This window comes from Dama dama, chromosome X, assembly GCF_033118175.1.
Source record: "Dama dama isolate Ldn47 chromosome X, ASM3311817v1, whole genome shotgun sequence".
Taxonomy (NCBI): domain Eukaryota; kingdom Metazoa; phylum Chordata; class Mammalia; order Artiodactyla; family Cervidae; genus Dama; species Dama dama.
This window is the reverse complement of record NC_083714.1, coordinates 102,503,158-102,621,513: the sequence shown is the minus strand read 5'-3', so window position 1 is coordinate 102,621,513 and position 118,356 is coordinate 102,503,158. Positions and strand designations below refer to the sequence as shown.

The 118,356-nt window shown below is 40.6% G+C and overlaps 2 protein-coding genes and 1 non-coding gene across 4 annotated transcripts; 1 reads left to right on the top strand and 2 right to left on the bottom strand.

The window, feature by feature from the left end:
• The first annotated feature begins 7,128 nt into the window (after nt 1–7,128).
• Nucleotides 7,129–105,753, top strand: PFKFB1 (6-phosphofructo-2-kinase/fructose-2,6-biphosphatase 1). Of its 2 annotated transcripts, none has more exons than XM_061136240.1 (14): nt 7,129–7,225; nt 68,875–69,000; nt 72,383–72,476; nt 73,308–73,374; nt 74,203–74,277; nt 74,708–74,764; nt 79,244–79,365; nt 85,922–86,129; nt 89,347–89,493; nt 97,143–97,247; nt 101,279–101,408; nt 104,373–104,435; nt 105,278–105,342; nt 105,694–105,753. In XM_061136240.1, exons 1-14 carry the CDS (start codon nt 7,129–7,131, stop codon nt 105,751–105,753), a joined length of 1,416 nt encoding a protein of 471 aa, XP_060992223.1. The 2 variants fall into 2 exon arrangements, with proteins under 2 accessions (XP_060992223.1, XP_060992224.1); XM_061136241.1 differs by having other exon boundaries at nt 68,875–69,002; nt 72,451–72,476.
• A 2,111-nt stretch (nt 105,754–107,864) lies between these two features.
• TRO (trophinin) lies at nt 107,865–117,481 on the bottom strand. The gene is given in 18 exon segments (XM_061137637.1): nt 107,865–108,751; nt 108,754–108,924; nt 108,927–109,627; nt 112,045–112,071; nt 112,073–112,144; nt 112,714–112,776; nt 113,183–113,225; nt 113,329–113,408; nt 114,111–114,165; nt 114,168–114,198; nt 114,713–114,792; nt 115,051–115,114; nt 115,229–115,334; nt 115,992–116,262; nt 116,265–116,420; nt 116,423–116,987; nt 116,989–117,123; nt 117,437–117,481. Coding segments are annotated over 18 exon segments (3,552 nt in total).
• Nucleotides 112,380–112,508, bottom strand: LOC133053349 (small nucleolar RNA SNORA11). Its single transcript, XR_009692262.1, has one exon. It is a non-coding gene; the product is annotated as a small nucleolar RNA SNORA11 (small nucleolar RNA).
• Nucleotides 117,482–118,356: the final 875 nt, after the last annotated feature.

The following is a 118,356-nucleotide window of genomic DNA, read 5'->3' as shown; positions in this document are numbered from 1 at the left end:
GGTTCATATATACAGTGAAATATATGTGTGTTTGGTGGGGGGTTGGGTGGGTGTGTGAGCAAATGCCTGCTCAGTTGTGTCCAACTCTTTGTGACCCCATGGACTGTGGCCCACCAGGCTCCTCCATCCATGGGATTTTCCAGGCAAGAGTATTGGAATGGATTGCTATTTCCTTTTCCAGAGGATCTTCCCAACCCAGGGGTCGAACCTGGGTCTCCCACATTGTAGGCAGACACTTTACCATCTGAGCCACCAGAGAAGTCTATGCTATGTATATTTTACCATAATTAAAAATAACAATAAAAGGAATGAGGAACCTTCACCTCTTCCTAAAACATCACCTAAAGGGAAACACATACCCATTAAGCAATTAGTCCCTATGCCCTTCACCACGAGCACCTGGATGCCATCAATTTGCTTTCTGTCCCTGTGTGTTTATCTATTTTTGATTTTTCACATAAATTAAATCATTGAAAAATGTACTAAATCCCACTGAATCATACACTTTAAAATTGTTAATTTTGTGTTGTGCAAATGTTACCTTGGGCTTCCCCAGTGACTCAGTGATAAAGAATTTACCTGCAGTGCAGGAGACATAGGAGACATGTATTTGATCCCTAGGTTGGGAAGATCTCCTGGAAGAGAGAGTGGCAAACCACTCCAGTATTCTTGCTGGGATAATCCCATGGACAGGGGAGGCTGGAAAAAGCTACAGGTCAAGGAGTCGCAAAGAGTCATGACTGAGCACTCAAACTTTATCTCAATTTTTAAAAAAGCATATACACACCATAATATATAAAATAGAGAATCAACAAGGACCTACTGTACAGCACAAGGAACTCTACTCAATACTCTGTAATAACCTATATGAGAAAAGAATCTGAAAAAGAATAGATGTATGTATATGCTGTAATTTGTTACACACCTGAAGCCAACACAATATTGTAAATCAACTATATTTCAATATAAAATAAATGTTTTTTTAAGAAAAGGAGAGGATAATGAAATGTTCTATGTGCATTTATATGGAAAGATATCAAAATATATTGGGGGCGGGCTGCAAAATAATATTGAAACTTTTGAATAAACCATAGGGAAAATGGGGAAGGGGGAAGCACTCTAATGGAGTAAGACGTAGGAGAGGGCTTCTGGCTTTATTGGGCTCAGGGAGGTAGATAGGGAAATTGTATCCAGCCCACCCTGTAGCCATTATTTTTCTTTAGCCTTATAGCAGCCCTAGGATGTGACCTGACAAGTACTTTCTCTTCATTTCTCAGATGGTTAAAATCAAGACCCAGAGAATCTAAGAGGATTATCCACGTTCCAGAGCAGCACTGTCTCCCAATATAACCCAAGGCTCTTCCATATGCATTTATCTCACTTCCTTGTCAGAGCAACATTGTAAGGGACATTAAAACTAAATAAGAGAGGTTCAGTGAATTCAAATCAGTATCACAGAAATAGTAGAGCCAAGATTCAATTCCTATCTTAATCAGCTCAAGGAATATTGAGTAAGTTTTTTTCTAATCACCCATGCACCACTCCAGTTAGATCTTTTTCTCTGGGCCCCCACACCACCCTATCGTCCATTCTGTCACACCACTTACAATGCACAGCTACCATTGATTTCTATTTCCATCACTAGACTGCCAGCAGCTTGACAGCAATGACCATGTCTGATTCATCTTGTTAGTCCCATCCCCTGGTGGCTCAGAGGGTAAAGCGTCTGCCTGCAATGCAGGAGACCTGAGTTCAATCCCTGGGTCAGGAAGATCCCCTGGAGAAGGAAATGACAACCCACTCCAGTATTCTTGCCTGGAGAATCCCATGGATGGAGGAACCTGGTAAGCTACAGTCCATGGGGTCACAGTCGAACACGACTGAGCGACTTCACTTTCACTCACTAATATAGCACACAACACATGTTAGGAGTTAATAAATGTTTGCTGAATGAATGAACAAGCAAAGGACATTAGCAAGAGCATCAGCAGATTAGCGACTTGTTTTCTGAGAACATAAGAATAGAGATAATAGAAGTGCCCAATATCCAGGGGAAAGTATAACTTTGCATCCTTAAGTTCCTCGCCCAGAATTGCAGTATAATTACTTTTCCCCCAGAATTCCAACCATCATTCTCAATGTCTGCAAATAAGACCTAAAGAGCTGCTTTCCCCCCTGGAGGACTTAAAGGTTACATCCCCCCTGATGGACTTACAGGCTGTTGCCATCAGAAAATAGCTCTGCAATTGAAATTAAAATGTTGGTGCTTTAAGCTTTTTCATGTTTTTGGTGGTTATAAGCTTAGGATTGAGTCCCAAGAGTGGAATAATTAGGACAAAGGAAATGAACATTTGTATTTCTCTTACTTCATATTGCCAAATCACTTTCCAGTAAGGGATCATGCCAATTTGCACTGAAGACCAATATGAAACAGCCCTAAGGAAATCCAGATCTTGCCTGTTTCCATGGCTGGTTTTCATTTCCCCATTCTGCAGTAGCTTGTTAATATTAGTTCTGACCTTCGGGGTTGGCCTGAAGAGAAAAGGCTCCGGATGACTCAGGAACTTCTTTGGCAACTACAACAGCTGATATTTCAACAGCGGGTACACTCCCCTCTTACCAAGGGTACTTCCCGGCCTTCCCAGAGAACCAACAAGCACCTCCAGACTCCCTGTTTGATCACTGGACCTGCTTTGGGGGTCTAAATGCAAGAGTCGTGTGTCGGATAATTAGTGATGGAAGAAAAAACCTCTAGGAGAACAGGTAGGTGAGACAGAAGAAAAATAGATAGGAGTTAATACAAATATAAATCCATTCTTTAGGCTCTCTGGAAAATTTTCTTAGTGTAGGCAGTCACTTGAACTGTTCACTAAAGTGTATGGGAAGTTTGGGATTAATATAATTTCTATATCTCATTATCTATCATCCATTCTGACCTGTCTTTGTGGAACACTGGCCCAAAGGGCAGTTCCCTAGCACTTTTAGAAGCCTCTCTCTAAAAAAAAAAAAAAAAAAGAAAAAGAAAAAAAAAAAGAAGTCTCTCTAACTTGATCTAGTCCAGTTTCTTTTTTTTTAAAGCTGGATGATAGATATTACATTTCTTAACTGCCAACTGGTATATAAAGTAGGACTGGTTTGCTGTGGCACTTTGAACAAGCTTTTTAGCTTCTTTGGGCTTCAGTAGCCTCCTCACTAAAATGGAAATTAAAGTCCCTATCCTATTTCCCTCAGAGGGCTGTAACAAGGTGAAGAAGAGCAGGATGAGAGGAACCAAAGCTCTTTGAAAATATTTCAGGATTTCTGTGCTCTGTGTTAGTGATCTTACCTTTTCTGTAGCCTCCACAGGTAATACCACCCACAACTCTCTTCTCCCTGAATGACTGTGGTTTGTGGAGTGCAAACCTTGGGCTCCAGGCATGGGGCTGAAAGTAGTGAGGGGATAGTAGGTCAGGGAAGTGGCTAAGAAGGAAATGGCTCCTAGGCTGCTTCCACAAAAGGCCTAATATGCACGTATAGACACCTGACCTATAAGCATGCAATCTCCCCTCCTCACTCTAAAACAAATGCATTCACATCCATACACTCCAAGAATTACCAATACGGAGACTCCATTTGTGATTTTGATACCCATCAGTACTGTCTTGACATTGCTTTTAATGAAATTCTTCCATAAATTCCATACTTTGGGAGGATGATCAGAGTCTGTATGCCTCAGAAAGTCACACTTTATTCTTTCCTCCATACAATTAATCCCAAATTAGAATTTGTGGTTCAACTCTTCGTCTTGAGTTAGGGTTAGTAAGTCTCTGATACTGAGTGAACATTTTTTTTTTTCTGTAACCAGTTGATTGGATCATTTTGGTGAGTGAGGGGACTTCATTCTTTAGTTCTTTTTGTTTTGCCCCATTCAGAGTTGAGAAACTCTCTAGATCCTCCTATCACCTTCTACCTTCAAACCAAGTTATTTCCCCCACTCCAGTTCCCTGAGTAGCTCCCTTTTTATAAAATTTATCTTGTTGAATGAGGATTATTTGTACACATGTTCATCTCATCCAGGCAGAGAGATGTAGATTAAGCAAGTATCCTCTGTGCCAAGGCCTGAGCTGGACATCTGGAAACAGATCACAGATAACTGAAATCCAGTACCTATCTTTAAAGAGCTCACAATCTAGTAGGAAAGTAAACTGGTAAAACACAGGTTGATACTTGCTCAGATAAACAGAAGCATATAAGCAATGTGGGAACCAAAGCCAAGGCTTCTCAGAGGAGATGAGAATTGAGCCCAGCCTAGAAAATTGAGTCATATTTCACTGAGAATGGAAAGGAAGAGAAGGCATTCCGGGCTGAGCAAACACCCAGAGGCAAAAAAGTACACAGTAAGTTTGGGGACCCAGTGAGTTAGCTGGTACAATTTAGCCATGGGAGTCTAAAAAGAGACATGACTGGAGAAGTAGGTTTGATTGAGAAGAGCCAGGGCTGAGGCCTTTCCAAAAAGCTTGTTGAGTTTTCCTACTTCTGGGGATCACAATGATAACAGTGGTTAAACACACAGACACAGACACACACACACACACACACACACACACACACACACACACACAGCTAATTTCAGGCAATTTTAATTTGGGTTTTCAAGCCTGGACCCCAACTTTGCCTTTCAGACCTTGTCAAAAGTCGACTAAGCTCCTATCTCAGATTTCCTGCTGCTAAAATTATCTTTCATGCAGGGTCATGAGGACAAAATTGTAAACATAGAAATGGGGTTCATATGACTAGATTGATTACGTCAGACAAGCCACTTCCCCTCCCGAGACCTCAGTTTCCCTGTGAGGTTACTGAGAATGTTTGGAAGGAACAACTATGAAAAAGAATATGTTTCACTGTAGGCCTTGGAAAACATACTTCTAAAGCATTATTATTAAGATTATTAGCATTAGCAGAGTGATACAGTTAGACTTATTAGGATTAAGAGAATTGTATCTCTTCCAAAGTCTAGATCTAGGACTCTAAATGTTATGAGCTAATCTGGAGGACCACATTCTTAAAACAAGCTATTTTTATCAGTTAAACCAAAGAAAAACCCTGGACTGGAGAAATTAGATCCCCAGTGTTTCATTCCTGACTTGGTGATTTAATTTGCTATAGGACCTTAGGAAAATACTTCCCCTCTCAAGCCTCTATTTTCTTACCTGAGAGAGTTGGATAAAATTATTTCTAGGGGGTCTTCTGTATCGTAAAACCAAAAAATAAAATTGAATTCATCTTTCTAATTGATTGGCATGAGTTCTTTATTACAAATGTTAACCCTTTGTCATAATTTTGTAAGTTTCTTTTGCTGTTTCCTGAATTCTCACCATTACATTAGAAATTGTAGATTAGCCAAAGAGGTGATTGATCTTTTACTTCACAGAGGGAATCACAGTGTTACATAATATATATTAAACATTTCCCAGATTACTTTATATGTGTTAACACACTGAATCTTCAACTACCCTAAGATACTCTTATGAGATGAAAACACAAAGTGTTTCACCAGGGCACTGAAAAGTTGTGCTCTGCCCAGGGTCTCCTAGCAAGGGGGAAGAGGTGGGATTCCACTCAGGTAGTATGGCTCCAGAGCCCAATGCTTTTAACCACTGTGATCCACTGCCTCAAGAGATTCATTTAGAAGGGAAGGCTCTGAAATGTATTGAAATTTTGGTGTGATTTATACACAGAAACTGGAGGGAATCTAACTTTTAGGTAGACTGGGATGCTGATAATGTATTTTAGGGAACTTCTTAAAAGGCAAAGTGGAGCTGAGAGCACTGGAGGTCAGGAATTGGAGATTTATATCCCCAAGAGACTGGCCCAGTGTTGCCCAGCTCAGAGGAAGAAACTGAGCTTCCATGTAGCCAATCACTGGAGGTTTATCAAGGGGTGGGAAGGTTGCAAAAGAATGAAGTAAGAGCACACTTGAACATCTTCCAGGTAAGTTATGCTGTTAGATGAGTTTTACACATAAAAATTTCAAAACAATCAGGGGGAGGGTAAAGAACAGAATTCTGAGTAGGATGGCTCTGGCCTATGGACTTGTCCTACTTTGAGGCCATTGCTCCCTATTCCCCACAGTCTGCTTGCTGCAGCCCCCCCCCCGCCGCCCCCCAGGCCTCCATCCTCATGGCTTGGCATGAAGAATTTTAGTCAAGTTCTGGGTTAGATCACAATTCCTTTCTCCCTAGAGGATCTGATGACAGTTGGCAATCATACTGTCACTCTCCCTAGCAATGGCTGCATGCACATCTCTTCCCAAGGTGTCAGGTTTACTCTGATTTATTTAGCCTAGGCTGGAGAGAGCATAAAGATGATCAAATAGTGCCCATCTCTCTGAAAGTGTCCCGGGCAGCACACTCTCACATTTTAGGAAAGCAGGACCCTCAATAGGAAAGGTAGTTGCATTCAGGGGAAGAAAAGGTTTGTAGTGCCTTTGCGAGGGCATTGAGGCGGTAAACCTTCCAATTCCAGTTCGGGACGATGATTGCTAGCTCAAAACATTTTTTTCAGTAGGGACATTGTGTTTGTGCTTTTGTATTTGGGAATCTTGCATTTCTGATGTGGATCTCTGTTTCTGGGTTGGAGCCTGACATTCTGCTTGGGCCTGTTTTTTTATTGCAAAGCTATGAAAGCTGCTGAGATCTGACTCCATCACCTTTGCCTCCCCACCCCACACAGGACATAAGCACATGATCTTCAGTCTTTTATTTGCATACTCTACTAGTCCTGTCTTCATTGGAGGGAAGTGACTGGCCAGACCTGGGCTCTCTTGCTGGCTGCCTTCCTTGCTGGGCTCCAACTTATCTCCTATGTACACAGCTCTTGGAGTTCAGAGGCCTCTGCTGACCTCTGCCCAACCTCTCCTCTGCACCCAAGCCCCCAGTGGTACATACAGGAGCAGAGGCAGGCAAGGACTAGGAGACAAGAGAAAGGCTGGAGACAGGCTGCAAAAGGGCTCAGAACCCCAGCACACCTCCCTGTCCCAACTCTGTCCACCACCTGCTGTGGCCACAGCAAAAGAAGAGAGAGCTAATAAGACAGAAAGTAAGGCCGGGTACCTTGTGGACAGTGGTGTCATTAGCTGCAACGCCTAAGATGTCTCAAGAGATGGGAGAGCTCACCCAAACCAGATTGCAGAAGATCTGGATTCCACACAACAACGGCAACATCAGGCTGCAACGGAGGAGGGGCTGTAAGTGGGGTTTGCTTCTGTGGGCTTCAATGTGGTGGTGGTAGAATGGGTGTAGAACATTAAAGGGCATGGTCCCTGTCCACCCCCACCCCAAGCTGAAAGTTGGAATAGATGAGCAGCTGGATGAAATAGCTGTAGGGCAACAAGATGCTAATGTCAAAAACAGAGAAAGAAGGAGAGAAAGAAAGACAGAAAGAGAGAGGTGAATACAGAGAAAGAATGATGGTTATGTAAAGACCATCTTAATCAGAGGGATTATTGACTAGGAATTTTTTCTTTTATCCAGAGCTTATTTGGAATACTTCTTGTTTGAAATCTGACAGTTCTAGATCAGTGCTAGCCTAAATGTTTTATTTTCGTGACCTCAGTGAAATGTCTGGAAATTTGTACTGTCTGATAGCGCTTGGGTGAAATAAAGTTCTTGGCATTGTTTCTTAGAGGACAGGTGCTGGGTACACAACAGTTCCATATCATTGGTTGGTTTTGCTCCTCCCCTTTCTCAAGCCTCCTTGAGAAACTGGGTTTAACTGGGTTGGAAAAGGCTGGGTGTCCTGCCTAACTGGGTTGGTAAAGGCTGGTGTCCTGTCTCCTGCATTGCCTTCATGGCACATATGGACACATTTGCTGCTCTAGGAATTTGAGGGAGAAGATACCCAGGGAAAGACTACTGGTGTAATGTTCACTTTGAAAATTTAAGAAAGACTAGGGTCAAAGGGGGAAAGCAAACACAACCTGTAAATACATTTTTAAAGTAGATTATACCATTTCCCATAGATAACAGGGGACAGTTTGCAGATCAAGGTGTTTCCAGCCCAAGAATTTTGACCTGAGGAGCCATAAGGTGGGTGGAGATAAGACAGCTATGGACTGTGGGACCCAGACATTTTAAGGACCAGCTGACCGAGCTTCCACTATGCTAATGCTGGAAGAGGTCCAGGCTCACAGCTAGTGAGAGGAAGATCCAGGAAGATGTAAGATGTTAAATATACTATGTAGAATGGAGGGTATGGATGGAGGAAGAGAGGGAAAAAACCTAGCCTTCTGTTCCTTTTCCTCTCTATCAGCAGTTTCAGTCACTCATCTGGAGATCAAGGAGCCTAGATGAGACTGAAAATTACATCCTACCCTCACTCACCAAATCACTTTTATTCCTTCTAAGGGGCTATTGAGTTAAGCTGGCAAGCAAGCAAGCCACTTTTGCATACCTGGGTCCTCTATAGTTAGAGCCCTTATATTCCTGGGAACTCTTGTCTTTCAGTTGGAGAAATAATATACATAAATCACATAATATAGTCTCTGTCATATAGAAGATGCAAAATAAATATGCATTCACTTTATTTTAAGAGCTTATCTCTCCTCAGCTATAAGACATAATTAATACCTACTTCCCCATGTTGTTGGGGTGTTCAGTGATTCAGACTGCCTAGCTTTGAGTCCCAGCTCTGCCACCTCCTGCCTCTGTGACCCTGGATGTCTGGACCCTCTTAACTTACCTGTGCTTCCATTTCCTCATTGGTAAAAAGAAGTTAGTAATAATGTTGTGAGGATTAGAAAGCTAAAACATATAAAATGCTTAAAAGAATGTCAGGTGTATAGTAAGTACTCAGTGTTACTGTTATTATTTAAATAAGAAGGTGGGTGTATGGTCTTTTGCCCATCATATCCCCAGCATCAAACCTGAAGCCTGGCACATAGCAGATACCAAATAAATGGTAACTCTGTGCTACGTCCACTCTACCCTCACCATAGCAAAGCATGGGGATCTGTGTGTACAAGATAGTGACTCATAAGTGATTGACTGAATTATGTCAGACCACAGATATAATAAACTTAGTGACCTGGGGGTGGTAGAGGTACACAATTATTTAATGACTATTCTGAGGATTAAATGCATTAGTGTGCAAAGTTCTTGAACAACTGTGTATATTCATCTGTGACTTTTTTTTCTCATTCAACATTATATTTTGTGCCATCTATAATATTGTTGCATGCAATTGTTTATTCTCTTTGCTGTATAATATTATATTTTGCAAATATCCCGTGATTTATTTATCCATTTTACTGTTGATGTATATTTATATAATTTCTAGTTTAGGGTTATGAACAATTACACAATGAAAATTTTTGTCCCCATAAATTTTGGAATCAGTTTTTCAAACTACACACACATACATACAACTTTTGGTGTTTTGATTGGAATTGGAATTACAGTCAATCTATATATCAGTTTAAGGAAAGTTAATATCTTTGTGATATTGAGTCTTCTGTAAATATGGTGTGTCTCTATTTAGAATTTTTTATGTTATTTGAGTGAAGTCATAATTTAAAAGGGCTTATGTGTCATTATAATTTTTGTTTATTTTGTTGCTATTGTATACCTTTATAGAAATTGCATTTTATACCAATTTATTGCTAATGTATACAACTATAATTGTGGGGGGTTTGTGTATTGCATTTGCAACCAGCAAACTTGATAAACTTAATTTTGATAATTTATATGTAAATGACAGCTCTCTTTTTTCCCTTCCAATCCTTACTTTTTAAAACTTCTTATTCTTATATTATGTCACTGCTAGGACCTACTAACTTCAAAACATGAACACCAATGTTGAACAGAAATGTTAATATTATTCATGTTTATATTGGACTTAATTTTAAAGGTAATGTTTTTAAAGTTTCACCATTGAGTAAGTTTGCTGTAATTTTTTTGTACATGCCACTTAACAGGTTAAGGAAGTTCCAGTTTGTTCTTTGTTTGAAACAAGATTTTTTAAAGATGAGTAGATATTGAATTTTATAAACATGTTAGCTGTGTCCACTGAGATGACAGATTGGTTTTCTGTTTTAATCTGTTAATGTGAATTACACTAGAGATTTTTCTTGTTTTTTATCTGTCTTGCAGTCTTAGGATAAATAATACTGGATTTTGTTCATTAATATTTTATTTAGGGATTTGGCATTTTGTTTATGAATGAGATTGACCTGTACTTTTTCCATTCTCATTGTTCCCTGTTTGACTTTTGAGTCATAAAATGAAGTGGGAACTATTCCCTTTCATTCTATTTTCTGACAGAGGTTATCCAAGGAACTATTTGTTCTTTAAATATTTGGCACAACTTCCAGGTAAAAACATCAGACCAGGTGTTTTCTTTGTAAGAAAAAAATTAATTGATACAATCTTTTGAATAGTTATACACTCATTCAAGTTTGTTATTCCTTCTTGTCAGTTTTGTTAAATTATGTTTTTTGGGGAATTTTTCTATTTCACATCACTTTTCAAATTTATTTGCATAAACTTACATCCATATTTTTAAAATCTCTATTTCATTTGCAATTATATCTTCTTATCCTTGTTTATTTGTACCTCCTTTTTTTTATTCTTGATCAATATTGACAGAAGTTTGTCACTTTTGTAAATTTTTTTAAATAGCTGACTTTTGGCCTTCTGATTCTTTCTGTTATATCTCTGGCTTTTTATTTAGCCATTTTCCTCATCATTATTCTTTTTTTATACTTTCTTTGGACTTACTCTGTTTTACTTTTTTAACTTCTGGGGTTGGATGCACAGCTTATTTATTTTCAGACTTTCTTCGTTTTGAATATAAACATCTGATGCTATAATTGTCATATTAAACAGATTGGTATTCCACAGATGCACAGTTGTATGGACATATGAATTTTTAAAGTATTTCCAGACTATTTGGTAAATAGACACTGCTCAGGGCTTTCTTAGTTTCTCTATCACTTAGTTGCCCTGGCCACCTCAGTCCCTTTCTCAGAACTGCTAAGACCTATAAATTATCATCTAGCAACTGAAGAGTTAATGCCTGACACAGAAGGCGTCCTCTAGAAATTGGTGCCAAACCCTTGGGCCAGCTTCTGTTTTGCTAGATCAGTGCCCTTACCATTTCCAGTCTGATTCCATCCTTCTTCAAGAACAAACTGTATGATTTCAATTCTTTGATATCTATTGAGATTTGCTTTATGGACCAACATATGGTAATTTTTGGTAAAAATTCCATGAGCACTTGAAAAAAATATACATTTTACAATTCGATTAAGAATACTGTATACTTCAATTAAGTCATATTTGTTGATCTGGCTCAAATTCTCTATATTCTTCCAGGATTTTGTCTGCTTGTTGATATGAAAAATTTGTTAATGTCTCCTTGTAACTATGTCAATTTTGAAGCTTTGTAAATAGCTACAAATTTAGAATTGCTACATATTTCTGGTAAACTGAATATTTATCAATGTGTAAGGACATTTATGCTAATTTAGTATAATTGACATTTTGTCCTACAATTTTTTTCTGATATTATTATATGTATATTTGCTTTATTTAGCTTTATATTTACCTGGTATATCATTCATACACTTTAAAATAATGTTTTTACCAGTTTAGTGAAGTGTAGTGAACTTATAATGTTGTGTTAGTTTCAACTGTGAGCAATTCAGAATATATATATATATATATATATATATATATATATTCTTTTGCAGGTTCTTTTTCATTAGAGTTTATTATAAGATATTGATTATAGTTCCTTGTGCTATACTGTAGACCCTTGTTGTTTATCTATTTTATATAGGGTTGCATATATTAATTCCAAACTCCTAATTTATCTCTCCCCTAACTCCCACTATCTTCTTTGGTAACTACGTTTCTTTTCTGTGTGTAAGTCTATTTCTGTTTTGTAAATAAGTTCACTTATATCATTTTTTTAGATTCCACTTATAAGTGATATCATATGATACTTGTCTTTCTCTCTCTGGCTTACTTCACTTAACATGATAATTTCTAAGTCCATGATGTTGCTGCAAACAGTATTATTTCATTCTTTTTCATGACTAACATTCCATGGTATATATGTATCACATCTTCTTTATTCATTCATCTGTTTTTTTTTTTATTCATCTGTTGATGGACATTTGGGTTGCTTCTGTGTCTTGGCTATTGTAAATAGTGCTACTGTGAACATAGGGATGCATGTGTCTTTTCAAATTAGATTTTTCTCTGGGTTTATGCCCAGGAATGGGATTGTTGGATCATATGGCAACTCTATTTTCAGTTTTTTAAGGAACCTCCATGCTGTTCTCCATAGTGGCTGTACCAGGTTACATTACAATCAATAGCATAGGAGGGTTCCTTTTCCTCCACATCCTCTTCATCATTTATAGACTTAAATGATGGCCTATAAGAAAAATGTTTCTGATAGAGATATAATTCACATACCATAAAACTCACTATTTTAAGGTGTACAACTTAGTAGTTTTTAGTATATTCACGTGGTTATGTACCATCATTACTAATTCCAGAACATTTTCATCACACCCTTCCAAAGAAATCCCATACCCATTAGTGTGATTCCAGATTTCCCCCTCCCTTCAGCCACTGGCAACCCCCTAAAATATTGTCACCATAGACTTGCCTATTCTGGACATTTCACTTTACTGGAATCACACAATATATGCTCTTTTGTATCTGGCTTCTTCCATTGGGCATAATATTTTCAGTTAATCCATGTTGTAGCATGTGTAGATACTTCATTCCTTTTTAAATCTGAATAATATCCCATTATATAGATATACAACATTTTGCTTAACCAATTCAAATTTGATTTGAGGGAAATTTGGTTTCTTTCCACTTTTGACTATTATGAACAATGTTGCCATAAATATTTGTGTACAAGTTTTTGGGTGGACACATTTTTCATTTCTCTTGAATACATACATAGAAGTAGAAATGTTAAGTCCTTTGGTAATTCTATCTATTAAAACAATGATTTAAAGAACTGCTAGGCTGGTTTTTCAAGTGGATTCATGTCTTATATTTCCAAAAGCAGCATATGAGAATTCTAATTTCTCTATATCTCCACTAACTGCTGGTTTTGTCCATTTTTAAAAGTATAGTCATCCTAGAGGATGTTCAATCTTCACTTGAGAAGAATCTCTAATACCTTGAATCTATTTCTCACTTTCACTATATAATTGTATGGTATTTGATTTAGGTCATACCAGAATGATCTGGTGGTTTTCCCTACTTTCTTCAATTTAAGTCTGAATTTGACATGGTCTGAGCCACAGTCAGCTCCTGGTCTTGATTTCCTGACTATATAGAGCTTCTCCATCTTTGGCTGCAAAGAATATAATCAATCTGATTTCAGTAGTGACCATCTGGTAATGTCCATGTGTAGAAACTTCTTATGTGTTGTTGGAAGAGGGTATTTGCTATGACCAGTGCATTCTTGTGGCAAAACTCTGTTAGACTTTGCCCTGTTTCATTCTGTATTCCAAGGCCAAATTTGCCTAATACTCCAGGTATCTCTTGACTTCCTACTTTCGCATTCCAGTCCCCTATAATGAAAAGGCATATTGAGTGCAGCACTTTCACAGCATCATCTTTCATGATTTTAAATAGCTCAACTGGAATTCCGTCACCTCCACTAGCTTTGTTCATAGTGATGCTTTCTAAGGCCCACTTGACTTCACATTCCAGGATGTCTGGCTCTAGGTGAGTGATCACATCATCGTGATTATCTGAGTCATGAAGATCTTTTTTGTACAGTTCTTCCGTGTATTCTTGCCACCTCTTCTTAAGATCTTTGCTTCTGTTAGGTCCATACCATTTCTCTCCTTTATCGAGCCCATCTTAGCATGAAATGTTCCCTTGGTATCTCTAATTTTCTTGATGAGATCCCTAGTCTTTCCCATTCTGTTGTTTTCCTCTATTTCTTTGCACTGATCGCTGAGGAAGGCTTTCTTATCGCTGCTGGCTATTCTTTGGAACTCTGCATTCGAATGGGAATATCTTTCCTTTTCTCCTTTGCTTTTCACTTCTCTTCTTATCACAGCTATTTGTAAGGCCTCCTCAGACAGCCATTTTGTGTTTTTGCATTTCTTTTCCACGGGGATGGTCTTGATCCCTGTTTCCTGTACAATGTCACGAACCTCCATCCATAGTTCATCAGGCACTCTGTCTATCAGATCTAGTCCCTTAAATCTATTTCTCAATTCAGCTGTATAATCATAAGGGATTTGATTTTGGTCATACCTGAATCGTCTAGTGGTTTTCCCTGCTTTCTTCCATTTAAGTCTGAATTTGGCAATTAGGAGTTCATGATCTGAGCCACAGTCAGCTCCTGGTCTTGTTTTTGCTTACTGTATAGAGCTTCTCCATTTTTGGCTGCAAAGAATATAATCAATCTGATTTTGGTGTTGACCATCTGGTGATGTCCATGTGTAGAGGCTTCTCTTGTGTTGTTGGAAGAGGGTGCTTGCTATGACCAGTGCTTTCTCTTGGCCTTTGCCCTGCTTCATTCCATACTTCAAGGTAAAATTTGCCTGTTACTCCAGGTGTTTCTTGACTTCCTACTTTTGTATTCCAGTCCCCTATAATGAAAAGGACATCTTTTTGGGGGGTTAATTCTAAAAGATCTTGTAGGTCTTCATACAACAGTTCAACTTCAGCTACTTTAGTGTTACTGGTTGGGCATAGGCTTAGATTACCGTGATATTGAATGGTTTGCATTGGAAACGAACAGAGATCATTCTGTTGATCATTCAGTTGAGCTATTTCAAATCCTGAAAGATGGTGCTGTGAAAGTGCTACACTCAATATGCCAGCAAATTTGGAAAGCTCAGCAGTGGCCACAGGACTGGAAAAGGTCAGTTTTCATTCCAATCCCAAAGAAAGGCAATCCCAAAGAATGCTCAAACTACTGCAAAATTGGGCTCATCTCACACGCTAGTAAAGTAATGCTCAAAATTCTCCAAGCCAGGCTTCAGCAATATGTGAACCGTGAACTTCCAGATATTCAAGCTGGACTTAGAAAAGGCAGAGGAACCAGAGATCAAATTGCTAACATCCGCTGGATCATAGAAAAAGCAAGAGAGTTCCAGAAAAATATCTATTTCTGCTTTATTGACTATGCCAAAGCATTTGACTTTGTGGATCACAATAAACTGTGGAAAATTCTGAAAGAGATGGGAATACCAGACCACCTGACCTGCCTCTTGAGAAATTTGTATGCAAGTCAGGAAGCAACAGTTAGAACTGGACATGGAACAGCAGACTGATTCCAAATAGAAAAAGGAGTACATCAAGGTTATATACTGTCACCCTGCTTATTTAACTTATATGCAGAGTACATCATGAGAAAGGCTGTGCTGGATGAAGCACAAGCTGGAATTAAGATTGCCAGGAGAAATATCAGTAACCTCAGATATGCAGATGACACCACCCTTATGGCAGAAAGTAAAGAAGAACTGATGAGCCTCTTGATGAAAGTGAAAGAGGAGAGTGAAAAAGTTGGCTTAAAGCTCAACATTTAGAAAACTAAGATCATGGCATCTGGTCCCATCACTTCATGGCAAATAGATGGGGAAACAATGGAAAGAGTGGCAGACTTTGTTTTTTTGGACTCCAAAATCACTTCAGATGGTGACTGCAGCCATGAAATTAAAAGACACTCCTTGGAAGGAAAGTTATGACCAACCTAAACAGCATATTAAGAAGCAGAGACATTTCTTTACTAACAGAGGTCCCTCTAGTCAAGGCTATGGTTTTTGCAGTAGTCATGTATGAATGTGAGATTTGGACCATAAAGAAAACTGAGCACCAAAGAATTTATGCTTTTGAACTGTGGTGTTGGAGAAGACTCTTGAGAGTCCCTTGGACTGCAAGGAGATCAAACCAGTCCATCCTAAAGGAAATCAGTCCTGGGTATTCATTGGAAGGACTGATGTTGAAGCTGAAACCCCAGTACTTTGGCCAACTGATGTGAAGTGTTGACTCATTTGAAAAGACCCTGATGCTGGGAAAGATTGAAGGCAGGAGGAGAAAGGGATGACAGAGGATGAGCTGGTTGAATGGCATCACTGACTCAATGGACATGAGTTTGTGTAACCTCCAGGAATTGGTGATGGACAGGGAGGCCTGGCATGCTGCAGTCCATGGGGTCACAAAGAGTCGGACACACCTGAGCGACTGAACCTAACTGAACTGGTTCTCTCTGGTGAACTATCTGGCCTATGATTTGGATTGTTGCTCTTAATTAAATGGATCTATTGTTTTCAAGAGCACACTTAGGCTTTTATCTTGATTACTTCTATCCACTGGCAACCTTTCTGATCCACTACTATGGGTGTTAAGTGGACAGTGGCTTCTGGTGTTTTGTTTGCCTATTCTGGTATAGAACCTCTGGCCTCTGAGCAAGTTGGAGTGAGGGTGATCAGGAACACTGTATTCTAAGCCTGCTTTACCTGGGATATAGCCTTCATCCTATGAGTAGGGACTGGATGAAGGAAGGGTATCTCCAACCTCTTAGCTATATTTGCCAGAGCAGCTTCAAGCTGGAAAGAATGTGAGGTGCTGTCTGCCCCTACCAGTGAGGTACCATATCATCTGATTGGGTGAACACTCTAAGGGGAAAGGGAATCCCATCTTCTTGGCCACACACACACACTGGAGTGAGGTTCCATTTAACTAAGCTTGAGGGGGAGAGCAGTGAGGATCATGGCACAAATGCCACAGACTCTCATGTTCTTACTGAATTCTGGTAGTTTTTTTGAATAAACACTCCATATGCTGTATCCCAATAGGATAATTTTCAGAGACCTCAAAAGGTTATTTTTTAATAATACTTGCCAGTTTTGCTCCTCTCACTGGAGTTCACCGCACATGCTTATGATTATAAGCTCAGTCGAGTCCGACTCTTGTGACCCTATAGACTGTAGCCTGCCAGGCTCCTCTGTCCATGGGATTCTCCAGGAAAGAATACCAGAGTGGGTTGCCATTTCCTTCTCGAGGGGATCTTCCCAACCCAAGGATAGAACCCAGGTCTCCTGTATTGCAGTCAGCCTCTTTACTGACTGAGATACTTGGGAAGCCCAGTTCTATGAACTGGGGTTCATAGAACTCCTAATCATGGAAAGATGTCTCACAATTGATTTTTATATATTGATCTTGTATCTGTCAACTTTGCTGAACTCACTTGTCAGTTCTAAGAATTTTTATAGTTTTGGGGATTTCTATGTAGATAGTCATGACATCCACAAACAGGAAATCTTCTTTTCTAAGCTGTGTGCATTTTATTTCCTTTTACTGCCTTATTGCAGTAGTTAGAACTTAAAAATATTCTATGTCAAAGAGTGGAGAGGGTGGACATCTTTACATTGGTTCTGATCTTAAGGGGAAAGTATTCGGTCTTTCACTTTTAAGGCTAATAATGACAGTATGCTTTTGTTGTTAAGGTTCCTTATCAAGTTCAAGTAATTAACATCTATTCCTAACTTAAAGTATGAAGTGTTTTTCCTATGTGCATGGACATATTTTTCTTCGATAGCTTGTCAATATCATGGGTTACATTAATTGATATTTTTGAATGTTCACCTAACCTTGCAGACTTGTACTGTATCACACTTAACCATTCTCTATAATTCTTTATATGCAATATTGGATTTTTTGAGCTCGAAGCAAATAATTTATTGAAAGCTGAGGATGGGCAACATTACTTTATAAGAACTAAAATATGTATCTTTTGTTTTCTTCTTATTTAACTTCTATGATAATACATTCATTCTTTAAAAGTTTAGAAAATATATAAAAGTATGAAGAAAACAATGGTATGTATCTAACCGAAGCAGAAGATATTAAGAAGAGGTGGCAAAAACACACAGAAGAACTGTGCTAAAGAGATCTTCATGACCAGATAACCAAGATGATGCGATCACTCACCTAGAGCCAGACATCCTGGAATGCAAAGTCAAGTGGCCCTTAGGAAGCATCGCTACAAACAAAATTAGTGGAAGTGATGGAATTCCAATTGATCTAATTCAGATCCTAAAAGATGATGCTGCTAACGCGCTGCACTCGATATGCCAGCAAATTTGGAAAACTCAGCAGTGGCCACAGGACTAGAAAAAGGTCAGTTTTCATTCCAATTCCTAAGAAAGGTAACACAAAAGAATGTTCAAAATACTGCACAATTGCACTCATTTCACATACTAGCAAAATAATGCTCAAAATTCTCCAAGCCAGGCTTCAACAGTACATGACCCATGAACTTCCAGATGTTCAAGCTGGATTTAGAAAAAGCAGAGGAACCAGAGATCAAATTACCAACATCCACTGGATCATTGAAAAAGCAAGAGATTTCCAGAAAAGCATCTACTGCTGCTTTATTGACTCTCCCAAAGCCTTTGACTGTGTAGATCACAACAAACTGTGGAACATTCTTTAAGAGATGGGAATACCAGACAACCTGACCTGCCTCCTGAGAAATCTGTATGCAGGTCAAGAAGCAACAGTTAGAATTGTACATGGAAAAACTGACTAGTTCAAATTGGGAAAGGAGTATGTCAAGGCTATATATTGCTATCCTGCTTCTTTAATTTATATGCAGATTATATCATTCAAAATGCTGGGCTGGATGAAGCACAAGCTGGAATCAAGATTGCCGGGAGAAATATCAATAACCTGAGTATGCAGATGACACCACCCTTATGGCAGAAAGCGAAGAAGAACTGAAGAGCTCTTTGATGAATGTGAAAGAGGAGAGTGGAAAAATTGGCTTAAAACTCAACATTCAGACAACTAAGATCATAGCATCCAGTCCCATCACTTCATGGCAAATAGATGGGGAAACAACGGAAACAATGTCAGACTTTATTTTCTTGGACTCCAAAATCATTGCAGATGATGACTGCAGCCATGACATTAAAATGCCCTTGCTCCTTTGAAGAAAAGTTATGCCCAACCTAGGCAGCATATTAAGAAGCAGAGACATTATTTTGCCAACAAAGGTCCATCTAGTCAAAGCTATGGTTTTTCCAGTAGTCATGTATGGGTGTGACAGTTGGACTATAAATAAAGCTGAGTGCTGAAGAATTGATGCTTTTGAACTGTGGTGTTGGAGGAGACTGTTGAGAGTCCCTTGGACTGCAAGGAGATCCAACCAGTCCATCCTAAAGGAAATCAGTCCTGAATATTCATTGGAAGGACTGATGTCAAAGCTGAAACTCCAATACTTTGGCCACCTGATGAGAAGAACTGACTCTTTAGAAAACACCCTGATGCTGGGAAACATTGAAGGCGGGAAGAGAAGGGGATGACAGAGGATGAGATGGTTGGATGGCATCACCGACTCAATGGGGATGAGTTTGAGTAAGCTCCTGGAGTTGGTGATGGACAGGGAGGCCTGGCGTGCTGCAGTCTGTGGAGTCACAGTCTAACAGGACTAAGTGACTGAACTGAATTGAACTGGTGGGCAGGGCCTTTCTTAGTAAAACTTTAATCCAATTATGTGCTGATGGGTGGAGTTGCATTCCCTCCCTGTTCTTTGGCCTAAGGTTACCCAGCCCTGGGATCTTTGGGCTGTATGGTAGGGATAATGGCAACCTCCAAGAGGGTTTATGACAAGGGGGACCTTCCCACCCTGCTGCTGCCAGTGTCCTCATCCCTGTGGTGTGCCCCTGCTGACCAACACCTCCACAGGAGACCCTCCAACACTCAGTCAGTAAGTCAGTTCAGTCGCTCAGTCATGTCTGACTCTGCAACCCCATGAATCGCAGCACGCCAGGCCTCCCTGTCCATCACCAACTCTCGGAGATTGCTCAGACTCATGTTCATCAAGTTGGTGATGCCAACCAGCCATCTCATCCCCTGTCGTCCCCTTCTCCTCCTGCCCCCAATACCTTCCAGCATCAGGGTCTTTTCCAGTGAGTCGACTCTTCGCATGAGGTGGCCAAAGTATTTGAGCTTCAGCTTCAGCATCAGTCCTTCAAACGAACACCCAGGACCTTTAGGATTGACTGGTTGGATCTCCTTGCAGTCCAAGGGACTCTCAAGAGCCTTCTCCAACACCACAGTTCAAAAGCATTAATTCTTCGGTGCTCAGCTTTCTTCACAGTCCAACTCTCACATCCATACATGACCACTGGAAAAACTATAGCCTTGACTAGATGGACCTTTGTTGGCAAAGTAATGTCTCTGCTTTTTAATATGCTATCTAGGTTGGTCATAACTTTCCTTCCAAGGAGTAAACATCTTTTAATTTCATGGCTGCAGTCACCATCTGAAGTGATTTTGGAGCCCAAGAAAATAAAGTCTGTCACTGTTTCCATTGTTTCCCCATCTATTTGCCATGAAGTGATGGGACCAGATGCCATGATCTTAGTTTTCTGAATGTTGAGCTTTAAGCCAACTTTTTCACTCTCCTCTTTCACTTTCATCAAGAGGCTCTTTAGTTCCTCTTCGCTTTCTGCCATAAGGGTGGTGTCATCTGCATATCTGAGGTTATTGATATTTCTCCCAACACTAGCAAGTAATTTTTGTTCAATCTTCCATAGGGTCACTACTCCTTTCTCATATGCCTTGGTGCACACAAGATTTTGTTATGCTTTCCAAGACTGGAAACTCTGTTTCCCCCAGTCCTGTGGAAGTCCTATAATCAAACCTTGTTGGCCTTCAAGGCCAGATTCCCTGGGGACTCCTAGTCACTTTGTCAGATCCCCAAGTGGGAAGCCTGATGTGGGATTCAGAACTTTCACAACAGTGGGATAACTCCTTTTGTATTGTTTTTCTCCAGTTTGTGGGCCACCCACCTAGCAGGAATGGGATTTGATTTTATCATTATTATGCCCCTCCTACCATCTCACTGTAGCTTTTTTGTCTTTGGGTTTGTGGTGGTTTTTTTTTTTTTTTTTTTTTTTTTGGTGGGTTCCGGTGTCCTCCTGTCAATGTTTGTTCAACAGCTAGTTGCAATTTTGGTGCTCTCACAGGAAAGATGTGCACATGTCCTTCTACTCTGCCATCTTGAACCCGAAGCCCCTTATTAACTTTTAAATGACTGCAGAATATTAGTGATATCCCCTATATATTATATATTGGCCATTTTTATCTTATCTCTTTTTATATGTTTCAGTCTTGCCAAAAGTTGTTCATTGATTTTTCACTGAATGGTTCATTTATTTATTTATTTAGAAATCAACTTTTTGTTTTATTCATTTTCTCTATTGTTTTTCTGGTTTCAATGTCAATTTCTGCTTTTATCTAGAATTTGTTTCCTTTTGCCTGCTTTTGTTTATTTTGCTCTTTTTTCCTGTTCTTGTTTTAAGTGGCACTTAGATTATTGATTTGAGACTTTTTTTCAATGTACAGCATTTTCAATTTATAGCATTTTAGTGCTATGAATCCTTCTGTCACCATTGCTTTTGCTGCAACCCTCATATTTTGATAAGTTTTTTTTTTTACTTTAAATCATTTCTATGTGTATTTTCAAAATTTCTTTTGAGACTTCTTTTATCAGTCATGGATTATTTAGTATGTTCTTTAATTTTCAAGTGTTTAGAAACTTACCTGTCTTCCTCCTTTTGTTGATTTTACTTTGATACCTTTAGGATAAGAGAATATACTATGTTAATGTCAATCAGTTTTTATTTACTGAATGTTGTTTAATGGCCCAGAGCATGAAAATGTGCCATGGTCACTAGATCAAAATATTTATTCTGATGTTTTCAAATGTATTACTTTTATATGTCAATTAGATACTGCTGATTTATTATGTTGCTTAATTCTTCTATATTGTTGCTGATTTTCTGTCTAATGATTCTATTAATTCCTGAGAGTGTATGTTGGAGTCCTCAAGAGTCTTTGTGCATTTGTCTCTTTTCTCCTTTTAGTTTGCTTCATTCATTTTGAGACTCTGTTGACTGCTATGCATATGATTTGGATTATTATATATTCCTAAGGGATTGATCTTTTATCATTATGTAATGCTGTTTTGTATGTAGTATTTTTCTGTGCACAGAAATATAATTAACTGGATATTAATAGACACTCTTGCTTTTTTTAAATTATTGATTGTATAGTACATACTTTTTCCTTTAAAATATGCTTTTATGAACCCATTTAAACATGAAAATAATAAACCAATTACATGTTAACATAAATAGCATGTTTTTCACAAAAATAACCATTTCCCCAAAAAATGATGAAGAAAAATTATGTCATGTATTTGCAAATATCTTTTATGTGTGGATTAATAGTAGATGTATTACATGTTCTGCATTCAATCTGTTGTAGTGTGTTATCTTGGTTGAAATACATGAAGAAAATTTGTCCTCCTCTACAATAGCTTGGGAAAACAACAATACCCTAATAGTGTTTATTTTCAGATAATTGCATTTTTCTTTGATTTGATACCAAAATTCAACAATTGGTAGTTGTTTTTTTATATTGTGGCAAGAACACATAACATGAGATCTACCTTGTTAACAGTTTTTTAAGTGAATAATTATTATTATTAATTGTAGCACAATTACAATAAATCTCTAGAACTTATTCATCTTTCATAACTCAAACTCTATACCCATTGAACAACCATTCTACCCTCTGCTTCTATGACTTTGACTACTTTAGATACTTCATATAAGTATAATCATGCAGTATTTGTACTTCTGTAACTGGTTTATTCCACTCAGCATAATGTACTCCAGGTAAATCCACACTGTCACATATGACAGGATGTCCTTATTTTTAAGGGTGAATAGTATTCAATTACATATGTGTACCATATTTTCTTAATTCATTCATCAGTTGATGGATATTTATGTTGTTTCTATATCTTGGCTATTGTGAATAATGCTTCAATGAACATGGAAGGGCAGATAATTTCTTGATGATACTGATTTCAAGGATAGCCTCTTAAACAAATGGTAGTAGGAAGGTGGATATCCACATGCAAAAGAATAAAATTGGACCCATATCTTACAATACACACAAAAATCAAGTCAACATTGATTAGCTATTTAAATAAAAGACCTGAAACAGTACAACTCCTAGAAGAAAACTTAAGGAGAAAGCTTCATGACATTAGTCTAGGCAGTGATTTCTTGGATATCACACACAAAAAAAGCAACAGAAGCAAAAATAAATAAGTGGTACTTCATCAAACTAAAAAGCTTCTGCATGGCAAAAGTCATTTAACTGTATTTGAATGGATTTATTTCTGGGGTCTCTAGTCCATTCCATTGATCTATATGCCTATCCTGTGCCCACACTACACTGTCTTGGGTACTATATCTTTATAGTAAATCTTAAAATCAACTAGAAATTTTCTTTCAAAGTTTTTCTTGTCTTGTAATTATTTTATTCAATCCAGTTCCTTTTACTTCCCATATTAATGTTATTTTATTTTTTCAGTTTTTATTTTGTATTGGAGTACATTTGATTAAGTGTTGTGTTACTTGCAGATGTACAGGAAAATAATTCAGCTATATATATGCATGTATCTATTTTTTTAATTCTTTTCCCATTTAGGTTATCACACAGTATTGAGCAGAGTTCCCTGTGCTATACAGTAGGTTCTTGTAGGTTATCTATTTTATATATAGCACGGTGTACATGTCAATCCCAACTCCCAATCTATCCTCCTCCTTCCTTTCCCCAGGTAATAATAAGTTTTCTAAGTCTCTGAGTCGGTCTGTACTGCAAAAATGTTCATTTGTATAATTTTTTAAGTTTCTGAATATACAGAATATCTTATGCTGTTTGTCTTTCTCTGACTTACTTCACTTAATATGGTAGTCTCCAGGTCAATCTATGTTGATGCAAATGGCATTGTTTCATTCTTTTTAATTTCTGAATAATATTCCATCATATATATGTACCACATCTATTTCATCCATTCATGTGTCAATCGACAATTTAGGCTTGCTTTCATGTCTTGGCTGTTGTAATGAACATTGCTGAAATGAACATCAGAATGCATGCATCCTTTTAAAACATGTTTTTTTTTCCTCTAGATATATGCCCAAGAATGGGATTGCTGCATCATATGGTAGCTCTATTTTTATTTTCTTAAGGAACATCCATACTATTCTCCATAGTGGTTTTACCAATTTACATTTCCACCAACAGTGTAGGAGAGGTCTTCTTTCTCCCCACCCTCTCCAGCTTTTATTATTTGTAGACTTTTTGATGATGGCCATTCTGACTGGTGTAATGTGATATCTTGTTGTAGTTTAGACTTGCATTTCTCTAATGATTAGCAATGTTGAGCATCTTTTCATGTGACTTTTGGCCATCTGTATATCTTCTTTGGAAAAATGTCTATTTAGGCCTTTTGCCATTTTTTGATTGTAATTTTTTTAATATATTGAGCCTCATGTTTGTAAATTTGGGGGATTAATTCCTTGTTGGATACATCATTTGCAAATATTTTCTCCCACTCTATAGGTGGTCTTTGTTTTGTTTGTGGGTTCCTTTGTTTTTCAAATGCTTTTGAGTATACTTAGGTCTCATTTGTTTACTTTTTGTTTTTATTTCCATTACTCTATGAGATTGGTCCAAAAAAGATATTGTTCTAGTTTATGTCAAAGAGTATTGTGTCTACATCTTCGTTTAAGAATTTTATAGTTTCTAGGCTTACATTTAGGTCTCTAATCTGTTTTGAGTTTATTTTGGGGTTTGGTATTAAAGAATATCCTATTTTCATTTCTTACCTGCAGCTGTCTAGTTTTCCCAGCACTCTTTATTCAAGAAATTGTCTTTTCTCTATTGTATAGTTTTTGCTCCTTTGCCATAGATTAATTGACCATAGGTGCATAGGTTTGTTTCTGGGATTGCTATCTTGTTTAATTGATCTGTATTTCTATTTCTATGCCAGTATCATACTGTCTTGATAACAGTAGCTCTATCGTGTAGTCTTAAGACGGGGAGCCTGACTCTTCCAGCTCCATTTTTCCTTTCTTAAGATTGTTTTGGCTGTTTGGGGTCTTTTCTGTATCCATACAAATTTGAAGATTTTTTGTTTTAGTTCTGTGAACATTGGTAATTTGATAAGGATTGCCTTGTTTGGGGTAGTATGATGATTTTGCCAATGTTAATTCTTCCAAAACTCCGGGAGTTGGTGATGGACAGGGAGGCCTGGTGTGCTGCAGTCCATGGGGTCACAAAGAGTCAGACATGACTGAGTGACCGAACTGAACTGAATTCTTCTAATCCAGGTATATGGTATATCTCTCCATCAGTTTGTGTCATCTTTGATTTCTTTCATCAGCCTCCTATAGTTTTTGGAGTACAGGACTTTTGTCACCTTAGATAGGCTGTTCCTATGTATTCTTTTTTTTAATGAGATTATAAATGGGATTGTTTTCTGCACTTTATTTCCTAATCTTTCCTTGTTAGTGTATAGAAATGAAACAGAAAGAAAAATGTAGCTGGAGGAATTAGGCTCCCTGACTTCAGACTACTACAAAGCTACAGTCATCAAAACAATATGGTACTGGCACAAAAATAGAAATATAGATCAATGGAACAGAATAGAAAACCCATAAATAAGCCCATGCTCCTATGGTCAACTAATCTATGACAAAGGAGGCAAGACGATGTTGGAAAGATGATGTTTGGAAAACTGGACAACCACATGTACAAAAATGAAATTAGATCATTTTTAAACTCCATACACAAAAATAAGCTCAAAATGGATAAAATACTTAAATGTGAGCCCAGACACTTCAAAACTCCTAGAGGAAAACATTGGCAGAACAGATTCTGACATAAATCACAACAATATCTTTTCCAATCCATCTCCCAGAATAATGGAAATAAAAACAAATAAATGGGGGTATTTAAACTCAGAAGTTTTTCCACAGTAAAGAGAACAATAACAAAATGAAAAAACGACCCACAGATAGGAAGAAAATATTTGCAAATGACATCACTGATAAGGGATTAGTCTTCAAAATTTATAAACAGCTTGTGACACATAACAACATCAAAACAAACAACCCACTCAGAAAATGGACAGAAGAGCTAAATAGACATGTCTCCAAAGAAGACATACAGATGGCCAATAGGCACATGAAAATGTGTTCAACATCACTAAGTATTAGACAAATGCAAATCAAAACTACAATGAGATATCACCTCATACCAGCCAGAATGGCTATCATCAAAAAGTCTACAAACAATAAACGATGGGGAGGGTGTGCAGAGAAGGGAACTCTCCTACACTCTTGGTGGGAATGTAAATTGGTACAGCCACTATGAAGAACAGTATGGAGGTTCCTTAAAAATCTAAAAATGTAGCTGTCTTATGACCCTACAATCCTACTCCTGGGCCCGTATCTGGAGAAAAACATGATCTGAAAGTATGCATGCACCCCAATGTCCACTGCGGCACTGTTTACAATAGCCAAGACATGGAAGCAACCTAAATGTTCATTGACAGAGGAATGGATAAGGAAGATGTGTCACATGTATACAATGGAATATTACTCATTCATTACAGAGAATAAAATAATGTCATTTGCAGCAATGTGGATGGACCTAGAGAGTGTCATAATGAGTGAAGTAAGGCAGACAGAGAAGGAGAAATATCATATGGCATCCCTTATATGTGGAATCTAAAAAGAATTATACAAATGAACTTACTTACAAAACAGAAAGAGACTCATAAACTTATAAGACATGGTTTGCAGGGGAAAGGTATAGTTAAGGAGTTGGAGATGGTCATGTACATACTGCTATATTTAAAATGGATAACCAACAAGGACCTATGGTATGGCACATGAGGCTCTGCTCAATGTAATGTGGCAGCCTGGATGGGAGGGGGTTGGGAGGAGAATGGATACATGTATATGTGTGGCTGAGTCCCTTCGTTGTTCACCTGAAACTATCATAACATTGTTAATTGGCACAATTAACACAAGATAAAAAGTTGAAAAGAAAAAAAAAATGAAATTCAACAGATTTCTGCATATTTATTTTGTATCTTGCAACTTTACCAAATTCATTGATGAGTTCTAGTAGTTTTAGTGTAACATCTTTAGGATTTTCTATGTATAGTATTATGTAATCTGCAAAAGGTGACAATTTTACTTATTTTTCCATTTCGGCTTCCTTTTATATTTTTTCTTCTCTGATGGCCATAGGAGTTGAACTAGGGCTTCCCAAATTGGCTAGGACTTCCCAAACTATGTTGAATAAAAGTGGCAAGAGTAGGCATCCTTGTCTTAGTTCTGATCTTAGAGGAAATGCTTTCAGCTATTCACCTTTGGGTATGACGTTAGCTGAAAATTTGTCATATGTGACCTTTACAATGTTGAAGTAGGTGCCCTCTTTCCCACTATGCTCACTTTCTGGAGGGCTTTTTTTAAATCATAAATGGCTGTTGCATTTTGTCAAAATATTTTTTTGCATCTATTGAGATGATCATATGATTTTTATTCTTCAATTTGTTGATATGGCATACTGATTGATTTGCAGATTTTAAAAAATCCTTGCATGCCTGGGATAATCCCACTTGATCATGGTGTATGATCCTTTTAATGGTATTGTTGGATTTAGCTTGCTAGTATTTTGTTGAGAATTTTTGCATCAGTGTTCAGCAGTGATATTAGCATGTAGTTTTTTTTGTGGTATTTTTATCTGCTTTTATCATCAGAGCGATGGTGGCCTCACAGAATGAGTATGGGAGTGTTCCTTCCTCTGCAAGATTTTGGAATAGTTTCAGAAAGATAGGTGTTAACTCTTCTCTAAATGTTTGATAGATGTTCCTGTGAAGCATCTGGTCCTGGAATTTCGTTCATTGGGAGGTTTTAGTCACAGTTTCAATTTCAGTACTTGTGATTGGTCTGTCTTTATTTTCTATTTCTTCCTGGTTCAGTCTTGGTAGATTGTACCTTTCTATGAATTTTCTCATTTCCTCTATTAATAAGATGTCAAATTTATTGGCATATAGTTGCTTATAGTAGTCTCATGATCCTTTGTATTTCTGTGGTGTCACTTGTAACCTCTCCTTTTCCATTTCTAATTTTATTGATTTGAGCTCTCCCTTTTTCTTGATGAGTCTGGCTAAAGACTTTTCATTTTAACTTTTCAAAGAACTAACTTTTAGTTTCATCGGTCTTTTCTATTTTTTTGTCCCTATGTCATTTATTTCTGTTCCAATCTATATGATTTCCTTGCTTCTACTAATTATGGGTTTTGTTTGTTCTTCTTTATCTAGCTGATTTAAGTGTAAGATTTGGTTGATTATTTGATATCTTTCATGTTTCCTGACGTAAGATTTTATTGCTGTAAGCTTCCCTCTTAGACTGTTTTTGTTGAATCCCATAGGTTTTGAATCGTTTTGTTTTCCTTTTGATTTGTCTCTAGGTATTTATTGATTTCCTCTTTAATATATATTTTTAATAATTTTATTTAATTTTTTTTTTGGCTCTGCTAGGTCTTCATTGCTGCGTGGGCTTTTCTGTAGTTGTGGTGAGTAGGGACCTCTCTCTAGTTTTGGTGAGTGGGTTTCTCATTGCAGTGGTATCTGTTGCAGAGCATGAGCTCCAGGGAGCACAGGCTTCAGTAGTTGCAGCTCATGGTCTCATAGTTGTGGCTCTCAGGCTCCAGAGCACAGGCTCAATAGTTTTGCTGCAGAGGCCCAATTGCTCTGCAGCATGTGTGATCTTCCCGGACCAGGGATCAAACCCATGTCTCCTGCATTGGCTGGCAGATTCTTGCATTGCAGGTGGATTCTTTGTCCCTGAGACACCAGGAAAGCCCAGCAGGTGGATTCTTTCCCACCGAACACCAGGGAAGCCCCATTCTCTTTGGTTTCTTCAGCTATCCATTGGTTGTTTAGTACCATATTGTTGAACCTCCATGCGTTTTTATTTTTTTATAACGTGTTTCCTTGTAGTTGATTTCTCATTTCACATAGCTGTGTTTAGAAAAGTTGCTTGATATGATTTCAGTTTTCTTAAATTTACTAAGTTTTGCTTTATGGTCCAGTATGTGGTCAATCCTGGAGAATGTCCATGTACACTTGAAAAGAATGTGTATTCTGCTGCTTTTGGATGGAATGCTCTATAAATATCAAAAAAGTCAATCTAGTCCAACATGTCATCTAAGGCCTCTGTTTCCTTATTGATTCTCTGTCTGGGTGATCTGTCCATTGATGAAAGTGGGGTGTTAAAATTTCCCCACTATTATTGTGTTACCTTTGTTTTCTCCTTTTATAGCTGTTAGCATTTGCTTTCTATATTGAGGTGCTCCTATGTTGGGTGGACATATATTTTAAATTGTTATATCTTCTTATTGGATTGATCCCTTGATCATTATGTAGCGTCTTTCTTTGTCTCTTGTAACTGTCTTTATATTAAAGTCTATTTTGTCTGATATGAGTATTGTTACTCCATCATTCTTTTGCTTTCCATTTGCATTGAATATCTTTTTCCATGCCTTCACTTTCAGTTTGTAGGTGTTCTGAAATTTGAAGTGGGCCTCTTGTAGACAGCATATATAGTGGTCTCTTTTTTGGTATCCGTTCAGCCAATCTATGTCTTTTGATTGGAGCATTTAGTCCATTTACATTTAAGGTAATTGCTGATACATTCTTTTTTATTTTTTTAATTTATTTTTTATTGGAAGATAATTGCTTTACAATGTTGTTAATTTCAGCTGTACATCATGAATCAGCTATAAGTATACATATATCCCTTCCCTCCTGAACCTCCCTCTACCACCCATCCCATCCCTCTATGTCATCACAGAGCACCAAGCTGAGCCCACTGCATTATAGAGCAGCTTCCTACTAATTATCTCTTTTATATATAGTAATATATATATGTCAATGCTACTCTCTCAATACCTCCTACCTCTCCATCCCCTGTTGCATCCCAAGTCCATTCTCTACATCTGCATGTCTATATCTGCCCTGCAAATAGACTCATCCGTACCATTTTTCTAGATTCCACATACGTGCATTAATACATGATATTTGTTTTTCTAACTTATTTCACTCTGTATGACAGGCTCTAGGTTCATCCATATCACTACAACTGACTCAATTTTGTTCTTTTTTATGGCTAGGTAATATCCTATTTATACATGTACCACAAATACTTTATCTATTCATTCATGTGTCTATGGATATCTAGGTTGCTTCTATGTCCTGGCTATTGTAAACAGTGCTGGATATGTACATTCTTATCACCATTTTCATAATTGCTTTGAACTTTTTTTAGATTTTTTCTTCCTTTCTTCTTTTTTGTCTTCTATTGTGATTTGAGGACTGTCTCTGTGATGTCTTTGTATTCCTTTTTCTTTTTGTGTGTATATATATTGTAGATTATTGTTCTATGGCTACCATAATGTCTTTTTTTTTCTTTTTTCAAATTTATTTATTTTTAATTGAAGGACAATTGCTTTAAAATATTGTGTTGGTTTCTACCATACATCAACATGAATTAGTAATAGGTAAGTCCATGAATCAAGGCAAATTGGAAATGGTCAACCAGGAGACGACAAGAGTGAACATCAACATTCTAGGAATCAGTGAACTAAGATGGACTGGAATGGGTGAATTTAACTCAGATGTCTATTATATCTACTACTGTGGGCAGGAACCCCTTAGAAGAAATGGAGTACCATCATAGTCAATAAAAGAATCCGAAATGCAGTACTTGGATGCAATCTCAAAAAAGACAGAATGATGTCTGTTCATTTGCAAGGCAAACCATTCAATATCATAGTAATCAAAGTCTATGCCCCAACCAGTAACGTTGAAGAAGCTGAAGTTGAACAGTTCTATGAAGACCTACAAGATCTTCTAGAGCTAATACCCACAAAAGATGTCCTTTTCATTATAGGGGACTGGAATGCAAAATGAGGAAGTCAAGAAACACCTGGAGTAACAGGCAAATTTGGATGTGGAGTACAGAATGAAGCAGGGCAAAGGTTAATAGAGTTCTGCCAAGAGAACGCACTGGTCATAACAAACACCCTTTCCAACAACACAAGAGAAGACTCTACACATGGACATCACCAGATAATCGACACTGAAATCAGATTGATTATATTCTTTGCAGCCAAAGATGGAGAAGCTCTATACAGTCAGCAAAAACAAGACCAGGAGCTGACTGTGGCTCAGATCATGAACTCCTTATTGCCAAATTCAGACTAGAATTGAAGAAAGTAAAGAAAGCCACTAAATCATTCAGGTATTACCTAAATCAAATCCTTTATGACTAAACAGTGGAAGTGAGAAATAGATTTAAGGGACTAGATCTGATAGACAGAGTGCCTGATGAACTATGGGGGAAGGTTCGTGACATTGTACAGGAGACAAGAATCAAGACCATCCCGAAGAAAAAGAAATGCAAAAAAGCAAAATGGCTGTCTGAGGAGGCCTTACAAATAGCTGTGAAAAGGAGGGAAGTGAAAAGCAAAGGAGACAAGGAAAGATATTCCCATTTGAATGCAGAGTTCCAAAGAATAGCAAGGAGAGATAAGAAAGCATTCCTCAGCGATCAATGCAAAGAAATAGAGGGAAACAATAGAATGGGAAAGACTAGGGATCTCGTCAAGAAAATTAGAGTTACCAAGGGAACATTTCATGCAAAGATGGGCACAATAAAGGACAGAAATGATACGGGCCTAACAGAAGCAGAAGATATTAAGAAGAGGTAACAAGAATACACAGAACTGTACAAAAAAGATCTTCACGACCCAGATAATCACAATGGTGTGATCACTCACCTAGAGCCAGACATCCTGGAATGTGAAGTTAAGTGAGCCTTAGGAAACATCACTACGAACAAAACTAGTGGAAGTGATGGAATTCCAGTTGAGCTATTTCAAATCCTGAAAGATGACGCTGTGAAAGTGTTGAACTCAACATGCCAGCAAATTTGGAAAACTCAGCAGTGGCCACAGGACTGGAAAAGGTCAGTTTTCATTCCAATCCCAAAGAAAGGCAATCCCAAAGAATGCTCAAACTACTGCACAATTGCACTCATCACACATGCTAGTAAAGTAATGCTTAAAATACTCCAAGCCAGGCTTCAGCAATACGTGAACCATGAACTTCCAGATATTCAAGCTGGATTTAGAAAAAGCAGAGGAACCAGAGATCAAATTGCCAACATCCGCTGGATCATCGAAAAAGCAAGAGAGTTTCAGAAAAACATCTATTTCTGCTTTATTGACTATGCCAAAGCCTTTGACTGTGTGGATCACAATAAACTGTGGAAAATTCTGAAAGAGATGGGAATACCAGACCATCTGACCTGCCTCTGGAGAAACCTGTATGCAAGTCAGGAAGCAAGAGTTAGAACTGGACATGGAACAACAGACTGGTTCCAAATTGGAAAAGGAGTAGGTCAAGGCTGTATATTGTCACTCTGCTTATTTAACTTATATACAGAGTACATTATGAGAAACGCTGGGCTGGAAGAAGCACAAGCTGGAATCAAGTTGGCCAGGAGAAATATCAATAACCTCAGATATGGAGAAGATGCCACCCTTATGGCAGAAAGTGTAAAGGAACTAAGAAACCTCTTGATGAAACTGAAAGAGGAGAGTGAAAAAGTTGACTTAAAGTTCAACATTCAGAAAACTAAGATCATGGCATTCTGTCCATCACTTCATGGAAAATAGATGGGGAAACTGTGTCAGACTTTATTTTGGGGGGCTCCAAAATCATTGCAGATGGTGATTGCAGCTATGAAATTAAAAGACGCTTATTTCTTGGAAGGAAAGTTATGACCAACCTAGACAGCATATTAAAAAGCAGAGACATTACTTTGCCAACAAAGGTCCGTCTAGTCAAGGCTATGGTTTTTCCAGTAGTCACATATGGATGTGAGAGTTGGACTATAAATAAAGCTCAGTGCCAAAGAATTGATGCTTTTGAACTGTGGTGTTGGAGAAGACTCTTGAGAGTCCTTGGACTGCAAGGAGATCCAATCAGTCCATCCTAAAGGTGATCAGTCCTGGGTGTTCATTGGAAGGACTGATGTTGAGGCTGAAACTCCAATACCTGATACGAAGAGCTGACTCATTGGAAAAGACCCTGATGCTGGGAAAGATTGAGGGCAGGAGCAGAAGGGGATGATAGAGGATGAGTTTGTTGGATGGCATCACCGACTCTATGGACGTGCGGTTGTGTGGAGTCCAGGAGTTGGTGATGGACAAGGAAGCCTGGCATCCTGCGGTTCATGGGGTCGCAAAGTGTCAGACACGACTGAGCGACTGAACTGAACTGAACTGAACTGATACATATATTCCCTCCCTCTTGAACCACCCTCCCAACACCCACCTCATCCCATCCCTCTAGATTGTCACAGAGCCGTGGTTTGAATTCCTTGACTCATAAGGCAAATTTCCACTGGCTATCTATTTTACATATGGTAGTATTTATGTTTCCATGATACTTTCTCCATTTGTCCCACCCTCTCATTCCCTCCAACAGCACGTGCGTAAGTCTATTTTCTATGTCTACATCTCCATTATATATATGTGTGTATGTATGTGTATGTATATGTATGTGTGTATGTATGTATGTGTATGTATATGTATATATATATATATGCATTAATATATGATATTTGTTTTTCTCTCTCTGACTTACTCCACTATTTATAATAGGGTCCTGGTTCATCAAACTCATTAACACTAGTTCAATTCATTTGAGCCAGTCCCATCACTTCATGGCAAATAGATGGGGAAACAATGGAAACAGTGAGAGACTTTTATTTTCTTGGGCTCCAAAATCACTGCAGATGGGGTCTGCAGCCATGAAATTGAAAGATGCTTGCTCCGTGGAAAAAGCTATGACCAACCTGGACAACATATTAAACAGCAGAGGCATTGCGTTGCCAACAAAGGTCCATATAGTCCAAGCTATGGTTTTTCCAGTAATCATGTATGGATGTGAGAGTTGGACTATAAAGAAAACTGAGTGCTGAAGAATTGATGCTTTTGAATTCTGGTGCAGGAGAAGACTCTTGAGAGTCCCTTGGACAGCAAGGAGATCAAACCACTCACCCCTAAAGGAAATCAGTCCTGAATATTCATTGGAAGGACTGATGCTGAAGCTGAAGCTCCAATATTTTGGCCACCTGATGCATATAATTGACTCAGTGGAAAAGACCCTGATGCTGGGAAACATTGAAGGCAGGAGGAAAAGGGGATGACAGAGGATGGGATGGTTGGATGGCATCACTGGCTCAATGGACATGAGTTTGAGCAAGCTCCGGGAAGTGGTGATGGACAGGGAAGCCTGGCATGCTGCAGTCCATGGGGTCACAAAGAATCAGGCATGACTAAACGACTGAACTGACTGAAATGCATTGATTTTTATGGCTGAGTAATACTCCATTGTATATATGTACCACAGCTTCTTTATCCACTCATCTGTCGATGAACATCTAGGTTGCTTCCATGTCTTAGATATCATGAATACTGCTGCGATGAACACTGGAGTACACGTGTTTTTTTCAATTATGATTTTCTCAGGGTATATGCCCCGTAGTGGGACTGTAGGGTCATACGGTAGTTTTATTCCTAGAGTTTTAAGCAATCTCCATACTGTCTTCCTTAGTGGCTGTATCAATTTACATTTCGACCAACAGTGCAAGAAGGTTCCCTTTTCTCCACGATCTCTCTAGAATTTGTTGTTTGTAGTTTTTTTTTTTTTATGATGACCATTCTGACTGATGTGAGGTCATCAGTAGTTTTGATTTGCATTTCACTAATAATGAGCAATGCTGAACATCTTTTCATGTGTTTATTAGCCATCTGTATATCTTCTTTAGAGAAATATGTGGTTAGGTCTTCTGCCCACTTTTTGATTGGGTTGCTTGTTTTCTGGTATTGAGTTGCATGAACTGCTTATATATTTTGGGAATTAATTACTTTGTCAGTTGTTTCACCTGCTATTATTTTTTTCACATTCTGAAGACTGATTTTTCACCTTGTTTATAGTTTCCTTTGCAGTGCAAAAGCTTTAAGTTTAACTAAGTCCCACTTGTTTATTTTTGTTTTTATTTCCATTACTCTAAGAAGTGGAATATAGAGGATCTTACTGAGATTTATGCTACTTATGTTCTGCCTATGTTTTCCTCTAAGAGTTTTATGGTTTCTGACCTTACATTTAGCTCTTTAAACCATTTTGAATTTATCTTTGTGTATGGTGTTAGGAAGTATTCTAATTTAATTCTTTTTAAAATAGCTAGGAATAGACCTACCTAAGTAGACAAAGAGCTGTATACAGAAAACTATAAGGCACTGATGAAAGAAATCAAAGATGATATAAACAAAGGAGAAATATTCCACTTTCCTGAGTTGGAAAATCAATATTGTGAAAATGACTATATTACCAATTGCAATCTACAGATTCAATGCAATCCCAACAAATATCCAATGTTGTTTTTCACAGAACTAGAATAAAAAATTTCACATTTCGTATGGAAACACAAAAGACCCTGAATAGCCAAAGCAATTCTCAAGAAGAAAAATGGAGCTGGAGGAATCAACCTTCTTGACTTTCAACTATACTACAAAGCTACAATCATCAATAGAGTATGGTTCTGGTAGAAAAAGAGAAATACAGACCAATGGAACAAGATAGAAAGTTCAGAGATAAACCCATGCACCTATGGGCACCTTATCTTTGACAAAGGAGGCAAGAATGTACAATGGGGCAAAGCTAGAACTGGACAACTACCATGAGGTTTTGATAGAGCAATCTCTCTATACACACTATACACGAGATTGTTTTAAGTTGCTAGTCTCTTAATTTCAAATGCATTTCAAATATCTTGCATCTATACTCTCCTTGCACAATTATTGGTTTTGATATCATATATTTGTGCAGATTGTTTCCTGCCTTTATTATATGTTTGCCTTTACTGTTGAGCTTTTCCATTTGTAAATTTCTTGTTTCCAGTTGTGGGCTTTCCTTTTCCACCTAGAGAAGTTCCTTTAGCATTTATTTTAAATCTAAGATTATGGTATTGAATTTTCTTTTTTAAAATTAATTAATTCAATTTAATTTGGGGCTAATTATTTTACAATATTGTAGTGGTTATTGCCGTACATTGACATGAATCAGCCATGGGTGCACATGTGTTCCCCATCCAAACCACCCCCCACCTCCTTCCCATCCCATCCCCCAGGGTCATCTCAGTACACCAGCCATGAGCCCACTGTCTCATGCATCGAACCTGGACTGCTGCACATATGATAATAAACACGTTTCAACGCTACCCTCTCAAATCATCCTACCCTCGCCTTCTCCCACAGAGTCCAAAAGACTGTTCTTTACATCTGTGTTTATTTTGCTGTCTCACATATAGGGTCATCATTGCCATCTTTGTAAATTCCATCTATATGTGTTAGTATACTGTATTGGTGTTTTTCTTCATCCCTTACTTCACTCTGTATAATGGGCTCCAGTTGCATCCACCTCATTAGAACTGATTCAAAAGCATTCTTTTTTTTCTCATTTATTTTTATTAGTTGGAGGCTAATTATTTTACAATATTGTAGTGGTTCTTGCCATACATTGACATGAATCAGCCATGGATTTACATGTGCTCCCCATCCTGATCCCCCCTCCCGCCTCCCTCCCCATCCCATCCTTCTGGGTCTTCCCAGTGCACCAGCCCTGAACACTTGTCTCATGCATCCAACCTGTGCTGGTGGTCTGTTTCACCTTTGATAGTATACTTGTTTCAATGCTATTCTCTCTGAACATCCCACCCTAGCCTTCTCTCACTGAGTCCCAAAATCTGTTCTGTACATTGTGTCTCTTTTTCTGTTTGCATATTGGGTTATCGTTACCATCTTTCTAAATTCCATATATATGTGTTAGTATAGTGTATTGGTCTTTATCTTTCTGGCTTACTTCACTCTGTATAATGGGCTCCAGTTTCATCCATCTCATTAGAACTGATTCAAATGAATTCTTAATGGCCGAGTAATATTCCATTGTGTATATGTACCACAGCTTCCTTATCCATTCGTCTGCTGATGGGCATCTAGGTTGCTTCCATGTCCTGGCAATTATAAACAGTGCTGCGATGAACATTGGGGTGCATGTGTCTCTTTCAGATCTAGTTTCCTCAGTGTGTATGCCCAGGAGTGGTATTGCTGGGTCATATGGCAGTTCTATTTCCAGTTTTTTAAGGAATCTCCACACTGTTCTCCATAGTGGCTGTACTAGTTTGCATTCACACCAACAGTGCAAAAGGGTTCCTTTATCTCCACACCCTCTCCAGCATTTATTGCTTGTAGACTTTTGGATAGCAGCCATGCTGACTGCCGTGTAATGGTACCTCATTGTGGTTTTGATTTGCATTTCTCCGATAATGAGTGATGTTGAGCATCTTTTCATGTGTTCGTTAGCCATCTGTTTGTCTTCTTTGGAGAAATGTCTGTTTAGTTTTTTGGCCCATTTTTTGATTGGGTCATTGATTTTTCTGGAGTTGAGCTGCAGGACCTGGTTGTATATTTTTGAGGTCAATCCTTTGTCTGTTGCTTCGTTTGTTATTATTTTCTCCCATTCTGAGGGCTGTCTTTTCACCTTGCTTATAGTTTCCTTTGTTGTGCAAAAGCTTTTAAGTTTAATTATGTCCCATATGTTTATTTTTGCTTTTATTTCCAATATTCTGGGAGGTGGATCATAGAGGATCCTGCTGTGATTTATGTCGGAGAGTGTTTTGCCTATGTTCTCCTCTAGGAGTTTTATAGTTTCTGGTCTTACATTTAGATCTTTAATCAATTTTGAGTTTATTTTTGTGTATGGTGTTAGAAGGTGTTCTAGTTTCATTCTTTTGCAAGTGGTTGACCAGTTTTCCCAGCACCATTTGTTAAAGAGGTTGTCTTTTTTCCATTGTATATCCTTGCCTCCTTTGTCCAAGATAAGTTGTCCATAGGTACATGGATTTATCTCTGGGCTTTCTATTATGTTCCATTGATCTACATTTCTGTCTTTGTGCCAGTACCATACTGTCTTGATGACTGTGGCAAAAGCATTCTTTTTAATAGCTGAGTAATATTTCATTGTATATATGTACCACAGCTTTCTTTCTTTCTTTCTTTCTTTCTTTATTTATTTATTTTTTCAGTGGGTTTTGTCATACATTGATATGAATCAGCCATAGATTTACACGTATTCCCCCATCCCGATCCCCCCTCCCACCTCCCTCTCCACCCGATTCCTCTGGGTCTTCCCAGTGCACCAGGCCCGGGCACTTGTCTCATGCATCCCACCTGGGCTGGTGATCTGTTTCACCATAGATAATATACATGCTGTTCTTTCGAAACATCCCACCCTCACCTTCTCCCACAGAGTTCAAAAGTCTGTTCTGTACTTCTGTGTCTCTTTTTCTGTTTTGCATATAGGGTTATCGTTACCATCTTTCTAAATTCCATATATATGCATTAGTATAGTGTATTGGTCTTTATCTTTCTGGCTTACTTCACTTTGTATAATGGGCTCCAGTTTCATCCATCTCATTAGGACTGGTTCAAATGAATTCTTTTTAACGGCTGAGTAATATTCCATGGTGTATATGTACCACAGCTTCCTTATCCATTCATCTGCTGAAGGGCATCTAGGTGGCTTCCATGTCCTGGCTATTATAAACAGTGCTGCGATGAACATTGGGGTGCATATGTCTCTTTCAGATCTGGTTTCCTTGGTGTGTATGCCCAGAAATGGGATTGCTCAGTCATATGGCAGTTCTATTTCCAGTTTTTTAAGAAATCTCCACACTGTTTTCCATAGCGGCTGTACTAGTTTGCATTCCCACCAACAGTGTAAGAAGGTTCCCTTTTCTCCACACCCTCTCCAGCATTTATTGCTTGTAGACTTTTGGATAGCAGCCATCCTGACTGGCGTGTAATGGTACCTCATTGTGGTTTTGATTTGCATTTCTCTGATAATGAGTGATGTTGAGCATCTTTTCATGTGTTTGTTAGCCATCTCTATGTCTTCTTTGGAGAAATGTCTGTTTAGTTCTTTGGCCCATTCTTTGATTGGGTCATTTATTTTTCTGGAATTGAGCTTCAAGAGTTGCTTGTATATTTTTGAGATTAATCCTTTGTCTGTTTCTTCATTTGCTATTATTTTCTCCCAATCTGAGGGCTGTCTTTTCACCTTGCTTATAGTTTCCTTTGTTGTGCCAAAGCTTTTAAGTTTCATTAGGTCCCATTTGTTTATTTTTGCTTTTATTTCCAATATTCTGGGAGGTGGGTCATAGAGGATCTTGCTGTGGTTTATGTCGGAGAGTGTTTTGCCTATGTTCTCCTCTAGGAGTTTTATAGTTTCTGGTCTTACATTTAGATCTTTAATCCATTTTGAATTTATTTTTGTGTATGGTGTTAGAAGGTGTTCTAGTTTCATTCTTTTGCAAGTGGTTGACCGGCTTTCCCAGCACCACTTGTTAAAGAGGTTGTCTTTTTTCCATTGTATATCCTTGCCTCCTTTGTCAAAGATAAGGTGTCCATAAGTTCGTGGATTTATCTCTGGGCTTTCTATTCTGTTCCATTGATCTATATTTCTGTCTTTGTGCCAGTACCATACTGTCTTGATGACTGTGGCAAAAGCATTCTTTTTAATAGCTGAGTAATATTTCATTGTATATATGTACCACAGCTTTCTTATCCATTCGTCTGCTGATGGACACCTACACTGCTTCGAGTTCCTGGCTATTATAAACAGTGCTGCGATGAACATTGGGGTACATGTGTCTCTTTCAGTTCTGCTTTCCTTGTTATGCATGCCCAGCATTGGGATTGCTGGGTGTATGGCAGTTCTTTCCAGCTTTTTAAGGAATCCCCACACTGTTCTGCATAGTTGCTGCACTAGTTTGCATTGCCACCAACAGTGTAAGAGGGTTCCTTTATCTCCACACACTCTCCAGGATTTATTGTTTGTAGACTTTTTTGATAGTAGCCATTCTGACTGGTGTGAGATAGTACTTCATTGCAGTTTTGATTTGTATTTCTCTGATAATGAGTGATGTTGAATATCTTTTCATGTGTTTGTTAGCCGTCTGTATGTATTCTTTGGAGAAATGTCTGTTTAGGTCTTTGGCCCATTTGTTAACTGGGTCATTTATTTTTCTGGAATTGAGCTGCAGGAGCTGTTTGTATATTTTTTAGATTAATTCTTTGTCTGTTTCTTCATTTGCTATTATTTTCTCCCATTCTGAAGGCTGTCTTTTCACCTTGCTTATAGTTTCCTTCATTGTGTAAAAGCTTTTAAGTTTAATCAGGTCCCATTTGTTTATTTTTGCTTTTATCTCCATTACTCTGGGAGGTGGGTCATAGAGGATCCTGCTGTGATTTATGTCAGAGAGTGTTTTGACTAGGTTTTCCCCTAGGAGTTTTATAGTTTCTAGTCTTACATTTAGATCTTTAATCCATTTTGAGTTTATTTTTGTGTATGGTGTTAGAAAGTGTTCTAGTTTCATTCTTTTACAAGTGGTTGACCAGCTTTCCCAGCACCACTTGTTAAAGAGATTGTCTTTTTTCCATTGTATATTCTTGCCTCCTTTGTCAAAGATACAGTGTCCATAGGTGAATGGATTTACCTCTGGGCTTTTCATTTTGTTCCATTGATCTATATTTTTGTCTTTGTGGCAGTACCATACTGTCTTGATGACTGTAGCTTTGTAGTATAGCCTGAAGTCAGGCAGCTTGATTCCTCCAGTTCCATTCTTCTTTCTCAAAATTGCTTTGGCTATTCGAGGTTTTTTGTATTCCCATACAAATTGTGAAATTATTTGTTCTTGTTCTGTGAAAAATACCGTTGGTAGCTTGAAAGGGATTGCATTGAATCTTTAGATTGCTTTCGAATAGTATACTCATTGTCACTATATTGATTCTTCCGATCCATGAACATGGTATATTTCTCCATCTATTTGTGTCCTCTTTGATTTCTTTCACCAGTGTTTTACAGTTTTCTATATATAGGTCTTTTTTTTATGTAGATTTATTCCTATGTATTTTATTCTTTTCTTTGCAATGGTGAATGGAATTGTTTCCTTAATTTCTCTTTCTGTGTTTGCATTGTCAGTATATAGGAATGCAAGGGATTTCTGTGTGCTAATTTTATATCCTGCAACGTTACTATATTCATTGATTAGCTCTAGTAATTTTCTGGTAGAGTCCTTAGGGTTTTCTTTTTTTTTTTTTTTAATTTTTTTATTAGTTGGAGGCTAATTACTTCACAACATTTCAGTGGGTTTTGTCATACATTGATATGAATCAGCCATGGATTTACACCTCTTCCCCATCCCAATCCCCGCTCCCACCTCCCTCTCCACCCGATTCCTCTCGAAACATCCCACCCTCGCCTTCTCCCAGAGAGTTCAAAAGTCTGTTCTGTATTTCTGTGTCTCTTTTTCTGTTTTGCATATAGGGTTATCGTTACCATCTTTCTAAATTCCATATATATGTGTTAGTTTGCTGTAATGTTCCTTATCTTTCTGGCTTACTTCACTCTGTATAAGGGGCTCCAGCTTCATCCATCTCATTAGGACTGGTTCAAATGAATTCTTTTTAATGGCTGAGTAATATTCCATGGTGTATATGTACCACAGCTTCCTTATCCATTCATCTGCTGATGGGCATCTAGGTTGCTTCCATGTCCTGGCTATTATAAACAGTGCTGCGATGAACATTGGGGTGCATGTGTCTCTTTCAGATCTGGTTTCCTCAGTGTGTATGCCCAGAAGTGGGATTGCTGGGTCATATGGCAGTTCTATTTCCAGTTTTTTAAGAAATCTCCACACTGTTCTCCATAGCGGCTGTACTAGTTTGCATTCCCACCAACAGTGTAAGAGGGTTCTCCTTAGGGTTTTCTATGTAGAGGATCATGTCATCTGCAAACAGTGAGACTTTTACTTCTTCTTTTCCAGTCTGGATTCCTTTTATTCCTTTCTCTTCTCTGATTGCTGTGGCTAAAACATCCAAAACTATGTTGAATAGTGAGAGTGGGCACCCTTGTCTTGTTCCTGACTTTAGGGGAAATGCTTTCAATTTTTCACCATTGATGATAATGTTTGCTGTGGGTTTATTGTATATGGCTTTTATTATGTTGAGATATGTTCCTTCTATTCCTGCTTCCTGGAGGGTTTTTATCATAAGTAGATGTTGAATTTTGTCAAAGGCTTTCTCTACATCTATTGAGATAATCATATGGTTTTTATCTTTCAATATGTTAATGTGGTGTATCACATTGATATATTCGTGGATACTGAAGAATCCTTGCATCCCTGGGATAAAGCCCACTTGGTCATGATGTATGATTTTTTTAATATGTTATTGGATTCTGTTTGCTAGAATTTTGTTAAGGATTTTTGCATCTATGTTCATCAGTGATATTGGCCTGTAGTCTTCTTTTTTCTGGCATCTTTGTCTGGTTTTGGTATTAGGGTGATGCTGGCCCCATAGAATGAGTTTGGCATTTTCTTTCCTCTGCAATATTGTGGAAGAGGTTGAGTAGTATAGGTGTTAGCTGTTCTCTAAATTTTTGGTAGAATTCAGCTGTGAAGCCATCTGGTCCTGCGGTTTCATTTCCTGGAAGATTTCTGATTACAAATTCGATTTCCATACTTGTGATGGGTTTGTAAAGGGTTTGTATTTCTTCCTGGTTCAATTTCAGAAAATTTTACTTTTCTACAAAGTTGTCCATTTCTTCCAAGTTGTCCATTTTATTGGCATACTGTTACTGAGAGTAGTCTCTTATGATCCTTTGTATCTCTGTGTTGTCTGGTGTGATTTCTCCATTTTCATTTCTAATTTTGTTGATTTGATTCTTCTCCCATTTTTTCTTGATGAGTCTGGATAATGGTTTGTCCATTTTATTTATCTTCTCAAAGAACCAGCTTTTAGCTTTGTTGATTTTTGCTATGGTCTCTTTTGTATTTTTGCATTTATTTCTGCCCTAATTTTTATGATTTCTTTCCTTCTACTTACCCTGGGATTCTTCATTTCTTCCTTTTCTAGTTGCTTTATGTGTAAAGTTAGGTTATTTATTTGACTTTTCTCTTGTTTCTTGAGGTAAGCTTGTATTGCTATGAACTTTCCCCTAGGCACTGCTTTTACTGACTCCCATAGGTTTTGGGTTGCTGTGTTTTCATTTTCATTAGTTTGTATGCATATTTTGATTTCTTTTTTTATTTCTTCTTTGATTTGCTGGTTATTCAGAAGTGTGTTGTTTAGCCTCCATATTTTGTATATTTAATAGTTTTTCCCTGTAGTTGACATCTAATCTTACTGCATTGTGATCAGAAAAGATGCTTGGGATGATTTCACTTTTTTTAATTTACCAAGGCTTGATTTATGACCAGGATATGATCTATCCTGGAGAAGGTTCCATGTACACTTGAGAAAAAGGTGAAATTCCTTGTTTTGGGGTGAAATGTCCTATAGATATCAATTAGGTCTAACTGGTCCATTGTATCATTTAAAGTTTGTGTTTCCTTGTTAATTTTCTGTTTAATTGATCTATCCATAGTTGTGAGTGGGGTATTAAAGTCTCCCACTATTATTGTGTTACTGATAATTTCCCCTTTCATACTTATTAGCATTTGCCTTACATATTGCAGTGCTCCTATATTGGGTGCATATATATTTATAATTGTGATATCTTCTTGGATTGATCCTTTGATCATTATGTAGCTTCCTTCTTTGTCTTTTTTCACAGCCTTTATTTGAAAGTCTATTTTATCTGATATGAGTATTGCTACTCCTGCTTTCTTTTGGTCTCTATTTGCATGGAATATCTTTTTCCAGCCCTTCACTTCCAGTCTGTATGTGTCCCTTGTTTTGAGGTGGGTCTCTTGTAGACAGCATATATAGGGGTCTTGCTTTTGTATCCATTCAGCCAGTCTTTGTCTTTTATTGGGGCATTCAACTCATTTACAGTTAAGGTAATTATTGATAAGTATGATCCCATTGCCATTTACTTTGTTGTTTTGGGTTCAGGTTTATACACCTTGTCTGCATTCCCTATCTAGAGAAGATCCTTTAGCATTTGTAGAAGAGGTGGTTTGGTGGTGCTGAATTCTCTCAGCTTTTACTTGTCTGTAAAACTTTTGATTTCTCCTTCATATTTGAATGAGATCCTTGCTGGATACAGTGATCTGGGTTGTAGGTTTTTCTCTTTCATCACTTTATGTATGTCCTGCCATTCCCTTCTGGCCTGAAGAGTTTCCATTGAAAGATCACCTGTTATCCTTATGGGAATCCCCTTGTGTGTCATTTGTTGCTTTTCCCTTGCTGCTTTTAATAGTTGTTCTTTGTATTTGATCTTTGTTAATTTGATTAATATGTGCCTTGGGGTGTTTTGCCTTGGGTTTATCCTGTTTGGGACTCTCTGGGTTTCTTGGACCTGTGTAACTATTTCCTTCCCCATTTTAGGGAAGTTTTCAGCTATTATCTCCTCGAGTATTTTCTCATGGCCTTTCTTTTTTTCATCTTCTTCTGGGACTTCTATGATTCGAATGTAGGGGCGTTTCACATTGTCACAGAGGTCTTTGAGGTTGTCATTTCTTTTAATTCTTTTTTCTTTTTTCCTCTCTGCTTCATTTATTTCTACCATTCTATCTTCCACCTTACTTATCCTATCTTCTGCCTCCATTATTCTACCGTTGGTTCCCTCCAGAGTGTTCTTGATCTCAGTTATTGCATTATTCATTATTGATTGACTCTTCTTTATTTCTTCTAGGTCTTTGTTAAACATCTCTTGCATCATCTCAATCCTTGTCTCCAGGCTATTTATCTGTAACTACATGTTGTTTTCAAGATTTTGAATCATCTTTACCATCATTATTTTGAATTATTTTTCATGTAGTCTCCCTATCTCCTCCTCTTTTGTTTGGTTTGGTGGGCATTTATCCTGTTCCTTTACCTGCTGAATATTTTTCTGCCTTTTCATCTTGTTTAGATTGCTGTGTTTGTGGTGGCCTTTCTGTATGTTGGAGGTTTGTGTTTCCTCTTTATTGTGGAGGTTCCTCCCTGTGGGTGGGGTTGGACGAGTGCTTGTCAAGGTTTCCTGGTTAGGGAAGCTTGCGTCAGTGTTCTGGTGGGTGGAGCAGGATTTCTTCTCTCTGGAGTGCAATGAAGTGTCCAGTAGTGAGTTTTGAGGTGTCTGTGGGTTTGGTGTGACTTTGGGCAGCCTGTATATTAATACTCAGGGCTATGTTCCTGCGTTGCTGGAGAATTTGCATGGTATGTGTTGCTCTGGAACTTGTTGGCTCTTGGGTGGAGCTTGGTTTCAGTGTAGGTATGGAGACTTTTGGATGAGCTCTTGTCGATTAATGTTCCCTGGAGTCAGTAGTTTTCTGGTGTTCTCAAGTTTTGGATCCAAGCCTCCTGCCTCTGGTTTTCAGTATTATTCTTACAGTAGCCTTCTCATTTCCATTCATACTGCACCGATGATAAAACATCTAGGTTAATGGTGAAAAAATTCTCCACAGTGAAGGACACCCAGAGAGGTTCACAGAGTTACATGGAGAAGAGAAGAGGGAGGAGGGAGATAGAGGTGACCAGGAGGAGAAGAGTGGGAATCAAAATGGGAGAGAGCAAGCTAGCCAGTAATCAATTCCCTATGTGCTCTCCACAGCCTGGAACACCCAGAGAGGTTCACAGCATTGGGTAGAGAAGAGAAAGGGGGGAGACAGAGGTGACCTGGGGGAGAAAATAGAGAGTCAAAAGGGGGAGAGAGTAATCAAGACAGCAATCACATTCCTAAGTAAAAATGGGCACTGAAGATTGGATTCTTAAAGGTAAAAAGTTAATAGCAAATACCAAAAAGCAAAGATTAAAAATCTAGAGTAGAAGTTAGACTCTCAAAAATACAATATTAAAAAAGCAAAGCAAAATCACACAAATTATAAAATATATATATACGAAATTTGCTTTAAAATAGGGCCTCTTTTGAAAGGTAATAATAGGTTATAAAAATGAAAATTAAAAGAATAATAAAGGACTGAAAAATTTTTTTAATTAAATGATAATAGTAAAATATATCTAGGAATTTCTCTGGAGCTGTTGTGGGCAGTGTTGGGTCAGTTCAGTTTCATATAGTTCCTTGTTCCAGCTTATACTTCTTGAGGTCTATAGGCCCCTTCCCATGTAGTCGGTGCTAACTACAGGGTTTAATCTGTTGCACCTGTTACTTCCAAAGCAGTTGCTTCTGTTTATTTTGGTTTCTTCTGTTTGCAAGTCTCTTCAGTGTCTAACTTCCATCCTGACACAAGGGGGCAGAGGTGGTCACTTATTTAGGCTCACTTGTTCAGTCTTGCTGTGGGGAGGGAGGAACACTGCAAACAAATATCACTGGTGTGTGTGGGGAGTGCTCGCAGTGTCTCGGTCACACTGGGTTTGCCCCCACTCACAGCGTGTGTGTTTTCCCAGTCTACACTGCTCAGGCTCCAGGTTGCTCTGAAGGGGAACTTTCTGAGGCGGGCCCTGGATTGTGTGCACTTCCCAGGTCTAAGCCACTCAGGTTCAGGTTCTTGCATACTCCACAAAGGCGCAGACTCAGTTGGGCCTGCATTTTGTACCCTTCCCAGGTCCGAACATCTCAGACAACCAGGTGCTTGGAGAGGGCACTCTCCCCAGGTGGGGCAGTGTGTCTTATCACCTCCCCAGTCCCAGCCGCTCAGTTTCCTGGGTGCTCAGCGGGAGCACCGTCTCTGTTGTGCCATGTTTCTCCTCTGGGGAGCTGATCTCTGGCTGCGATCCTCCTGGTGGATGTCAACCATCCAGGATCCCGGGAAGACTTGGTTAGCAACTGGGAGCCTGCTCACAGTTTGGTAGAGGATGCCGTTGTTGGGGCTGAGCTTGCCCCTCGCCAGCTCTGTCTCCCGCCTGCTTCTCTGCCTCCAGTGGGGGATGGGTCAGTCCACAGCCGGATAGGTCTCCTCTGGTAGTCACCCAGTCCTTTGTTCTGTGAGCAGACCTGGCAGTGCCTTAGGTTAGCGCTTTTTGTGAGAAAGTTCTCTTGCTTTCTTTTTTTTTCTCTCTCTCTCTCTCTGGTTATCACACAGTTTGGATTGCTATATCATGTTAGCTCCCTCAGATCATCCTCAGGGCATTCAGGCCTGGTCCTTGCCCTAAGCAATGCAGCCTGCTCCTCCCTGTTCAGCCCCCACTTGCTGGTGGCAGATGCGAGCATCTGGGCTACTTCTCCTCTGGGAGTTGCTGTTAGGCGCATAATCTGTGGGTTTTATTTATTTTTTCCTCCTGGTTATGTTGCCCTCTGAGATTCCAAAACTCCCCACAGACCCGCTTATCAGAGGGTTTCCTGGTGTTTGGAAACTTCTCCTTCACTACTTCCTCCCCAGGATGGATCTCCTTCCCTAACTCTTTTGTCTCTCTTTTTATCTTTTATATTTTGTCCTACCTCCTTTCAAAAACAATGGGCTGACTTTCTGGGTGCCTAGTGTCCTGTGCCAGCGTTCAGAAGTTGTTCTGTGGAAGTTTCTCAGTGTTCAAAAGATCGTTCAATGAATTTTGGGGGGAGAAAGTGGTCTCCCTGTCCTATTCCTCTGCCATCTTAGCCAGCTCCAGTATTGAATTTTCTTAGCTTTTGCTTATCTGCTGTTGTTCAGTCTCTAAGTCCGACTCTTTGCAACCCCATGAACTGCAGCACACCAGGCTTCCCTGTCCTTTACTATCTCCCAGAGTTTGTTCAACCTCATGTCCCCTGAGTCAGTGATGCCATCCAACCATCTCATCTTCTGTTGCCCCCCCCTCTCTTGTCCTCAATCTTTTGCAGCATCATAGTCTTTTCCAATGAGTAAGCTCTTGGCATCATGTGGCCAAAGTATTGGAGCTTCAGATTCTGCATCAGTCCTTGCAATGAATATTCAGGGTTGATTTCCTTCAAGATTGACTGGTTTGATCTCCTTGCTGTCCAAGGTAATCTCAAAAGTCTTCTCCAGTACCACAATTTGAAAGCATTAATTCTTCTGGGCTCAGACTTCTTTATGATCCAACTCTCACACCCATACATGACTAGTGAAAAAACCATAGCTTTGACTGTATGCACCTTTATCAGCAAAGTGATGTCTCTGCTTTTTAATATGCTGTATAGGTTTGTCATAGCTTTTGTTAGAGGAGCAAGCATCTTTTAGTTTTCTGGCTACAGTCATGGTCCACAGTGATTTTGGGAGCCCAAAAAAAATGAAATCTGACACTGTATTCACTTTTTCCTCATCTATTTGCCATGAAGTGATGGGACAAGATGCCATGTTCTTAGTTTTTTGAATGCTGAGTTTTAAGCCAGTTTTTTTCACTCTCCTCATTCACCTTCATCAAAAGTCTCTTTAGTTCCTCTTCACATTCTTCCATTAAAATGATATCATCTGCATGTCTGAGGTTGTTTCTATTTCTCCCGGCAATCTTGATTCTAGTTTGTGAGTCATCCAGCCCAGCATTTTATATGATGTACTCAACATGTAAGTTAAATAAGCAGGGTGCCTATATACAGCCTTGACATACTCTTTTCCCAATTTGAGACCAGTCAGTTTTTCCATGTCCAGTTCTAACTGTCACTTCTTGTCCTGCACACAGTTTTCTCAGGAGGCAGGTAAGGTGGTCTAGTATTCCCATCTCTTCAAGAATATCCCACAGTTTATTATGATCCACATAGTCAGACTTTAGAATAGTTAATGAGGTAGAAGTAGACATTTTTATGGAATACATTTGTTTTTGTTTTTGTTTTTTTCCTATGTCTAGTGGATGTTGGCAATTTGATCTCTGGTTCCTCTGCCTTTTCTAGATCCATATTGTACATTTGGAAATTCTTGGTTCACATATTGCTGAAGCCTAACTTGAAGGATTTTGAGCATAATCTTGCTAGTATGTGATATGAATGCAAGTAAATGGTAATTTGAACATTCTTTGCCATTGCCTTTCTTTGGAATTGGAACAAAAACTGACCTTTTCCTGTCCTGTAGCTGCTGCTGAGTTTTGCAAATTTGTTGACATACTGAGTGCAGAACTTTAACAGCATCATCTTTCAACCTTTAGGATTTGAAATAGCTCACTGGAATTCCATCACTCCACTAGCTTTGTTCATAGCAATTCTTCCTAAGGCTCACTTTACTTCACACACTAGGATGTCTGGCCTTAGGTGAGTGACCACACTGTCATGGTTATCTGGGTCAATGAAAGTTTTCTGTACAGATTTTCGTATATTCTTGCCACCTCTTCTTAATCACTTCTGCTTCTGTTAGGTCCTTGCTGTTTTTGTCCTTTATCGTCCCTATATTTACATGAAATATTCCCTTGATATCTCCAGTTTTCTTAAAGAGATCTCTAGTCTTTCCCATTCTATTGTTTTCCTCTGTTTCTTTGTGTTGTTCACTCAAGAAAGCTCTCTTTTCTCTCCTTGCTCTTCTCTGGTACTCTGCATTCAGTTGGGTGTATATTTCCCTTTCTCCTTTGCTTATCATTTCTCTTATGTTCTCAGCTATTTGTAAGGCCTCCTCAGACAACTAATTTGCCTTCTTGCATTTTTTTCCCCTAGAATTAGTTTTGGTCACCACCTCCTATACAATTTTATAAACCTCCATTCATAATTCTTCAGGCATTCTGTCTACCAGATCTAGTCCCTTGAATATATTCATCACCTCCACTGTATAATGATAAAGGATTTTATTTAGGTCATACCTGAATGACCCATCTGAGCCATGGAAACCCTTGCTTATCTGTAAAGCTTTTGATTTCTCTGTTGAATCTGAATGAGAGCCTTGCTGGCTAGAATAATCTTGGTTGTAGGTTTTTCCCTTTTAGCACTTTAAATATGCCATGCCATTCCCTTCTGGACTGCAGAATTTGTGCTGCAATATTAATAGATAAGTTTATACATGTATAGTAAGTCACTTTAGTTGTGTACAACTCTTCATGACCCCATGAATGCCTCTGTCCATGGGTTTCTCCAGGCAAGAATACTGGAGTGGGTTTCTATACCCTCCTCAAGGGGATCTTCCTGACCCATGGATCAAACTCGTGTCTCTTACATCTCCTGCACTGGCAGGCAGGTTCTTTACCACCTAGGAAGCCCAGATAACTTTATAGGGATTCTTTTGTCATTTGTTGCTTTTCCTTTGTTGCTTTTAATATTTTTCTTTGTCTTTAATTTTTGTCAATTTGATTAATATGTGTCTGTGTGCATTCTTCTTTGAATTTATCGTATGTGGGACTCTGTGATTCCTGGACTTGGGTGACTGCTTCCTTTTCCATGTTAAGGAAATTTTCAGCTGTTATCTCTTCTTATATTTTCCCAGGCCTTTTCTCTCTTTTCCTTCTGGGATTCTTATAATGTAAATGTTGGTATGTTTGATGTTGTCCCAGAGGTCTCTGAGACCATATTCACTTCTTTTCATTCTTTTTTCTTCATTCTGTTCCACAGCATTTATTTCCAACATCTGTCTTCCTGATGACCTATCTGTTCTTCTGCCTCATTTATTCTGGTATTGTTGTTTTTTTTTTTTTTTTCTATGTATTTTTTAAATTTTCATTTATTGTATTCTTCAACTCTGTTTGTTTGTCCTTTATATCTTCTAGCTCTCTGTCAAACATTTCTTCTACTTTTCTGTCTGTGCCTCCATTCTTTTTCCAAGATCCTGGGTTATCTTTACTATCATTACTCTGAATTATTTTCTGGGTAATTTGCCTATCTCCACTTCACCTAGTTGTTTTTCTGGGGTTTTATCTTGTTCCTTCATCTGGAAAATATTCTTCTTCTGTCTCATTTTGTCTAACTTTCTGTGTTTATGGTGTCTGTTCTGCAGGCTGCAGGATTATCATTCATTCTGCTTCTGCTATTTGTCCCCTGCCTGGTGAGGCTGGTCTAGAGGCTTGTGCAGGCTTCCTGGTTGGAGTACTGGTGCCTGCCCACTGGTGTTTGGAGCTGGATCCTATCCGTTCGGTAGACAGGACTATGTGAAGGAATGTGTTTAGAATGTGTTTAGGGGTGGCTGGGGACTCAGTAGGTAGCCTGTATACTGATGGATAGGAGTGTGCTCCTGCCCAATTAGTTGTTTGGCCTAAGGCTCCTCAGCTCTGGAACCTACAGGCTGTTAGTTGGCGCCAGGTCTTGCTGCCAAAATGGCAGCCTCCGGGAGAGCTCACACCAATGAGTACTCCCTAGATTCTCTGCCCTCAGGGTCCTTGTCCCACCGTGAGCTACAGCTACCCTGTAACTCCCCAAGAGTTCTTCCAAAACCATCATGTAGGGCTGACCCATGTTCCTCTGAAGTCACTGTTTTTCCCCTGGTCCCAATGCACTTGAGATCTAATGTACACTCTCTAAAAGTGGACTTTCTCTTTGCCTCTGTATTTTGGAGTTCCTACAATCAAGCCCCACTGGCCTTCACAGCCAAATGCTCTGGGGGCTCTTCCTCTTGATGACAGACCCCTAGACTTGTGAGCCTAATGTGGCACTCAGAACTCTCATTTCTATGGGAGAAACTCTGCTATATAAGCATTTTCCGGTTTTGGGGTCACCCACCTGATGGGTATGGGATCTGATTGTATTGCAAATGTGCCTCTCCTACCATCTTGTTGTTGCTTCTTGTTTGTTTTTGGATATAGAATATCTTTTTTGATAGGTTCCAATCTTTTTGTTGATGATTATATTCAGCAGTTAATTGTGATTTTAGTATTTTTGTGAGAGGAGGTGAGCCCAAGTCCTTCTACTCAGCTATCTTGCCTCCAGCACCCATAACAAATCTTCTTTTATGGAAGAACCCTAAAACATGAACAGGTGATTTCATCCAAGGTACAGCTTGCTGGAGGGACAGGAATAGACCAGCAGTTCACTGAATTGTCATCTCCAGTGTCAGGGACACCTCTTGTTCTTCACCATATCTTTTGGTCCTCCACAGCATACATTTTCTGGCCCATTTCATGAAAAGAAAAGGTATCATGGAAATGTTCTGGAGGATAGTTGAAGGCACTAGTGAATGCAAGCCAATAAATCCCTGTAGTTGAACTATCCAGTTTTGCCTGGCTTATACCTTTTTGGGTTCCAACTGGGCAGTGTTCCCTCTGTTGTCTCTGCACCCTGAGATAATGTGACAGGGTAGCTCCAAAACTGTTTGTGCAAGTTTCTCTGTTATGCCTGCTACAAACTGGTTGCTGCACTCTCCTCCAAGGCTCTGAAACTCCCCCTCTGTTCTGACTGATCTTCCTGACAGTGAAGGGACTTTTGAGGGTGTGGGACCCTTCTATTTCAAATAAAAAAGACCTGTGCTCCCTCCCAGGGGCACAGGTCCCATTCCAATTTTTTCTCTCTTTTTTCTTTTGTCCTACCAGGTTATGTGGAGATTATATTTCTCTTTCAGAAGTCTGAGGTCTTCTGTCATCATTCAGTAAATATTCTGTGAGAATTGTTACACATGTAAATGTATTTTTTATGTATTTGTCAAAGGAGGTGGCCTCCATGTCCTAGTACTCTGACATCTTGATCCACTCTCTCATTCAAGAATTTTTACAATAAATAATTTTAGACAATTCCATTATCCGTGTCATCTCATCATTTATGTCTATTGATGGTCTTTTTAAATGCGGGTTGAAATTTCATAGTTATTTGTATGTTGACTGATTTTAGTTTATATAGTGGATATTGTAAACATCATTTGAGGGGGAAATTATTGCTTTTATCTTATGGAGATTAATATTTTTGTTTCACCCGTTTGTGTGTTGTGATTCAAACATAAATTCCGTTTTCAAACCTGAATCTAGACCAGTACTATGTGTGCACCACCTAGTGGTCAGAGTGGGACTTGGGTGGAGGTATTTTCAGTTCATTTTTCAAATCCTTGGTAGGCTAATTAGGGTCACATCAAATCACTCATAGATCAAACATGAGCCCACGGGTTCAAAACCACTTCTTGCAATTTATCTTCTAAACGGATCCTTCTCCCATATTTTTTCCCTGGTGGCTCAGATGGTAAAGAATCTGCCTGCAATGCAGGAGTTCTGGGTTTAATCCCTGGGTTTGGGTAGATCCTCTGGAGGAGGTCATGGCAACCCACTCCAGTATTCTTGCCTGGAGAATCCTAATGGACAGAGAAGCCTGGTGGGCTACAGTCCATGCAGTCACAAAGAGTAGGACATGACTAAGCAATTAAACACAGCACAGTGCCAGTTCCCTACGCTCCCATTTTCTGTCCTCTGTTCAGAAACCACACACTCTCTTGGTTGTATCACTTCCAGAAACAAGTTGCAAGAGAATCAGTTCAGTTCATGTCCAACTCTTTGTGACCCCATGGACTGCAGCATGCCAGGCTTTCCTGTCCATCACCAACTCCCAGAGCTTGCTCAAACTCATGTCCATTGAGTTGGTGATGCCGTTCAACCATCTCATCCTCTGTTGTCCCCTTCTCCTCCTGCCTTCAATCTTTCTCAGAATCAGGGTCTTTTCCAATGAGTCAGTTCTTCACATCAGGTGGCCAAAGTATTGGAGTTTCAGCCTCAACATCAGTCCTTCCAATGAATATTCAGGACTGATTTCCTTTAGGATTGACTGGTTTGATCTCCTTGCAGTCCAAGGGACTCTCAAGAGTCTTCTCCAACACCACAGTTCAAAAGCATCAATTTGGCCCTCAGCTTTCTTTATGGTCCAACTCTCACATCAGTACATGACTACTGGAAAAACCATAGCATTGACTAGATGGACCTTTGTCAGCAAAGTAATGTCTCTGCTTTTTAATATGCTGTCCAGGTTGGTCATAGCTTTTCTCCCAAGGAGCAACTGTCTTTTAATTTCATGGCTGCAGTCACCATCGGCAGTGATTTTGGAGCCCCCAAAAATAAAGTCTGTCACTGTTTCCCCATCTATTTGCCAAGAAGTGGTTGGACCAGATGCCATGATCTTCATTTTTTGAATGTTGAGTTTGAAGCCAGCCTTTGCTCTCTCCTCTTTCACTTTCATCAAGAGGCTGTTTGTTTCTTCTTTGCTTTCTGTCATAAGGGTGGTGTCATCTGCATATCTGAAATTATTGATATTTCTCCCTGCAATCTTGATTACAAGACTTCCCTGGTGGCTTAGAGGGTAAAGCACCTGCCCACAATGCGGGAGACCCAGGTTCGTTCCCTGGGTCGGAAATTTCCCCTGGAGAAGGAAATGGCGACCCACTCAAGTACCCTTGCCTGGAAAATCCCATGAACGGAGGAGCCTGGTAGGCTACAGTCAGTGGGGTCACAAAGAGTCGGACACGACTGAGCGACTGAGCTGAACTGAACTGAATCTGTCACTTTCAAAGCAGTTCCCTCTGTTTATTTTAGCTTCTCCTGTTTGCTGGTCTCTTCAGGGTCTAATTTCCGCCCTGACACATGGGGTCGAAGGTGCTCACTTATTTAGGCTCACTTGCTCAGTCGTGCTGTGGAGAGGGAGGAACACTGCAAACAAATATCACTGGCCTGTGTGGGGAGTGATCACAGTGTCTCGGCGCACTGGGTTTGCCCCCCGCTCATGACACATGCGCTGTCACAGCCTACACTGCTCAGCCTCTGGGTTGGTCTACCGGGGAACTGTATGAGGTGGGCCCTGGGTTGCATCCTCTTTCCAGGTCTAAGCCATTCAGGTTCAGGTTCTCCGGTACTCCACAATGGCACAGAATCGGTTGGGCCTGCGTTTTGTGCCTTTCCCAGGTCCGAACAGCTCAGGCGACCAGGTGCTTGGCAAGCACAGTCTGCCCAGGTGGGGAGTGTGTCTTATCACCTCCCCTATCCCAGCCTCTCAGTTTCCTGGGTGGCAGCAGGTACGCCCATCTCAGGTGTGCCATGTGTCTCTTCTGGGGAGCTGATCTCTGGCTGTGACCCTTCCATTGGATGTCAGCCGTCAAGAATCCCAAAAAGTCTTGGTTAGAAACTGGAAGCCTGCTTGCAGTTTGGTAGAGGATGCCTCTCTGGGGCCGAGATTGCCCCTTTCCAGCACTGCCTGCCCACTGCCTGCCTCCCTGTCTCCAGCGGGGGATGGGCCGGTCCGCAGCCGGCTAGCTCTCCTCTGCTATTCGCTCAGTCCTTTGCTCGGTGAGTGGGCCCAGCAGTGCCTTAGGTTAGGGGTTTTCAAGGGATAATTCTCTCTCTCTTTGTTTTTTTTTTTTTTTTTTTTTTCCTCTGTCTCTTTCTCTGGCTATCCCACAGTTTGGGTTGCTATCTCACGTTAGTTCCCTCAGATAGCCTTCAGGGATTTCAGGCCCAGTCCATACCCTAAGCAATGTAGCCCATGCCTCTCTGTTCAGCCCCACTTGCTGGTAGCAGACGCAAGCACTGGGAGTTGCTGTTGGGCACATAATCTGTGAGTTTAATTTATTTGTTTTTCCTCCCAGTTAGGTTGCCCTCAGATTCCAAAACTCCCCCACAGACCCGCTGATCAGAGGATTTCCTGGTGTTTGGAAACTTCTCCTCTTTTAAGTCTCCCTTCCTGGGATGGCTCTCCATCCCTACCTCTTTTGTCTCTCTTTTTTATCTTTTATATTTTGTCTTACCTCCTTTCGAAGACAATGGGCTGCCTTTCTTGGGGCCTGACGTCCTCTGCCAGCATTCAGAAGTTGTTTTGTGTAATTTGCTCAACTTTCAAATGTTCTTTCAATGAATTTGTGGGGGAGAAAGTGGTCATCCCGTCCTATTCGTTTGCCATCTTAGGACAGCCCTATGTTTTTGTTCTTCAGGGAAATATACAGAAGTGAAATTGCTCAATCAAGTAGTAATTCTATCTTTCTTAAAGGAAGCTCCATAATGTTTTCTATAATGGCTGCACCAGTTTACAATCCCACCAAGAGTGCACGGGGGTTCCCTTTTCTTCACATCAGTCAGATAGTTTTAGAACAATTAAGAATGTGGAAAATAAAAATATATTTTGCCTTCAATATTCCTTTTCAAGTGTTCTTAGTTTAATTCACTTCAGTTCAGTTCTTCAGTCATGTCTGACTCTTTGCGACCCCATGAACTGTAGCACACCAGGCCTCCATGTCCTTCACTAACCCGCAGAGCTTACCCAAACTCATGTCCATTGAGTTGGTGATGCCATCCAGCCATCTCATCCTCTGTCATCCCCTTCTCCTCCTGCCTTCAGTCTTTCCCAGCATTAGGGTCTTTTCCAATGAGTCAGTTCTATGAATCAGGTGGCCAAACTATTGGAGCTTCAGATTCAGCATCAGTCCTTCCAAAGAATATTCAGGACTGATTTCCTTTAGGATGGACTGGTTGGATCTCCTTGCTGTCCAAGGGACTCTCAAGAGTCTTCTCCAACACCACAGTCCAAACGAATCAATTCTCCAGTGCTCAGCCTTCTTTATAATCCAACTCTCATACCCATAACATGACCACTGGAAAAACCATAGCCTTGACCAGACGGACCTTTGTTGAAAAAGTAGTGTCTCTGCTTTTAAATATGCTGTCTAGGTTGGTCATAACCTTCGTCCAAGGAGTAAGCATCTTCTAATTTCATGGCTGCAATCACCATCTGCAATGATTTTGGAGCCCAGAAAAATAAAGTCAGCCACTGTTTCCACTGTTTTCTCATCTATCTGACATGGAGTGCTGGGACCAGTTGCCATGATCTTAGTTTTCTGTATGTTGAGCTTTAAGCCAACATTTTCACTGTCCTCTTTCACTTTCATCAAGAGGCTCTTTAGTTCTTCTTCACTTTCTGCCGTAAGGGTGGTGTCATCTGCATACCTGAGGTCATTGATATTTCTCCCATCAATCTTGATTCCAGCTTGTGCTTCCTCCAGCCCAGCATTTCTCATGATGTACTCTGCATATGTTAAATAAACAGGGTGACAATATACAGCCTTGATGTATTCCTTTTCCTATTTGGAACCAGTCTGTCGTTCCACGTCCAGTTCTAACTGTTAATTCCTGAGCTGCATACAGATTTCTCAAGAGGCAGGTCAGGTGGTCTGGTATTCCAATCTCTTTCAGAATTTTCCAGTATATTGTGGCCCAGAGAGTCAAAGGCTTTGGCATAGTCAATAAAGCAGAAATAGATGTTTTTCTGGAACTCTCTTGCTTTTTTGATGATCCAGCAGATGTTGGCGATTTGATCTCTGGTTCCTCTGCCTTTTCTACAACGGGCTTGAACATTTGGAAGTTCACAGTTTACATATTGCTGAAGCCTGGCTTGGAAAATATTAAGCAAACATTACTTTACTAGCGTGTGAGATGAGTGCAATTGTGCGGTAGTTTGAGCATTCTTTAGCATTGCCTTTCTTTGGAATTGGAAAGAAAACTGACCTTTTCCAGTCCTGTGGCCACTGCTGAGTTTTCCAAATTTGCTGGCATGTTGAGTACAGCACTTTCACAGCATCCTCTTTCAGGACTTTAAATAGCTCAACTGGAATTCCGTCACCTCCACTAGCTTTGTTCATAGTGATGCTTCCTAAGGCCCACTTGACTTCACATTCCAGGATGTCTGACTCTAGGTGAGTGATCACACCATCGTGATTATCTGGATCATGAAGATCTTTTTTGTACAGTTTTCTGTGTATTCTTGCCACTTCTTCTTAATATCTTCTGCTTGCTTCTGTTAGGTCCCTACCATTTCTGTCCTTTACTGAGCCCATCTTTGCATTTAATATTCCCTTGGTATCTCTAATTTTCTTAAAGAGATCTCTAGTCTTTCCCTTTCTATTGTTTTCCTCTATTTCTTTGCATTAATTGCTGAGGAAGACTTTCTTTTTTTTTTTTTTTTTCATTTATTTTTATTAGTTGGAGGCTAATTACTTCACAATATTGTAGTGGTTTTTGTCACACATTGGCATGAATCAGCCATGGATTTACATGTATTCCCCATCCCGATCCCCCCCTCCCACCTCCCTCTCTACCCGATCCCTCTGGGTCTTCCCAGTGCACCAGGCCCAAGCACTTGTCTCATGCATCCAGCCTGGGCTGGTGATCTATTTCACCCTAGATAATATACATGTTTTGATGCTGTTCTCTCAAAACATCCCACCCTCGCCTTCTCCCACAGAGTCCAAAATTTGTTCTGCACATCTGTGTCTCTTTTTCTTTTTTGCATATAGGGTTATCGTTACCATCTTTCTAAATCCCATATATATGTGTTAGTATACTGTATTGGTCTTTATCTTTCTAGCTTACTTCACTCTGTATAATGGGCTCCAGTTTCATCCATCTCATTAGAACTGATTCAAATGAATTCTTTTTAATGGCTGAGTAATATTCCATGGTGTGTATGTACCACAGCTTTCTTATCTCTCATTGCTATTCTTTGGAATTCTGCATTCACATGGGTATATCTTTCCTTTTCTCCTCTGCTTTTCACTTCCCTTCTTTTCACAGCTATTTGTAAGGCCTCCTCAGACAATCATTTTGCTTTTTTGCATTTCTTTTTCTTGGGGACGATCTTGATCCTTGTCTCCTGTACAATGTCACGAACCCACATCCATAGTTCATCAGGCACTCTGTCTATCAGATCTAGTCCCTTAAATCTATTTCTCACTTCCACTGTTTAGTCATAAGGGATTTGATTTAGGTCATACCTGAATGATCTAGTGGTTTTCTCTACTTTCTTCAATTTTAATCTGAATTTGGCAATAAGGAGTTCATGATCTGAGCCACAGTCAGCTCGTAGTCTTGTTTTTGCTCACTGTATAGAGCTTCTCCATCTTTGGCTGTATTTTTTAACTTATCTATTTTTAATTGAAGGATAGTTGCTTTACAATGTTGTGTTGGTTTTTGCCATACATCAAAACGAATTAACCATAGGTATACTTATGTCTCTTCCCACTTAAACCTCCCTTCCACCTCCTATCCTATCCCACCCCTCTAGGTTGTTACAGAGCACCAGGTATAGCTCTCAGAGTCATACGGTAAATTCTCACTTGCTTTCTATTTTACACATGGTAAAGTATATGTTTCAATGTTACTCTCTCAATTTGTCCCAGTCTCTTCTTCACCCACTGTGTCCACAAGTCTGCTCTCTACCTCTGCATCTCTATTTCTGCACTGTGAATAGGTTTATCAGTACACTTTCTTTAGAATTCATATATATATAAGCATCAGTTCAGTTCAGTCGCTTAGTTGTGTCCGACTCTTTGCGACCCCAGGAATTGCAGCACGCCAGGTGTCTCTGTCCATCACCAACTCCAGGAGGTTACTCAAACTCATGTCCATCGAGTCAGTGATGCCATCCAGCCATCTTATCCTCTGTTGTCCCCTTCTCCTCCTGCCCCCAATCCCTCCCAGCATCAGGGTCTTTTCCAATGAGTCAACTCTTTGCATGAGGTGGCCAAAGTATTGGAGTTTCAGCTTTAGCATCAGTCCTTCCAGTGAACACCCAGGCTTGATCTCCTTTGGGATGGACTGGTTGGATCTCCTTGCAGTCCAAGGGACTCTCAAGAGTCTTCAACACCACAGTTCAAAAGCATCAATTTTTCAGCACTCAGCTTTCTTCGCAGTCCAACTCTCACATCCATACATGACCACTGGAAAAACCATAGCCTTTTCTAGACAAACGTTTGTTGAAATATATGATATTGTTTTTCACTTTCCCATTTCCTTTACTTTGTTAAATAGGCTCTAGGTTCATCCATCTCATTAGGATTAATTCAAATGTTTTCTTTTTCTATGGCTGAGTAATACTCCTTTGTATATAAATACAGCAATTTCTTTATTCATTCACCTGTCATTGGACACCTAGGTTGCTTCCATGTCTTGGCTATTGTAAACAGTGCTACAATGAACATTGAGGGTATATGTGACTTTCTCAATTATGGTTTCCTCATGATTTATGCCCAATAGTGGAATTGTTAGGTCATCAGTTCAGTTCAGTCAGTCAGTCATGTCCAACTCTTTGCATCCCCATGGACTGCAGTATGTCAGGCTTTCCTGTCCATCACCAACTCCCAGAGCTTACCCAAACTCATGTCCATCGAGTTGATGATGCCATCCAACCATCTCATCCTCTGCCATCCCCTTCTCATCCTGCCTTCAGTCTTTCCCAGCATCAGGGCCTTTTCAAATGACTCGGTTCTATGCATCAGGTGGCCAAAGTATTGGAGCTTCAGATTCAGCATCAGTCCTTCCAATGGATATTCAGGACTGATTTCCTTTAGGATGGACTTGTTGCATCTCCTTGCTATTCAAGGGACTCTCAATAGTCTTTCCCAACACCACAGTTCAAAAGCATCAATTCTTCAGTGTTCAGCTATCTTTGTAGTCCAACTCTCACATCCATACATGACCACTGGAAAAACCATAGCTTTGAATATATCGACCTTTGTCAGTCTCTGTTTTTAAATATTCTGTCTAGGTTGGTCATAGCTTTTCTTCTAAGGAGTAAGCATCTTTTAATTTCATGGCTGTGGTCACCATCTGCAGTGATTTTGGAGCCCAAGAAAATAAAGTCTGTCACTGTTTCCATTTTTTCCCCATCTATTTGCCATGAAGTCATGGAACCGAATGCCATGATCTTTGTTTATTGAATGTTGAGTTTGAAGCCAGCTTTTTCACTCTCCTCTTTCACTTTCATCAAGTGGCTCTTCAGTTCTTCTTCACTTTTTGCCATAGGAGCGGTGTCATCTGCGTATCTGAAGTTATTGATATTTCTCCTGGCAATCTTGATTCCAGCTTGTGCTTCTTCCAGCCCAGCATTTCTCATGATGTACTCTGCATGTAAGTTACATAAGCGAGGTGACAATATACAGCCTTGAGCTACTCCTTTCCCGATTTGGAACCAGTCTGTTGGTCCATGTCCAATTCTAACTGTTGCTTCTTGACCTGCATACGGATTTACCAGGAGGCAGGTCAGGTGGTCTGGCATTCCCATTTGTTTAAGAATTTTCCAGAGTTTGTTGTCATCCACACAATAAAAGGCTTTGGCGTAATCAATAAAGCAGAAGTCCATGTTTTTCTGGTATTCTCTAGATTTTTCGATGATCCAATAGATGTTGGCTATTTCATCTCTGGTCCCTCTGCCTCCTCTAAATCTGGCTTGGACATCTGGAAGTTCACCTTTCATGTTCTGTTGAAGCCTGGCTTGGAGAATTTTGAGCATTACTAGTGTGTGAGATGAGCACAACTGTGTGGTATTTTGAACATTCTTTGGGATTGCCTTTCTTTGGTATTGGAATGAAAACTGACCTTTTCCAGTCCTGTGGCCACTGCTGAGTTTTCCAAATTTTCTGGGTTAGGGTTAGGGTTGTCAGGTCATATGGTAGCTTTATTCCTAGTGGTTTTTGTTTGTTTGTTTGTTTGTTTGTTTTTTTAAGAAATCCCCATACTGTTCTCCATAGTGGCTGAATCAATTTATATTCCCACCAACAGTGCAACACAGCTCCATTTTCTCCATATTCTCTCCAGAATTTATTATTTGTAGATTTTTTGATTAACTATTCTGACCAGTTTCAGTTGACACGTCATTGAAGTTTTGATTTGCATTTCTCTAGTGATGATCAATTTTGAGCATTTTTCATGTGTTTATTAGTCATTTGAATGTCTTCTTTGGAGAAATGTCTCTTTAGGTCTCCAACCAATTTTCTGATTGGGTCGTTCTTCTGATATTTGCTGCATGAGCTGCTTGTATATTTTGGAGATTAATCCTTTGTCAGTTGTTGCATTTGCAGTTATTTTTCCTAGCATTCTGAGGGCTGTCTTTTCACATATTTATGCTTTCCTTCACTATGCAAAATATTCTAAGTTCAATCATGTCCCATTTGTTTATTTTGTTTTTATTTCCATTACTCTAGGAGATGGATCATAGAGGATCTTGCTATGATTTATGTCAAAAGTGTTCTGCCCATGATTTCCTCTAAGAGTTTTATACTTTCTGGTCTTACATTTAGGTTTTTAGCCCGTTTTAGATTATCTTTGTGCATAGTGTTAGGAAGTGTTCTAATTTCATTCTTTGACATGTAGCTAGCTGTCCAGTTTTCCCAGCACCACTTATTGAGGATACTATTTTTTTTCTCCATTATATATTCTTCCCATCTTTGTCAAAGAGAAGGTGCACATAAGAGTGTGGGCCTATCTCTGGGCTTTCTATCTTGTTCCATTGGTTTATATTTCTGTTTTTGTGCTAGTACCATACTGTCTTGATGGCTGTAGCTTTGAAGTATAGTCTAAAGTCATGAATGTTGAGTCCTCTAGCTCCATTCTTCTTTCTAAAGATTGCTTTGGCTGTTTGGAGTGTTTTGTGTTTCCATACAAATTGTGAAAATTTTTTGTTGTCATTCTGTGAAAAATGTCATTGGTAATTTGACAGGAATTGCATTGATTCTGTAGATTGCTTTGGATAGTATAATCATTTTCACAATATTGATTCTTCTAATCTAGGATCCTGGACTATCTCTTCATCTGTTTATGGTGTCGTTCATTTCTTTCATTAGTGTTTATAGTTTACTTTTTAAAATTATATTTATTTATTTTTAATTGGAGGATAATTGCTTCACAATATTGTGTTGCTTTCTGCCATACATCAAGATGAATCAGTCATAGGTATGTCCCTTCCCTCTTGAACTTCCCTCCCATCCCATCCCACTCCTCTAGGTTGCCACAGAGCACTGGGTTTGAACTCCCTACCTCACACAGAAAATTTCCTATCTAGTTTTACATATGGTAATGTATATGTTTCAATGCTACTCTCTCAATTTGTCCTACACTCTCCTTCCCTTACTGTGTCCACAAGTCCTACACTCTCCTTCCCTTACTGTGTCCACAAGTTCTCTATGCCTGCATACTCATTGCTGCCCTTCAGATAGGTTCATCAATACAATTTTTCTAGGCTCCATATACATACGTTAGTATATGATATTTTTTTCTTCTCTTTCTGACTTACTTCACTCTGTATGACCCTATTGGCTCTAGATTCATCCATCTTATTAGAAATGAGTCCAGTGTTTTCCATTTTATGGCTAAGTAATATTCCATTGTATACACGTAGCACAGTTTCTTTATCCATTCTTCTTTCAATGGACATCTAGGTTGCTTCCATGTTCTAGCTATTGTAAATAGTGCTGCAATGAACATTGGGGTACATTTGTCTTTTTCAATTATGGTTTATTCAGGGTATATGCCCAGTAGTGGGATTGTTGGGTCATATGGTAGTTTTATTCCTAGTTATTTTTTTAAGAAATCTCCACACTGTTCCCACAGTGGCTTTATCAATTTGCACCCCCAACAACATTTCAAGAGGGTTCCCTTTTCTCCACACCCTTTCCAGCATTTATTATTTATAGATTTTTTGATGATGGCCATTCTGACTGGTGTGAAGTGTTACCTCATTGTAGTTTTGATTTGCATTTCTCTAACAGTGAGCAATATTGAGCATCTTTTCATGCCTTCTTTAGAGAAATATCTGTTTAGGTCTTCTGCTAAATTTGGATTGTTTTTTTGTTTTGTTTTTTTTTTTTTTCTGGCATTGAGCTGAATGAGCTGCTTGTATATTTTGGAGATTAATCCTTTCTTGGTTGTTTCACTTGCTATTATTTTTGCCCATTCTGAGGGTGCCTTTTCATCTTGTTTATGGTTTCCTTTGTTGTGCAAAAGTTTTTAAGTTTAGCTATGTCCCATTTGTTTATTTTTGTTTTCATTTCCATTACTCTAGGAGGTGGGTCATTGAGGAACTTGCTGTGATTTATTTTAAAGAGTGTTCTGCCTATGATTTCCTATAAGAGTTTTATAGTTTCTGGTTTTACATTTAGGTCTTTAGCCCATTTTGAGTTTATCTTTGCATATAGTGTTACAAATTGGTATAACTTGATTCTTTTACATGTAGCTGTCCATCACCACTTATTGAAGAGACTATATTTTCTCCATTGTATATTCTTGCCTCCTTTGTCAAAGATAAGGTGTCCATATGTGCATGGATTTATCTCTGGGATTTCTATCTTTTTCCATTGGGCTACATTTCTGCTTTTGTGCCAAGTCCATGCTATTTTGATGACTATAGCTTTGTCTTCAGCTTTGTCTTCAGTCAGGAAAGTTGATGTGTCCAGCTCCATTTTTCATTTTCCAGATTGCTTTGGCTATTCATGGTCTATATGTTTCCATACAAATTGTGAGATTTTTTGTTCTAGTTCTTTAAAAATATACCATCAGTAGTTTGATAGGGATTGCACTGATTCTGTAGATTGCTTTAGGCAATATAGTCATTTTCACAATATTGATTCTTCCAGTCCAGGAACATGGTATATCTCTCCATCTGTTTGTGTTATCTTTGATTTCTTATATCAGTGTCTTATAGTTTTCTGCATGCAGGTCCTTCATATCCTCAGGTAGGTTTACTCCTATGTATTTTGTTCTTTTTTTGCAATGGTGAATGCAACTGTTTCTTAATTTCTCTTTCTTATTTTTTACTGTTAGTGTAAAGAATGCTATGGATTTCTGTGTAACAATTTTATATCCTGCAACTTTCCTATACTCATTGATTAGCTCTAGTAATTTTCTGGTGGCATCTTTGCATGGTGTATCTTTTTTAACAGCCTTTTACTTCTAGCCTACCTTTATTTGGGGCGGGGGGGGGGACTTCCCAGGTGGCACTAGTGGTAAAGAAACTGCCTACCAATGCAGGAGACATGAGAGATGCAGGTTTGATCTCTGGGTCTGGAAGATCCCTTAGAGGAGTATATAACAATTCACTCTGGTATTTTTGCCTGGAGAATCCCATGGGCAGAGGAGCCTGATGAGCTACAGTCAATAGGGTCACAAAGAGTCAGATATGACTGAAACAACTTAACACATAATACACATGCCATGTCATCTGCAAGTGGTGAGTTTTATTTCTTTTTTTCCAATCAACATTCCTTTTATTTCTTTTTCTTTGATTTCTGTGGCTAGGACTTCCAAAAATATGTTGAATATAGTGGCAAGAATGGGCACCCTTGTCTTGCTCCTGATCTTAGAGGAAATGCTTTCAGTTTTTCACCATTAGGAATAATGTCTGCTGTGGGTTTGTCACATATGGCCTTTATGATGTTGAGATATGTTCCTTCTATGTCTATTTTCTGGAGAGTGTTTTTAATCATAAATGGATGTTGAATTTTGCAAAAGCTTTCTCTGCATCTATTGAGATGATCATATGAGTTTTATCTTTCAATTTGTTAATATGGTGTATCACATTGATTAATTTGCATATACTGAAGAATCCTTGCATCCCTGGGATAAAGCCCACTTGATCATGATGTATGATCTTTTTAATGTGCTATTGGATTCTCTTTGCTAGAATTTTGTTGAAGATTTTTCCATCTATGTTTATCAGTGATATTGGCCTGTTATTTTCTTTTTTTGTAGCATCTTTGTCTGATTTTGGTATCAGGGTGATAGTGGCCTCATAGAATGAGTTCAAAAGTTTTCTTTCCTCTACAATTTTCTGGAAAACTTTGAGCAAGATACATGTTAGCTCTTCTCTGAAACTTTGGTAGAATTAGCCTGTGAAGCCATCTGGCCCTGGGCTTTTGTTAGAAAATTTTTTATTGCAGTTTTGATTTCTGTGCTTGTGATTAGTCTGTTTATGTTTTCTATTTCTTCCTGGTTGAGTTTTGGAGGTCATACTTTTACAAGAATTTGTCCATTTCTTCAAGTTTGTTCATTTTATTGGCATATAGCTGCTAATAGTAGTCTCTTATGATCCTTTGTATTTCTACATTGTCTGTTGTAACTTCCTTTTCATTTCTGATTTTACTGATTTGAGTCTTCTCCCTTTTTTCTTGATGAGTCTGGCTAATGGTTTTCAATTTTGTTTATCATCTCAAAGAACCAGCTTTTAGTTTTATTGATCTTTGCTATTGTCTACATTTCTTTTTCATTTATTTTTGCTTTGATCTTTACAATTTCTTTACTTCTACTAACTTTGGCTTTTTTGTTCCTTTTCAGGTTGCTTTAGGTGTAGGGTTAGGTTGTTTATTTAATGTTTCTCTTGTTTCTTGAACTAGGCTTGTATTGCTATAAACTTTCCTCTTAGCACTGCTTTTCCTTCATCCCGTAGGTTTTGACTTGTGTTTTCATCGTCATTTGCTTCCAAACATTTTTTTATTTCTTCTTTAATTTTTTCAGTGACCTCTCATTTATTCAGAAGTGTATTGTTTGACCTCCTAGTGTTTGTGTTTTTAATAGTTTTTTCCTGTAGTTGATGTCTAATCTTATAACGTTGTGATCAAAAAAGATGCTTGAAATGATTTCAACTTTTAAAAATATATTGCAGCTTGATTTATGACCCAAGATGTGATATATCCTGAGGAATTTTCCATGTGTATGTTAAAAAAAAGTGAAATCTATTGTTTTGGGAAGAAATGCCCTGTAGATATCAATTAGATCTAACTGGTCCAATATATCATTTAAAGTTTGTGTTTTCTTATTAATTTTCTGTCTGGATCATCTGTCCATTGGTGTGAGTGAAGTGTTAAAGTCCCCCATTATTATTGTGTTACTGTTGATTTCCCCTTTAATAGTTGCTGACATTTGCCTTATGTATTGAGGTGCTCCTATGTTTAGTGTGTGTGTGTATATACATATATAACTGTTTTATCTTCTTCTTGGACTAATCCCTTGATCATTATATAGTGTCCTTTCTTGTCTCTTATAACAGTCTTTATTTTAAAGTCTATTTTATTTGATATGAATATTGCTACTCCCACTTTCTTTTTATTTCCATTTACATGGAATAAGTTTCTCCAGCCCCTCACTTTCAGTCTGTATGTGTCCCTAGGTCTGAGGTGGGTCTCTTGTAAATAGCATATACAAGAGTCTTGTTTTTGTATCCATTCAGCCAATCTATGTCTTTTGGTTGGAGCATTTAGTCCATTTACAAAAGGTAATTATTGATATGCATGATCCTATTACCATTTGCTTTGTTGTTTTTGGATTTGCTTTTACAGGTTTTTTTTTCTCTTGTGTTTCCTGTCTAGGGAAATTCCTTTAGCATTTGCTGTAAAAGTGGTTTGGTGGTGCTGTATTCTCTTAACTTCTGCTTGTCTGGAAAATTTTTGATTTCTCCTTCACATCTGAATGAGATAGTTGCTGGATGGAGTAATCTTGATTGTAGGTTTTTTTTTTTTTTCCCCTTTCATCACTTTAAGTATACCCTGCCACTCTCCTCTGGCCTGCAGAATTTCTGTTGAAAGATGAGCTGTTAGCTTTATGGAAATCTCCTTGTATGTTATTTGTTGCTTTTCCCTTGCCACTTTTAATATTTGTTCTTCTTAATTTTCATTGGCTTGATTAATATGTGTATTGGTATGTTTCTCCTTGGGTTTACCCTTGTGGGACTCTCTGGGCTTCCTTGACTTGAGTGACTATTTCTTTTCCCATGTTAGGGAAGTTTTTGACTATAATCTCCTCAAATATTTTCCCATACCCTTTCTTTCTCTCTTCTTATTCTGGGACCCCTATAATTCCAATGTTGGTTCACTTAATGTTGTCCCAGAGTTCTCTGAGACTGCTCTTGTTTCTTTTGATCCTTTTTTTCTTTATTCTGCTCTGCTTCACTTATTTCCACCACTCTATCTTCCAGCTCACTCACCCGTTCTTCTGCCTCAGTTATTCTGCTATTGTTTCCCTCTAATGTATTATTAACCTGTTATTGTGTTGTTCATTGCTTATTTTCTATTCTTTATTTCTTCTAAGTTCTTGTTAGACATTTCTTGTATCTTTTTGATCCATGCCTCCACTCTATTTATCCGTGCCTCCATTTTATTTCCAAAGTTTTGGATCATCTCTACAATCATTACTCTGAATTCTTTTTCACATAGACTGCCTATTTCCTCTTCATTTGTTTTGCCTTGTGAGTTATTACCATATTCCTTCAACTGCTTCATGTTTCTCTGTCTTTTCATTTTTGTTTAATTTACTGTGCTTGGAGTCACCTTTCTACAGGCTGGAAGGTCTTAGTTGCTATTAATTGTCAAGCCTGCCCCCACCCTGGGTGGGTTTGGGCCAGTGTCTTGTGAAGGTTTCCTACTAGGGAGTTTGTGTCTGTGTTCTGGTGAATGGAGCTGGATCTTGACTTTCTGAAGGACAGTGCCATGTCCAGTAAAGTGTTATGAGATGTCAGTGGACTTGGCGTGACTATGGGTAACCTGTCTGCTAATGGGCAGAGTTAAGTTCCTATTTTTCTGAAGGTTTGGCATGAAGTGTCTGGCACTGGAGCTTGCTGGCCTTTGGGTGTGTCTTGGTCTTAGTGTTGAGATGGAGGCTTTGGGGAAAGCTATCACTGATTAATGTTCCATGGGTTTGGGAGCTCTATGATGATCCAAAGCCCTGGACTTGGATCTCCCACTTCAAGGGTCTAGGCCCAACCCCTTACTGTAGCAGGAAGATTTCACAGGCCACACAGCATAGAAGACAAGACCCCAAGACTAATGCGAAACCAACACAAACAGCCCAGGGCACTCAAAGAAATTCACACATTCATTCTGAAGAGACTAACTTCCCTTTTTGGAAGTGTAGGTTCTTCTGTCAGTGTTCAGGAGGTATTCTGTAGGAGTTATCCCATATGCAGATGGATTTTTAATGCATTTATTGGGAGGAAGTTGATCTCCCTGTCTAATTCCTCCACCACCTTGAAAGTCCTCAGGAATCTAGCTGTAACTTCTTATATTTATATGTTATTCAGTAGTATCTGTAAAAGGTAAGCAAATACCTGGGCCCTGTTTCTCCCTGTAGATGCCTGCATTTACAGATTTGAGGTTAGCATTTTGCATTGCAATCTCAGTTTGCTCATGAATTCAAATGAAGAAAATTTCCAATTTTCTAGCTTTTTTTCCTTGTTATATAAATGTTAGAGAGAGACTCTTTTAAATTTTACATCTCTGTGATGATAACTTAGTATCATATGAATCTGAGGATAAGATTTGAAGCTCTGTTTGTCTTCCAGCATCCATACCACAGTTTACAAATTCCCCCACGATGGTGATCATGGTGGGTTTACCAGCTCGAGGAAAGACCTACATCTCAACAAAGCTCACGCGCTATCTCAACTGGATAGGAACACCAACTAAAGGTATGTCTCTGAAACCCTTTGTTCTACAGCCCTCTATAGAACACTGATGGAGTATAGAGTAAGGTAGCTAATCTCAAAAGAGCAAAACCACTAGTACAGGAATGTCTCAAACCACTATTAACAGTACTAAGACTATTACTAATATTATTATTGCTGCTGCTGCTACTACTACTACTACTATAACTGCTACTACTATTTCTACTACTGCTACTACCACCTTCATAAATTTTACAAATTCTTCAGTACATATCCAGTGCCAAATCTTATGCTAGGGGCTAAGTATAGGAAAATTAATAAGATTAAATATCTGTTTCAAAGGAGGTCTATTTTGTAAGACCTCAAAATCACTCTATCAATAACATATTACTTTTATTACCATTTTTATTAATATTACATCAATAATACTATTTTATTAGCATTATCATTTCTTTACAACCTTAAGGTTCCCTTCAGAACATAGGGATGTATAGAGTCAAGCACATTGAAACCCCAGCCTGGAGGCCCCCACAAGCTCTTCAGTATAGCAGGGCACTTTAGCTCACCTCTCCAGTCCAGAAAGTGTCCTGTCTCCAAGCCTCTCCTTAGGTCTGTGCCTTGCTTCTCCCCCTCTCCAGCAGGAAGTGACCCTGCCTCCTTCCACCTCCAGAGGGATCTCCTTCACAGCCTGTCAGCCTCCTCCCACACTCCCTGCTTTCAGCTTTCTTTTCTCCCCGTGTGATATCTTTTCTGCTTACTATCTCTTATTCAGCAATCACTCTCTTCTATTCTCCTTTTGATTTCTCTATCCCCATCCTGTATCCCCACTCCTATTTGACTCCTCTATTCTCCCTAGGACCATGCTTCTCTGGGCTCCCACACAAATGCTTTCTACAGCCCCTTCTATGCCGACACTAATTACATAGTGTGTTGTGTGTCTGGGTCTCTCGCCCCAGGAGCTGCTCTGGGGTAAGCTCTTAGATCTTATTCATTTCTATTGCTCAAGTAGGACAAAATTAAGACATTTAGAGGTTCTAAATGCTAAAAGTTAGGGTGCCCCTGCATCATATGTAATTCAGAATAAAAGCAGTAAATGTAAAAAAGTCTACCAATTTTTTTAATTTATCCCCTAATGACTATGTTAATACTTTTAATGCATATTCACTTGACTGAAAACTTTTACTGGGGCTATGTCTTTACTGGTACACTAAGCAAGTGCTTAGCCTGTCTCTCTTATGGAATGGAGCACTGCTCCCCAGTGTGGGAAAAAGTTCTTCTCAGGCATTCATTTGCTCAGTCATTAATTATTTGTTGAGCACAGTTGTGTCAAGGCCCTTGTTGGATGTTGGGCAAACAAAAACAAGTAAGATAGGACCCTTGCCCTAAAAGAACTCACTTCTATCCTTAAGCTCTAAAACACCCATGTGGGAGGAGCTAGTATTATCATCATCCCACAGTTGATGAAACTAACACCCAAGAGTTGATGCATCTTGTCTGAAGGCACATGGTCACCATGTGATGGAACACATCACATGGATGTAACATCAACCAAGGTGATGGAACCAAGATACAAACCTACATCTGGTTGATTCCAAAGCCTAACACTGTGTCTGACACTGACACCCACTGTCTGATACTTGGCACTACTGATGGGAAGAGGAGAGAACCCACATTGTCCCTGTACTCCCCTCCATGTTCTTCCTCTCATTTCTCTTGACCATCCCAACACCCTATCTATCTGCCCCCTTCCCTCCCTCTCTCCAGTCTTCTCCTCTCCTTCTCCCATTTCTTATTTCCCTTCATTTACTTTCTGTTTCTCTCATTCACTGGTGAGTTTCCCACTGGTCCTCCATGTGCCAAAACCCATACTATGCACTGGACATGCAAAAGTAGATGAGATTCACACCCCGTCCTTAAAGATTTCTCCATTTGGCTGGAGTGCACAAGAATACATGTCACTGAAGAATCCCAGAGCAGGGTACTGAGGGTCTCACGGAGGAAATCACCACCTGGCAGGCAGTGAAATCTTCCATATGTGGTATATTTGAGCTGGGTGGGTCTTATGGGAGGAATAGGACATTGGCAGAAGAGAAGGGGAGAAGGAATAGTTCTTGTAGGACTGCAGGCTCTGAGGAGCCTCTGCTGAGTGTAGGGGCACATGTGATGGTGGCAGATGGGTCTCTGCTCCTACGCACCTGCTTCCCATCTGCTCCACTCACACAGAGACCCTCAGAGTAATATTTCAAACACATAGCTGCCCATATCTATAGCTACCAAGGGTTCCCTTGACTGGCAGGTTTAAATCCAAGCTCCTTAGCCTATCATTCATTCAAGGCTCTCCGTGATTGGCCTCTGCCAGGCTCACAGGCCTCACTCACAATTGGCTGACTCATGTTCTGCATTCTGCCAATGCCACACCTTTGCTCAAACTGTTCCTCTACCTGGAATGTCTTTGTTCCCCTCTCCCACACACCATGCCTGCCTATAAAAGGTCTGCCTTCCTATAAAGACTGGAACAAATGCTGCTTTCTCCAAAATAAGCTTCTGAGACTACTCTAAGTTTAGTTAGTCTTTCTGCCCCCCTTACTCTTTAGCATGACTCTGTCAGAGAGCTTAATAAACTGGATGAGAGCTCTCTGTTTACTGGTTTACTCTCTGTCTTGCCTTCTGGATGGTGAGCTTCTTGTGGATCCATCATGCAGATCAGATTCATCTCTGAGACCCCAGAACTCATGTCCTGATTTACAAAGTAGACATGAGAAAGTATTTGTTGGATGAATGAATAAAATAGTACATTATATCTTTGTCTATTATCCCCTTGTTCCCCCTTTCCCTCCTTCCTCTCTGGTTTTTACCACTACAAATGAGAAAGTGTGGCCTAAAAAGTTCAACAAATCTAGGTTCTCTATACTGATGCATAAAATATGATAGCATTGGACTAGGTATCAGAAGGCCAAGTCTAGTTATGTCCCCAGCTTGCTCAATGTTTGACCCTTGGTTTACTCCCTGGATCCCAGTTTCTTTATCTCTCCAATGGAGTGGGGCATTAAAAGCTTTGTAGTTTATGATAAAATGGAATAGTGGAAAGATCACCAGCTCTGGAACCAAATAGACCTGTGTTTGAATCCCAGCTCTCCACTTACTATGAGAGTTACTTTCTTTCTCTGAAATTTCATTTTCTCATTTTTAAAATGGAAACGGCGATTACTACTTTTTAAGGTTGTTGTGAGGAGTAAGTGAGCTGGACGCCATAATTTGAGGCTTTGTATACATGTTATATAATTAGAAACTCTACCTTCTTTTGCCTCTGAGATCCCTCCCAGAAAGGATTTTTTTTTTTTTTTTTTTTTTTTTTTTTTGCCACCGGGATCTTCCCAACCACTTCACCAGGGCTTCCTGCTTTCAGTGTTTAATTTAGGCCAATATCGACGAGAGGCAGTGAGCTACAAGAACTACGAATTCTTTCTTCCCGACAACATGGAGGCCCTACTTATCAGGAAGTGAGTACCTAACATTTTAAAGACCTTTGCTGCCCCCTGGCGGAGGAAGGCCTCTATTCAGATGAGAGGGGAGAAGAGCAGAGGAATTTGAGTTAGTAAGGAGACCATCTAGACTCTCAAAGCGGAGTTAAGACAACCCTTACACTATATTAATCAAAGTCTATCTCTGGTCATATCCATCCCTTGCTTAAGAACTTTAAACAGTTTCCTACTTCTGACAGGAAAGAGTAGAAATTTAGCCTATCATTTAAAATAAGAGTCTCAGTAGTTTGGCCCACTCTGATCTCATCCATTCAACTTCAAGGTGTTTGTCCTCTACAAGACTCTGAACACTTTCAGAACAGTGCCTGAGTCTCACTTATTGATCTACATCCTCATAATGAAACCCAACAAAGAAAGAATAATCACTAAACAGATTTTTGCCAAAAGCGTAAATACATTTCCATCATGTTACCTGTGTTTGCCCTGTGTTGCCAGGAATGCCTTCTGCTTCACAGACTATGTATTCAGGCTCTTCTTGGGTTCAAGACCCAATTCAGTTTGAGCACTATTAGTTCAAGGTTTGGAGCCCTTAATAGTATGGCTCGGTTATTAGTCTACTTTTCCTGGGTATGTTATGCCCCTAAAATGTCTACACAGAGCCATTTTCAACTGTGTGACTTCTCTGTGCCTGTCATAGTTCTTAGAACATAGAACACCCTTTGTAGATATTCAACAGATGAATAATTTAATGTATGACATATGAGATATAGTGCAAAAGATAATGCAGAATAGAGAGGAATCCATCTTGGACATAGTAGCTGTCTCTGTTTCTTTCTTCATCTTTTTCAGGCAGTGTGCCCTAGCAGCCCTGAAAGATGTTCATAGCTATCTCAGCCATGAGGAAGGTCGTGTTGCAGTAAGGAAATTTGCATTTTCTTTGGGGTTTCTGTTGGGATGGAGAAGAGCTAATATATTTTGAGTGTTTATTATGTTCTATACATTATTCTAAGCACTTTGCATGTATTAATTTAATTCCACCCTACCCCACAAGATAAGTACTTTTTACTATACTCCATTTTATACCCCAGGAAAATGTAGTGCAGAAAGACCAAATAATTAAATATTTTCCCAAAGGGTAGGCCAGAACTGGAATACAGGTTGTATAGCTCCAGAATCTATACTCCTAACCAATATAGTCTACCACTCTACTCCCAAGAATTCAGCAGGACTACACTAGAATTTGACTGCAATACAAACATTTTTGAGTTCTAGAGATTTACCTAAACACGTAGTCAATTTAATCTCATAAACCTCTGATATAGAATTTGGAAATTCTAAAAAGGCTTCAAAGAACTCCAAAATGATAGGGAGGGAAGAAGCTTCACCTAGGAGCTGAGAAAATCAGTTTCAACTCTGCTTTGTCAGTAAGTCTCAGTGGCCTTGGGTAAAAGAAACCCTTCTTCTAAGTTTCAGCTATTTAACCTGTAAAATGGCCCTAATAGAATTCCACAGTTTTCCTCTGGCCTTATTATGCTTACAGAGTCTGCTACATTTCTGGGCAGACAAAAAAGGCTCAATGAATGCTTGAGAAATTGATATAAGCCATTTCAAATCCTTCAAAACCCTGGTCAAGTTTTATCTCCTCCTTGAAGCCGTTTGCTTAGCATAGGGATGGTCAAAGAGTAGGCATAGATTTAAAGCAGGACTAGATTTAAAGCAAACCAATCTCATCGTGTGCCTCTAGGTTTTTGATGCCACCAACACTACCAGAGAACGACGGTCACTGATTCTGCAGTTTGCTAAAGAACATGGTTACAAGGTAGAGTAACTCTTAAACTCTTATCTAGATCCTACTCATCTATGAGCAAACCCCAAAGAAAGCCAAACCAGGGGACAGAGATGCAAAATCAGTTACCATAGGCTCAGCATTGTAATTGAGTTATAGGGCTTTCCAGATCACAGTTAGAAACATAAAAACAGAACAGAACAGGAAAGAAGGGATGCCACATAAGGCATTACTGAGAAGCTGACACTGTTGGGTGGGTATGAGGAAGGAGGAGATGGAATCACTACAATTTAGGGCCAATCTGCCTCATAAAACTCAGAATCCTAAAAGTACCACTGTATGAAATTACATTGTCAGAAATGCCTCTAAAGATGGCTCAGAGTCATTGAGAAGAGGTCAAGTTATGTTTAGTTCATACCAAACATAATTCCTTGCTGAAATCTCTCTTTTGTTTCTTGTATAGGTCTTTTTCATTGAGTCCATTTGTAATGACCCTGATGTCATTGCAGAAAACATCAAGGTAAGGAGCACCAGTCACCTTTTCTTTCTTTCTTTCTTTTTTTTTTTTTTTTTTTAGTTGAAGCTTTTTTTTTTTTTTTTTCATTTATTTTTATTAGTTGGAGGCTAATTACTTTACAATATTGTAGTGGTTTTTGCCATACATTGACATGAACCAGCCATGGATTTACATGTGTTCCCCATCCCAATCCCCTCTCCCGCCTCTCTCCCCATCCCATCCCTCTGGGTCTTCCCAGCGCACCAGCCCTGAGCACTTGTCTCATGCATCCAACCTGGGCTGGTGATCTGTTTCACCCTTGATAGTACACTTGTTTCAATGCTATTCTCTCAGAACATCCCACCCTCGCCTTCTCCCACAGAGTCCCAAAGTCTGTTCTGTACATCTGTGTCTCTTTTTCTGTTTTACATATAGGGTTATCGTTACCATCTTTTTAAATTCCATATATATGTGTTAGTATACTGTATTGGTCTTTATCTTTCTGGCTTTGTCTCAGATTTGGATCATGCCTAGAAATATCTCTGTAGTTAAAGGAGGTGTTATTCCATGAGCTTCTCCTCCCACTTCCTATAGGAAGTATTCCTTCACCATCCTGGCATACAATGATTCTGTGAAATTCTTCTTAGTACTGGAGAGAGGAAACTAAGGTTCCAAGGGGAGAAGTAAGTTGTCAAGAGTTCATACAGCCGGGAAGAGACAGAACTGGGACTGAACCTCAGGTCTGTCTATCTGTCTTGAAAGCTCTTTTTTTCTGCCCCACAATTTGTATCAAATTTATCACTGCTCTTAGATTCCAGGCATGTGGTTTAGATTTAGAACACTCACCACATTTTATTGTTTCCTATTTCATCAAATTACTGTATCTTGGGGACAGAGGAGACCTTAAAGATCACCTCCTTCAGTGTTTCATCAGAAACCTGAAATCTTAGCTAAATGTTTGTCTAGATTTTCTTTTTGTACCTCCAATGATGAGGCTTACTGCCTTCATTAAATGCAGTCCAATCAAGCTGAAATCTGACTCCCTGTAATCTCCACTCATTGGTCCTATTTTTGCCTCTTGAGGCATAGAATATGTCCAAATCCTCTCTTTTGTTTTCATCCATCCACCTGTCCATCCATTTGTTGATTGAACATAAATTGAATCCAAACACCTGGACTGAACCATTATGGGTATTAGAGGCAGAAATAGATAAAGGAGAGTTCAGCCTTGAACTCACAGTCTAATGAGGGAGACTGACAACGTAATAGATATAACTCTGTGAGATCAGTGCTGAGATAAACGAACAAAGGAGGCTGTGGAAGGCTGTTGAAGAACTAACCTTGCATAGGAAAGCTTCTTAATGAAGATAACAGCTGACCTGCATATTGAAGAATGAATAGGTATTTAGTAGGTAAAGAATGGAAAATAAGGGAATGGCATATACTAAGTACAGTGTCTTGGGGGAACTAGAAATAGCTTAGATTGGCTAAAGCAAAGTGTGTGGAGGACTAGAAGAGCAATGGGAGATGAGGATGAAGAAATCATTCAGGGCACAATATAACAAGCCATGTGTCACCTACTAAAATATTTCATGCATGCATGCTAAATTACTTTAGTCATGTTCAATTTTTTGCAACCCTATGGACTGTAGCTCACCAGGCTCTTGTGTCTATGGGGATTCTCCAGGCAAGAATACTGGGGTGGGTTGCCATGTCCTTCTCCAGGGGATCTTCCTGATCCAGGGATCAAACCTGTGCCTCTTATGTCTCCTGCATGGGCAGGTGGGTTTTTACCACTAGTGCCACCTGGCAAACCCAAAATATCTCATACTTTGTCCTAAAAGAGATGAGGAAATAGTGAAGGGTTTCAAGTAGAGGAATTCCATATTCAGGTGTGCACATTGGAACTGTCCTTCTTGCTACTAGTAAGGGAAAGTAAACTCTAAACAGAGCAACTTGTCACAAGCTAGAGTGAGCATCCAGGAAGGAGAGAATGGAGGCCATTTGGGGAGCTATTTAGAAAATATAGTGAAGGTATATCTTCACTATATATACCTTCTATATAGTGAGGTACCTTCTAAGAGGTACCTTCTAAGAGGTGGGGGATGATAGAAAGAGACACATCTAGGATGACTCTCAGATTCATTTAAGACTCAGAAGTGAAAGGCAAATGAGAAAAGGAAAGATATACCCATTTGTATGCAGAGTTCCAAAGAATAGCAAGGAGAGATTAAAAAAAAAAAAAAAAAAGCCTTCCTCAGTAATCAATGCAAAGAAATAGAGGAAAACAATAGAATGGGAAAGACTGGAGATCTCTTCAAGAAAATTAGAGATACCAAGGGAACATTTCATGCAAAGATGGGCTCAACAAAGGACAGAAATGGTATGGACCTAACAGAAGCAGAAGATATTAAGAAGAGGTGCCAAGAATACACAGAAAAACTATACAAAAAAGATCTTCACGACCCAGAAAATCACGATGGTGTGATCACTCACCTAGAGCCAGATATCCTGGAGTCTGAAGTCAAGTGGACCTCAGGAAGCATCACTATGAACAAAGCTAGTGAAGGTGATGGAACTCCAGTTGAGCTATTTCAATACCTAAAAGATGATGCTGTGAAAGTGCTGCACTCAATATGCCAGCAAATTTGGAAAACTCAGTGGTGACCACAGGAGTGGAAAAGATCAGTTTTAATTCCAATTTCAAAGAAAGGCAATGCCAAAGAGTGCTCAAACTACAGCAAAATTGCACTCATCTCACACGCTAGTAAAGTAATGCTCAAAATTCTCCAAGCCAGGCTTCAACAATACATGAACCGTGAACTTCCAGATGTTCAAGTTGGTTTTAGAAAAGGCAGAGGAACCAGAGATCAAATTGCCAACATCTGTTGGATCATAGAAAAAGCAAGAGAGTTCCAGAAAAGCATCTACTTCTGCTTTATTGACTATGCCAAAGCCTTTGACGGTGTGGATCACAACAAACTGTGGAAAATTCTTAAAGAGATAGGAATACAAGATCACCTGACCTGCCTCCTGAGAAGTCTGTATGCAGGTCAAGAAGCAACAGTTAGAACTGGACATGGAACAACAGACTGGTTCCAAATCGGGAAAGGAGTAGGTCAAGGCTATATATTATCACCCTGCTTATTTAACTTACATGCAGAGTACATCACGAGAAATGCTGGGCTGGATGAAGTGCAAGCTGGAATCAAGATTGCCGAGAGAATTATCAATAACCCCAGATATGCAGATGACACCACCCTTATGAGAGAAAGCAAAGAAAAACTAAAGAACCTCTTGATGAAAGTAAAAGAGGAAAGTGAAAAACTTGGGTTAAAACTCAGCATTCAGAAAACTAAGATCATGGCATCCACTGCCGTCACTTCATGGGAAATAGATGGGGAAACAATGGAAACAGTGACAGACTTTATTTTCTTGGGCTCCAAAATCACTGAGATTGTGATTGCAGCCATTACAATAAAAGACACTTTCTTCTTGGAAGAAAAACTATGCCCAACCTAGACAGCATATTAAAAAGCAGAGACATTACTTTGCCAACAAAAGTTCATCTAGTCAAAGCTATGGTTTTTCCAGTAGTCATGTGTGGATGTGAGAGTTGGACTATAAAGAATCCTGAGCACCAAAGAATTGATGCTTTTGAACTGTGGTGTTGAAGAAGACTCTTGAGATTCCCTTGGACAGCAAGGAGATCCAACCAGTCCATCCTAGAGGAAACCAGTCCTGAAAATTCATTGAAAGGACTGATGCTGAAGCTGAAACTCCAATGCTTATGCGAAGAACTGAGTCATTTGAAAAGACCCTGATGCTGGGAAAGATTGAAGGCAGGAGGAGAAGGGAATGACAGAGGATGAGATAGTTGGATGGCATCACTGACTCAATAGACATGAGTTTGAATAAACTCCAGAAGTTGGTGATGGACAGGGAGGCCTGGTGTACTGCAGTCCATGGGGTCGCAAAGAGTCAAACATGACTGAGTGACTGAACCGAACTGAACTGACTTGAGTAGATGATAGTGCCATTCACTGAGATGGAGAATATGGGTAGAGAAGTTAGATCCTAAGGGATTAGAAGATGCCAGCCCTTCAGAAATCTAAAGCCAACATATGCTAAGTTACTCCAGTAAACACTTGATACATGTAAGCCATTATGACCCCTGGTCAAGATCTCCTGTTCCTCTTCTTCAACCACTTGTCACACCACAATTTCCAGTCCACTTATAAATGATTATCTTAAACTGTGTATTCTAGAACTGAATATAATGTAACAGACCTTGTTTGAGCACACAGAGATAAGGAATGAGGGTTATACCATTCAGATTCTCTTCAACTGTCTGATTTTGTAAACTTGAGCAAGGCCTTCTCTCTAAGTCTCAATCTCCTCATCTTTATGATGAGGGATATTGTACTCAGTGAACTCTAAGAGTTCTTCCCAAGGGCACTGTCAGAATCTCTGTCTCCCATGGTTCTTTCTCCCTTCTTCCAGCAAGTGAAACTTGGCAGTCCTGATTATATAGACTGTGATCGTGAAAAGGTTCTGGAAGATTTTCTAAAGAGAATAGAGTGCTATGAGGTCAACTACCAACCTTTGGATGATGAACTGGATAGGTAAGAACCCAGCACCACAAAGTATAGGTCTGGATTCTTAGCCTGGTTTTGATGTCTTATAAGACCTGAAGAAATGCCTTCCCTCTCTGGGCCTCAAGTTTATTTGCAAAATCAGGGAGCTACACTTGATCTGTCTTCAAGGGCCCTCCCAGCTCTAATTATCCACGACATGGTGATTCTTTAATGTGTAAGGTGTTCACAAGAGAATTGAAGTAATGTTTTACTGAACAATATGGACTTATTAGGACCCTGGTCTCTGGGAGAAAATGCCTCTCCCCTATGGTTGTTACTATTATGTTCTCAAAAGTATTCTTCACATATGGATGACACTTCAGTTTCCAAACATGTTCACCTTTTTTTTTGTTTGTTTGTTTCATTGAATGCCCTTGGCACTCCAGTTAAGGAGGCTGAAATAGGTCTTATGATCACAAATTTTCAAGAAGAGAAAATTGCATCTTAAGGAGCTTGAGCTTGCTCAGTCTTCTGCCACATAAAGCTAGGATTTTAATCACACATTCTGTCTCTTAATCATGTCTTTTTTCACAATGTACATATACCATTTTTCAGTCAATATGTATTTGACTTCTTTGGGCTATGGTGTATATAGGGGGTGTAAATAAGGGCAAGAAAAGTAGATTCTATCCTCAGGTAGCTTCCATAGTGCTTTGATATATGAGAAGATGCATGAAAAATATGAAACTTTCATTCATAAAACCAACTAAAGATTGGAGAGGTGTTAGCTGGAAGTACATGGAAAATGTTAGCTTTAGACATAAGGTGTTCCCAGAAGCTCACTTTCTTTCAAAATAGATTGTGATGAGAAGAGACCCTGGTCACTCAGACCCTTTGGGCCTCAAGTAAGAAGTATAAGGAGGCTGCTAATAGTCATCACCACTCTAAGAAGTTTAAAGAGCATCCTTCCAGCTTTGTCCAACCAAAATCCCCAAGGTGAACATTGTAACTGCTTCACTTCTTAGACATAGAGAAGGGCAAGGGTTTACCTGAGGCCACACAATGAGTCAGTAGCAGAATATATACTCAAATTCCTATCTTCAAACTTCCATCATGGTTATCCCCTCCCACATATCTATATCATAAAAAGTGTCATATGATACTCAGTGCAAGGAGCATGACCTTATGTATGATTGTGAATATTGTTCACTGTGGCAGGTCAAGGGTAAAATTGCTTTTCTCATCAAGGCATCTGTACTGGAGTGAAGGAAACTTTTCCAAATTTCCACAAAGTCACTATATGAGAAGTTCAAAGGAGGAGCACTAAAGTGAAAGAACAGCATTGAGAAAGCTCTAGCCTTTGGCCTAGACTTCTGCAGGTGCTCAGTGTTTCATGAATCAGTTCAGGTCTGAAGATAACTGATTCTGAAAGTTGACTTTATCTAATCATTTTTTCATCAACAGACATTTACAATCCATGCATCAAGGCCCAAACCTAGCTGTGCCCTAAGAATACAAAGAGGGATAGGCTATCTGCTCTGATAGAATGACCACTTGGTTGAAGAAGACAATGAATATGCAGCTGGCCAGAATTGGGGGATGGTAAAGCAAGTGGGGTGGGGGAACACAGAAGAGGGGATCCAGTCCAACTTGGAGGAAAAGATCTGGAAGAGCATGTTTACCAAGTATTTAGGGCACCAGCAAGGTAGAGACTACCAAAAACAAGAAATAAAAAAAAGACAGTCTTGAAAGCTTTTGGTAGCTTGTATTGGGTTGGCAGAAAGTTTGGGTTTTTCTGAACGAACTTTCTGGCCAACACAATATTTCAAAAACAGTATCAAGGTAGTGAAAACAGAAAAGATCTAACCAGAAATCAGTAGAACCTCCTCGTATTATAAGATAGCTTATAATTTTTAGTATAAAGATGTCTCTCCCATCAGGAAGCTTCCATAAGCCTCTTATCCTTATTCATCAGAGGGCAGACAGAATGAAAACCACAAGCACAGAAAACTAAAAAAACTGATCACATGGACCACAGCCTTGTCTAACTCAATGAAACTATGAGCCACGCCATGTAGATAGACATGGTCTATCCACCCAAGATAGACAGGTCATGGCAAAGAATTCAGACAAAACGTGGTCCACAGGAGAAGGAAATGACAAAACACTTCAGTATTCTTGCTTTGAGAACCCCATGAACAGTATGAAAAGGCAAAAAGACGTGACACTGAAAGATGAACTCACCAGGTTGGTAGGTGCCCAATATGCTACTGGAAAAGAGTGGAGAAATAATTCCAGAAAGAATGAAGAGATGGAGCCAAAGCAAAAACAATGCCCAGATGTGGATGGGACTGGTGATGGAAGTAAAGGCTAATGCTATAAAGAACCATACTGCATAGGAATCTGGAATAGTAGGTCATGAATCGAGGTAAACTGGAAGCGGTGAAATAGGAGACAACAAGAGTGAACATCGACATTTTAGGAATCAGTGAATAGGAATAGATCGGAATGGGCCAATTTAATTCAGATGATCATTATTTCTACTACTAGGGGCAACAACACCTTAGAAGAAATGGAGTAGCCCTCATAGTCAAGAAAAGAGTCCAAAATGCAGTACTTGGGTGCAATCGCAAAAACGACAGAATGATCTCTGTTCGTTTTCAAGGCAAACCATTCAACATCACAGTAATCCAAGTCTATGCCCCAACCACTAATTCTGAAGAAGCTGAAGTTGAGTGGTTCTATGATGACCTACAGGACCTTCTAGAATTAACACCAAAAAGAGATGTCCTTTTCATCATAGGGGACTGGAATGCAAAAGTAGGAAGTCAAGAGAAACCTGGAGTAACAGGCAAGTTTGGCCTTGGGGTACAAAATGAAGCAGGGCAAAGGCTAACAGAATTTTGCCAAGAGAACACACTGATCATAGCAAACACCCTCTTCCAACAAAACAATAGACAATGCTACACATGGACATCACCAGATGGTCAACACCAAAATCAGACTGATTGTATTCTTTGCATCCAAAGATGGAGAAGCTCTACACAATCAGCAAAAACAAGACCAGGAGCTGACTGTGGCTCAGATCATGAACTCCTTATTGCCAAATTCAGACCTAAATTGAAGAAAGTAGGGAAACCTCTAGACCATTCAGGTATGACCTAAATCAAATCCCTTACAATTATACAGTGGAAGTGACAAACAGATTCAAGGGGTTAGATTTGATAGACAGAGTGTCTGAAGAACTATGAATGGAGGTTCATGACATTGTACAGGAGGCAGTGATCAAGACCATACCCAACAAAAAGAAATGCAAAAAGTCAAAATGGTTGTCTGAGGAGACCTTACAAATAGCTGAGAAAAGAAGAGAAGCTAAAGGCAAAGGAGAAAAGGAAAGGCATACCCATCTGAATGCAGAGTTCCAAAGAATAGCAAGGAGAGATAAGAAAGCCTTCCTCAGTGATCAATGCAAAGAAATAGAGGAAAAAATAGAATGGGAAAGACTGGAGATCTCTTCAAGAAAATTAGAGATAACAAGATGAGCACAATAAAGGACAGAAATGGTATGGACCTAACAGAAGCAGAAGATATTAAGAAGAGGTGGAAAGACTACAAAGAAGAACCACACAAAAAAAGATCCTAATGACCCAGATAACAACGATGGTGTGATCACTCACCTAGAGCTAGACATCCTGGAGTCTGAAGCCAAGTGGACCTTAGGAAACATCACTATGAACAAAGCTAGTGAAGGTGGTTGAATTCCAGCTGAGCAATTTCAATTCCTGAAAGATGGTGTTGTTAAAGTGCTGCACTCAAAATGCCAGCAAATTTGCAAGAAGTCAGCAGTGACCACAGGAGTGGAAAAGGTCAGTTTTCATTCCAATTTCAAAGAAAGACAATGCCAAAGAATGTTCAAACTACCACACAGTTGCACTCATCTCACACAGTAGCAAAGTAATGCTCAAAATTATCCAAGCCAGGCTTCAACAGTACGTGAACCATTAACTTCCAGATGTTCAAGCTGGATTTAGAAAAGGCTGCGGAACCAGAGATCAAATTGCCAACATTCCTGGATCACAGAAAAATCAAGAGAGTTCTGGAAAAGTGTCTACTTCTGCTTTATTGACTACATCAAAGCCTTTGACTGTGTGGATTACAATAAACTCTGGAAAATTCTTAAAGAGATCGGAATACCAAGCCACCTTACCTGCCTCCTCAGAAATCTGTATGCAGGTCAAGAAGCAACAGTTAGAACCAGAAATGGAACAATGGACTGGTTCCATATCAGGAAAGGAGTATATCAAGGCTATAGATTGTCACCTTGCTTATTTAACTTATATGCAGAGTACATTATGCAAAATGCCAGGCTGGGTGAAGTACAAGCTGGAATCAAGATTGCTTGGAGAAATATCAATAACCTCAGATATGCAGACGACACCACCCTTATGGCAGAAAGCAAAGAAGAACCAAAGAACCTCTTGATGAAAGTGAAAGAGGAGAGTGAAAAAGTTGGCTTAAAGCTCAGTATTCAGAGAACTAAGATCATGACATCCACTCCCATCACTTCATGGTAAATAGATGGGGAAACAATGGAAACAGTGACAGACTTTATTTTCTTGGGCTCCAAAATCACTGCAGATGGTGACTGTAGCCATGACATTAAAAGACACTTGCTCCTTGGAAGAAAAGCTATGCCCAACCTAGACAGCATATTAAAAAGCAGAGACATTACTTTGCCGACAAAGGTCCATCTAGTCAAAGCTATGGTTTTTCCAGTAGTCATATATGGATGTGAGAGTTGGACTATAAAGAAAACTGTGTGCCAAAGAATTGATGCTTTCAAACTGTGGTGCTGAAGAAGGCTCTTGAGAGTCCCTTGGACTGCAAGGAGATCCAAACAGTCAATCCTGAAGGAAATCAGTCCTGAATGTTCATTGATGCTGAAGCTGAAGCTCCAATACTTTGGTCACTTGATGTGAAGAACGCACTCATTGGAAAAGACCCTGTTCCTGGGAAAGATTGAAGGCAGGAGGAGAAGTGGATAACAGAGGATGAGATGGTTGGATGGCATCACCGACTCGATGGACATGAGTTTGGTAAGCTCCGGGAGTTGGTGATGGACAGAGAGGCCTGGAGTGCTGCAGTCCATGTTGTTGCAAAGAGTCCAACAATACTTAGCAACTGAACTGAACTGATAATTTTTATTTTAAATTATAAATGATGGGGGTATGCCGAGAAGAAATAGAAAACGTAGTACTTTTGATGTGAAGTACCTCTAAATGATTCACATGATCCTGGGCTTAAAAAAAACTTTGTAGAAAGAGTGAATATACTGACTCTTGGAGGATAGATGCATAGGAACTCAGCTTTGGAAACCAGGGAAAGAACATCTTTTCAAGGACAGAGAACAGTACCTTGTAAAGGCCTAGTTAAGTCTGAATAAAAAGTAGACGAGTACAGAGAATATTTCAGCAAAAGCATTAAGGCTGAAATGAAATAAAGTTATGAGCATGGACATGGAACACTGAGGTTAGGTCAAGCGCAGCCAAGGTATGAAGGCACCTAGAATGTCAGAATAAGCTAAGGAATTTGGAATTTATCCTAGTGCCACTCAGAACCTAGTGTCAGGAACAAGACAACAAGGTGACATCAGCCATTTACCACCTAGGCTCTAAGAGTCTTAGGTTGGAGATTTTGACATCAGGCAAATCACTTCCTCTCTCTGTGTTTCAGTTTCCTCACCTATAAAACAGAAATTATAGTCTCCACTTCCTAGGATGGCTATGAGGATTTATGCAGTTTGAAACCTCCCACCCCTGCCAGATGCACACACACACACACACACACACACACACACACACACACACACACACACAAAATGCTCAGCAAATGCAAATGGCCTATGAGATGTTGGAGGCAGTCAGGGACAGGCAGTCAGGCACAGTTGGCAGCTGCTTTTTTTGTTTGTTTGTTTTATGCAATAGATGTTTATATCAGAATATTACGTGAATTCTATTTTAAAATGTATTAGAAGACCTGGATAATTTAAAGGGCCCACCCTTGCCAGAATTCTTTAGTGACATGAAAAGATCTCCAAGTATTTCAGATATTTTTAAAACATATTTGTAAGCATGACAGCAGATGCTCTGACCCTCAGACCTGACAGAACAGTGACCATACCCTGTGCCTGACTGCCTGTCCCTGACTGCTTCCAGCATCTCATAGGCCACTTGCATTTTCTTCCTGTTTGACTGTTGAAGGATTACTGTTTCTCTCTCAGTATGTCAGCAATGTGAACCACAGAAGAGAGAATACTAGATGCATGGAGTGTAATGAGTGAAAGTAAAAAAACAGTCTGGCTCAAGCTGAGACTGAGGAAAGGAGACAAAGGGAGATGGTAGCAGGCAGTGAGCTCCTCAGGGTGGCCAGGAACCAAGTTTCTAGAACAGGTATGCAGAACAAGGCAAGGCTAGAGGAAAGGTAAGTGAGAGCGGCATTGTGGAGTAGGCTTGAAGGCAGGGTGTGTGGTTGGGGCTTTCTCTTGGGATCAGCCTCTCCAACATCAGCTCCTGAGTTGCCCTTGCTCCTGCTTGGACCGGCCCAGCCACCTGTCCTACATCAAGATCTTCGACGTGGGCACACGCTACATGGTGAATCGTGTGCAGGACCATATCCAGAGCCGCACAGTCTACTATCTCATGAACATTCACGTCACACCCCGCTCCATCTACCTATGCCGGCATGGTGAGAGTGAACTCAACCTCAGAGGCCGTATTGGAGGTGACTCTGGCCTCTCAGCTCGGGGCAAGCAGGTAGGGAAGGCCCCATGCGCTCTGATTGACTGGGCTGGTTCAAGTGGGCCACATGTTGGTGGGGTGGCTGCTGACTGGGTCCTGAGGGTGGAGGGGCTCAGTGACAAGGTAAAAGCAGGTTCTGGCCACTCCTGCTCTTCCACCCTATTAGTCATTCAGTCTTGACCCATCTTTGCATGGCTTCCATGTGCCACCAACAATTCTGATGCTTTGGTCCTGGCACACCAGGCCTTCCCAGACCACTTGCTCCTCCAACCCCATTAAAATGAGCACTGTCTCTCCTGCCTGACTGGTCCCCTCATTTTTCTCACAACTCTGTGTCTTCATTTGTGCAGTTTCCACCATGGATGCTGCCCTCCTCTGTCCCTTCTGTCAGCTGGTGACCATCCTTTGCACAGACAGCTGCCCTGAAGTGCCCCACACTTGAATCCATCTTTTCCTGCATTACTAAGGGCTGATGCTATGCTCCCAAACCCCCACTGCAGGTCATCATAGAGTTGACTCTTGTCCCCCACCAGTTACCACTTCTTTCCTGCCCTCCTTTCTCCACCCTTTTCAGGACCCATCTCCTGCTCCATGGGCTGATCCAGGAAGCCCTCCCCTGTCCTCTCTTGCCCTCCCAGGCAGGTCACTTGGACTCCATATCCCCCAGTTCTGGTCCATCTCTGACCTTCATGGTGGGAGTCTCTTTTCTGAGTGAATGAGTGAAAGTTGCTCAGTGGTGTCCGACTCTTTGCGACCTCATGGACTATACAGTCCATGGAATTCTCCGGGCCAGAATACTGGAGTGGGTAGCCTATCCCTTCGTCAGCGGATCTTCCTAGCCCAGGAATCAAACCGGGGTCTCCTGCATTGCAGGTGGATTCTTTACAAACTGAGCTATCAGGGAAGCCAGTGGTGGGCGTCTCTTCTTTCTAGTCAAGAATAATGACCTGCATGTTATACGTGCTGCCCAAATAAAGAGACACATTTTCCTGCATTTGGCCCTCTCCCTGGGCTTGTTAAAGGGGCTTCCCAGGTAGCTTGGATGACAAAGAATCTGTCTGCAGTGCAGGAGACTCAGGTTCGATCCCTGGATTGGGAAGATACCCTGGAGAAGGGAATAGCAACCCACTCCAGTATTCTTGCCTGGAGAATTCCATGGACAGAGGAGCCTGGCTGGCTACAGTCCATGTGGTCACAAAGTCAGACACGACTGAGTGACTAACATTTTCACTTTCACTGGGCTTGTTAACATAGGTATTGTTCTTGCTGGGAGGATGACGTGGGGTGGGATAAGAGGGAAATGAGGTGCAGGAGGGAAGGAGCTCCCTCTTTTATTGGACACCTCTGCACATTCATGGCACCATCTACTTCCACATGTGTGGCCTCATTTAATCTTCACAACTCTGTGGAGTGGGCATTACCATCACTGATTTATGGAAGAGGAGGCTGAGGCCCAGACAGGAACAGAAAGTGGCCTCTGGTCACACATTCAGTAAAGGACAGAGCCAGGACTGAAAACCAGGCCTTCCTGCTTGCCCCTCAGCCTCCCCCACTGCAGAGCTGGCAGTGTTGCAGGCAAGTCATCACACCAGAAGCCTCAGTCCTCTTGGCTCCTTTTCTGTTACTTTCAGACTGGCAGTATCCCCTCAAGTTGGACTCTGACTTCTATTACCTCTCTCACTCCTCAGAGCAGAGTCAGAGGCCATAGAGATGCCACCCAAGCCTGTGGCACCACCTACAGCCAGGGGTCTCTTGGTTGGGGCTGTCCATGGCCTTGCCCACACAACTAAGCACCCAGTTTGGACACATGGCCATCTCCATACAACATGCCTCCTTAAACAGAGATGTGTACATGTACATGCACATGCCTGGCTCCAACTTTCATGCTAAAGAGCACAGTGCAGCATGCACGGTTTCCAAAGTATCTTCCCATCAACTGTCATCCACAATCGAGCACCGTAGCTCTCACTATGTGCCAGAGAGCACTCTGGTGGCTCCCCATCTACTATCTAATGTGACACTCACAGAGACCAGGCTGAGTGAGCTAATGCTGTTTGCATGTTGCAGTCAGGAGATACAAAGCCAGGGTGGGCCCATGATATGCCCCAGGGCACAAGGGGACCCTGTAAGGGAGCCGGGGTAGATTAAACCCCATCACTTGTCTCCCAATCAGGACTCCTTCCACCAGAGCACACTGACTGTTGACTCATAATCCGTAATTAGAATGTGTGGACACAATGCCTATATCTGTACATAAAAATGTGTGCCCTGTATCTGTACATTTGTGCAGATGTTCCCCACACATCATCTGTGATTAAAAACTTGCCTATCTGCAGAAGAAGAGTGAATCAGTTGCTCATATGCACTTCCACAAACCTAAGTGGTTCCTTTTGGTGCTGTCACTGTTTCCCTCACTGGATGGGCTATGTCTTGAGATCTGGCCACCCCAGCACCCAACACATGGCTACACACACTCAGTAAATATTTGAATGCCCTTAGAATCTTAGTACCAGGTCCTCTACTCAAGCAATGAGAATTCACAAAGTCAAAGAAAAATGTCCCCTACATCCCACTCACATACACTTTCAGGCCATACTCAGAGTACCCAGAATCCTAGAATTTCCTGCCCAGAGTCTGCTTCCAGTACTCACATTGGGCCTGTCCCAGAGTCTGTTCACATGAGAACAGGACATCTCACAAAATTGTTCACCCCTAGGAAAAGGAATGGCCAAGGGGTCACTGTTTGTATGTCATGGGGATTAGTGAAGATATGGTATAGACAGAATTTGTTCCTGTGACTGGATTATCCATAAGCATGTACTTAAGGTGCCTAGGAGTACAGGATGGAGCAGAAATGGGAAAAGAAGGGAGGTGAACTATAAGTGGGGTGCTTCTATTTGTACTTTTGTCCCAGGCCCACAAATGTTAGAAGTGAACTGTTTGAATGAATGAATAGCCAAGTAGGAGGTTCTGTGAACAAGCATCAGTGAATACACACACACATATGCACATATACACACATAAATATATATATTATTTTCTATTCCCTTGGTCCTTAGTCATGTGGGCAAGAATATGACTTTTTGTAAATTGGAAACATTTAAACTCTACTCCTCCTTATTCATTATCACTCCATTATTTGTGGTAGACCTAAATTTATTCTCACGGCCACCTTGTCTTCTTTCATCTCTCTTTCTCCCATCCTCTCCTCCTTTGCACCCCCACTCCTCAGTATGCCTATGCCCTAGCCAATTTCATTCAGTCCCAGGGTATCAGCTCCCTGAAGGTGTGGACCAGCCACATGAAGAGGACCATCCAGACAGCTGAAGCCTTAGGTGTTCCCTATGAGCAATGGAAGGCCCTGAATGAGATTGATGCGGTGAGATGGAGGGGGATGGATTCCCTGGTGGGTAGTGACTCTAGACTTATCCCCTGGATTGCCTTTGCTGTGGCTCATATGCAAAACCTAATTAATTCAACAAACTTTTCTTGTGCTAAACACTGTTCTGTGCCTTGGGGATCCAGTGAAGTTCAGAACAGACAAGGTCTTTACTCTCATGGAGCCCGAAGGTTGACAGTGAATAAGACATTGCATTGCATGCAACAAAAGTTTGTGAGAGGGGAAATACAAGGGTCTATAGAGTCTCAGAAGGTGAGGATATTCTTGACAAGACAGTGGTGGAAGATTTAGAAGGAAAGTTTCCTAGAAGCATGCAAAATGGACTTGGGTAAGGGAAAAATTTTAGTTCAAGGAATAGGGAACAGTTCATGTGAAAGCCCAGAGGTGATAATAGAGCATAGCATGTTCAGGGAACTGAAGGAAAATAGCAGAGAGTCTGAGATAGTGATTGTAAGGTCTGGAGAGAAAGGAGATGAAATGAGGTTGGAAAAGAAGAGAGCTTATGGGGCTTTATAGTCCATATTGAGGGATTTGGATGCTACCCTAAAAATGGGAAAACATTGGTGTGGTCTAAGTCAAGGAGTAGGCTACCATGTGCAAAATAGATAACCAGTGGGAAGCTGCTGTATAGTACAGGGAACTCAGATTGGTCCCCTGTGATAACCTAGAGGAGGGGGGTGGGGGATGGGAAGGAGGCTCAAGAGGGAGGGGATATATGTATACTTAAAGATGATTCACTTTGTTGTATAGCAGAAACCAATGCAACATTGTAAAACAATTATCTTCCGATTAAAAATTATTTTTAAAAAATTACCTCCTTCCTCAAAAGGAGGAGTGGGCCAAATGTGATTCACATTTTCTTAAAACCATGCCGTGAAGACTCCATCCATGACTCCGTCATGATCATGTCTGGAGACTAGGCGGGAAGAGGGCCAGAATGAGAATGCTTACCAGTATGGAGATGACTGCATTAGTCTAGGCAAGAAGTGAGGGTGTGATGGACCAGATGTGTATTGGAGATGAAATGAAGGAAAAACTTAGCGAATATTTCATTTGACCCTCATGATACAGTCTCTCTTTAGAGTCAGGTTTTTCCATGAGTTCTTTAAGAAGATATTTCCTCTCCATTGTCTCACCTGCACTATAGGCACATTTACATCAGGTAGCAGCCCACAGGTTATGATTGTTAGATACTAAAGTAAAAGCTTCATCACAGATGTAGATAACTTCTGTGTAGGTAGGTTAACCTGATTGCCTGCTAGATAAATACAGGAAGTATGTGTGTACATGCATAGTAACATATATACTTAACTATAGATGTGTAGAGACACACACATTTAGAAAAGGGAAATACAACATTGTTATACATATCACATATATTATTATAAAATACATGTGAGACAACTTTTCATCATAATAGTTCAGTTATTGTTTGTTTATGGCATACATGTGGTATAAGCACTTATTGGATCCCTACTCCATTTCAAACTCTAGAATAGTGCTAGAGACAGAGATTGGTTTCTGTCTTCATTGAATTTTCAGAAAAAAATAGGGTAGACAGAGGAATACAAAACAGCATGTGTGATGCAGACTCTGGTAGGCTAGAATGTGGGCACACAGATGCTGGGGCAAGGCATCTGACCCAGCCATGATCTGCCTGGAGGAAGTGATGCCTACTTAAAACCTGAGGGTTGAGTAACAGTGAGCCAAGTAGAGAGGATCAGGAATCATGCAGAGAAAGCAGCATAAGCAAAGAGGGAATTGTGTATGTGTATAGGTCTACTAAGGTTATAACAGTGGAGATGGAGAGAGAAGAAAGAGGAATAGATTTGAGAGAAATTTAAGGATTAGAATCTCAGAAATTAGCTATGAAAGATGGGTCAAGAAGGAGGAAGAATTTAGAATGATGTCTAACTTTCTGGTTTATTTCCATTACCAATACTATATTAATAATTAGATATATTAACCTGATAACATTAGATTAAATTGATCTATTTAAATTACTATATAATCCAAGCAATATTAATTATAGAGTAATATATTCCATGGATTGTTTTTTAATTGTGCCTTGTACATTCTGTACTAGTCTCTTTTATATATATTATCTATAATATTCAAAATGCTGTTGTGAGATAGTTATAATTATCCTTATTTTGCAGATGAGGAAAATAAAATTCAAAGAAGTTAGGCGATTTTCTTTAAGTCAATAAGGGATCAGTGGTCACTTCCACAGGCAACAAATTCCCAGCATGCCTCAGAATAAAAAGTCAAAGCCAATCTGGAAGGACTTTGTGAATATACAGAGTACATTTTCTCCCATGGGCAGTGTCAGATGCAGGTTTGACACTGCCTATCTTCCTGTAGGTTGGGACAGGGGTGAACCTAACTCCTAAGGAAAGCCTGGTTGGTGGCTCAAAAGACAACCAGAGCCCATTTCTTCATTACAGGAAGGTCTAATTTGAATCTATCAAACCAGAAGGGAATCTTATAAACCCAACATCGACCCCACCTCTACCAACAGCCACCTCACTTCTGTGGATTTCTTAGTGAGAACTCATTCTTTGAGAGCCCTTAATTCCTTCTTTGGGTCAGGAGAATGTATATCCGCAAGGACCACTCTGAAACTGAGGAATTTGCTAATTCTTGCCTTCTGAGAGAGGTCTGTGGATACCTATTTCTTTATCTGCCAGAGGTCCTGGAGAAGAAGTGTAGGCAGGAGGGATGGGAAATGCTATAACATTGAAAAGCCCTGTTGTGGATATGTACATACACATGCACTTGCATACACAGTCACAGACATCCACCACAGGTATGTTTACACTCACAGATATGCATTTCACAGACACATAGACTAACTAGTCAAACACAGGTTTCCTCTCAGACACATCTACCAATCATATGTGCACCATTCATGCACACACACACACTTACAGACAGACACAGCTAGAGGCACATATCACATTCACCATAGACACACGTGCAATCTTTGCATATATCTACATCACATAGACACATAGAGGCATACCATGGACACACAAACAGTGCAGACATACAGCCTCAACCATATTACCACAGATTCACACAGACCTCAGACATAGATACATAGATACTCACACATATATTTATGGAGATACACATTTCAGAGACACACACACCACAGACACACTGAGACCCACATGAAGAGACAGACCACAGAGACACCTATGCAGGCACATTCTTAGATGACGTGATATCCTTTATATACACATACACATATATATACTTACATATATATGCTGAGACAAATGCACAACCAATAGCATAGGACCTTAAACATACCAAAAATACACATCATGAGCAAGCTACACAAACACAATCACGAATTCTTAAACCCACAAATTTATAAAAATACACACATATGTACAATGTACATCTATAAACCAGTTAGGATAATCATAGAGAAGCACCACAGGTACCCACCATGCACTCAGCCTGAACACACCTATGCACATGCACTCACTCTCACATCCACACAACTACAAACCTTGTGCACACATATACACATACACCAGACAACAAAAAGAATGTATTTTCTCCTTCCATAGAGGCAGTAAAGTGAAGTAGCGAAAGGTTTAGTTGCTCAGTTGTGTCCAACTCTTTGCAACTCCATGGACTATAACCCACCAGGAAGAAGAGGTGGCAAGTATACAAAGAAGAACTATACAAAAAAGGTCTTAATGATGCAGATAACCACAATGGTGTGGTCACTCACCTAGAGTCAGACATCCTGGAGTGTGAAATCAAGTGGGCCTTAGGAAGCATTACTACCAACAAAGCTAGTGGAGGGGATGGAATTCCAGTTGAGCTATTTCAAATCCTAAAAGATGATGCTGTTAAACTGTCGCATTCAGTATGTCAGCAAATTTGGAAAATTCAGCAGTAGCCACAGGATTGGAAAAGGTCAGTTTTCATTCCAAACTCAAAGAAGAGCAATACCAAAGGGACTACCATGCAATTGTGCTCATGTCACATGTTAGCAGGGTAATGCTCAAGATCCTTCAAGCTAGGCTTCAACAGTATGTGAATTGAGAACTTCCAGGTGTACAAGCTGGGTTTAGAAGGGGCAGAGAAACCAGAGATCAAATTGCCAACATTTGTTGGATCATACAAAAAGCACGGGAATTCCAGGAAAACATCTATTTCTGCTTCACTGACTACTCAAAAGCTTTTGACTGTGGATCACAACAAACTGTGGAAAATTCTTCAAGAGACGGGAATATCAGACCACCTTACTTGTCTCTTGAGAAACCTATTTGAATGCCAGGAAACAATAGTTAGAACTGGACATGGAGCAATGGACTGGTTCAAAATTGGGAAAGGAGTACGTCAAGGCTGTATATTGTCATCCTGCTTATTTAATTTATATGCAGAGTACACCATGCAAAATGCTGGGCTGGATGAGGCACAAGCTGGAATCAAGATTGCCAGGAGAAATATCAACAACCTCAGATATGCAGATGATACCACTCTAATGGCAGAAAGCAAAGAGGAACTAAAGAGCTTCTTGAGGAGGGTTAAAGAGTAAAGTTAAAAAGCTGGCTTAGGGGTACTCTTTTGCCCCCTTTTGATGCCTATGTCAGAAGCTTTCTCCTTTATACTTTAATAAAACTTTATTACACAAAAGCTCTGAGTGATCCAGTCTGGTCTCTGGCCCTGGATTGAATTCATCTCCTCCGGAGGCCAAGAATCCCGCATCTCATCATTCAGCAACAACCTTTCATCTTGGGGCCTTGTCCGGGATCCTTCAGGACAAGATGGGACCTAACCATTCCAGCCTCACTCTGTTGAACTGTATCCTGGAAAACTGGGATAGAATTGATCCCCAGGGCTTAAAGAAGACACACCTGGTCTTCCTATGTGATACTGCATGGCCGCGGTACCCACTGGAGGACGGCAAAAGATGGGCCTGATAATCTATGTGAGCCTACTTCTGCTGACTCCAGAAATCCTGAGTCTGCCGTTTGATCCTCAAGACAATGCCTTCCTGTCCTGGGCTCACTCCTGTGCTGCATTCCACAATCGGTCTAAATGCTGGGTCTGCGGAGCACTCCCCTTTTCATCAGTGGAAGGCTTCCCATGGTGGACATCTCCACTTCAAGGAAAAGACTTTCTCCAGGTCTGCGAATACCTTCGACAACAATCAGATATGATGCCTTTTCTTCGTCTGATGACATCTAACAACCCTAAAATGGACTGGTGCAATACTTTGTACCTTAACTTTGGACATAACGTAACTTTTAATTTTGATTATACACGGTCTCAGTTTAATGACTATTTTGCTGCACATAAGACAAATAGGTCTAGATCTGATGGTTTTTTACCTGACGTTTATCAAATATGGGATAAGGTTATATGGCTAACTCCTGAAAAAGGACGTCTAATGTCTACTGCCCCTATATGCTGGGAACAAACAGAGCCATCCCCCAAAGTTAGCCAACAACTTAATTACAATGATTGGAAACAATTGGGATTTTTGCCTCAGGAAATATGTAACGTAATCATTCCAGTGTTTTCCAACCCCAGCTCAGGATCTACCTTTGTCTGGCCAGGCACTAATTGGGACTGGATATCTCAGTCACGCTGGCTTGCTCCAAAGGGAATTATTGGATATGTGGCTCTTACCTATGGGCTTGGCTTCCCCCTGGCTGGATAGGGAGATGCACCCTGGGTCTAGCCTTTACCCACGGCTTTATATTTTCAGAGCTTCCAGAAAAGCCTGCTAATTTACCCCACCTTAAATGTTGGTGGACAAGTTCTGTATTTCACCGGTATGATTATTTGGCTGCAGTGTTTGTCCCCTCTTTGGGAACTACAGATGTTATGCTACGAGTAGATGCTTTGACTAATTTTACTCAACAGGCATTACAAGATTCTCAAAAAGCTATTCAGCTCTTAATGCTGAACAAGCACCAATTAGAAAGGTGGTTTTACAAAACAGATTGGCTTTAGATATTCTGACAGCTGCACAAGGAGGAACTTGTGCCATCCTTCATACTCAGTGCTGCACATATATACCTGATATGAGCACTAATGTTACTCATTTTACTAAACACATGAACAAGATGATTGGGGCCATGGATACTCCTGAAGCCTCTATTGTCTCACTTTGGGAGACGTTAACTAGTTCCCCATGGTGGAAATCTATCTTAATTACAATAATTCTGATTGTTTTGTTTTTGCTGTTTGCTCCCTGCATTTGTAACTGTGTAACTGGATTTGTTTCTAGTCGCATGAAAGCTTTTAAGTTACAAATGGTTGCTCAAACTCCTGCTATCACTGCAGCTTCTTCCGACTACTATTTGGGGCCCCTGGATCAGACATCCTCACTATGAGGATTAGGAGAATATGTTGCCTCACCAATTTAGGGACAACGCCCCTTGTCAGCTCGGAAGCAGTTATGGAATGAGAACAAGGTCCCTTTTCCCTAGGCAACATAATTCTCCTAAAAGAAAAGGGGGGAATGAGAGTGTAACAGGCAGGAAGACCAGGGGTCTCCAAACGGAGGAAAGAGGCTGCAAGTGCCAGACATTTTCATCTCTTTTAAGCAGCAGGAGGAAACAAACCAGCGATATTTTTTCTTCTCTATACAAATTTAAAAGGAGGTTTCTCTTAAAGTGCTGTGTTGCTATGACACCTGGTTTCACCTGAAGCTAACCACTCTCAAACCTTGAGTTAACCAATACATTTCTTTTTCTTATGGAAAAAAAAATAAAAATAAAAAAAATAAAAAGCTGGCTTAAAACTCAACATTCAAAAACTAAGATCATGGCATCTGGTCCCATCACTTCATGGCAAATGGATGAGAAAAAAGTGGAAAGAGTGACAGACTTTATTTTCTTGGGCTTCAAAATCACTGCAGACAGTGACTGCAGCCACGAAATTAAAAGACGCTTGCTCCTTGGAAGAAAAGCTATGACAAGCATAGATAGGGTATTAAAAACCAGACATCACTTTGCCGACAAAGTGCATATAGTCAAAGCTATGGTTTTTTCATTAGTCATGTATGGATGTGAAAGTTGGATCATAAAGAAGACTGAGTGCTGAAGAACTGATGCTTTCGAATTGTGGTGCTGGAGATGACTCTTGAGAGTCCCTTGGAAAGCAAGGAGATCTAACCAGTCAATCCTAAAGGAAATCAGTCCTGAATATTCATTGGAAGGACTGATGCTGAAGCTGAAGCTCCAATACTTTTGGCCACCTGATTTGAAGAGCTGACTCATTGGAAAAGACTCTGATGTTGGGAAAGATTGAGGGCAGGAGGAGCAGGGGGTGACAGAAATGGTTGCTTAGTGGGGTGATAAGATGGTTGAATAGCATCATCAAGTCAATGGATATGAGTTTGAACAAACTCCAGAAGATAGTGAACAACAGGGAAGCCTGGTGTGCTGCAGTTCATGGAGCTGCAAATAGCTGGACTCGACTAGTGACTGAACAACAATAACAGACAGCAGACCCAAACCTAGAGGTGTGTTAACAGAAACCCAGGTGCTTGTGTGCTAATGTTCCATGATCATTGGCCTCAGACCTATGGTAAAGGTTGTGGAGATTTCAGCTTATATAAACTTTTGTCCCCAAATAATTTTTCTCAGGGTGTCTGTGAGGAGATGACTTATGAAGAAATCCAAGAACACTACCCTGAAGAATTTGCACTGCGAGACCAAGATAAATACCGCTACCGCTATCCTAAGGGAGAGGTAAGATTTGGAGGGGTGGCCGGACTCTTAGGACTCCTCCCCAGTATCTTTATTCCAACAACCAGGATTCCATATTTCCCCGGACAGCCTTAGAAACAGGGTAAAGCAAATTTTGCAGCATCTTCCATCCCACAAAGCACATGATTATCTGGTCCTTGGCTCTCTCATTCTTGGCTATAAACAACATTTTCCTCTTTTTAAAGGCAGTACATTTGCCTGTTTATTTCCTTCTTTCAGGAAGGCTCACTTTATCCTAGACTTTGTCTTTAATATTCTTTCACTAATGGCATCTGAAATATTTTAATGTACTTTAATTTTCTGACACTTTATTGCCAAGTTGCCTAAAGCTCCAGCCTTTCTGGATTGTGGGTTGGAGTCCCAAGTGACGATGGCTAATGGTTTAACCAACTCTTCTGCCACCATATGAACCAGATTATCAGTTCCCTATTTCCATGTGGTGGTGAATCCTCATTGCTTGCAACCCAGCCTCCATTTAGCCAGTTCCACATGTTAGAATATTTATTAGTCATACTCCATTTCTGATACAGGTTCCTGAGGAAAATTATCAGAAAGCAGAATATTAGAGAAGACGAAATGATAGATATCCTGTGTTACAAAGCACTTTGACATTTGTCTTTTCACCCTCAGAAATGACATTATGAAGTCAGTGACTGTGCCCTCATTTTCCTTTTTATATTTTAAGGCTATATTATTAGAAGCATACAAATTTAAAGCAATTATATCTCCTTAGTAAACTGTATGTTTTATTATATAGTGAGCAAGCCTCTTTCCCCCCTAATAATGCTTCTTTTATATGATATTAAAATTTTGTCTGCTCAGTATTTGGTTAGTTATTTACTTTCAACTTCTCTGTGTAGTTTTGTTTTGTTTCCTATAGACAACATAGAGCTGGGTTTTGTTGGTTTTGATAAATACTGGAAATATATGACTTTTGAATGGCAAGTTTGGTATACTTTTATTTTAATTACCAATTTATGTGAACTTATTTCTACTCTCTTATTTTGAGCTCTTTAAGCTTGGTTATTTTTTGTCTTTTCCTCCCTTCTTTAGAATTGATAAAATTTTACATCTATGTTTGAGTTATGCAATCTCTTTCCATTCTTTTAGAGTTACTCTTAACATTTTAATATGTATGACTGACAAAATCTAAAAATAAATATCTCTACCTGCCTCCTGAATCAATATAAAAATTTTACAACTCTGGTCACTCCTGCTCTTATATTGCTTGTTAATTATTGTTTTTTATTTTACTTACTTCAAACTTGTGTCTTTTTCCCCAAATGAATTATTATTGTTAGTATTATATTTATTATTGTAAGCACAGCTTACTCACTGAGTGTTAATTGAATGAATTCTTGCTGAAGCACTTCAACTTATACCAATCTATCAGAATACATCACTATTTGTCCCTATAACACCAACATATTGTATTTTTGGGTTAAATTGACATTACCAAAATAAAATTATTATGAATTCTAGATAAAATAGGATTACTTCCAAACAATAAACTTTGTACCCACATAGATGGATCTTTTCTTTTTAAAAAATTTTATTGGATTATAGTTGATTTACAATGTTGTGTCACATATACATATATTTATTCTTTTTCCGGCTCTTCTCTCATATAGGTTATCACATAATATTGAAGAGTTCCTTGTTTTATTCAGTTGGCTCTTACTGATTATCTATATTATATATAATTGTGTGTGTGTATTAATCCCAAGCACCTGATTTATCCTCCCTCCCACATTTTTCCTTTGGTAACCATAAGTTTGTTTTTGATATCTGTAAGTCTGTTTCTATTTTCTAAATAAGATCATTTATATCATTTTTTAAAATTATATTCTACATATGTGTGATGTCATATGATATTTGTCTTTTTCTGTCTGACTTCAGATAATCTCTAGGTTCACCCATGTTGCTGCAAATGGCCTTATTTCATTCTTTTGATGGCTGAGTAATATTCCATTATATATGTTAATTAATATATACACAATGAAATTTATATGTATACAATGGAATATATTAATATTCAGTTCATCTGTTTATAGATATTTAGGTTCTTCTTCTCTATCCATTCGTGTTGATACACATTTAGGTTGCTACCATGTCTTAGCTTTTGTAAATAGTGCTACAAAGAACATTGGAGTGCATGTGTATTTTTGAATTATGGTTTTCTCCAGATAAATGCCCAGGAGTGGGATTGCTGGGTCACATGATAGTTTTATTTTTAGTTTTTCAAGGAACCCCCCATTCTGTTCTCCTAGATGGATTTTATATAGCAGAAATGGGGGGAAATCACTCATCTAATTAAAATATAATTTTTACTAACTAAAAAATATTGTATATAGTCAGTGTTTATTTAGATTCAGCCACATATTTACCAATTCCTTGGATCATTCTTTCATGTTACATCTCAAGTTTTCCTTCTGAGTTAAATGTCTATCTTTTTTTTAGAATTTTCTTTAGGAGGATCTAGGATGACACTAGGATGACAATTTTCTCTCTGGAGTTATCATCGCCACTGTCTTCTGGTTTCTAACATGGCTAAGAAGTCTCCTACAAGTCTAATTGTTATTTCTTTTCTCTCTGGCTGCTTTTAGGGTCTTTGGGTCTCTATTGCTTTTAAGCTTCACTCTGATGTGTCTAAATATTAATTTCTTTTAATTCATCTTGCTTGGAATTAATTGGAATTCCTGAATCTGAGAACTGAGATTCTTCATCAGTTCTAGAAAATTCCCAGGCATTATATCTTTAACTATTCCTCTCTCATATTTTCTTTATTATCTCCTTCTAGAAATGCAAATAGATATGTGTTAGTTTTACCTCTATGCTTCATGTCTCCAAACTTCTTATTTTCGATCTCTTTGCTACATTCTGAGTAATTTCTTCAGCTCTGTCTTCCAAAACATTTTATTTAATGCTCTGCTTACTCTATCCATTGAGTTTTCCATGTTAATGAATATATTCTTCATTTATAAAAATTCTACTTAATTCTTTTTCAAATCTGGATCTTATATTCAATAGCATCTTATTTCTTCCTTGCATTTTTGAGTCAGTCTTTTACTTCTTTAAAAATCTTGAGAATATTTATTTTATATTGTGGATCCTTTATCTTAAGTTGTTAGAGTTCTGCTTATTTTTACTTATTATAGCTTATTTTCTGTGTATGTTATATGAGCCTCAGTTTGACAAAAATTTATCTGTGGGAAATCCATGCAGCCTCAGTTGAGAGAATCTAGAGAGAATTTACATTTGCTTCTTCCAGACATTCCTGGAAGCAAATGACTTGAAATCACTTTTTATTAAACTCTCAGCTTAGCATTTTCTAAAACACATGGGTAATATAATTCTGAACCACAAATCTATCTAACGATATGTTTGGGGTTATACATTCTTAGTGGAGGCTTTTCCTAATTTTTTCCTCCAAGAGTCAGACAGAGACACATTTTTTTATTGTTTCCCTTTGCCTGTGGATATATTTTTAGCCTATAATTTTATTGAGGATGTAGTCCTTTGAAGGTCTCAGTCCCAAATCCCTACCCTATACACACCTAAGGCTTCATCTCGTATTTCTATTATGTTTTAAAAGTTCAAGGCTCTTGGATACTGTGATTGGCAAATGCCCCCATGGGAATTATGGCTTCTATATCCATTTATCACTCTTTTTCCCAAGTTTTTCTTCATTTAGGAACCCTATATTCATAATGTTGTGTTTTCTTGAATGATCAGCAGTGCAAACATTTATTTTATCCAGCTTTTCTAGGGATTTTTTTAGAGGAAAATTTTATTATTGTTATTGTTGTCTACTCCACTATATTGATTGCTCCATTTAATAGATGAAAAAGTAAGGCCCTAGGAAGGAAGTGAGTTGCCCAAGGTCATACTGCTGACCAACAACTGAACTGGCACCACAATCAAGTTTTCCTGATTCCTGGTCTAGAGTTCTTCTCCTCAGGGCAAATGTGCCTCATCTCCCCTTCTTACACAAATGTTTCTCTCCCTTTCAGTCTTATGAAGATCTGGTCCAGCGTCTGGAGCCAGTTATAATGGAGCTAGAACGGCAGGAAAATGTATTGGTGATCTGCCACCAGGCTGTCATGCGGTGCCTCCTGGCCTACTTTCTGGACAAGAGCTCAGGTACCACTTTTCTCTCTGTTCCTGGCATGGGAGCTGCATGTAAGTTGAGACTCTGACACCAGAAACTTTTGGTTTATATCTTAATAGTTAAGACTACAGTATTTAGAACAAGGGTGCATGAGTCTAAGTTCTTACTCTGTCTCGTGATACCTTTGGCAAATTACTTTAACCTCTCCCCGGTGGCTCAGTAGTAAAGAATCCGCCTACAGCACAGGAGCCACAGGAGACGTGGGCTCAATCCCTAGGTCAGGAAGATCCCCTGGAGGAGGGCGCAGGCAACCCACTCCAGTATTCTTGCTTGGAGAATCCCATGGATGGAGGAGCCTGACAGGCTACAGTCCATGAGGTCGCAAACAGTTGGACACAACTGAAGCGACTTAGCAGGTTGCAGGCTCTGTTCTCAGTTTCCTCATCTGTAAAATGGAGAGAATGATGAAGTTTAAATAAATTAACATATGTATAGAGCTTAGAACAGTTCGTGACGCAAAGTATGGGCCATATAAGTGTTAGCTGCTATTATTAATATCAGTGTTATTATGAGTTAACATTTTCAAAGCCAACCTTAACAGTCTGTTTCAACCTGAGAAAGCTGAGCCAGTATTTCTCAGAGGCATGCTGTCATCAGTGGAATGGGGCCTCTTGTGACATTTTTTTTAACTTTTTGGCCACACCGTGCATGTTCCATGGAGGATCTTATTTCCCTGACCAGGGATCCAACACTCCCCCTGCAATGGAAGCATAGAATCTTAACCACTGGACCACCAGGGAAGTCCCTAGCATCTTGATTTTGATTATATGTTTCTGTCTTTGCTCTAGGGATGATTTCTCCAAGATAGTGGTGTTTTCATTTTTAAATGATAATTTATTTTTATTAAAAAATCTGGATATTTTCATTTACGGAGTATCTACACACTGATTACAAATTGCAAGCTAGGGCAGCTGTCCAGGCAAGGGACTATCATGTCACCTCCAGGTGTGAAAGTCTATTTCTGAAATGGAAGCTGAAGTGTTGGCATCTCCAGGATACTGAAGTAAGGATGTGTGAGGACAGTGCAAAGTCATATTTGAAGTGTACAATGTCCTGCAGACTTGGATCTTTTCTATGATGCTAGCTTCCAAACAAAGGGCTCTTATAATATGGAGTCATCTAGAATTGGAACCTGGAGAACTTGACATTGGACAAGTAATTTCCTTTGCTTGGTCCTCAGTCTCCTCAATGGAAAAAAGGTGACAGGGGATGGGGTGGTGCTGCAAGATTTCTGATACTGTTCACATCTCTACTGCTCAGTACTAGTTTTGAGACTATGAGGCTGGCCCTGTAACCCTGACTGTGCAGAAGAGGAAATGGAGGCTCTGAGAGATGAAGTGACTTGCCCGAGATCATAGGGCTCAATGGGGCCGAGAGAGGCACTAATCTTGGGTGCATTCCAGAGGCACCTTATCTCAGACACATGTGGGGTTCATGGGAAGCACATGCATCTCCCATTTGCCCACTGCTTTACCCAAATACTGCCCGCTTTCTTGAACAGGCCATGCCAGCTTGTCACAGCTGTCCTAGGAGCTGGGCTAGGCATGACTGGGCACATGCTCTTACTGCTATTGCTGAAGTAAGGAAACTGAAACTCAGGAAGATGCTGTGACTGAGAACTCAGATCCATAGGACTTCAGAGCTGGGTCCAATCCTGTGCTATAAGAGATAAGATCTTTGAGGACCAGAAAAAGAAAAAGCATGGTTGAGATCACTTGTCTAGGCAGTGGCAGAACTGGATCAGAGACCTCAGGCAAGTTGATTCCCTTCTCTGAATCTATTTTGTCAGGCATGCAGTGAGGAACAGTAACTCCCATAGAGTATCAGTGAGAATGGAGTGAGGTAGTAGACCAAAAGCACTGGACCCAGCACCTGAAGATGATGATGACAAATGCAAGGAGGAGGAGCAGATTGGTTGCCCAGGAAATTTTATGTGTCAGGAGGCTGGGTGGGCCGTGGCAGGCCTGAAAAGCCTAGCATGACCCTCAGGGGCAGGGAGGCCATGATGGGTGGGTACTGGCTCAATGAAGGGAGACAGAAAGCTGAATATGTTTCAGGAGGATGATCAGAATATGATCATCCTGAATATGATCAGGAGGATGGGTGTTTACAGAGAGGAATGAGAGGTGGGAGTGTCACCACACGGCACTGTGCATCCCTCAATGGCAGTGGCAGAAGCTTCAGTGGTCAGAGCACACATTTGGGCTCAAAGCATCCTGGGTTCCAGTTCCAGCACTGCCACTTCCTGGCTGTGGGACTCAGGGCAAGTGTCTTCCCTCTCAGAGCTTCAGGGTCCTCATCCATGGAGTGTGCCTGGTCATCCACTCCCTTGAGGCTATCTGGTGACTGCCGTCAAGGCCATGCAAGTCATTGCATGCAAATCATCAGGAACTGAACACAAGTGAATCAGTGAACGCTTGTCCATCAACAAGTGTCCAAGGAGTCAGAGGGCACAGGCCTGGGCTGGGGAGAAAGCTGCGAGAGCTGCCAAGGTGCATGCACCTCAGCCAAGGCCCCGGCGCATAGTAGGGCCTCAGAAAACACTGGCTGGGACCTGCTGTGACCTTTGAGGTGGGGGACCCCGTGGTAGGACTGAGTGGGGGTGGGAGGGAGGCTTGCCTTGCTCTCATGTCTGCCTGCAGTTGAGGAGGTCGGCCACGTCCACAGTGCCAATCTTTGGTTTCTGGGGACCCAGGGTCTGTCCCAGATCCCCAGGACCCACCGTCTTCCTTGCTCCTAAAGCCTCTCTGCTCTTTTCCTTCCTCCCCACTGGGCTCTCAGCACTGCCCCCTGAAGAGTGTGGGTGAGCAGGACCCAGGTAAAGATATCCATGGGGAAGGGGGTGGAAGGGAAGAGTGCATTAAGCCTGGAACCCCAGAGAGGTGGTGACACCCCTAGCATCCTGCCTCTGAAAGCTGCTCTCTCCTCCTTTCCAGATGAGTTGCCTTATCTCAAGTGCCCTCTGCACACGGTGCTCAAACTTACACCTGTGGCTTATGGTGAGTGCCCTCACCTTCATCTGGGGAAAAGCATATAGACGCTATAAGCATGCCAGCAGTGCCTACCATTTGTCCAGCAAAGTCCTGAGAGAGATTCCCTGGGTGGATAGTTAGGTGTCTTGGTAGAGGCAGGACTGGTGGTAGCAAGATAACAATGGGGGAAGGACTTAGGTAGCCTCTAAATCTGGGATGTGGCCCCAGCTTTCTCTGTCTCTACCAGAGCACCAATCATATAGTACAAAGCTGTAGAAGAGGGGATCCCAAAAAGGGACCAGAGAAAGAGGGGCTTCCACAGGCTTTTGGCTTCCTATGCCAGATCCAAACCCCAATGGTACCACCCTCCTCTTTCTTGAGGCTCCCCAGAAGTATCTTGTGGTCTTCCACACCTCTGATCTTGCAGTAACCACATAGTTCTCAAAATAAACTTTACCTGGGGTTGATTGCCCCAAGGTAGTGGCCCCAAGATTCTTTTAGCACTTCAGCACCTAACACAGCTGGGAGGCTCCACAAAGTTCCATCCTTATTACACAGATTAGGTTTCTGTCTCACAGAAAAGAGCTGGGGAGTGGGGCAGAGATCATCTCTTCTCAATTCTCATTCCCATTGACAAGGGAGGCTCAGAGAACACTGAGACTATTAGGAGCAGAGCCTGCCTCTTAGGCCTGATGTCTTCCCCAGACATCACACAGCTGGTCTAAATTCCCCTCCCTAAAGGGCAGCTATAACCTGCACACAGCATGGAGCTGGGGGTGTGGGTGCTGACGGGGAGAGGGAATGACACCTCAGGGGAGACCTGTGCTCACCTGGGTGGCTTATGGATGGACTGGTTGTTCTTTTCTGAGGCTGCAAGGTGGAGTCCATCTACCTGAATGTGGAGGCTGTAAACACACATCGGGAGAAGCCTGAGGTAGGTGAGGGACTCTGTGGCTCAAGCTGGGATGTTGTGAAAGCACCCTCCCCGGCAGAAAGGCCACCCCACTCCCACAGAGTTTGGGTGTTTCCACCAACAGGTAGAAAAACCAGCACCCAGAAATGTAGGAACTGCAGACCAGACTCAAGATACCATAGAGAAGCAGGGCTAGAGCAACCCTGCCTAGAAGGACTCTGGCTGAGGTTCCCCCAGGCTTGCCTAAAGAAAGAGTAAGGATCCAGGTCTGGCTGAAAGAGGGGAGCCTGGCAGTGAGAACAAGAGGCAGGGAAAGGTGGGGGCTCCAGACTACTGGTTCCTTCCTACTAATACTAGGTTCTTTCCTCTCAGAATGTGGACATCAGCCGGGAACCTGAAGAAGCCCTGGACACTGTTCCTGCCCACTACTGAGCCCTTTCTAAGACATCAAACTGCCTCTGTCCTTTCTTGGGTTCACCTTTAGGAGCTATTATTGATCTTTTCTTACACTGAGAACACTCTGAACTTGGCCTCACTGGAAGAGACCCACTTCCAGTAAAGAAACCTTCATCAGCTCCAAAATAGGCCTTGATTTCTAGCTATAAACAAGGAGCTGTCTAGCTCAAGATGGAGCTTGTTCCTTTTTAATTCCTATTCCCTGATCAATAAAGACTTCCCTTACTGCTTACAAAAGGATAAAGGAGGTCATTGTGAAGCTTCTCCTACAAGATTTTCTTAAGATCCTGACCCTATGAAATGGCTCTGGTGCTGTGGGGTATGGACTGGGTGAGAATTTCCTGGATAAAAGGGCTCTGGAGAAGCATCTCCAAATGTGAAGGTGGAGCATCCATGTGAGTGCCTATAGCCTTGTTCTTTGGTGGGCAACATGACTGGGAACATGACACTTTCATCCCTATATTCAAAGAAGAGTCTGTACTTAGACCACAGTTCTCCTTTCTTCTCCAACTCTTGTTGCCATCCTGACTGATTTCACTGTCCATATAAATGATCCAAACAATACCCTGGTCACCTAGTGCCCTGCCCCCTCAACTTCAGTGATCATCTTCCCTTCAGTCAGTCACTCCATGGACCTTGGTTGGCATCATCTAGACTTCTCCCCAGTTTGACTTCTTAAATAGAAGCATCTCACTGTCTGACCACTGGCCCCCTAGTCCTTATAACTCTCTGTGTCATCCTCCCACACAGCAGGCATGTATGTAGCATTTCTTTAATGAACAATATTTACCCTTGCACTGCATCAAGTATAAGTCCTTTGATTCCTTCAGTATCTCCCAATCACTCAGTCCTCTCCCTCTTCATTTTTCTTCCATCCCTGGCCATCTTGGATCCTACTTTCTATCTCTTCAGCCAATCTCCATGCAGCTACTATGGGAAGGTACCAGCAATCCAGTTGTGAAGATACAGACTCATACACCCCCTGCCTTTTTTTTTCTTCCTTTTTGTCCTCCCATCACAACCACCAGCAAGACTAAAAACCTTGTATAATCCACGTCATTTTTTTTATTGGGATCTATTACAAGGTTGATGATCACTGCTTGAAGCAAATCTACATTTATCTCCTTCCATAGCCACCATTAAATTCTGTTCAAAGTCAGGACCACTCTCTATTCTCTGGTATTCTACCCATCCCATCTTCTCAAGGATAAGTTGATTCAGTCAGTTCCTGATTATTCCACATCTATATCCTGTCCTTCTCTGTTGGCTTTTGCATCCATAGTCTATGCAACATGCTTGGGTCTCTCTCCCATGCCAAGAAAATCCTCCATTGTTGCTATGTCCACCTGTCTATTAGTTATTAGTCTATTAGTTATGTCCCTGTCTATCTCTCCATTCTTAGATATCTCAAAATGAAACTGTACTTAATCTCAAGAATCTGCTCCCTTTGCCTTCTGTTCCAGGCTTCCCCTTCTAGATCTTCACTTAGGCTATTTTCTGCTGGTCTGCTATGCTTTCCCCAAGACTCTATCCCACTGAAGTCATACTTTCCTTTTAGTGTAAAGCCAGAGCCCACCTTCCCCAAAGAGCTGAGCTGATCTCTAGCTCTTCTATGAAACCAAAATATCACCCACATCAACCTAAGCACATTAAAAGACAGAACAAACTGAAATTCATTTTGCAAATTTAATGTAACTATGATACCAAATATGATAGAACACAAAAAGCAAAGAACAAAGCAGAATTGGCAAACAGATTATTTTCATAGCGTGTCACCCTCAGCTGATTGGTAATATCTGCTAAGACTGCTGCATGAACAAAGATTCCAAGGATGTACCTTGGCTCCATGGGAAGGACTGCTGCAATTCATTAGCAGTATCTGTAAACATGAGAAATAAACCTGAAAACAAAACACCAAACGAAAACACATTTTAGCACCAAATATACTATATCCTCATACTTCATTCGTTGTGCTCATCTCCCCACACTGCCCTCTCACCTTGAGGGTTTCTTATAACGTCTCCCAGCTCTTATATTCATCCCCATGGGCCTTGGCTATGGAAATGTTGCAATTACCTGAAACCTCACTAGACATAGGAGAAGCTACAGGCACCAAGGCTAGTGGCTCCACCACCAAAGCCAGCAGCATTGCTCAGTCCATTGCCATAGCCAGCACTACTGCCTGGTCCACCGTTGAAGCCAGCATCAGTGCTCAGTCCACTGCCAAAGCCAACAATAGAACTGGGTCCACCAATAAAGCTGGTGCTGGTGCTGAGATTGCCAGTAAAGCCAGTGTTGGTGCTGGAACCACTGCCAAAGCCAATGATGGTGCTCAATCCTCCATTGAAGCTGGTATTAGGTCCACCACCAAAGCTATCACTGGTGGTGATGCCACTACTAAAGTCAGCACTGGTGCCAAGTGTGCTGCCAAAACCAGCATTTCTGCCAAATCCACCACCAAAGACATTGCTGGAGATCAGTCCACCACTGAAGCCAGAGCTGGTGCTCAGCCCACCATGAAATACAGTGCTGGTGCTTAACCCATCGCCAAAGTTGAAACTGGTACTGGTGCTGAGTCCATCACCAAAATTGGCACTGGTAGGACCACTAAAGCAAGTTCTAGGACAGCTACCAAAGCACAGATTGGTGTTAGATATACTCCCAAAGCAGAAGCTGGTGCTGGGAGCTCCACCAAAGCCAATGCTGGTGCTGGGAGCACTGCCAAAGTCACTAGAGGTGTTAAGTGCCCCACTGAAGTCAGTAAACACATTGCCAAAGCCAGAGTTGGTGCTGGGTACACTGCTGAAGCCACTGCTAATACTGACAGCACTGCTAAAACCAGCACTGGTGCTGTGTGTGCCACCAAAGCTAAGATTGGTGCTGAGTGTATCACCAAAGTCAGTGCAACTGCTGAAAGAGCTGCTAAAGGAGACACTGGTACTGAGTACACCATCAAAACCAGTGCTGGTGCTAGAGAGCCACCAAAGCAGATACTGGTACTAAGTGTGCCACCAAAGCTGGCACTAGAACTGGGAGAACCACCAAAGTAGACACTAGTGCTGAGTGTGCCACCTAGGTGAGTGCTGGTGCTAAGTGCACCACTAAAGACTGCACTGGTGCCAAGTGTACTGCCAAGGCTAGTGCATCACTGAAACCAGCAGTGGTACTGAGTGTGCCTCCATAACCAGAGCTGGCTCCACCACTGAAACTGGTATTGGTGTTGAGCAGGTCACTGAAACTATAGCTGACCCCACCACTGAAGTTGGCACTGGTGCAAGGTGTGCCACCAAAGCTAATACTGACTTCACTGTTGAAACTAGAGCTGGTGTTCGCTGTACCACTGAAGCTAATGCTGGCTCTACCACTGAAAGTGGAACAAGTGCTGGGTGTGCCATCAAAGCAAATGCTGGCTACACTGCTGAAGCTAGCACTGTTGCTGCATGTACCACCAAAGCTAATACCAGCTCTGCCACCAAAACCATTACCAGGGCTGGGTACACCACTGAAGCTAATACTAGAACCATCACTATAGCTAGCCCTGGTGCTAGCTTCTCTGCTGAAGTCAATGCTGGCACTGGCATTTGCATTTTCTTGGGCTCTGGCCTCAATTTCAAGTGAAAATCTGTTCCAGGCCTGAGCATCATCGCCTAACTCTTTCTTTGTTAAGCAGTCGATATCCATGTCATCCCAATTCCAGGGCCCAGCCACAGCTTCCTCTCCAATCCCCATTTTGGCTCTTGCCTCAGCCCTGGCTTCAGCCTCAGCTGTAGCCACAGCTGTAGCTTGGACTTGCATCTGCACTGCTTCCTGGTACTGCAGGGCCCAGTCCTTGGGGTCTTTTTTTTTGTACCTGAAATGAGAATTACAATCATTATAATAAAAATAACATTTGTAATTATGTATTAAGTACATACCATGGGCTTTGTATAAAGCTAAGAGTAGCATTTTAAAAAAAACTCTTAGTTGTTAGGGCTCTATCATGGGTCAGTCCTGAGATCCAATTTCAGTTCTGATAATTTAGGTGCTATGTGACTTTGGACAAGCTACTTGATGTCACTGAGCCTAAATGTCTTCATCTCTGTCTTCATACGAACTTTCTTACCGCAAATGAACTGCAAGTTGCCCGTCACTGTATACTGCTTTCCCCAGCCAGGGACATCTTGTACCCTTAATATGTCAAGTCAGGGCAGTTCTCCTATTACCTTGCATGATAAGAGATAAGGAGAAATGATAAGAGAGTAAGTATGTTATGGACTGAATGCTTTTGTCCTGCCGAAATTAATATGTTGAAGCACCAACCTCGAATGTCACTATATCTGGAGGTAGGGCTTTTCTGGAAGTAAAGTTTAATGATGTCATAATGGTGGGTTCCTGATACAATAAGATTAGTGTCCTTTTAAGAAAAGGCTCTCCCATTATACAGAGTGAAGTAAGTCAGAGAAGAACAAATATCATATATTAATGCATATATATGGAATCTAGAAACACGGTACTGATGAACCTATTTGCAGGGCAGCAATGGAGACACAGACATAGAGAACAGGCTTATGGACATGGAGGGGGTACAGGAAAGGAGAGGGTGCTCTTACACTGTTGGTGGGAATGCAAACTAGTACAGCCACTATGGAAAACAGTGTGGAGATTTCTTAAAAACCTGGAAATAGAACTGCCATATGACCCAGCAATACCACTTCTGGGCATACACACTAAGGAAACCAGATCTGAAAGAGACACGTGCACCCCAATGTTCATCGCAGCACTGTTTATAATAGCCAGGACATGGAAGCAACCTAGATGCCCATCAGCGGACGAATGGATAAGGAAGCTGTGGTACATATACACCATGGAATATTACTCAGCCGTTAAAAAGAATTCATTTGAACCAGTCCTAATGAGATGGATGAAGCTGGAGCCCCTTATACAGAGTGAAGTAAGCCAGAAAGATAAAGAACATTACAGCATACTAACACATATATATGGAATTTAGAAAGATGGTAACGATAACCCTATATGCAAAACAGAAAAAGAGACACAGAAATACAGAACAGACTTTTGAACTCTGTGGGAGAATGTGAGGGTGGGATATTTCAAAAGAATAGCATGTATACTATCTATGGTGAAACAGATCACAGCCCAGGTGAGATGCATGAGACAAGTGCTCGGGCCTGGTGCACTGGGAAGACCCAGAGGAATCGGGTGGAGAGGGAGGTGGGAGGGGGGATTGGGATGGGGAATACGTGTAAATCTATGGCTGATTCATATCAATGTATGACAAAACCCACTGAATTGTTGTGAAGTAATTAGCCTCCAACTAATAAAAAAAAAAAAAACTAAAAAAAAAAAGCTCTAAGAGAAGAGGTTTTTCTGTCTTCATTTTGCATTAAACAAAACAAGTCATCAAAAAAAAAAAGAAAGGAGAGGGTGGGACAAATGGAAAGAGTAGCATAGAAACATATACAGTACCATATGTAAAACAAATAGCCAGTGGGAATTTGCTGTATGATGCAGGGAGCTAGACCCGGTGCTCTGTGAAAATCTAGGGGCCTGGGGTCGGAGAGAGGTTCAAGAGTAAGGGAACATGTGTATACCTATGGCTGATGTATGTTAATAAATGCAGAAACCAACAAAATATTGTAAGGTAATTATCCTCCAATTAAAAATAAATATTTATTTTAAAAAGAAGAACTCTCTCTCCACCATGAGCACAGCAAGAGTTCATGAACACATGAACTCTGCAAGCCAGGAGGAGAAGTTTCATTAGAAACTAATGCTCCTGGACCTTGATCTAGGACTTCTAGCCTTCAGGACTATAATAAAATGTTTCTGCTGTTTTTTTTTTTATTTTTTATACTTATTTATTTGGCTGCACCAGGCTTTAGTTGTGGCATGTGAGTGAATTCTTAGTTGGGGCATGTGGGACCTAGTTCCCTGACCACAGATTGAACCCCAGCCCCCTACATTGGGAGCGTAGAGTCTTAGCCACTGGACCAACAGGCAAGTTCCTGTTTCTGTTGTTTAAGCTACTCAAGTTATGATATTTTGTTATAGCAGTTAAGGAGACTAATATAAAGTATGAATAATGAATGAAATGATGTAAACTTTATGTCAAGCAGCATTCTGGGACATAAATGAACTTCCATATGTTTATATATGAACTTCAGGCTACCCTGTACCTGTCCATTCCTGTACACTGCCTGCCCCAGCCAGGGGCATCCTGTACCCTTAATATGCCAAGTAAGGGAAGCTCTTCAATTACCTTCAATTAACTTGAGAACTTTCATCTTACTAGTCTCGGTAGGAGTGCAAGCCCCAGAAGAACTCATATTCAGGTGGTCTGCTGTTGGGGACCCTCTTGTATTCCAGGTACCTTGGAGAAAGGAAATAAAACTTGCTTCTAACCAAGCAAACCTGTTGTCTAACCACTTGGCTCCAGGTGGCAACCTCCTCCAATCAAGTACTAAACTCAGCTCCTGGAGAAGGATTTCCAAGGCTCTCCTTCCCCAGACTAACTCCAAAACATATTTCATGGTCTTAACCTCCAATATTGAGCCATTTCCCATTGGCTCTGCACAAAGCAGTCACTTGGTGGTTACAGGGGAGGCATGTATAGCGTATGGTGTCACAGGGAGGCCAAAGTATTCTGCCACCTGTGAGGAGTAAACCCAAGTTTCTGTTGGGTGTGTTGTAAACAGAGAAGCCATTCTCTGGGCATTCTGCTTTGAGCACACCCCATAGCAAGGGTTTTGTGTTTGGTCTGGCCCAGCCCTGGTATGGTCCACCATGGTAATTGTGGACAGGACTCACTTATTTCTAGGAAACATAATGCCCATACGTCTAAAGTTAGAGTAAGAAAAGGGCTGATCAAGCACTTTCTGGACCAGACTGGCACACCCAGAACACTTCAGGTCCTGACAAAGCCTGACAAACACCACTTACTTTTGCTTCACAAACTCATCTGTGATGAGCTTCCTCACTTCCCCAAAGAGTGAGTGCCTTACCCTGACAATGGGAAAAATAACCCATGAACCAAGATCAGATCTTCCCGCATGGGGGCAGAGGCATTTTCCAATGTGAAAGAGACCTCTCTAGCACATGAGGCCATCTCAATTAAGTCAGGAAATAATGAACACAGGGTCACTAGAAGCAGGCAGTTGAGGTCAGATGGTTCTTATCAGGGATGCCCTAAAGTCTATCTTATATATCAGATTAGAACAGAAAGAGGACATAGGAGAAAGAAGAAGCAGAGAGTTCAGGACCATTTCCCTATCCACCCAGGTCAGAACTCTGGACCCAGTCCAGCACATCTGCCCACCCCACCAGACCACCAGGCTGATGCAATCCTGGGACCATTCTCTCTTGCCAAAGGACAACACGGACAGCAAGCACTGACAGAGCCCAATCATACCCAGGGCACAGCCCCAACTTACGCAGCACCTCCCAGATGACAGCTGCAAGGGGAGGCAAAAGGAAAGAGGGATAGAAAATCAACGTGTGCAATTTTGACCATGACCCCTCCCCCCCCCCCATGTAGCTGCCAACCCAGCCACTTACCCTCATTGGCCTTGTTGCCATTCATAAAAATGACACTCAGAATCACCATGAGAAGATCTAGTTTGGGTGTGTCCTTGGTCCTAGGGGAATAATGGAACAGAGAGAAGGTTTACATCCAGCAGCCATCTGCAAAACAAAACAAAACAAAAAACACACCAGCCAGATCACTAGGCTGGCTTCTCCTAGATTCTTCAGATATGGGAGAATTCTGCCCAGTCTATGCTTCAAGCTCTATATGATCCTGGGCAAGGCACTTAAGACTTTGAGCCTAGTCTCCTACTCATAAAATGGGAAAATAACATTCTGCTCTTCCCAGGTTACTGAGAGGATAGAATGCTTGTCAGCCTGGTATGATCCAGGCACCCAGCCAATGTGAGTCCCTTCTTTCTCTTCCAGATACCTCAGTTCCAAGAGAATTCTAGGCACAGCCCCACTGATGCTCCTGCCCATCAACCATCATGATTCACCCACACCAGGAAGCCTTCCCTTGAGAACCATTCTACCAAGCCTGATAGGAAGAGGCAGGGAAGCTTCTAGAGAAACAGAAAATCTGACAGTAGGAGTAACCCAGGCTTCTACACCCTCTAGACAATCATAAAGGGGCACCACTCCTGTGTGCAGGGCTTCAACTACGTGTGGGTGATAGAAAAGGGGGTTTTAGGCTCTGTCTTTCCTGACTTCCTAAGGGGATGTGGGGAAAAGACAAGGATGGAGTAGTACCATGAACAACAACAACAAAAAATCAGAAGCCTCCCTCCCACTGCAGCCCTTTCCCAGCTTACATTTTCAGTATGCCTGTAGAGGATTCCTGAATGCTGATGAGAATATACAAGCTATTTTATCAATTTCCTTCAGATTGACTCGAAACACCTGCCAAGTAAAAGAATAGCATGTGAGATCACAAAATTTAGCCTAAGCATCAATGAGCTGGCTGAGCATCCCGCAGTTCCCTGTTTACCTAGGATTTGTGAGTGTGTGTGAGAAATCAGTAAGATAATGCATAGAAAGCATTTAGCTAAGTGGCCAGCACACAGCAAACAGATAACAAACGTATTATTGTTACCAAATCATCTTTATGATTAATAGGACTCTAGGGAGACAGAGAATGGGAAATGGAAGGGAGAAGTGAATATCTGAAATATACCACAGGATGTGTCCAGCAGTGAACAGAAGCCAGGGTTGAGTTGGGTGGCTTGGGTCTTAGCTGTACCTGCTGTGTGACCCCAAGCTAGTCTATGCCTCTCCCTAGGCCACCATCTGCTTATCTGCATGGGGATGGGGCTGGATTAGTCAGTCTCTGTGGTTCCCTGCAAAGGGATGTGTACACCTTTGTTCCATTCAAGAGTTCCCCATTGTGCCCATCCCCCAGAGGATACCCCTTCACCTTCTCCAGAGCATAGCTTGCTTGCTCAATGATCTCTGGGAAATATTCATCATATTCTTGGATGACATCCTTCAGCATGTCTGCAGGAAGGGAGAGAAGGGAACAGTTGGGATGAGAAGGGGCCACAGAGCTATAACCCTTTTGCCAGCCCTGTGGGGTCAGTATAGTCTGAGTCCTGAACTGTGTTAATGGGAGATGCCAGCCATGACAGAGTGTGAAAAGGGCAGGGGCGAGCATGTGAGAGAATGAAAAGGCCATAAAACTAAATGGTTACTCCCATGGCTGGGAGGAGAGGGGAGTAGAAAGGACAGCTTAGGGAGGACGGTTGGTATGACTACCTGAGCGGTTGATGGGGATCTTTGTCTGGTCCTTAACCTACAGGTATTTCACCAATTTATTTGCCTGGGAGAAGAGGAATATATGGGAGATTTCAATATGTTTTCATAAAACTTAGAAGAATGACAGAGAAGAGGGCAGGTGAAGAAGAGAAGAGACTGAGCAGCATTGGATTCTTACCCTTTCTTGCAACATGGTCACATCTCGGGATAGTAGAGGCCTCTGGCCCCATGGGATATGCCTATAATTGCCATCACCTCTCTCATCCTTGTTCAGATTCTTGGACAACATAATCAGAAAGAAGGAAGATCCAAAATCACCAGATGAAAGAGATGGCTTTGTCTCCTCACGCTGTCTGTTACTGAAAGTCCCCTAAACCCTCCCTGTAGTGGGTCCTGACTTTACCATTAACCACACTGAGTCCTAGATTTGTCTTTTACTGTCTTCCAGGCAGGAGTTTTATTTTCCTGCCAGACAGGAGCAACCCAAGGGCAGGGTCTGGTTATTTCTCTTTTTTTGGCCACCATTGGCTCTACAAGCTGTACCCCTTCAACAAGTCACTTCATCTCTCTGGGACTTGGTTTTCTTATCTGTAAAACTGGGACCTAGCTGGTACAAGTTACTTTAAAACATTAAAATATATCCTGTGTAACTATATCTAACACAAAGCCTGGCACATTCTAACTACTATGTAAATACAAGTTGAATTATATCTGAGTTGTATCTAATGGTATCGATGTCTTATATCCACACCAATCTGTGAACTGCCAAGGAGCAGTAACTACATCCCAATCTTCTCAGCATCTCTCACAGCCTATGTGAATGCAGGGACTGGCTCAGAGTATAAAGACTCAGTAAACTTTTATAGAACAAGTGAACAAACCAGGAGGAAAGCAATGGAAAAGATGTATAAGGTGAGGGTGGTGATGTCAGAGATCTCATCTTTTGGTTCCTCTTTCCCCGGGTCCTGGTTGTGGGCTCCAAACTAAACTGAGCCAGGTAGTCATCTGCCAGGGCCTGGACAGAAGCAGCAACCTGAGTCTCAAGGGCACTTATGTGGGTCTGAGAGGTATCCATCTTGGCCTGGATCCTTTGGTCAACTTGAGTCTGGCTTTTGGTTGTTTGGGTCTTAGCGTCAACTTTCTGAGCCCTGTACCCTCTCTTGACCCAGAGTGTGGCTGCTAGGGGTTGGTTTGCGACCATTTGACTGGCAGGGGGGCCTCAGAGATCTCATAGGCAGATTTGGGGCCCTCATAGACAACTTTCTTGCCCTTGGATTTTGGGGGCCAGATAGCTGCTGCTGAGGCCTCAGTCTGCCTGGTAGCTATCTCAGTGGCATCTGGGGCCTCTGGGAACTCAGTATCAGTATTTGTGCTTTGGAGGCTTTCTCAGTTTGGATGGAGGTAATTTGGCTGTGGGTGGTACCTGTGTAAATAGTGGACAGAGCCAGTGAGATATTAGTGGCACTAGCTATGACCTTATTGTCAGCCTTTTTAGCCTTGGAAATTTTCTTAGGCGTGGTGGGGCCTAACAAGGCTTGAGAATTGGCTGACTCATTGACAGTTGGAGCCTGGATAGTCTGAAGAATGACTAGCAGGTTTAGGATCTGCAAGGGTAACTTGATCTGTGTAGTGACACTCTCACTGTCAATTGGAAATTGGGAGCCTTGGGTTGCCTTAGCAGTAACTTTTTTTGTCTTGTTGGATTTCTTAGGCTGAGCAGTGAATGAAGAAGCCTGAGTATTGGCTACCTCAGTGGTAGCTGAAGCCTGGTTGATCTGGGGAATGATTGGCAGATTTAAAGCTGGAAGAGTTACTTTAGACTTGGTGGTGGTAATCACGCTGGCAGGTGGAACTGGAGGGTCAGTGGGTACAGTCTTAGTGATAGCCTTAATAGGGGCCTTCTTGGTCTTGCTTTTCTTGGGCTGGTTGGCAACTAACTGGTGGGTCCATGGCCAGGGGGTCCTTGGTTGCTGCCAAGAGGGTATGTATCAGCAAGACACTGTCTTATGTTGTCTCAGCCTGTACATTTGGAGGGAAGTGAAGCCCTAGGCTCACAGTGGGAGGCAGAGGGCCCTACATACTTAAGACTATGATGCATTGAGCTATCTGGCCTTCCTAGAGCCCACCCTTTCTACAAACAAAGCCCACCTTTTCTACAAAGCCCACCTTTTCTACACCCTTTCTCCTTTGAACGACTGATTGAAAGGGAGGGTAAAGAAAGAGAAAGGGAGCAAGAAATAGGCAAGTTTTCCTCATCTCCTCCTCCACCATACAAGGGAGGACTGAAACAGGTTAGGTAGGGAGTTATGCAACTACAGAGTGGTAGGGGCTGTAAATGAACTCCGAACAGGGTAGATGGCCTGCAGAGAATGCAGAGAGGCCTCACCTGGAACAGGGTCATCTTATAATTGGAGTCATTTCTCCTATCCATTTTTCCGGAGGGCCAATAAACAGCTGAGCCTGATGGGAAGGGGCCTGAGTTAGGAAAGAATGAAAGGGAGGTGGAGATTCATGTGGCCTCCTGCCAATCCTAAGGAAGGGGTTCTCATCAAACCTTAAGCCCCAAACCCTTCAACTACTGGGTTCTCATACCTAGAAACCCATATGGTCTGGCTTCCAAATCCTAGCTCCTTTTGCTTCCAAGAAAGAACATGTCAGTTCTCCGACCCCTTCCCCTTTACCCTACACACGCCCCGCAACTCTATAGTGCGCATGTGCACCATCGGGAGGTGTAGGGGCTACCGCTGGCGCTGAGCGCTCCTGTGCTTTGGTGGACTGAACTGTGACCTCCTCAATCCCACAGAAGGTCTCTGCTCTCAGAGCAGCAGAACAACTGGACTCCACCCGTGACAAACTCTAACTGCATCTCATCTCATTCCAACCCCTCTCCCAACACCTCCCTCTCCACCTCCGTTCTGCACTACCTCTTCTTACAGCCCCTTTCCTCCCGCAACACCATCCACCTCTCCTCTGCAGTACAGTGGTGCGCCGCACCGCCCCTTTTTCGAAACGCCCCCTCCCTCCACTCTACAGTACTTCCCCGTACCTCTTCTTCCCTTTACATGCTCCCTTCCTCCGCTCTGCCGTTAAGTCCCTGCATGCCTCCTCCCCAGCACTGCTTTCCTACTTCCACGTCTGCAAGTGACCATCCCGCCCTTATTACAAACAAGGTTGCCCCACCCATAAATCCAACGATATCAGGCTTTTTGTGTGACCCTTGTTCCGCTACCAGGTTCTGTCCCTTTCCTTTTCAAACCGGTATCAACCGAGTCCTAGCCCCTCTTTTCTCCCCTCCAAGCCCATTCA

Coding starts and splice junctions, on each gene's coding strand:
- PFKFB1 (XM_061136240.1), top strand. CDS start 7,129: ATGTCTCAAGAGATGGGAGAGCTCACCCAAACCAGATTGCAGAAGATC. Junction 74,278..74,707: donor CTAAAGAACATGGTTACAAG/GTAGAGTAACTC, acceptor TTTCTTGTATAG/GTCTTTTTCATTGAGTCCAT. Junction 86,130..89,346: donor TCTCAGCTCGGGGCAAGCAG/GTAGGGAAGGCC, acceptor CCCACTCCTCAG/TATGCCTATGCCCTAGCCAA.